At 44.0% G+C, this 144,179-nt stretch overlaps 2 long non-coding RNA genes across 4 annotated transcripts in view; both read left to right on the forward strand.

Annotated features, from left to right (window-relative positions):
- LOC132646503 (uncharacterized) overlaps window positions 1-3,713 on the forward strand; it is a 10,433-nt gene extending 6,720 nt beyond the window's left edge. The window contains exons 2-3 of the long non-coding RNA XR_009584800.1: window positions 2,664-2,738; window positions 3,165-3,713. This is a non-coding gene — a long non-coding RNA (uncharacterized LOC132646503). The remainder of the gene's footprint in view (window positions 1-2,663; window positions 2,739-3,164) is intronic.
- A 48,427-nt stretch (window positions 3,714-52,140) lies between these two features.
- LOC110560380 (uncharacterized) lies at window positions 52,141-111,437 on the forward strand. 3 transcript variants are annotated; one of them, XR_009584654.1, is made up of 4 exons: window positions 52,141-52,419; window positions 98,238-98,296; window positions 105,904-108,524; window positions 109,935-111,437. It is a non-coding gene; the product is annotated as an uncharacterized LOC110560380 (long non-coding RNA). The 3 variants fall into 3 exon arrangements; XR_009584653.1 differs by having other exon boundaries at window positions 52,144-52,419; window positions 105,904-106,615; window positions 108,163-111,437; XR_002477128.2 differs by having other exon boundaries at window positions 52,157-52,419; window positions 105,904-111,437.
- Window positions 111,438-144,179: the final 32,742 nt, after the last annotated feature.

Raw genomic sequence — 144,179 nt, forward strand, 5'->3', positions numbered from 1 at the left:
AAGGTCCTAACAGAATGCCAAATAGCTCCAAGCCAGATCTCTTCCCCAAGGACTTTCTCTCCCCATTCTCTGTCTCCTCCCTCTCTGTTCTGCACTGGGGTAGTCAGCTTATTTACAAATTCTCAAGTTGTAGTTAGATCCCAGCCCACTGGAAGCCCACTGGCATGAGCTGAAGAAGCATCCACCAATTCCTCCCCAGTGTGGGTGGTGAGCCCTACTTTCCTCACAAATCTCTGTTTGGTATTTTCTCCACTATTTTATATTCCTAAAATAAGTGAAAGCATCTGAATCCCATTTTGAACTGTTTCTCTTCATAATAGGAAACTTAATTTGAAAAATGGTCTCTTGTATATGTTGAAAACTCTGTTGAAACTTCAATCTTTAATTTCTATTAAAAAGTAGATTCTCAGTGCTTCTGTTTCTGGCTCTACCTCCCTCCTTCTGAGCTGATATCCTTCTGTAAACCTGATAAGCATCCCTAAAAAATGTTGGGGCTTTTGCAAGAAGCATGGAAAGTACCACCGGGATAAAATGGCACAGTACACAAAAGGCAAGGATGCTCCTCTGCCCAGAGGAGGCGGGCTTAGGATAGGAAACAGTGGCTGTGGTGGGAAGTGTAAGCCTATTTTCTGGAAGGAAAAGGCTAAAACCACAAAGATTGTGCTGGGTGTGTTGAGGCTTGTGTGCACTAAGCCCAAGGAAGATCCAAGAGGGTTCCAGCCATTAGGAGATGTGACCATTTTGAACTGGGTAGAGGTAAGAAAGCAAGGAGCCAACCAGTGATCTTGTTGTAAGCTTATTTCATTAGGAAAACAAAAGTCACAAGTTTTCATTTTCGCTTCAAAACAAAGTATATCCTGTTGTGCAAATACTTTCTCTTATTTGGATATGTACTCACATGAATATATACAGAGTATTACATTATACAGAATAAAACATATTTAGGTTAACAGGTGTTAAAGACACAATTAATTAAAATAATATCTTGTCTACACTTGTTTGTATTTTTGTTTGACAAATATGTGCCAAAATTTTTCTATTTTGTTCACTGTTATTTACATTCATGTTATTAAATATTTTAGAGACTCTTGCCCTGGATTGATTCCTCAAATTTTTTTCTTAAGAAGTTTAAAATTATCCCAGCATATAGGAAGCAGATGCAAGTGGATTTTTGTGAGTTAGAGGCTAGCCTGGTCTTCATAGCAAGTTCCAGGCTAGCCAGGGCTAAATCGATTTAAAAAAATAGTAAGTTTAAATTTTAACAGTGAAATTTCAGCTCTGTAGATTCCAAGATACAGTTGCTAAAAAATCAAAAGTGAAAATGTAAAGGCATACTTTTGGCGAGAAAAGATCACTTAGACAAAGATTGTACTGAGCCATAAAAAAAAACCTTAGATACAGGCATGCATTGTACATATGTGTGTGTGTGTTTGTGTGTGTAAGAGAGATATGCAGTTGTTTATTATGAAAAATAATAATAAATTTTGGAAAGAAAAAGATACCCCATGTATATAAAATGGAGAAAATAAACTTTTTTATAAAATCAAAGTATGCTTCTGAAACCTCAAGATGCATATAGTAATTAGTATAGTTTGGAGTGGAATTTTCTTTTTTATGTTGTTGGGAATTGAACTCTAGGCTTTTTACATTGTTGGGGACTGAACCCAAGTCTTCATCCAAATGAGGCAAGTTTGTTGCCACTAATGATGAAATAGATTCAAAGGGATTAAAGAACTGTCCAAAATCAGCAAAAAACAAACTTGGGACCCTCATCCAAGGTCAGCCTTATAGTGCAGCTAGCATTCCTTCTGCTACAAATACAACATTCCTCAAAAATATTAACAGAGAAGGAAAACCAATAGAGAAGTCCACCCGGGGATCCAAATGATGTGATAATTGTTTTATCATTAATGTTAGCATATTTCTGTTATTGTTCAGAATGAGAGAAACAGAATAGTAGCTTGAAAAGTTTCAGGTAAGAAAAAGAAAGATTGAAAATAAGGAAAACGTAGATCATTTATTAGAACTATTCTGAAATTCCCATGGGAAGAATAAAAATAAAGGGATAAATAATGAAGGGATGTTGGGTAGGTACCTCTCAGCATGGGAAGTCATGTAGTGCTAAGGGAATATGTGGATATGTGCTGGTCTAGCATGTACACAGCCCTGGATTCCACTTCCAGCACTCGAGAAAGGAAGGGAAAGGAAGATTGAGAGAGAGAACATGAAGTGAAAATATTTGCATAAATTAGCAGGCAGTAAAAAAAAAATGGCATAATTAACATAAAACACTAGCCAGTACAACTGTCTGTTTGCTGACCTGACACAAAACATTACTTTTCCATTAGAACCTTTCCTTTCTCATTTATCTCCAAGATGGAATGTTAATGTTGTGAAGGATAGTTTTATGTCAACTTGACACAAACTAACATCAAGTTTGACTTTTAGAGGAAGGAACCTCAATTGAGAAAATGCCTGTGAGCAAGCCAGTAGGGCATTTTTTTTTTTTTTAATTTAATGGTGATTGAAAGGGAAAGGGTCCTGCCCATTATGGTAGTCATATACCTGGGCATCTGATGGTCCTGAGTTCTGTAAGAAAGCTGCTTGAGCAAGCCATGAAAGGCAAACCAGTAAGTAACACCCCTCTATGGCCTTTGCATCAGCTCCTGCCTCCAGGTTCTGGCCCTGTTTGAGTTCCTGTCCTGACTTCCTTCAGTGATGAACAGCAGTGTAAAAATGTAAGTCAGATAAACCCTTTCCTCCCCAACTCACTTTTTATCACAGCAATAGTAACCCTAAGACAGACAACATGCTAGTGGGTGCTGTAGTCCATGCTCATATCTGTAACCTGCTCCTCAGGGGACTAAATGGGACATTTTCTCAAGGCTAAGAATGTTAACCATAGACACCTCATTAGGTATCCTATCTTCTCAAGAATTTCACTCCACAGGGGTGCTGGGGGGAGGGAGGGAGAATCACAGTACTTTACAGATGGCAACAACAATGATACTACTGTGGGGTAGAAGATATAAATTCCCCCAACTTTTTTCAGGGTGCATCTACAAGCCCCTCATAATCCTCACCTGTCCTGGTCCATGGAGGACCAGCAAGATCTTTATAGTGATGGTACTATCAGCCTCATCTGTCCTCCTCTGTTCCCCCAGGCATTTATCCCAAGAACACTTCCCAGAAAGCTTCCTGCAGGGGAGTCTCCATCACAGACTTGGATTATTCACATCTGCTGAAAAAGGCTCATTCATAGAGCAGCCTGGCTTCTCTGAGTCTCCAGTGCAGTGTTGGCCAGTTTTCATGTCCATAAGCCTACATTCACATTCTAGCTATCACCAATGCAAAGCTGTGTGTATCTCCAGTTCCCCTTGTATTTCTCACTTGGATTCCACATTCACAAGTGAAGAAAGAGGGGTGAATGACTTTACTCTCCACAGTCTCTGCTGCTGTACTTAGGGAAGGTGAAGAAAATGCTGCCAGGTCTTTGGGTGGCTCTACCCAGTGAGAGACAGCAAGTGAAGAATGTTGAGGATGTGAAAATAAACATGCTACAGCATATATGATAAAGAGCCGCATGAGTTCCCATATTAGAAAATGCACATCGTCTCTGGACCTCCACAGAGCAGTTCCTGTTTGCAGAGCGAACCACAAATGGAATTCACCCAGGTTCCCTGGCATTACATTCAAATCATTGTTCCTTTATTCTCCACATTTTTTGGCTTTATTCAAAAAGATTAATAAAGATTCAAGAGTGTTGGCTTTGTTACAAAGACTAACTAAACCACCTTTTTGCTAACATCAGTTTTACCATTAACTTAATTACATTTTATTACTAAAAGATAAGTATACCAAATGAATCCTCATATCAAAACATCTTTTAAAGGTTTGCAGAAGTAACTGAAAGAATGACATTGTTTGTATTAATACCTATTTTTAAATTACTTTAATTTGACCTCATTTTACCCCAAATTACCTTTTGAAACTATTTTTTAGGCTTAGTCACAAATTCAGGTTAGCTCTGAAAGTTTTCTGTAGCAAGAAATTAGGGTAAGATTCGGTTTGAGAATGAACAAGAGGAAGTCAATTTTATACCATGGATCAGACAGTTGCTTTAGGCACTGCCTTTTATAGATACCACATTTGAAATACTTCTACTTTTAATATTGATTTTTATTTGCTAGAAGTTACATGTTTCAAAAACTAGAAAATATGTGTTTGGCTTTTTCATATATATTTGGGTCAGCATTAAAAATGTTAAGGTGCCATTAAGTATCAATAAAATGAATCCATTCATAATCTGTTCCTTGCCCTTGGTATTGCTAATCAATAACGCTATTATCTGTTTTTACTACACCACACAGATTCCATTAAAAATAACTGAAGCTATGCAAAGGTGACTTTCCCTTTTATAATAACAGTGGGATACAGGAAGTGGAAAAGAACAGGAGGACTTGATCTTCTTCCTTCTACTGTCATATTTTCTGTCCCATCTAAGATGAAGGACATAGGCAGCAGGTGCCCCAGTCTCAGAGGTGATGATGGGTTTGTGCTGAGCTATTGACACTCAGACCTGGGCCTCTTGTGATCAATGACACTCAATTTGAGGACTACTGGCTGGGGTTAATGGTGCAATCTGTGGCACTGGAACAGAGTTCTTCTCAATGTGAAACTAATTGGCCCATATGGGGATTAAACTGGTAACAGTGTCCTCATTTGTCAACCCATCGACTCAGCAGTTGACTCCAGTTGTGTTTGAGAACTGCCCTGAATTCAATCAATGTCTTTTCAAAATCACAATGTCACAACTTTAGAAACAGGAAGAAGCGACTTTTAAATTTTACAAGTGATTTATCAACCCAAATCACTTCAAGAAAATCATTATACATTAGGTAATAAACATTCTAGAATGTGCCAATTATTTTTAAATGAATATCTTTATGTTGTGGGCAACAACTGGAGGAGATCAGTCAGCATCCCACTAAGTGTTTATTTCACTGCAAATTCCAGAATTACTCTCCAGTACTATGAAGATGGACCTTAATGTCCCCATTGCTCAGGGCCTGCACAGAGAGTTGACACCCCAACTACCCAGCCTTTCCCCCAAAGCATCAGAATTAAACCAGTGACATAAGTCTTGCCTTTGTCATCTTTGTTTCTGTATTGACCAGAAGCCTTTCTTTAATTTTACCACAGAGCATTTTAAAAAGCCTCTTACTAATTATATTAATAACATGATTAATAGCTTGACTTTGGAAGAACAAGAACACTATATTTTATGACCCCCAAACAGAAGCTCACCCTTTAGTTCTGACTCAAAGAACATATCTCAATAAAACACATCAAACTCAAAGCTTTTTTTGCTCTCTATCCATTTCTTTCATGATTAACACAGTGACTTCCTCAAATTCAACTGATTCTTAATACATGAGTAATGCCTGTGAAAACAAATTCCAAACAGTCCATAGCATGTACTACAATAGACACTGAAGTGTAGTGTAAATGAAAATGCTAAATTAAAAAACCCACTAGAGGTGGATAATAAGTTGACATTGGGTCTAGATGAAAAGCTTTTTTTGTCTAACCCTCCAATTAGAAAACATATTTTCCTGTCACAGAAATTTTCAAAATAAGTGGCTTTCGAGAAAGTACAGATGTGTATGGCAATTCATAATGACCCAATATAAGAAACTAATTTGAAGGCTGTAGATGTAACTCAGTGCTAAAGCACATACTGAATATATACAACATCCTGGTTTTGAACCTCAACACACACACACACACACACAAAGTTAATTTTCAAAATATAATTGACTATCACAGAAGTTGTACTAATTTTGTCTCTTTCTAGAACTACAACTTTGACAAATCTAATGGATATACTTAGTTAAGGTAATACTTTCAACTAAATTATAAAGACAACTGTTATAGGATGATACCAAATGTCCAGTGCTGATATGAGTGATAAAGGCTTGGTCTCTAGGAGAGGTGCTGGAATCATTACAAAGGGAAGTCAAGGCATCAAGAGTTGAAAAAGACAAAAAAGGATTCTAAAATCAAAGGACAAAAAGGTAGGTGCTAAGTACTAACAAAAAGGGCTGATATATGTAGTCACATACACAGTCATGATATCAACATACAAGATTATACACAAATAGGTCCACTCTTTGATGTATATAGTTCTGTAACATTTGCATCTCTCCTTTTTTGACAGATAGGGCACAAGACAATACTCATGTGTTTGTGGTGATGTTAGTGTAAATATACCAACTGAACTACCAATTGTGTGAAAACGTAACACATAAGCTTGGGTATAACTTATTGGTACAGCATTTGCTTCAAATGCATGAAGTCCTGGATCCTGTCTAGAGCAGGACAAAACTGTAGGTGGATAAAAAAGCATGGCACCAACTACTGCTGATACTGTTCTGTGTTTCAATAGTATACTTTTATTATTATGTATGAGCATATTTTTCAGAAGTTTGCCATAAAACAACATGCTATATTCTTTAAGTCAAAACTGAAGAGTGGATTTCTGCATAGCTTGAGCTCAGCTTGTTTCTTGATTACGTAATTTTCTCTTGCGTGTGATTTAATCTCAGGTAAAAGTGGAGAAAACAATGACCATGCAAAACCTGCACTCCTGGTGCAGGGTCCGTACCGCTCCCTCCCCCAAAGTGACTCACAGACCGCGGTTCGATGCAAAAGCAAGAGGCAGTTTATTCCGATCGCGATGGGGGTCGTCCCTTCAGGTCTCACAACCACAGCACATATGCAGTCAGTGTTCTCTTCTTCTGACTGCAGGTGTGCCTTTTTCTTTACACATTTCTGTATACTTATATTTTGTATGAATTTTAAAGAAATAAAGTCTTGGAATTTCTGCCTGCTCACTGAGGATATAGTTCATTCACACTTGCTATAATCACTGACAATTTTATTTATTATCTTAGTTGATGATTTTCATTTCTTCTGCCTGTTCTGGAATTCTTTTCCTCTCCACTCAAAGACATTGCCCTGGCTTGTTTTGTTTTTAAAACAGAGCCCAGGCTTGCCTCAAATTTCCCATGTAGCCCAGTTCATTAATTACTTATCATCATTGTGGCCAACTTAAAGGAGGAGAGAGAGATTTCTTCTCATAGTTTCAGAAGATTCAGTCTGTTGTGACAGGAGGGTATGGTGGAGCAGCAGAGTTGATTACAAGGAGGGGCAGGAAGAGAACAAGATATGACATACCCAGGAATAATATGCCTTGAAGGACCCACCCTTTAGGAACCATCCTCCTTCGGTCACATCCTTCAAAAATGGTGCTACCAGCCAGGACAAGCATCCAGATTATGAGATGTGGATTCATACTCTAACACTCAGGCTGGCCTTGAACTCAAGGTCATTCTTTCTACCTTTGGTCCAAGAGTTCTGGGATTACGGCATGCATTACCATGTCTTTCTCTGTAAGGCATTATTACTACTGTTCATTCTGGATCACCTTTCCTCTGGCACACTTAAATTATGTTGTGAAGGAGTGGTCTTTTTTTTTAATCCTCACAAACTAATATGTAAGATAATACAACAATTTGAATAAGTAGGAAAATTACTTTGTTTATTATTAGGGTCAATAGATATAAAAGCTGTTTGGTGCTATAAAATGTTCTATGTGGTTATTGCCAGTCTCTGGGCTTCTGTAATCTGGATGGAGGACAAGCCTTTGTGGAGCAGCGTTAGTCTGCGGACCTCACGCTGAGTAGGTCCACACTTGTTGCTGTGGACTAAGTTGAGTAGCTGGCCACTTCTCCTTAGTGATGACCTACCTGCTAGTTATACACTGCCTCGATTTTTATGAATTCAAAGGTGAATTTTTAAAGTCTTAATTTAAAAAATAAACTTTTATTGGTAAAACATGAGAGGGAAATCAAGAGAGGAAGGGAAGAGATGAAGAGAGAAGATGCATTGGAAAGTAAGAAGAGGAGAGCAGAGGGGAGGAGACAGGCAAAGCGCCAAAGGAGGAGCAATGTATTTATTACTAAGGATTCTACTGTTATATAGTTTCAATCCATCTATAGTGCCCCCCCTGGCAAAACCCATGTGGTAAAGGCTATAATGTTATCTGGAAGTGATGTATCCTCTCAGAGGTGGGGCCTGGGGAAAAAAAAAAAAAACTAGGTCATTGAATGTGTCTTAGTAGGAGATATTAGAACATCCCTCTGCCCCTTTCTTTCTCTTGCTTTATGTCTAGCATGGAGTGAGCAGCTCTCCTCCACCACCCATTCTTATCATGATGATAGGTTACGCTGCCTTGGGCTCAAAGCAAGAAGGCCCAAGACCACACCTGAAGCTGAGTCAAAGCAAAACTTTTTTCTTTTAGCTTGATTTTCTTGAGTGTTTTGTCATAGTGACAGAAACCAGACTAGCATGATCCTCAGTGAAGTATTTAAAAAAAGTTATTAATATAATTATCACCTAGGTCAAACATAAAGCACCAAGACCCTGTATACACACCTCCTGCCATTATCTGTCACCCCAAAGTAACCACAGTAATAACTCTAACACCAGACAATGATTCTGTCCAAAAACATGCTGGATATGTTTCTAAAGTCCGGCTTCTTTTCTCAATATTAAATTTGTCTGTCTGTGACAGAACACCTGAAATAATAAACTTCTAAGGAATGGAAGTTTAATGATGGCTCACAGTTTCATAGATTCTAGTCTGTGGTGAGTTAGACTGGTAACATTCACTTCATGATTTCCTGGAAGCAAAACACAGAAAGGATGAGAGACTAGAGTCCATAATTCTCTTTAGGAAACACCCCAATGACCCATCCTCCTAACCTACTAATATGCTAATAACATATAATAACCTACATATATGCTAATAACATGGCAGGCTGGAGACCAGGTCTTCAACACCAGCACACTGGCCTTGGGGGACATTCAAGATACAAGCACATTGCCATAGTATTCCATTGTATGATTGTCACATTTAAAAAGGAAAACTGAGCTGGCAAAATGGGAAAGGGAAAGGGAAAAGGTGCTTGCTCAAAGGGAAAAGGTGCTTGCCACCAAGCTGATGACCTAAGTTCAGCTCCCAGAATACACAAGGTGGAAGAAGAGAACTAATCCCAGCAAACTATCCTCTGCCCTTCATAGGTGTGGCATAGAATGTGCAAACCACTCCCTACAAAATAGACAGATAGATGATGATAGATATATAGGTACATATATTATGATGATGAAGATAGATAGATAGATATGAATGATAAATACATGATAAATATATTGATACATGGATGAGAGAGAGAGAGGTGAGATGAGCTATTAAAGCAAAAAGGAAAAAAAACACATTCCATTCCATTTATATGGCTATTTAAGTTACTTTCACGGTGGGGTAGTCATAAAAATGCTTCTATGAGCATACTTGAATGTCATTTAGCACATAAACATGCATGCCTCTGGGATAAATACCTAAATTAGAAATGTTAGCTCCTAAGATGTATATATGCTTGGCTTTGTTGCTCAAGCTTCCTCACATGGAAACCTACCTTTACTACAAACTAGAACTTTATGTCATTACTTTACATCTCATAGCAGAAGAATGTGTCATTTTCAAGGTTAATTAATAATTCTTACAAATATATTCAGAACTTCATGATAAATTTTGCAAAATTCCATTTTGAGTACAGTAATTCAGCAGCACATATGTATATACATATTTATGAGTATAACAATTTACAGATAAATTGTTATATTTGTCTTATTAGTGAATTTTATTTTATGTTATTTTGCCATATGATGAGTAACTCCTTCTACCGCCTCAGTTCCACTGGTAAAGAATGAAAAGGTAGTACTTCTTCTCAAGAGGAATTATTAATTGATTGCATATTTCATGTGTCTTTACTCATATCATAGAGACTAGATATTGGCTGCCCTGGTAATAACATATGATATAAAAGAGACTCATTAACAATAGCCAAAATGTGGAACAGAATAAATATCCATCAATGGATGACTGACAATGCGACATATACACATAATGGAATATTATTGCTTCGCAAAGCTCTGCTATTCGTAAAAACATGAATTGCACTGAAGACCATAACGTTAAGTGAAATAAGCCATGCAGAATACATGTGCTGCACAACCTCACTCATATGTAGAGCCCAAAAAAGTTCATTTCATAAAAACTGATGGTAGAATGCTGGTTACCAGAGGAGTGAGTAGGGAAGAAAGAAGAATGGGGAGAAGCTTCAGAGAAACGGCTATAAAACGTCCTGGTGTATTGTGCTGTATAATACACCAATCAATACAATCAATAATTGTATTGATTATTTGTAAGAGCAATTTACTGTACCCCTCAAAAAGCTAGAATGAAGGATTTTAAAAGGTTTTACCATTAAGAGATAGTAAATGTTTAAAGATAAATAGTTAGTGGAGACATGGTTTCTCTGTATAGCCCCGGCTGTCCTAGGACTCACTTTGTAGACCAGGGTGGCCTTGAACTCACAGAGATTCACCTGCCTCTGCCTCCCAAGCACTGAGATTAAAGGTGTGTGCTACCATGTCTGGCTGAATTAAATTTCTTACTACTTACTTGTTTTGTGTGTGTGCATGTGCTACATGTGTGTGCAGGTGACAACATACGACAGAAGAAGGTCTTAGCTCCCCTGGTTGTGATCTACCCAGTATGGGTGCTGGGAACTGAACATTGCTTTTCTCTGCAGGAGCAGCAAACGCTTTAACCACCAATCCTTCTCTCCAGATCCAAGATGGTTGTATTTTAACTAATGTAAACATTATACAGTAAATATTTACATCAAACATCACAATACCCAAAGAATATATACATTGTTTTTTATGTTTTATGTGCCAGTTAACATAAATTTAGTTTGAAAAATAAATCCTTGAAAAAAAAAAAAGGATACAGTCTTCCACGTATTAAATGAAAATGATGATAAGAGATTCCTAAGGAATGAACTTGGACTGGAGAAAGGCTTAGTGTGAGGAACCATTATAGATTACTAGATAAGTTAAGGTCTCAGTGGAGGTATGTCAATACCAAAACATTATGACTATACTTATAGAATATCCTGGGAGGTGTGAATGAACATATACTCATCCCAAATAGGCATCCGATGACAGGCCAAAGTATAGTCACCACCAAAGTCTAACTGGTGAAATGATCAGTTTTATTGGGGTTGCTCATAGGAGCAGAAATGACCCAAAGCCCATCCCACAAAGCTAGAAGCCTGGAGCAGGCCATACAACCTGCAGGCAACTCAACATAGAGGGACCCCTTTCCCAGTAACTCAGTTGGTCTGAGCCTCTTCCAGGCAGCTCAGTTGGCCTTTGTTTCTTCTCGCAAGTTTGTTTTGTCTGTACTTCTTTCCAGTAGGTGTACTAGTCTCAGAATGACTCTTAGCATTCATTTACTGTTCTTATAGTCTTGAGGAGAGAAGGGACTAGTGAATATGATCAGTTTCAGGGACTTCCAGAAGTTATTTTGAGTTGTTTACATCTTCTTTCAATGAGTTTCTTTCCAGGTTGGAGTATTTCACCTCCCCTTAGAACATCCTGTTTTGTTTTGTTGTTTTGTTTTGTTTAATCTCTCTGTAAACATCCTATCTTAAAATATCCTGCTGTTTCACTTCCCTTTTCACATCCTGTGTCTTAAAAAGTTTCCCTCACAAATGGAAAGGTTTTGATCTCAAAGGAAACCACTATACAGCGTTGAATAACAGAAAAACAGGAAATGAAATGTCTTTTGAGGTCACTTACTCATGAAATTCATCAGAGTATTATGAGAAAACGCTTGGGATTATTAATTTGCCTTCTAGACAAGTCTGTAAATAAATAGATAATAAAGCAGAGTTAAAGAATTTTTTTTTTTTTAAGAATTGGGATTTGTGATTGATCTCAGCTTTCCTATGGGGGAATATGTAGGAAAAAAAATTTTTTTTTTGGTCATTCATAAAAATCAAGAAAGTACATTTATATCAGTGTGAGGACTCATTTTTATGTCAAATTGACTGGGCTGGGAAATGCCCAGATAACAGACGAACCGTGATTTCTAGATGCGTGTGTGGGGGTGAATGAATAAAGGTGGTTATTCCCACCACTCTGGGTGGTTGTCATCCAGCCCCATGAAGGCCTGAGAGAACTTCAGAGCTGGAGAAACGCCATGGAGGATGCCTGTTTATCTTGATGGATGCAGGAAGCAAAAAGAGAGAAGGAAAAGGACCGGGCCCGTGATACCCTCCGAGGACAGCACTTTTAATGAGCTGGCTTCCTTCTACTTTGTAGGTCCCATCAGGTTCCAGCACAGGTTGAGCGCTATTCTTATTTTTCTTAGTATTTGATGGGTGATATTGATCGTCACCTTAACAGGCTCCAGACTCACATAGGAGGAAAACCTCTGGTCAAGTCTTTGAAGGAGTTTCTACACTAGGTTCACAGAGGTTGAAAGGGACACCTGACTGTGGACGGCACCATTTCATGGGCTGGCGCTTCCACTTAGCAAAAAGGGAAAGTAAACTGAGAACCAGTATTGCTCTTTGCTTCCTGACTGTGGCAACAATGTGACCAGCCCTCTCAAATCCCCAAGGCTGTGCCCACCACCACGGACTGTACTTTCAATCGCTGAGCCCAAATAAACCTTTCTTTCCTAAATTTGTTTTTTTATCAGGTATTTTGTAACAGCAATGACAAAAGTGACAGTCTTGGACATCTATGATTGCTTCTGGTTCTCAAGCCTGGGGTTCAAGATTCACACATCTTCCCAACCCCCATATTGCAATTCTTCTGAGATCTACTGGTAGTTACAACAGCAGGTCCTCTGGTCCTTAGGCCTGATGACTCAGACTAAAGCATTTTCCCTGGTATTCTTGCTTGTACGTAACAGATCATGGAGCTTCTTGAATACCATTATCCTGCTCTGGAGAACTGTGTCATGGGTATATTAATTACCCTTTCTACCTTCCTTTCCGAAACATATATATATATATAATATATTTATATATATTTAAATAGTGAGTCTTCAATTTTTTTAATTAAAATGCTTATATATTTATTTATATTGCGCATGAATGGTAAATGCTTGCTCATAGGGTGCACAATGATGGTCAGAGGACATCTTGAAAAAGTGACGCCTTTCCTTCCGTTATGTGGCGTCTGGGGCTTGACTTTAAGTCATCTGTTTAGGTATCAAGTGTCTTAATCTGCTGAGCTAACTTACCAGGCCAATTTGCTCTGGAATCAGTTTTTCTATATAATGCAAGGCAAGCACTAATTGAATTAATTTTTGTCACATATGGGTATCTAGTTGTTCCAGCATCAATTATTGAAAAGTCATTATCCTTAGATCTCTGTCTGCCACCTCCTCCCTCAAACACACACTCACACACACACACACATTCTCACATGCATGGATCTATTTCTGAAGTCTCTAATTTCATTGATTCAGATGTCCATCCATATTTATGTGCATATCACACTGTGTTGATTATGGTAATTTTATAATAAGTCTCAAAATCAAGTAGTTGTAAATTTTCAAACATTGCTGCTCTTCAAAACTATTCTGAGTACTCTAGATTATTTTCATTTCCATAAAAATTTTAGAATCATCTTGTCAGTTTACACACAAACACACATGCATGAGTACACACACCCCCCCAATGGGATCTTTATCAGTACTGCACAGAATCTCAAAATTAATTAGCACAGAAAAAAAAATCTTTTAAATGCTAACATTTCCAAACCATGATCATGACATATGCTTGTGCTTTTTAAAAGTATGACACTCATGTGTTCCAAAGTTGATCTCTAACGTCACAATGATAAGGATCAGGTTTTGACATATCTCAGTGGTGGTCTCACGTCTCATTTTGGTTTTAAGCCATCTTAAATGAGGCTTTTTTTTTGTAAATTTGGCTTTCTAATTATTTGTTGCTACCATATAAAAATGAACTTAACATATAGGTATTGATCTTATATGACAGGTTGTTGCTATTTGAACTTATGAGTTTCTGGTGGTTTGATATAAACTTCCTGTGATGGTTAATTGTGACTGCCAGCTTGATTGAATCTGAGATGAACTAAGAAACATAGCTCTGTGTTGGTGTATGGGAGTATTTCCTGGCATTATGTGAGGATGGGGAAGACCCTCCTCCAAAGCGGACAGCACCTTCTGGCACCAGTTCAGATAAGACGTGTGAGGGGGAAGCAATGCTGTTTTTGCCTGCCTACCTTCACTCCCGACAGTTTCTCGTTAGCTGTTTGCAACCTTCAATAAGAGCATAAAGAAGTTGTTAATACTAATAGCAACTTTATCAGATTTAAACATTGCTTTAAAGGTGCCTAATAGACATAGCACCCCAAGAAAAGATACGTTCCCCTCATCTGCTTTAATGGTAGAAACAATCTCCATTAAAACCACTGTATCTTGAGTGAATATATCTTGAGATATGATTCCTTGAAATACGGTATCATTAAAAACAAAAGGGAAAACATGACGTCATAGACCAGAATTGAAATGGAAAGCTAATCATAAGGATTGGTAAACAAGTATGCCACAATGTGAAAGAAAAGCAAGAAGGAAGGAAAAAAATCAATATTAATCAAATGTCTATCCTTTGGCAGGGAGAGGATTGGGGTTTCAAATGCTGCCTTGTTTGACTTTTAGAAAAACCCAGTTCCCATATGGAGTAATTATAATTATTTCAGTCTAGGAGTGTGGAAACAGAAGTTCAGAGAGTTTGTTGAAGGTAATGTCACCAATATACAAGTATTCTTTTCCTGAACTAAGGGATTTTCAACTGGTTTCATTTTTAAAAAACAGAGTACCTGAAAGTCAGTTGTCTTTGATGCTATTCTTGATTGTGTGCTTGACTACACCTGGAATAAACTAAAACCCAACAATGACGGGCACACCTGTGAGGAGGTTTGCTTGATTTGAAAATATCCACTGATCTAGCTCTTTGAAGTAAGAAGACACAACTTTACTCTGACCCACACTTTCTGCTGGAAGCCTATATGAGGACATGGAAGACAGAAGCTCTTGTTCCTTACCTGCTTGCCCTCACTTTGCAACAAGCCTACTTCCTCCCTGGCGTTAGAGCCTACTTCTCCAAGATTCTGGTGTATACTGGAGGCCTGCTGAGAGACCGAGCCTTGTGAACTGAGCAATTACTGGATTCTTGAACCTTCTGTACATAGGCAGCTGTTGCTGGATTAGCTGGATCACAGCCAGTAAGTTGTTCTAATACAGATACATATACATACACACACAGAGAGATTCATTCTAAAAGTTCTGTTTCTCCAGAGAACACTTACTAATATATAATTTTATTGGGGAAGAAATACGTACACACACACGTTTATTCTGTTTGTAATTTTCAGCTTGTTGAGCATGTAGGTTTATGTCCTTTGCTAAGTTTGGAAAATTTGGGGGGGCATTATTTCATATAAAATATTTTGTCTTATCTCTATTTTCTTTTCTTTCCAACTCAAATGGCATAAATATTATGAGTGTCTTCCTGATCTCACAGGCCCCTGAGGCTTTGTTCATTTAATATTTTCAACATGTTTTCTTTTCATTGCCTCATTAGTTCATTTCTGTGGTTCACTGCTTCTTTGCTGTCTCTGTTTCATTGTTGAGATCATCATCTGACACTTACTTTAGTTGTATTTTTTTCTGTTCAAAAATCCAGTTTAGCTTTTGGCTCCTCCCTGTTTGGCAGGCAGTGGCATCACTCCCTACTGCAGTACCAGCTGCATCCTCAAGGCATGATGGTGAGGCAGGAATGTTTGGGTTTACCTGTACAGAGCACCTAGTAATCAAACCTGATTATACTTCAGCAAACAGGACACTGCACTATCAGTCCATCTTTCTTTGCTCTCAACTACATGGCCTCCATGTTCCAGTATGATTCCCCTCATGACTAGTCCATGCCAGTCAAAGTGAAGAACAAGAAGCTTGCAAGTAAGGGAAAGGTCATCTCCCTCTTCTAGGATTGAGAGTCCATGTCTGAGTCAGGGTCTCTATTGCTGTGATAAGACACCATGACCAAAAGCAAGTTAGGGGAGGAAAGGGTTTACACAGTTCATCATCAGAGAACATCAGGACAGGAACTCAAACAGGGCAGGAACCTGGAGGCAGGAGCTGATACAGAGGCCATAGAGGAGTGCTGCTTACTGGCTTGCTCTCTATGGCTTGCTCAGCCTGCTTTCTCATACAGGACCACCAGCCCAGAGGTGGCCTCACGTACAGTAGACTGGGCTCCCCCTTACTAATTAAGGAAATGTCCTACAGGATTGTCTGCAGCCAGATCTTATGAGGGCAATTTCTCAACTGAGGTTTCCTCCTCTCAGATAACTGTAGCTCTGTTGAGTTGACATAAAACTAGCCAGCACAGTCCACTGACATCAAATGGGGATGATGAAAATGCCAAGTATCCTGTGAAGACTGCTGGTATCCTTGGAGAAGGTGGAACCTCACCTAAGGGGTGGAGCTGAAGGATCATTGTCTCTGTCCCTATTGATAATGCCTTCATATTTGTGAGGGGATGAACCCTGAGAGAGAGGGCAAACTTACTCAAGATTATGATCAATGTCTTCTGCACCACCAACTCATTAGCCCTCTGGGTAAAGTCATCCATGACAACTTTGACATTATAGAGGAATTCACGACGACAATCCATGACATCACTGCCACACTGAAGGCTATCGACAACCCCCTTCTCCCAGGAAACTATAGTATGACATCTGTAGGGCCCAGAACATCCTCTCTGTGTCTACTGGGTTTCCAAGGTCATCTAGGAGCTGAATGATGAGCTCGGTGGTGTGGTTTTCCATGTGCCTAACCCCAACCAACATGTCAGTCAGGGATCTGGTTTTCTGAAAGCTGCCAAAAAATGACATCAAGAAAATAGTAAAGTAGAAATTAGAGGGCCATTAAAGGGCACCCAAGGGATATACCAAGGAACAAGCTGTCTCCATTCTTCCCACCTTCGGTGCTCAGCCTGGCATTATCCTCAACAACCACTATTTCAAACCCATGAGTGAGAAAAGAAATGGGTACAGCACCAAGGGGACAGACTTCTGCTCCGATGGCCTCCAAGGAATGACAATCCTGGTCCATCTACCCCAGCAAGAATGCAGAAGAAAGAGAGGCCATTCAGTGATTGGGGAGTCCCTGCCCCTGCTCAGTGCCTGTCACACAATGCACACACTGAAAATCTCTTCTCACAGTTGCCATTCCAGAAAACCCAAAGAAGCAGCTGTGCTTAAGGAGCCCTACCTTATCATGTGCCTCCAATATATTCCTTGTACCCAACCCTATGCCTTCCAATTTGTTTGTTTGTTTGTTTGTTTTTCCTCTGGGCTGGATAGTTTTATGTCAACTTGATACAAGCTGAAGAAGTCTGAGAGGATGGAACACAATTAAGAAAATGTCTTTGTAAGATGGGCTGTAGGCAAGCCTGTAGCATTTTTTGGTATGAGTGATTGATGGTGAGGCCCCAGCCCATTGCGGGTGGTGCCGTCCCTGGGTTCTATAAGAAAGCAGGCTGAGCAAGCCAGAGGGAGCAAGCCAGTAAGCAGCACCCCTTCATGGCCTCTGCATCACTCCTGCCTTCAGGTTGCTGCCCTGTTTGACTTCCTGTCCTGACTTCCTTTGATAATGAACTGTGGTGTAGAAGCATAAACCAAATCAACCCTTTCCTCTCCAAATTGCTTTGGCCATGGCGTCTCATCACAGCAGTGGTAACCCTAAATAAGACACTCTGTCTTGATTTTATTTCTTTGTTGAGATATTTAATGTTTTGGCAAGACTTTCCACTTTCGTCATCTCCTGGCTGGTCGTTTGTTGGTGATTAGTAGAGGGTGGTGGAAGTGCTGCCTTTCCTTTAGGACTAGTTGGTGGGCAGGACAGAGGTATTTCCTTGCTGCTACCCATGAGGCCTCTACTGTCACCACAGGGTGAGAATGATGGCTCTGGTGCTCATTTATCTCTGTGAGATTCCAGAATACAGTACTTGCACTGGGTGACTTCTCAGAAATTGATTTTTTTTCAGAGCTCTGGAAACTAGGAACCCCAGACCAAGGTTTCACACAAGGCCTTGTTTCTGATGAGCACTCTTGGCTTTTAGATGTTTGCTTTCTCAGTGGGGACACAAAGCAAAAGAACTCCCCAGCTCCCTGATGAGTTACTTATCAGAACTTATGCTGCCCCTGAGAAGCTAAGTGTGAGGCTGGGAGAGCAGGCCCTGGGCAAGGAACTGTTTATGGCCTCTGTATGTCCAGATCTGCCCAGCTAACAGCCAGCAAGAGAACGGGGACTTCAGTCTTCTAGCTACAGGAAGTTGCGTTCTGCCAACTACTGTGTGGATTTGAAAGGTGAATTGCAAAAAGGAATGCATCATTGTTGGCACCTTGAGCTCAGCCTTGTGAGACCTTTATGTGAGGACTCAGCTATCCTTTGCCTGGACTGCCGACCGCCAGAAGCCTGGGAGAACAAAAGCATGAAGTTTTAAGCCCCTACTTGTGGTCATTTGTTGTAGCACAATACGAAACTGATGCTATACGGCATTTCAATTTCCAGGTCTTTGTATCTGTAATCTAATTCTTTGCCACTCTCTGTACAAACAAGTAGCAGATGTAAATAAACACTTCTGGACATGTTTCATGATTTGGCTTCAGCAAAACCTGACAAAAACTTGATGCACTTCTTGCCATATGAAGCAAGTGGGCTCACTGGAGAAGAGTCTCTGCTGCCAAAAGTTGGAGGAAACAACAAAGGGTAATAAAATTTATCAAAGAAGATGGGAACAGATGGGCTGTAGGCTTTTTAAAAAAATGAATACTGGAATCTCTAAGGTGAATGAATCTCTTATGACTAAACAGAGAAGACAGGTTTTATAAAGTATACAGAAAAAAAAGCAAAGTTGAACTTAAATGAAAAAAATATTGAAAATAAAAAGTTAAAAGTCACAAATCTATGATTAGCTCAAAAAAAGTACATTTGTGCCAAGAACTTAATCAAGGAATAAAATGGAACAGTTTTAATAAGGCAGAGAGTAATGAAATGTCTCAAATTACAAAACACAAGAGAAAAAGGCAACATCTCCACGGTGCAAATAACGTGAATGCTAGCATGAGTGCTGAAACAGCACCAAAAAAACCCCCAGTTTCCAGCCCAGTAACACAAACCTGTCAGTCACTTCCTGCCCATTTCAAAATTCCAAAAGGAGTTGGGTCCAAGATACAGCATGAGTCTCCTGCTAGCCAAACAGCATATTATTTTCTCCTCAATTAAATGTTCTTGGTGAGCTACAAATGTTTCTTTTGTCACTAACCACTCCAGGTGGGCCTTGTTAGCTCCCACTATACTGCCAGATTGTGAGGCCCACTGCTCAACTGAGCACCGCCATTTCCTTCTCTTCCCACACTCGCTACCTCCACTCTCAAGTCACAACTGCTTAACACTCCCACTCTTCCTCTAGACTTCTACCTCCTCGTGTGGCTCCACATGGCTTCACACAGTGGAGACAAAATTCTCTCGCCCATCTGACATCACCTCATCGCCTATGTATTCTTTCCCAAGAGCTTGGATCTTTAGAGGAAAGAGATTTTGAAACTGTTTTCATGAGAAATTGAAGGAGCACAGAAACAGGATCTTCTAATCAAAATAATCTGTCTTTAATATCAAAAGATAGATGGCCCTTCTCATTAAGCATCTCTTCCCTTCTATATGTTACAAGTGCTGCACGAAAGCCAATACTTGATGGAGCCAAGAATTGATGGAGAGGAAATCCAGAGTATTCAAGCCAGCACCCCAAGAAGATGGAGAGGCTACCACCATTCCCTCATCAAAAATAAAATAAAATAAAATAAAATAAAAACCCTGTCATCTTGGGGAACTCAACCATACAAAAGAGCTTCTACTGAGAGGGAAGGCAACTAAGACAAGGGCAGAAAGACTACACACTGGGCACAGTCTTCCTCATCCAGAGCATATGTCTTTTCCCCCATCCTTCACAAGAACATCAACAGGGACTTTGGAAGTTTCTATAATGCTTTAGATAAACATATTACTGTCCTATAAGCTTAGCCCCACCTTATTCATTCTGCTCTAATTGGAAGGCTATCAGATGTTGTGGGTTCTATACTGTATGTGTGTGTGTGTGTGTGTGTGTGTGTGTGTGTGTGTGCCTGCAGTTAATATCTTGGTCATTTTGGTGTGGCTTTTCTTCAGAATTTAGAATGCCATGTCATGCCAAGACAGGGCAACAACTCCATAAAGGCCACTCACCCAGAAAAGCATCCACTGTTAACAGTTAAGCCCACAAAAATATATGCTAGGTGGTGTCTTTCATTTTGCTGTTGTTGTTAAACAATTACATTTTTTTAACCTCCTAGATGATTTTTTTAAAGTTAGATTTAAGGTCGCACCTCTAAGTTTGATGTAGTTTGACGTACTATTGCAGATTGTACAGGATGAGTACGAAGAGATACAAATTGGTTGTGCCCAAAAGATTGACAAGAGTACGTAAATATAAATATATATAAAGTTCTTATGAAAATAGAGGGAACTACCAGATTTTTGAGACACTTTTCAAAGTTATTATAGGCATAAAATATGCATCATTGTGAATATACACCTTCTAGACTTTGTACCTCTGATACAGCCCAAAGATTCAGCCACATGACTATTGTAAAACTACACGTATTGACTGAGATTCTGTTTCTTGGGTGAAAAAAAAAAAAAAACAAAAACCAAATAATCCAAAATACAGAAATTGCAAATACAAGCACTTTAAAAAGCAAACACAAAGGATCATGTAAATTCAAAAGTGTTTAACTGCTTTCATTTTGGATCACTAAGACCCTATATAAATGGTGGTGCATGCCTTTAATGCCAGCACTCCAGAGGCAGAGGCGGGCAGATCTCTGTGAGTTCAAGGCCAGCCTGGTCTACAAAGCGAATTCCAGAATAGCCAGAGCTACACAGAAAAATCCTTTCTCAAAAAACCAAAAAATAAAAAAGAAAGAAAGAAAAGAAAAGTTTGTGCCCAGAAACTAATGCATTACTAGTCTCTGCTAAAGAAAATGAATCTAATAGGCAAGGTCCTCCTCCCCTTCCCTTTGACGCTAGCCTCTTAGGTCTCATCAGGAGTGGCTGCATTGTCTTCTCTGTGGCCTGGTAAGGCTGCTCCCCCCTCAGGGGGAGGTGCTCAAAGAGAAGGCCACTGAGTTCATGTCAGAGACAGTCCCTGTGGACTGGGGAAGGGGTATGGGTATAAAAGATGGAGGAAGGGTAGGATTGGGAGGGGCTGAGGGAGGGGGCTACAGTTGGGATACAAAATGAATATATTGTCATTATTAATAAATAAATAATTAAATAAATAAATAAGTTTTAAAAATACATATTTCCTAAGATAAAATATAAAATAAGCAAAAACTTAATAAAGTTTTAAAACATGAAAAAAAGAAAATGAATCTAAAAATGAATCTAGTTTTCGATGTTTAAAAGTTCCTCATTTATATAAAAGCCTAGAGAGACCAATAATATCCAATATCTTTAAAAAGATAAAAGACTCTTAGATGTAATCAACTTAACCAATAGCTTTACAAGTATGTTTAATATACACACAAGAAAAATACGCTCACTGTAATTTCTTATAAAAAAATCAAGTAGGGGGTTAGATGTAACAGATGTTCTTTTCATTTAAAAATTATTTTGTGTATTTACTTATTTCTTTATTTGAGAGAGGGACTTACTATGTAGCTCTGGCTAGCCTTGAACCTGCTATATAGCTCAAGTCAGCCTCGAGGTCAGAGTGATTTCTCTACTGCTGCCTTCTGAGTGCTGGGATTAAGGTGAGTGCTACCATATGTAGCTTATCTTTATTAATTATCTGTGTGTGTGCATGTGTGTCTGTCTCTGTGTGTGCGCGCACGCATGAGTACAGGCATCCTAGGAGGCTAGCACCAGCAGGTCCTCTGGGGCTAGTGTTGCAGGCTGCTGTGAGCTTCCCACTGGGGCGCTGAGAACTGAACTCGGCTCCTCTGTAAGAGTGCTTTCAACCCCTCAGCCACTTCTCCAAACTGCTTTTTCTAGGTATGTGCATGCAGAGGAGTTGCTGTTCGCTTATTATTAGTCTGCTCCTGAGGAATTAAGCGTTCAAGAATTATTTCCGTTTACAGGATTATTTCTTTGGGGCCAGTGAGGTGGCTCAGCAGGTGTAGCTGCCCTGATGCCAAGCAATTTGATCCCCGAGACACACATGGCAGAGAGCGAATTGAACCGCCAAAGTTGTGATTTCTGCTTGTGCATTCTGGTGTGTGCACACATACACATGTGCACATGCACAGAACTAAATAAAAATGTAACGCATTTTAAATGATTAGTTTCTTCAAGGTGTAGAGGTACATTTCTGTAATCCCGGCTCTGAGAAGGCTGATGTGTGTGTGGGGGGTATGTATACATTATATATATATGTGTGAGTGTGTGTGTGTGTGTGTTTCAATAACATGTTTTATTACACATCTATTTCATTACTGTAAGGACTTTGTGCCTCTTAAAGAATAGTACAGTCAGTTGGACCATACTAGAATAAACATGAAAAGAAATCAAGTATCTGGGCAAGCATAGTCCCTTTACAATCAGCCTGTGTAATTCTTATTTCTCCTTTCCCCATTTTCCTTTGTAAAGCTGCAGCAACCAATAGAATAAAAAAAAAAAAAAGAAAGAAAGAAAGAAATCTAATCCATCTGTGATAACTAATCTTGATTTTCAACTTGGCAGCCTCTGTGTGGGTTTGTAAGGCTACTTCCAGGGAGGGTTAAGGAAGGCTTGGGGAGGACCCTTCCTTAGAGTGGGTGGCACTGTCGTAGATGACCCAAATGTAGAAAGGTCTAAGGAGAATGCCATGGTGACCACCTGTTTACCTTCATTTGCTGCGGATTGAACGTGTCTGTTCTCACTGCTGCTGTGGCATCAGAATGAAGCGTCCTTGAACTTTCAACCCAGACTGAGTACAACTTCCCAGGTGTCTTCTAGTCCTTCAGAGATGGAGCAGAACTGCTGAGACATCCAGCTTCATGGACTGGGCAGCCAGCAGGCTCTCAGTCTCTCCAGCGGGCAAACAGCAACTGCTGGACAGCCGAGTCCCTATCTGTAAGACAAGCCCTCCTATATTACAGCACATGCATACACACACATACATGCACACACGCACACACACACCAGTTGTGTTCCCCTAGAAACTGCCATCTAATACACCATCCAAGTTTCTTTTGGAATGAAAGCACTTCTGTGAGATTCTGACAAGTTCCGCCATGTTACCACTAAAAGCTTTCTCAACTGCCTTCCTTAAAAGGTCACTTTATTATTCTCTCTCATTCCATGGTGTCCACCTACTTAAGCTTCTGCATAGCTGCTAGACTTTGGTGTTCAGATTCCTGTGGATTTGTTCCTAGCACGTGCTCAGGCTTTTGGCTGCTATATAATTTTGCTATGAACATGAGTTTCTGAAGAATTTTAGCATCTCTTTCTTTGTACCTCTGTGTTTCTCCTTGAGGAACTGTGACTCCCCTGCTCACCTTCACATGATACTACTCATACTGATTTTATTGTTTGCTTTTGAAAATAAGGGGATTTCTTCACAGCCTTACTTTCTCCCTTGATCATAAGCCAGTGTCCTCTAAAAGCAGAACCTTGGAGTCGACAAGACGGCTAAATGCCCCTGCACCCAAGCCTAACTTTAATGACCTGCCTTTAATGCCTGGGACCCCCACTGGGAAGAGAGCCTTGTAGGCTGTCCTGACTTCCACAGGAGTGCCATGGTATGCTAAGAGCGGAACACGCACAATGAGTAAATTAAAATGTCTTTTAAAACTAAAGCCTTATAAGTTTCTAATGTACACATAATACTTTTGGAAATCCGTTAACATGACACCACCCTATCACCCCTATTGACAATGTCATGCCTGAATGCATCTCCTGGGAGGCAGGAACTAGAATTTTTTCCTTGGTCATCATAGCGCCTAAACAGTGCTGGGCATACTAATGTGTCTCGACTCTTCAGTATCCTGTGGTATTTTTATATCTCATATTAATCCATAGACATGGGATAGACATCGGCAGGTAATACACACATACACATAATATTATATGATACATTTTCTGTATGTACGTATGTATCATCTCAAAATCACAGACAGGCCACTGACTTCTGGATAGAACTATTCCCCGAACATAAAGTTTCCATTAAATATCAAAATGGCTTTCAAGGGTGGCAACAGAAGCTAGCGGCATGTCTATGGTTCTGAGTGAATTAGATTATTGTGTGTTTTAGCTTTCCAAGTCCATTCCATGTCTATGACTCAATATTAGACTGTTCATGTCTAAACACTATAGCATTCTGAAGAGTTAAAACACATATGGAGAAGATCTATTAACAAAATTCAGGCACAAGACTAATAAGCCGTAATAAATATTTTAAAAATAAAATTCAGTCCATCTGGGAGAAGCATAAGTTTCATTTCTATTCATTAGGGCGAGCCACTCACTGACTCATAGTTCTGATTCTTCTACTAACTTGGAAAAATTAGTCACTCTGTGTGGTGACTTGAACATCCAAACTAAAGGTCTAATGTTTGATTTGCATAATTTGTGGATACTGTCCATACCTATTAAACCATTTCTCCATGTTGCACATTATATAATGGCAAAAGAAAACCATATCAAATATTGTGTTACATGTATACATTTCTTCCAAGGTTCTTAGAGGATGTTACTTAAAATGAAGAAGGAAGCAGGCACAGTAGCTTATGCTTGTAGTCCCAATACTCGGGAGGCAGATGCAGGCTGATCTCTGTGAGTTTGAGGCCAGACTGGTCCATAAAGCAAGTCCAGGACAGCCAAGGCCACACAGAGAAACCCTGTCTTTAAAAAAACAAACAACAACAACAAAACTGAATTGTAAAAGACACAGCTTTTTTTCTTTTTCTTTTTTTTTAATTTTTTTTCTTTATTAATTACACTTTATTCACTTTGTATCCCTCCTGTGGTTCCCTCCCTCCTCCTGTCCTAATCCCTCCCTTCCTCCACCCTCTGCATGCATGCCCCTCCCCAAGTCCACTGATGGGGAGGTCTTCTTTTCCTTCCTTCTAATCCTAGTCAATTAGGTCTCATCAGGAGTGGCTACATTGTCTTCTTCTGTGGCCTGGTAATGCTGCTTCATGTTTTCCTTAACATTTGATATAAGCATCCATTTTATAATTGGGAGGAGAGTGCTCTACAAAAATTAGCCCCTTTCAAATTTCGGAAGTGTTTCAAATAGCCAACAATTTGTCCACGACAGAAACAGTAGCTTCTCTTCTTCCTCCCTTACTCTCTCCTTCCTTCCCTTCTTTCCTCCCTCCCTCCCTCCCTCCCTGTCTCCTGCCTCTCTTTCTTGTCTCATGTATGCGTGTGTGTGTGTGTGTGTGTGTGTGTGTGTGTGTGTGTGGAGACCATAGAACAACCTTGGGCATCTTCCTCTTTTGTTGTTGATCTTATTATTTAATACAGTGCCTCTCAGTGAACCTCAAGTTTACCAGTTTACTGGACAGCCTGACCACCTCTTAGTGCTGGAATTACAGGTATGCACAGCCATGCCTAGATTTTCATCTGGGTGCTGGGGATTTGAACTGTACAAGTGCTTTATTCATTGAGTCATTTTCCCATCTCCTTCCTTCCTTCCTTCCTTCCTTCCTTCCTTCCTTCCTTCCTTCTTCCTTCCTCTAAGTGGGGTGTGTGTGTGTGTGTGTGTGTGTGTGTTTTGAAAACCAACCAAGAGCTTTATGCAAGCTAGGTAAGTGATCTGGTGCTCAAGTGTACCACCATCCTCTTACTTTTCTCTTGGACATGGATTTGATTAATGAAGATTTACATTAAGAAGAGAGGTATGAGCTGTGCATGAGGATTCATGCCTTTGATCCAGAACTTGGGATTCAGAGGCAAGCAGGTCTCTGTAAATTCAAGGCCAACTTGGTCTACAAAACGAGTCTGGGACAGCTAGGGCTATTACACAGGAAAACCCTGTCTCAGAAACAAACAAACAAACAAACAAAACAAAAATGAGGAAGAAGAGGAGGAGGAGGAAGAGGAAAAGGAGAGGTATGGTAGAAATAGTTAAGTTCTTCATATATAAAATTTTTCATAGTTGAAAATTTTTTCCTTAAACTTTCAATCACAACAGTTCCAGAATAGTAAAACAGAAAGTGAAAACTTTCCTGGAATTATTTAACACCATTGCCTCTCAGGAGCACTTACTGTGCAGACCATCACTATGGAGGGGAACGGAGAGAGAAAAGATAGAGGGGACAATTTCTCTGAGCAACCAGGGATAAGATGAGCGGGTTTCTGGCAGAGAAAGGAACAGATGGAAATCCCAAGCAGGACATTGCATGTGTCTGAAGATCCAGCTCAGCTTCTAAGAGGCGGCTTGCTGCATGCTCATTCTCTCCACTGGGCATGAAAGAATAATGCGTTCTCGACTCTCCCTGCAGAAGTCTCCGGACTTGTTTACACATCTTTTGATGATGCTCAGAGTTTGCAGTGAGCCTCATTGTAATTTGCCTCTGAGGGACTTTAAGGATGTGGTGCTGAACTCCTGAGTGAGTTCTTCATCTGTAACTGCCTTTCTTAGCAAGCTGAGGAAATACATCACAGAGCCGTAGTGTGAACTACAGTAGCTGAAAAGTCAATTGCCAGGGGCATCCTGCTCCAAACTGGGTTTCAGTTGGAGGACAGGGAGGAGAGTTTCAGAAGGTAGTGAGTCACACCATGCTTTTAGCAGCTCTGCTAGAATGTTGAGGCGCGTGGCTTGGTTCTGCACCCTGCTTGCATCTGGATAAAATTAGAGCTTTTAGCTTCTCCCCAAGAGGGCTTTATTAATAGCAAAGGGCTGGAGTACCAACTGTGTGCTGAGGATAGCTCTTGAGGAAGTGAGCAATGTCAGTGAAGGTTCATAGGACTCGGTGTTTGCTCTGTGTTTTCCCTTGAGGAAACAGATGTATTGATCTGAATTTTAGAGGAGAGCAGCCTATGATGAGATGTCACTGACAAGGAGTATCTTTTATGATAGCCACAGCATATCCGGCCAAAAACTGCTGACCTGTGAGGCAAAGGGCAGAGCCAATGTTGCTAACATTATCTTAGCCTCTTATTCCAGACTTAAGACAACAATGAGAAACCCTGTCTCAAAAACAAACAAAAAAGTCACCGATGGAAAGAGTTTAAAGATTAGCCATCTTTTCTTCCCCAGTCTTGTCTTCAGACTTATAAAAGTAATCCCAAATTAAAAATACTGTGTAGCTATGAAATTGAGCCAGGAAACAGGAAAATTATTGATGGCAGCAAGATTAAAAATGACAATATACCATGTTTATATGTATATAAACTATACCTCTTCCTAGTAGGTTTTTTTTTTCTTAAATACACTAAGTAGATATAAATGCAGAAATGAACTTTTTGGTTCATATAACTGAAAATTCCAGGCATGCCGCTTCAGGCTATGCTGCATCTAGCTACGAAAACAATGCCATCAAAATGACCTTCGTCTCTGCCTTACTCAGCTTGATCTCCCCATTATTTTTTGTCTCTTAGCGATTACAGTTTTACATTTTTGACTATTCCAAAAGAAAACAAATCGTTCCCTCCCAATATTGAAGCCAAGGTCCTGGAGTTAAATCGCCTTAGTCTGGCTCGGGTCTGGGCTTCATCTCTGAACCAGTGATTTTAGTCACGGCAATAGAACGTGTCAGCCAAAGGTTCTGTCCAAATCGTGTCCTCTCCCTAAGGCTAAATGAACTGAGTAGATAAAGCACTGGCTCCCTGAAGGAAATCACTGTTCAGTCATCATAAGAGGAAAGAATTAGTGCTGGGCAGAAAAAAACAACAGGTTTATACTTCAGTTGGCCAGCAAGCGGTATTTTGTTTGGCCAATATGGCTGACTCCAAGACCTGAGCATGCGCAACATACACTCTTCTGCTGAGACATACCCCAAGCCCTATGTGAAGCTGGCTTAAAAGCAGACTTACTTCTTTTGTTGTTGGTTTCTTTTCTTTGTTTGGTTGTTTGGTTGGTTTTTTATGAGAAAGGGTTTCTCTGTGTAGCCTTGGCTGTCCTGGATTTGCTTGATAAACCAGGTCGGCCTTGAACTCACTGAGATCCTTCTGCGTCTGCTTCCCTGAGTGCTGGGATTACAGGCGTGTGCCAATGTACCCAGCTTACTTTTTTTTTTTTTTTTTAAGTAACTCTTATACTCAAATACAGCAACCATCTTAGAAAGCCATATGCTTATTCAAATTATATCCCTTTTTTTTTTTTTTTTTGTTTTCCCATACTGGGAATTAAATCCAGGGCCTCACATGATGCCACACAGTTCTCTACCCTACCGCAGAACTGTAACTCCTCACCCTCTTAAAACATTTACATTTTGCAGCAAGGTCACACCAAATTGCTCAAGCTGACCTTGAATCCACTCTGTAACTAAGGTAGGACTTAATTATATGATCCTCCTGCCCCAGCCTCCTAAGTAGCTAAGACTGTGAGTCTGCACCACCATGCCTAGCTTCAAATCACATTGTCTTTGACTCAACATGGTTTAGAAATTCTAGATTTTTATTTTTAAGTTGCCTCCCAAGCTAATTTAAAACACAAACTCTGTCCCATTGATTTACCTTTAAAAGGTAATGTTTTTACAAGAAATAGATCACCACTGTTTAAGGATGAATGTGTAAAGCAATGCAAATGAAAATTCCAAAAATGAAACTTCAAGACATGATCTAGGATAGGAGAATTCTTCGTTTTGGGTTTTGGTTTTTCGCTTGTTTGTTTTTAAATTTAATTTATTTGTTTGCTTGTTTGTTTATTTGTAGAACCTCAACGCTTACTTGAAAGAGACAATATTCCCAGTCATTGATGGTCCAGTTTGGCTTCTGCCTGTGGCTGGACTGTGAGCGCAGAGGGAGCCAGGACCCCTTATAAGCTTGTTTTTCCGTGCTGACTTTGGAAGGGGGGACGGTTCCACATCGGGGAGCAGCCTGTCTGCAACACCGGCATCAGAAGTGCTGCCTCCCCCATTCTCAACAGTGCAAGGTCTCAGAAGGCTGGTCCTGAGCAAAGAGGGCGGGCCAGAGCGTTAGTCTGCTGACCCTTGATCTCTGCTAACTCGTTCTTCAGTTTACCAGGGTTTAAAATGATTGCTCAAAACAAGACATCCCTTAAAACACATGCCAGGTGAGTCTCCATACATCATTGGTTATTAAGGTGATTATTTCAAACATCTGTGGGCTGCCATTAAAGAACAGAATTGCCTTGCCTCCTCAATTGGCTTTAGGCTGCTTTTCAATGTGTAAAAAGATTATCTGTGGGTTTTAATATTCATACTCTTCTAGATTGTGTTTTCCAGAGTTCTAGCTAAAACAGTAAACCTGATTCTCTAATGCAATTCAATTACACAGTTCAGATGTATAATATAGGTGGCATTTATTGCCGGAAAAGCAGACTTTGACTTGAAAGGACCACGTATTTAGAACTGAACGTTGTAAATCCTAGTTCTAACCCCACTGCGGTGTAGTCACTTGTCAGTTGACTTCTGCGTGTTCTTTCCTCCTTGGACTGCACGAGAGCTGACAGCTGACCTACCTCAGGCTGAGCAGTGAGCGCTAACCTTGTAAGACACAGGGACCTGAGCATGCATAATAGTCACCCCACAGAACTTTCTGCAAGAAAACCTAAGGCTTGAGCTTTTTATGCCAAATTCTTAGCATTTATCAAAGAGGTTCAGGGATAGTTTCTTTTCACATCACAGTCCTAATATTGAAAATGACTATATACCAGTATGATCCATGGAACTTTTTATAGAAGGCAAACATGGGACTCTCAAGAGCATCTATGTAATACATACAACAAGCAACTGCAATCTGAATTCATAGCCTTTCCTTCAACTAATGTGACCTTTTTGAAAAAAGGAATAATTCAGACATGTTCCTAGACTGTTTCCAGGGGGGCACAATAACCCACAATTTTGAGGTTGAAAATAATTCTGGGCACAGTGCACTAAGAAATAGAAGACTAATGGCGATGGCGGTGTGTTGGAATGGGGAGATGTAGGCCAAGGGTACAAAGTTTCAACTGGACAAGAAAATAAATCCAGGAGACCTGTCCTCCACCATGGTCCTCCATCATAGTTAATGATACATACTTAAAAATACCTAGAACTAAACTTTAGTATCCTCACTACAAAAAAATTAAATATTAAAAAATTAATATCAGATGATACCTACATTACTTAGCTTGTTAGTTAGCTTGATCACTCCACTCACACACACACACACACATCAAAATACTTTATCACAAATCATGAATGTTTGCTGTTCTTGTCAACAAACATATTAAGAGTTTAAGCATAGCAGAAGGTGTAAATGAAGTATAAATGACCTCCCCTTCTTATTCATTATCATGGACGTTTTTCTTTATAATTCTTGAAAAGCAAAGTGCTGAACTGACCACTATTCTCCTCTGTTACCTTCCTGGCTGCCACCTTCCCTTGGACACTGTAAGGTCTTCAGGACTTTTTCTTTGATAGTTCCACCAAGCTCTGTCTTAGCTTCAGGGTTGCACACATTTCCCTTTGATGTTGATATTTCCCCATCCTTTCTCCCATCCAGCCTCTTTCTCACAGCACCCTGCTTCTCATTTAGGTCTCCTGTGACACTCACTAGGATAACAAAGGACTTTCTCAACTGCAAGTGTTGCTTCCCATGGGGTCCTGTTCTACCCTTGACCTGTCCCATTATCTTACTGAATGCTGATCTTTGCTGTCAGATTGTGCACTTGGCGGGGTGGGGTGGTGGTGGAATGAGGGTAAGGATCGTGCCTGTCATGTTTGGGGTTGTGACTTCAACGTTTCACATACTTAGGGGACCATTAAGTTGTGTAATAGTCTCCTCTGAGACTGAGATAGTCCATCCTCCTGGAAAGTTCCTTAAGTAGGATGATAAACAACTCAAAAGAGCATCAGGAAGTCCATGAAACTAACCAGGTTTACTAAGCCCCTCCTTAGCAATGAGTGCTAAAGAGTCCCTCTCAGATGAAGTAAGGCTGAGCTGCAAAGACGATTTTCCAAGAACAGCTGCAAAGAAGGCTCAGACCAGACCAGCTGCCTGGAAGAAGCAGAAACCAGCCAGGCTGCCTGGAAGAGGCTTCAACCAACTCAGGCACCTGGAAAGGACATGTTCCAACCTGCTGCCTGCAGACTGTGCATGAGCTTCAGGCTCTCCGCTTTGTGAGTGGTCTGTCTCCCCTGCTGGGGTGGGCTTTGGTAATGCAGCTGTCTTTGAGTCATTTCTGCTCCTGTGTGTGACCCATCACACATACTCCTGTAAGTAATCCCAAAAAAACTCATTAGTTCCCTGAATTGGACTTTGGTGGTATCTGTACTTTGGTCTGTGTGGCTTCCCATATCCACAGTGTGTTTCATCTCTCCTCGAAATGTTTTGTCACACAACGTTTAATCAGAAGAGAAATGAAAAATGCTAGGAATTAACAAGAAACTCTTGCTTTTGCCTTTCTGTGTGAAGACAGACTAGATGCATATCGGAAGACTTACCGTGTGCCTGATAATTGTTTTCATGGGACTTTGTAGAAGGAACTGCCAGGGAGACAAAAGCATTGCTGAGAGAAAAACATGTAGGCTGAGACATGACGAATATTAAGTTTGTCAGAGGGGCAGGAGGATGAGCAAGAAGCAGGGGTGCCCAGCGAGGCCAGAGTTACCCAGGCTTGTACAAAGGCAGAAGTTGAGACCCAGAGCACTAAGAAGGATTGGATATCATGTCATGTTCAGGACTCAAGGTTTTTGTGTCCTGGGAAGCAGAACCTTAAAGAATCATGAGGCAGGAATGCCCCTCGGTATGTATTTTTGAGAATCATTTGCAACCATGTAGGAGGTAGATGGGAGAAGGTGAGTAGTTTTAGACTGTTTTAGAGTTTTGAGCAATTGAGACTTGCTGGTCCAGGGTAGAGGAATTACAAGATTCACTGAGAACAGAGAGAGGACATGGAATGACATTACCCACTGCACAGCAAATGAAAACAAAGTTGTGCGCAGCTCTGGCCCCTTCATTGTCTTGTCAGCCACTCAGTGTCAGCTACATCGTGGCTGTGAGTACAGATGTGGTTACTCTGCAGCCCCTAGAGTGTCTCTGTTCTTGAAGAGAGAGGATTTGACTGGCAAAAACTTTGAATGCAGTGCAGAATACCTCTGTTTCTATAACTCAGAAATGGCTTTCCTGCCAAGCGGTACATATCTTTAATGCCAGCGCTCAGGAGGCAGAAGCAGGTGGATCTCTGAGTTTGAGGCTAACCTGATCTACAGAGCAAGTCCAGTACAGTCAGGGCTACATAGAGAAACCCTGTCTCAAAACAAAACAAAAGAAGACAAAAACAAAGAAGAGGAGGAAGGAAGGAAAGAGACAGAGACAGAGAGAAAGAAAGAAAGAAAGAAAGAAAGAAAGAAAGAAAGAAAGAAAGGAGAAAAAGAAGGAAGAAAGAAGCTGCTTTCCCCTAAAGCACTGACTCACAGGGTAACTCAAAGCAAGATTAAAACCTGGCAACTTCACTTTTGTGTGTATAGGCAGGGGTGCACACACGTGCCTTATGTATACTGCACACATGTGCAAAGTGCAGAGAAGGATGGCTGGTGTCCTTGTCTGTCATTCTCTATCTTGAGACAGGGTCTCTCACTCAACCGGATGCTAGACAGGGTCTGTTACTGTATCTGGAGCCCACCTTTTGGACAATGGCTGTTGTACCAGGATCTACCTGTCTTTGCCACTTGTCACTGAGGTAACAGTTATATGACCATGCTTTAGTGTTTATGGGTTTTAAGGATCCAAATTCAGAGTCTCCTGTTTGCACAGAAAGCACTTGTGCCCACTGAGCCATCTCCCCAGACTTCTGCCTTCAGCTTTCATAGCTGTCTCCTTCACTTTGGGTCAGTCCTGGTTTACTCTATGTGTAGAGATATACATTATTCAAGGGTATTTTTAAACTCCAATGATAACTCTCCCTCCCAACCCTTTTATCCCTCTTCAAGGGTGAAGGCACAAAAATTAAACATAACTGAGATAACCTTATGCTCAGCTGTTGTAATGTCCTGTTCCAGACCCTGCTCTATCCCCAGCACACACACGAAGGCATCTATAAGTCTCCCATCACCTTGGATTTTTAGGAACAACAGAATCTCATGGGCAGATCACTCCATGATGAAATTCCCCCAAGCAGGAACAACCATCCCAAGGGAACTGGCCTGTGCCCTCAAGCAATAGGACTCCCTCTAGCCGCCTTGCAGAGCCAGAGCTGAGGCCATGATGAGCCAGACTGCACTTTAACCACACCTAGTTATACTTGGTCCTCTTGTGGCTGCCTTAATCCTCTCTCCATTTAAAATCCTGCAATATGCCTTGGGGGGTTAGTGAACCCTTTGTCTGTGCCTTCCCAGGTGGCTGTGTTGACTCAGTTTCCTTTCTTTGATTTCACCATTTCTGATCTCTAATTGGTATATTGGGATAAGTAGCCAATCCTGTGTTGAGAGTTCCTGAACCTGGGCTTTTGCCCTGAAGCAATAAGAATCCCCCTGCTTCGACAGATCTTGGAGATGGATCTCCTCACAGGTCTGCAATTAACTGCTGTTCAGTCTAGTCCTTTTATCAGCCAAGGTGGTATGGCACTCATGGTAACCACACTGACTTGGCCTAAGAACTACGTAGATATGGGTACTCTTATGTCTTCTCAGAAAAGTGGAGCTGCAGTGGCCCTGCTATGGTTTACACGTGTTCCCACAAGTTCACCATCAGGACCTTAATTCCTTAATGTCGCCATGTTAGCAACCGGGGCCAGTGGAAGGTTCTTGGAGCAGAGCTTTGGCCTTCCTAAATGGACTAGGACCATTCCTCTTAGTGGGAGTGAGTGCAGCCTCCGTACCACAGGACTTTCTTAACTGTCTTGAGAGCAGGCTCCTATAGAACAAAGTTACACGTAGTGTTTTGCACCTTCTACATATATCTGCTTGCCCTACTTTCTTCTACCATACTATGAAGCCTAGGCCAGTACTGGGAATAGCTGAAGGGCTTTTTCACAGTGAGAAGTGGTAAGTCCAGAAAAATGACAACAATGGTGTGTTTGAAGATAAGGGATCAACTAAAAATTATATTGAGGAACCCAAATGGGCATAACATAACTATGTAATTGATTATGCTTGTGTAACTCCTAGGCAGCAGAAGACAGAGCGGTGAGAAAAGAAGAAGCTGGTGTGGAGGGCAGTTTCTGTTTTGGGTGGTGGTTGTGTCTGTGGGATACCCAAGGCCCAATAGGCAGTTGATTTAGCACATCTGGAGAAAATCTGGGTTTGACCTACAGTCCTCAGAATTCTGAAAATGGCTTTAAATAAAAGAATAGAATGCATGTTTCAAAGGACAAAAGGAGAGTGCTGGATGGTGGAAGCTCACACCCTTAATCCTAGCAGTCAGAGGCAGGCAGGTGGATCTCTGTGAGTTCGAGGCCAGCTTTTATCTACAAAGTGAGTTCTAGGATATCCAAGGGTACACAGAGAAATCCTGTCTTGAAAAACCAAGAAAAAAAGAAAGAGAGGAAGAAATGAAGGTAAAAGGAAGAAAAAGATAGGAGAGAAAAGGAAGGGGAGGAAAAGAGAGGAGGGGAGAAGAGGAGAGGAAAGGGGAGAGGAAAGGAAAAAAAGGAAAAACTGTCTGCCTGTACCAGAGCCAGGCAAGGCAAGCCAGTGAAGACTACAGAGGTGACTGTGGAGACAAATCCCTGAGAATGCAGGCAAAGCATCAAGGTTTTAAACCTTCGTGGGGAAGCTGACCAGTTAGTCTCTGGTTGTGTTTAATATTTCATATACTTCTTTCTCCAACTTTTCTCTGCAAGATTTCAATATCTGTCTGAAAACTAACTCTTTCAGGTATTTGTGTCTCCTTCAGCTAGTCTTTGGGCTCCAACAGGTATAGGATGCACATGGTGGATGGAAGTAAAACATATTAACATCAGTATTTTTTACCTTTCCATTTCTGCATATTTACCCTGCTTGCCACATGGTTAAGGCCTTAAATATACTTGCCCAGAAGTTAGTACCATTTATAAAGTTGTTCTCAATCAGTTCTGAACTTAACACCTCCAGCTAAAGAAATGTCCTATAGTTTTGGGTAGGAAATAAATGTCTTTCTTAAGGTAAATCAGCTGGGGTCTTGTAGCACTGTTTTAACATTATCTTTTGTTTTCTTTTCAGTATAGTGTCTGTCACAGGTTTATTGGTTTTTATTACATACTGAGCTACGCACACACACTTCTGAACTGCTTTTTTTTTTTTTTCAAATCATGACCCTTTAGCTTAGCTGTTCACATGAGTCTTTTAGTAAAATTACATGAAATAGGAAAGAAAATATTTCAGCATAACACAGACAGAAAGTATCAGTTTAGTTTGCCAAAGGTTTGTTTTTCATCTGAGTGTTGGTTGAGTGACCAGGCATTTATGGGTATTTTATGAGTCCAACATCGGGGTATCTCTATTCCTCACTGTAGACAGTAATTTTAAAAGCTTTGATTTTGAGGAACACTGTTGCTTCTGAGTTGATATATGCCAACTGAGGTCCAGCCTCGGATCCCCCTCACACTATGAAATTGGTTTTTCATCTTGGCAATTTAGCACAGTGCGGGGGTGGGGTGGGGGGAAGGACATGTGACAAATGCCCTCAAGGAAGAGCGGGTGGGCAAGTGGGCATAGGGTGGTGTGGTTAAGTCTCCCTGAACGGTGTCTGCTGGCATTCAGGATAGGCCGTGAGACAGGGAGAAAATAAGGACAAGAAATCAACTCAGTCCCTCCAGGAGCTTTAAAAAAGGAAACCTGATTTAAACAGAAACAATCATTATGCTTTTCAGCCACTCTACTGGAAATAGGCAGCCTGCACACTAAAATGAAAGGCTCTGCCTAACACATTTAAGAAGTCGGAGATGTTACCATATAGCCACAATCTTGTTCATTCCAGTTATTCGGAATAAATCTCTTCCTTGTTATTTTCTTTTGGCTTCTTTATTCTGTTAAGAAACAATTTATTCTGATCTTGAACCTCCCTATAAGATGGTTCAGCTTAGGGAGAATGTGAAGATGACTAAGAAAAACAATGTCAAATTATAACCCAGATCTTTTCCCCGTTTCACTGTGAGAAAAGCTGCAAAACTCCTATTTCCCAGACAGTTAGGTCATGAGACTTAATCCAGTAACACCTTCCCAGTGGGAGCTGCCCTCTCTGGGATGAGCTAAGTTTAGCCAGTTTCTCAGGTGGAACTCGGAGAGTCTCAGCTAATAGCAATAGCAAACAGCAGATGAATCCTGCAGCCCGAAGACCAACTGCGTCCTCTGAGCAGAAATGGAGCGAGCCACTTCCTTGCATTTAGGGAAATGCCAAATGCTTGCGATAATATCTGAAAAGATATCGTGCAGTTTTATCAATGGATTTTTCTTTCCTGCTAAAACAAAATCACTAGATGATGAAGAACGACCAGAATTTACTGATACTGCTTCATCAAAACTTTATATAACAGTTAGAAGGCCTGAAAGGGCAAAGTTATCAATCACCACTGCAAATAGTTGCTCATATATTCCAACTGGAGAGTATTGTCTTGAGCTAAAAGACTAACAAACTATTTTATTTAAATACATTTAGGTGGCCACAGTGTCTTCAGGGAAACAATTGTCTAGACAACCCTCAATCTGTCAAGTCGATAGAACAACCCGCAGCAAAAGGCTAGGGGAAGGTTTTCCACTTTGCAAGAAAATGACTGTGAAGACAATGTTTTTAGTTTTTCCAATAAGCTAAATGATTGTACTTTCAGGGCTGCAAGTTGTGAGGGATTATGGGTATCTCACTGTTTGTCTGTTTATTTATTGTGGTGCTGGGGATTGAACCTAAAGCTTCATGCTTATGAAGTAGGCACTCTGCCAGTGAGGGACAGCGCCCCCTGCAGCCAGCCACATCTTGTTGGTGTTGAGGTAACTGTTGGCAGAGGTCTGGCAAGTTAGGGCGGCGACAGTATGTGTTTTTGCCTTTTGTTTGTTTTGTTGTTGTTGTTCTTTGTTGTTGTTTTTTAACTTTGGGGAAAAGATAGGCAATCCTTAACCAGAGGTAACTGAGCCGGCACTTGAAACATTTCCTCCAGCCTGTGGTGAATTCATTCAGCCTTCGCTGGAAGCAGGGAATGAACTTCCCTTGGAGGACATGCAACAGAGAGAGCATGCTCGGAATGTTCCCTCGTGTGGCTCAGAACGTTCTAAGGCTACCTCTCCACTGAGGGTGTGTCTCTCAACAAGCCCTTCCCAGTGGTCCCGTTATGAACTTGGTGCCTGGGAAGTGGGCATTAATCAGAAAATACAAAGAACTATTTTATTTTCTTCCAGCTCTCAGATTATTTAAATGATACTTTTTACAGTATATGCATTATAAAAAAAATATTGTTAAAATGAAAAGACCTTTGTTGAGCCAAATTACTTCCTGCCCCTACAATTTTTTTTTCACTTCTGAATAATTCATCTGATGGAATGAAATCCCCGTAGGAGGTGATTGAAGCACGTTTTGAATTTATTGTAATCGTAGTAGCTTGTACTTGGGAGAATTCACTGACAGCAATTTCAAGTGGCTAGCTTCTCAGTTGTGGTCACTGTTTCGTGGCCATGGTGTTAAACTACCATCAGGAATCCTAATCCCTTGCACTGTAGAGTCTTTGTGGCTTACAAAGCTGGCTCCCATCACAACCTCAGTTATCCTTATGATTATTTTGTGATATAGTCAGGTTTTTTTTTCCTTCACTTTAGGCATAGTAAACTAGAGCCGAGAAACAGCAAATGATTTGTTTATGTTCCGTCAACTTGTAAGTACCTGGGCCACTCGAAAACCCTTTGTCTAGGTACCAGGGTTAATTCTCCAAGTCCCCTAACACCTTGTGTTAGCACTGAGGAGATTGATAGTATATCAAAATATACATGGCCAATGGTGACTTTTAGCAAATGGACTTTTAGGTCAGTTTGTTCTATCTAAATTGAGCCAGACAAGAGCAGCTTCTGACTGTGCCGTGTAGAGGCACATCAGCAACCGTTGTTGACAGGCTGCTGCGATGAAGTTAGCACGCAAAGCTGAAGAGTCCCGATACTTCTAACTTGGTGTAAACCCAAAAGCATCGCAGAGAAACTCTTGTCTCTGTATCTGTACATACGCGTATATGCCTGTGCGCATATACTGGCGACACGCAGACATTTTTCCTTAACTCAGCTTATAATTTTAAGTGACCAACTCAAAATAAGCTTCCCTTTCATATCTTTCATTTCCCCCTTTCACAAGAAAGCTTCGTTCAGAATAGGCAGAGGCATTAGTATTCTGTGAGCAGCAAACATCTTCAGCTGCTAGGAATCATCCAAACAGCCAAAGCCAGGATCCATATGACAGGAGCTGGTTCTTTTTTATTTATTTATTCTAAATGCATGTGGTCTTTGCAACTCAGTGGCCTGGGATTGTCATTATAAGGGCACGGTGACAGTTTCTGCCAAGGAAAACGGTCATTTGCTTAGCTCAAACTTAAAGCTGCTAGGCATACTGCTATGAAATATAAGATTCGTTTATGCTTTCACATGCTGGTTCTAGCAAGTCGTCTGTGTTCAACAGTTTCTCAAGGACAAGAGTGAATCCGTGCTGGCTTTCTATCAAGAAGCTAACTCCAAATAGACAAGAGAAACAAAAGCAAGAGCAAGACCAATAGATAAAAGAGCCCTTGTTAGTGGACGAGAGAGCCGTTGCTACAAATAGGACAGCGGAAGGAGAGTTGGGAGGGGGGAAGCGCAGCAAGGTCAAAGAAGATGATATCAATAGAGTATCTCCAAATAGCACAGAATGCAGCAAGAAGTAGCGGCAGATGTCAGTCCAGCCCAGTGTCAACCCCCGTGGAGCTCTGTAGAAAGACTTGGAAAGAAACAGCATTGCTGCAGTTGGCATCAGGAGAAAGAGACAGCAAATGATACCTTTCTCCTCGGGAGCTGAGAGCCCTGACTAGCCACTGGCCACAGCCTCGTGTCCTTCCTGACTGGCCCCATTCAAGCTTTCTGGGTTTTGCTTTTCGTTTGTTCGTTTATTTTGTTTTTATTTTAACCTCTTTATTTTAGATCTTTACTCCCCTCTTTTCCTTTTGATTTCCTTTCCTCTTCCAGACTCCCAGCCTGCCAATTCTGACTTTGATCCTCACCCTACTGGCTGTTTCTTACCTATGCCACCAGGTACCTGCTTCCAGATGCTTACCCTGGCCTCAGCCGTGTTCCAGGACCAATGATGCATCACTAGGAGAATATATTCACTGCAGTACTTAAAAAAAATCCCATCGTGAATTTAGACTTACTGGCAGGGACTGACTGTGGAGGAAAGCCAAAACTGCATAAAGGAAGTCTGTTTGCAGAGTTCATATCCCTTAATTTTAGTGAATGGATGTGGGTGTGTTGAAAACTTCATCTTTTAAGAACTGCCTAAATTTCATAATTATTTCATTTTCATCCGCTCGCAGATGGTTTTTGCCCTGAGTGTAAAAACTGAGGAGCCAATATAAAATGACACTACCTTTCCTCTGGCAGTCAAAATTTGAATTTCAAACCTTAATTTTCAGAACCTTGGAGAGCATCAAGCCCAGGCCTCCATTTCCTTCACTCCAGCCAGCTCAAGTGTATGCCGATTTCTCTTAAAACAAATAAAAGGGGGAAATAATAAATAATAAGTTGACAGCGAGGCCTGTGAATTCTGCAACAGAAATGCCTTCTGCAATGACCTACTTTCATAATTTAAGTTATGTTGTATTGTGTCGTGTTCAGTGCCCTGAAGGTGGGTACAGAGTCAACAAGACATGGATACAAAGCTAGATACTGCCAGCTCCTAGAAACATAACCTTGTCAAGCCTTAGCTCTCTTTGTCTATAAAATGGAGTTGCATACAATAGCTTTCTCCCTCCCTCCTTCCTTTCCTTTCTCCTTTCTTTTGTTCTTTTAGATTACCTATGTATTTAGTCCTTAAGTTCCCCATCTACCCGCTCAGCCAGTGGGCTAGGTGGCTTTCTTTTCTCTGTGTATATGCCTTGTGTCAGGAGAAGGGCCAAGTGAAACAAGGCACAGTTGTTGCCTGTAGAGGAGCCTGTTTCTCACAGGGGAGGAAGGCATAAAAGTTCTCTCTGCTGTAGAATACAGCTTACAGACTTGAGATGTTTGAGCCCTTCCTCCATGTGGGTACAAGGAGGATATCCACAATTCTTCTCTTCTTTGTTCTGTCTGATGACTCTAAGTCCAGAGGCATTATCCACCTGCCTCTGTCATCCCTAGAAGAGGAAACAGACCCAGAGAGGCAAAAGCCTAACTCAAGATCACATAGCTGATGAGATGGGGAAGTCAGAATTTGAACTCTGCTCTTGTCTGACCCTAAGTAATTTTCCCTAATATGATGCCCTTGAAACAAAAGAGTAATCCCCAAATAATGATTATAATGGCCAATCATTGACTTGACTGTCAACTTGATGGGATTAAGGATCAGTTAGGACAGTTACCTGTGGGTGTGTCTATGTGGGTGACTCCAAACTCAGGTCCTTTAATTGGGGGATAGAAGTCCGAGCCTGAGCCACCATCCTAGGAGCTAGGGTCCCAACCAAATAAAATGAAGAAAGTAAGCTATGTGGCAGAGTTTCTCTCTTTGCATCTGATGACAGATGCAAACTGATCAATGACCTCATACTCCCACGCCCTGTCTTCTGTTAGGATGAAAAGTATCCTTTCTTAAACTGTAAGTCCAAATAAGTTTTTTTTTATTCCTTCATTGCTTTTGCCAGATGAGAAAAGTAACTACTGATGTAATGTCCATGGGACCTTGGACATGTGGCAGCTGCCCACTGATTGCAAGTAGGTTGTTCCCCCTGGCTGGCAATAGTTACGGTAACTAGAGCAGAGGATTTGGGCCTCTCTAGACTTGTTCTCTTGCTGAGGTAGCAGAACCCCGAGAATGACCATATACTTTGGAAAGGAAGTGGCCCTGTCTCAGTACTACACCCAATAATGTGGACTGAGGATTTTCCTGTCTCTGTGACGCTTGTGTCATTGAACACTCTCAGAATTACAGGAAAGGCTGTTGTCCCTTTATTTTCTACATCTAAGAAATGTTTGGATTCCTGCTCTCTCCTTTGTGTTACTTTTGATCATTTTTATTCTTTATGTGGAGAGTTTCCCTGTCCCTGTTTTATATCTTAACTCCAAAGCTCATTTGTTCCTTTATTTCTGTTCTTTGACATGATTTTTTCGAAGTGTGATTTGAAAATACCTTCTTCCTTTAGACAAATTAGTTTTCTCAAACACAAAGCCTTCCTTGGGGTGGTGATCTGTCAAAATAGTGTGTGGAGGTAAAAGCTTGAGGCTGTTATTTATCAATGGGAACTATACTTCACCTGTGTAGAAAGATTTGAAAATTACCCCTAAAGAACAATGGGAGTCCCAGCTGAATACGGATATGATTCCATGCAGGCATGATTGCCTGGGAAGGAATCCTTTCAAATACAATGCTAACAAGAGAAAAAAAACAAAAACAACAACAAAAAAAAGAATATCTCATAAAGAAGCCAGTGTAAATTCTCCTTGTATATAACATTCTGTACTGCAAAGGTTGTGTAGATTAAAAAACAAAACAAGACAACAACAACAAGAGATATCACAATACCTAACACTAAATACCATAAGACGTAATAGGAGCTTTGTAAGAAACATTGCAACTCTACGGCGTCTCCTTTTGGGGGGGGTCTTTTATACAGTGGCCTGTGAAAGTGGTAGTGTATAGCGTGTCTACCACCTAGTTTTTTTCTTTATTATTATTTATTAATTACAACTTATTCACATTGTATTCTGTCCGGCTGTAACCCCCTCCCTCATCTTCTCCTGGTCCCACCCTCCTTCCCTCTTCTCCCCACCAAGTCCCTCCCCTAGTCCACTGATAGGGGAGATCCTCCTCTCCTACTATCTGACCCTAGCCTATCAGGTCTCACCAGGACTGTCCGGATCCTCTTCCTCTATGGCCTGGTAAGTCTACCCTACCAGGGGGAGGTGATCAAAGAGCAATGTAACCGAGTTCATGCCAGTGACTGCCCCTGTACCACCTAGTTTTTACAACCTGGAAGTCAGATATTATCATTGTCTCTGTGTACAGCCCAGACGCATTACCAGCACGTGATGCTGGAAAGGAGACAGGCTTTGAGACAGGCAGGCTACTTCCCTCCAAGGTCCGTACTCATTTTGGCTTGTATGTATTGTCCTAAGCGGCTCCTGCCTTTATTTTCCTTTGCTTCAAATACTTTTCTGGCTGCACATATGGTGTCCTTCTTCTGAGACTTGAACTGAATTTCCTCTTTGTATTTGTATCATCACTGATCACGCCCAAGGCAACAGTTGCTGGAAAGGGAGAACCCTGTGGAGGGAGGCTGGTTGACACTTCCACAGGGATGGTTCTGAGAGATGAACTCCTGTTGTTTTTATTAAGCTTCAAGAGAACTACGTACAAATTAGGTGATTGAGCACACTAGGCTTACAGGGGCACACCACCACACCCACATGCTTGTGAGGCAAACACTTCACTGCTGGGCTATCTCCCCAGTACCCTTAGTGTGTGTGTGTGTGTGTGTGTGTGTGTGTGTGTGTGTGTGTGTATGTGCATGTGTGTACACATGCGATTGCAGGTGTGTGCCATGGCACACATATGAAGTCTGAAGACAATTTAGGTGTTGGCTATTGCCTTCCACCTTATTTGAGACAGGTTCTTTGTTTTCTTCCTGATATATACACCACACTAGCTGGCTTGTGAGCATCAGAGCATCATAGGATTCTTGTTTCTATCTCCCTTCCTGGTCTTGGGAGCCCTGGGATTACAGGTGTGCACTATGACACCTGATTTTACTTGGGTTCTGAAGATCTGAACTCAGGTCCTTACCCTTGTGCAACAAGCACTTTACCCACTGAGGCATCTTCCTGCTGGTGCACCTTTTAAAAAACTCCTTTATTTACATTTCATATTTTTCTCCCCAACACCAGGTAGGAGAGAGAAAGTGTTAGTGGGAGAGGGGGTGCAGTTCTCTTAGCTGCTTCCTGCTGGTTAGGGTCATCGGCTTCCTTGGAGTCAGTCCAATCCTTGTTTCAGGAGATCTCCAAGTTCTTGTCTCACAAAAGCCACCAGGAGCAGCAAGGGGGAAGCAGAAGCAGCAAGGGGGAAGCCGGAGTACCCTTATTCTTTGAGCATCACACTTTCTGGGCTCTGGCATTTATTCTTTCTCCAGAATCCTCAGATTTAAACTATCTTCAGTTGGCAAAGAGCTCCTCTCAGAGCCTGAATGAGACAAATAGTCTACTGCTGTGGACCATCTGAATCAGTCCCACATCCTACACCTGGGGCCAAAACAGAAGCATGTTTATAGCTACATCTTCCCAGCCTCCTCAATGCCTTTTGCTTCTTTTGCTACATGGTCAAAAAATGAGACAGACAACATACTTGCCCTCATATTTTGGTTGTGTAGAGAGACATGAAATATGGATGTAGGATGACATGCTAGTGGATGATGTTGGAATTGAGATGGGAGGATAAGGAAGTGGGTGTCTTACAAGGCTCTGAAGAGGCAAAGGGAAGCCAGAGTTACTGCAGCACCTTCTAGAGGAGAGTAAGTGTGGAGCAGACAAAGATTAAAGGAAATTGTGCCAAGCCATGTTGAGATGAATGCCAGGGCAGGTGTTGCTTACAGAATTTGGTAACAGGAATGAGATAAAAGGAAAAAGGTTGATGACCAACTTCTAAGGGGCTGGAAGCGACTGTGTGAATGATGGGAGAACATGTTTGGAGAGAAAGAGCTGGAGCCCTCTTTTGGATGTCTGACTACTGAGACATTTATTAACCAGCTAGTGATGTTAAGTTGCCATTTGCTCTATGATTCTGGAATTTGAAAAGGAAGTTGATATTAAAAATGAGGTGAAAATTTCATGATTTCCTTGTTTTTAATTGCTGAGTAGTATTTTATTGTGTAAATGTACCACAATTTCTATATCCATTCCTCCATTGGGGGACATCTAGGTTGTTTCCAGCTTCTGGCTATTACAAATAAAGCTGCTATGAACATGGTTGAGCAAATGTCCTTGCTGTATTCTTGAGCATATCTTGGAAATATATCCAGGAGTGGTATAGCTGGATCTTAAGGTAGCACTATTCCTAATTGTCTGAGAAAGCACCAGATTGAGTTCCAAAGTGGTTGTACAAGTTTACATTCCCACCAGCAATGGAGGAGGGTTCCCCTTTCTCCACATCCTCTCCAGCATGTCTTGTCACTTGGGTTTTTGATCTTAGCCATTCTGATAGGTGAAAGGTGAAATCTCAGGGTCATTTTGATTTGCATTTCCCTGATGACTAAGGATATTGAGTATTTTTTTTAAGTGTTTCTCTGCCATTCGATATTCCTCTACTGAGAATTTTTTGTTAATCTGTACACTGAAAGAAGCTAAGCAAGATGGAGGTCCTTGGGTAAGATGCTCAGTCACATTCAGAAAGGCAAATGGGATAGACATCGGAAGAGGGTGAAAACAAGGAACAAGACAGGAGCCTACCACAGAGGGCCTCTGAAGGACTTTACCCAGCAGGGTATTAAAGCAGATGCTGAGACTAATAGCCAAACTTTGGGCAGAGTGCAGGGAATCTTATGAAAGAAGGGGGAGATAGAAAGATCTGGAGGAAACTGGAGCTCCATAAGGAGAACAACAGAACCAAAAAATCTGGGCACAGGGGTCTTTTCTGAGACTGATAATTTAATCAAGGACCATTCATGGAGATAACCTAGAACCCCTGCAAAGATGTAGCCCATGGCAGCTCAGTATCCACGTGGGTTTCCCTAGTAAGGGGAACAGGGACTGTCTCTGACATGAACTCAGTGGCTCGTTCTTTGATCACCTCCCCCTGATGGGGGAGCAGCCTTACCAGGCGACAGAAGAAAACAATGCAGCCAGTCCTGATGAGACCTGATAGGCTAGGTCAGATGAAAGGGGAGGAGGACCTCCCATATCAATGGACTGGGGGAGGGGCCTGGGAGGAGAAAGAGGGAGGGAGGGTGGGATTGGAAGGGCAGGAGGAGGGGGCTACATCTGAGATACAAAGTGAATAAATTGTAATAAATAAAATTTAATTAAAGAAAGAAAAAATAAAAAATTAGGTGAATGGGTGATAGTGTGAAAAGGGTTTATCAATATGTATAGGTCTGTAATTTTGAAGTTGAAGGGTGAAGTTTAAGTGCTATTTGGTGACACTGACAAAAATTTGGAGATTTGTAATCTCCATATCCCTGTGGCTTCTGTTGCTGATAAGTGCACACATATTGTTATGTTATGTGTTGTGTGTTATGCACACATATTGCTGTGTTTTGTTGGCTTTAGTTAAAATGGGGAGTAGACTAGTTTGAACACAAAGCAATTTTTATAGGCCTATATGTTAAAGGCTTGGCCCTCAGCTGGTGGAACTATTTTGGGAAATGACCGAAATTTTAGGAGATGGGGCCTAGCTGGAGGAAGTAGGTCACTGGGAGTGTGACCTGGAAAGAGAATGCTCCTAGTCTCTTTCTGTCCCTCTCTTCCTGCTTCCTGTCTGTTGTAGGGTTTGCGTCTGTGCTGCTCCAGGCCTTGCACCGGGATGCTCTGCCTTGTTACAGGTCCAGAACTGATGATCACCGAGATGACACCCATGTGCCACTGCTGTCAGCTTGAATGACGCCTAGGTATCAATGTTGCATTACTTTGAATCTGGCACATCCTCCAAAGGCCCCGGGGTTCAAAGCTTGTCTGCTATTCCCAGTGTGTTGAGATTGAGAAGAGATGGGGTCTAGAGAGAGGTTGTCTAACTATTGGGAGCATGTAGTCAAAGGAGATTGTGCTGTTCTTCTTCCTCCCTTTGTTTCTGGACCACCACAAGGTGACCCGCTGGCTCCACTCTGCGTTCCCCACCACAATGGGCCGTCCTGCCACCGTGTAATGTCTCACCACCGTCTCAAAGCAACCGCACCAACACATCACGACCTGGAGCCTCCGAACTGTGAGCCAAAGCACACTTTGTGGTTATAGCAACTGACAGCTGACACAAAGCTCATGATCACGTGGGGTTTCTTTTTGAGTCATCTTTAGTGATTTCTTTTTATCTAAAATGTTCGTGATGCAGCAGTCTTTGAATCTACATACGATACAATCATGATTTTACCTCAAGACACAAATGTCATTCATTCAAAATGAGGCTGTTGACTGTAGGAAGCTAGTTCTGTAGACATGGTTATGAGTTTAATTGTATCTCTCCAAAAGATATACCAAAGTCCTAATCCCCAGTACCTTGGAATATGAGCTTGTTTGCAATTTATGTCATTACTGATGAAATTAGTTACAAGAAGATGATACTGTGGTGGGACAGAGCCTTAGCCCAATGTGACCAGTGTCCTCAAAGGACAAGCAGAGACACACACAGGGCAAAACACCATGTGGTTTTAGCAGCAGGAATGAGAATGATGCTATGGATTGCTGGTGGCCACCAGAAGCTACAGGGGTGAAGAACAATTCTCCCCAGGCTTCAGTGGAGCAAGGTTCTGACACCCTAATCATATTTATCTGTAAATAAATAATTATAACTAATAAATTATTATATAAATTATTATATAAAAATATAATAAATAATTATAAATAAATACACAATTAGTGTTTTGGGGGGGGTCAATCCGTATTTTGTTACAACAGGCCTGGAAACAAATACAATGCCTACCTGTGGTCTTTTTACAATGTGTTTTATTTTATTGCTTCTTTAAAAAAAAAAACATCCTTTTTAAAGGCACATTTCAGTGGCACCTAGAAACCTTCAATCATGGGGACAGTAAGTCTAGAAAAAGCAACTTAAATCTAGGCAGACTTTCTCTGCCTTCTTTTAAAGTAATACTGGCTTCGGCTCCTTTGGGGGTTTGTTGTGTCATTGTTGTGCTGTTTTGCCATTTGTGGATATAGACCATGTGTGCAGTCCCGGCATCATGGGACTGGGGAGTGAAGGAGGAAGGAGAATTGTGAATTCAGAGTCAGTCTAGACATTACAGGGAGATCCTGCCTCAAAACTCCCAGGGCTGGGGATATAGCTCAGGGGTGTAGGACCTGCTCAACATGTGAGGGTCCTTAATTATTTCAGTCTTCAGCATCACACACACACACACACACACACACACACACACGGAGTATTTCTTACACAACATAGTTAAGAATGATAATTAGTTCAGTACCTTGTGACATGAGAAAAAAAAGAATAAATATAGAGGAAACTCTTATTTTGGAGGGGGTTAATGTCACTGTAGATTTGCCCTCTGCAGTACAATGGCAAGAGGAGCTCAGTCCCTCAGGTCCCTGATATCTCCTGGGAGTGGAGGGTCATGGAGGAAGTCTATGCAAGGATACTACACAGTATAAAAAAGATGAGCCAGTCAGCAGTGGCATGTGCCTGTAATCCCAGCACTCAGGGAGTGTATCTCTGTGAGTTCCAGGCCAGTCTGGTCTACAAAGTGAGTCCAGGATAGCCAAGGCTACACAGAGAAGCCCTTTCTCAAAAAAAAAAAAAAAAAAAAAAAACTTTAAAAAAAAAAAGAAGCAGATGAACCACTGGATGTTTAGAAAGGTACTCTTCTTGAGACCACTTCACTTTAAGCTCAGATGGAAGCCAGGGTAGAACATGAGACATCGCTCAGCACAGGTACCTCTGAGGAGCACTAATTTAGCACTGTCTGTGTGTAGAGCTAATGGCCTAATTGGTGTCGGTTACACTATAGTGAACTAATCTGTGAGGGCTGCAAGCTGGTCGGACCGTGCACTTCAGCCATTACTTCTCTTGGATGGGCATGTGCCAAGCGTTGGTAACAATACTTTTCAGTGAAGTTCCCTGAGCCATGTGCTCTGCGAACATATTAATGCCGAGGGACCAGACATTGAGGTAGCAAAGCTTATATCCTATTATGGATGTTCTGAAGCCTGGTGGGCATTTCCACTCACTTGGAGAGCTGTCTCCTTTTCAAATCAGAAACCATTCTCCTTTACCATCACAGAGGGGACATAAACATCTATTGTCTTTAGAAAATAAATGCTTTAGTGGGGTGCCCTGATAGGGCAGCTACTTTGGGAGGCTGGGGCAGGTGGATCACTGGTGCCCAGGAGTTTGGGATCAGCTTAGGCGACATGGCAAGAACCTAACTTAAAAGGGAGTTCATTTTTCTCTATTGCCCATATAGTATGTGTTCACTGAAGTGCTATTAGAAAATATTAAAAGAAAAACACACACACACACAAAGTGGGAAAAACCAGAACAATCATTGGTCCTTAGGCACAATTTTTATTCATCCCTCCAGACATATTTCTGTATACTTTTATCCCCTCCCAAGTGTTATGATGCCATGCTCTTAAAATGTACTCTGTGTCCTGTTACTAATATACTGTAATTTCCCTTTATGTGGGTTCCCATAAACTAACAAGCCATCCCTTGTTGATGGACTTCTAGATCTGTTCTTGTGCTATTGTGGATATATCTTATTAACTCCTCTATTTAAGTTATCTGACATAATTTATTGCCTTAGGAGAAAACTACAAGTAGAACCAATGTGATACAATATATACCTTTTACACATTTGAGACGTATTTCCTGTGTCTCTCACAACTTTGTTTCTATTTGTACCCCCACAATAATATACAAGAAGGCCCACAATACCTTAAACTTTTTCTGTTCACAACTCCTTTTGCCTGAGAAATTTTTAGAAAGCCCTGGGAAAGCAGGTTTATAAAATGGGTATACAGATCAAAAATTCACTGACGGTTACTCCTAAAGAAATTTATTTTAAAACAGTTCTTTGGTATAAATATAATTTTATTATTTTTGAAAGAAGGTTTGCATGCTAGTGAGATGGGCGTGCTTACTTATTTTCACATAAAGAATTAAATCTTGGCTGAATACTGAGGGACATAGAAAATCGCCTTTGTTTTTCATCCTCTTTTTTTTTTTCTTTCTTTCTTCTGTTCATGTGTGTGGTCTGCATTCGTGTGTATGAAAGCCTTTGCATTTGTAGGGGACACACACTTGCATGATTACACATTCGTGTGTGCCTGCAGTTGTGTGTGTACATGCGTCTGTGCGTGTGGAAGTCCAGGGTTGATGGCAAGAATCATCCTCCGTGGCTCTTCCACCTTATTGGCTGGGGCAGGATCTGTCAATCAAACCCAAAGCTTAAACCTGTGGCTCTAGCGCAGCCCATTTGCTCTCGGGAGCACCTTCCAGGGCTGGAATTACAGAGGCCGCTTCCCAGCCTGGCGTTTCTGTGGATCCGACTCTGGTCCTCACACTTCCGTGGCGAGTCCTTTAACAACCAGGCGTCTCCCCAGCCTCTTTGCGACATTTTTAGAACTGATCAATATTTTGATCTCATAATTGTCAATCCTAAGAATACCACTTCCCATGAATACATTGTACAGAAATGTACAATGTATGCTTAGAGCCATTTCAGGAGCTGCTAGACATTCTGTCCTAATCCCAAGCCAAAATTCATTTAATGATTTGTTACAAATTCAAGTCGGCAACTGAAACAGTGTGTGTGTGTGTGTGTGTGTGTGTGTGTGTGTGTGTTCATCCTGGGTACTGATGCACGTGTGTGTGCCTTGAAGAGGTCAAAGGCATGGGTGTCATCATCAAGCCCCGCCCACCTTTTTGGTTTCCCTGTTAGGTCTCCTTGTGGCCTGGAACTCACCAAATAGGCAAGGCTGGCTGGCCAGTGAGATCCAGGTATCCTCCTGTCTCCACCTCTCCCTGTGCTGGGATTCCAAGCAAGTACCACCATGTCCATCTTTTTCATAAATACGTGTTTGGACTCATACTCTCCTGCTTATAAGGCAAACACTTTACTGACGAGCAATCTTCTCAGCCCCCAAATGGCAATTTTTAAAATCGATCATTCTAATACAACACTACAGAAAGATACACTAGCGTGATACATACTGAGGAAATTATTAAAAGCATTTTCCCCACAATTACACCGTTAGGATACTGTTAGAGCAGAGAACTGTGTGCGCAGTAAATACACTGCAGCTCGTGACATCACGACCTCCATTCTGAGCCAGGGTGCTCTAGGTAAGTGTTTACTGGCGTTGTGTGGGTTGGGCGCATGTGCAGTGCAAAGCGCCCGTGTTCTGTGTTCATAACCAAGGCTGCAGGGAAGTCACATAAGTACCTGCTTCCGGAAATGCTTTGGCTTAATTACGGTTTGGTTTTTAGTTCATTTTTGGCCGTTCTGGGTTCAGAAACCATTCACCGTGGCCAGCTTTGTGGACTCCACACGCTCAAACGTTCAGTTATAAAGCCCTACGCGTGATCATGCCGGTAGTTTAAGAAGCCAGGCGGGGAGAGGCAATGGATAGGCAGGCCTGGCCACCTGAGTTGATCCCTGACCGCCACATAGGGGAGCAAGAAAGAGCCACATCCACAGCTGGGTGGTGGTGGCACACACCTTTGGTCCCAGCGCTTGGGAGGCAGAGGCTTCCAGATCTCTGTGAGTTCCAGGCCAGCCTGGCCTACAGATTGAGTTCCAGCACAGCCAAAGCTACACATGGAGAAACCCTGTCTCAACAAACAGACAAACGGAAAACCAAGTCCATAAAGTTGTCCCTTGATCTCCACATGTACACCATGACACACACACCCCACATTATATACATGTACAACAATAATAAAATAATAAAAACTTTAGAGTTAGGCTCTACGTTATTACTTATTTCCTTATTATTGCAGGGGTAAGATTTAGAATGTTTTTGCTGTTTAATTTCAGTGTGTGTGTGTGTGTGTGTCTGTCTGTCTGTCTGTTGCTGGGCCATGGGTACGCTAAGCACACCAGTCTACTAGCGAGCTATATTCTCAGCTCCTAATTTCATCTGTCACCTCCCCTTCAGCTGTCTCCCTGGGCTTTCTGGATCTTGAAGGCTGCTTTTGCTGCATTCTGCCCTTCATTTATTCCCAGGTATGTGTCACGCTACTTCAGGCCTTTTCCAGGACACTGAGGCCAACCAACAGGCCCCTGTAGACCAACCTCCTTTCATCCATCGCCTGGAAAAAAAAATGGCTGAGGTAGACAGCTCATGGTTTTGTTTTACTGAGACAGGGTCTCTCTCTGCAGCTCGCCTAGAACTCCAAGTTCTCCTACCTCAGCCTCCCTGGTGCTGAGATTTAGGCTTGAGCCACCGTGCCCAGCTTAGTTTATGTTTTTAAAACTCAGCTTGTGAGTTGCTGTGTTGATACCAGGTGAGGCCTTGCTGTTTTACCCATGCCTGCCTAGAACTGCTGCGCTCAAGCGATCCTTCCACCTCGGCCTCCCTGCGGCCTCAACCAAAGGTTGCTCCATTTTGTTGGTTTACAACTCACAGTTGCAACTTTTTTATGGATGGAGCTCCCTCAGGAGAACCTGGAGCAGGTGGGAGTGGAGGCTCTCCTTGAAGAGGATGTCATCCTGGACAAACAGTTCCTCTCCGCTGCTGAACGCTTCAGTGAGCTTTCAGTCTACCATGGGCCAGCACTCTCTTTGATTGGCCTGAGACCTCCCTCTCCCTGGATGTGGCAGCTGAGAAGGAAACAAGGTTTCCCCGCTGCAGGCTGCAGGTTGGGGTTGAGCTGTGCTGTTGACAGCCAAGGCGACCTGTAGCTTAAGGGTGAAGGGCATGCATCTCCGGTGGCCACCGGGCTCATTTGGGCCTCAGTTCCCCATCTGTGAAATGGACCTTCTCCACAGGGATACTGTGGTGCTAATGGAAGGTTAGGAGTGTGGAGAGAGAGATGGAGCAGGGTGGGAATGGATGGAAAGGTTGAGGGTGAGCAGGGGCGGGCTAAGGGGAACACAGAGGCCAGCCTGAATCCTTGGAGGGAGAAGGCCAGCATGTGTTGGTTCCCATCCCCCCTTCGGTGTAGACTTTCCCACGCCGCGCTCCCACCCTGCACGACGCGGCCCCGCACGTGAAGGGGAAGCAGCGAAGCCGGCGGCGCGGGTCGGCCCAGGTCGCGGTGGCGGGGCCGCGGCTGCGGGCTGCTGGGCGCGCAGAGGGCGCATTGTGCGGGAGCCCTGAATGGAGCCGGGCTGTGTGCGGGGCGGGCTCAGCCGGATTAGCCTGCTTTCCCATGAACTACAAAAGAATGCTCGAATCTGGGGCATTTGTCATCAAGGGGCAGGCTGCGCAGGATGCAAGGTAACCGGAGCTTTCCCCGGGCTGCCGCAGTCTTTGGGGACACGGGTCACTCTAATCCTTCCTGTTTATATTGTGAGCGCGTCGGCAGCGAGGCTTAAGCGGGGCCGTGGTAAATACGCCTCGCAATGCGGGCATTCCTAACCGGCTACGTCCTCGGCTTGCTTTTTATTTGTAGTTTGGGGAAGGGGCACTGTTGCCTCCCATTTATTTGGTCCCAACCTAGTGGGGCTGAGCAGCTGCCACAGCAGCGCTACGAGGCTGCCTTTCTGCACACGGAACTGGCAGTTAGCCCTTGTGGATTTCTCTCCTTTGCACAGTTGTTTCCCTGGTTTATTTCTTCTTTCGTCCTCCCATGACTGAGGATTTCGGAAAATTGTAATAGAAAACTATCTAGGCACGGCTAATCTAACAACAGCTAGTTCTTGGGGGGTGGGGGGTGGGGCAGGGATGAGGTTCCTAGACCTGTTTGTAGAAGCCAGGAGATAAGCATACTGGTAGGACCTTGTTAAGATTCACAAACAACGCATTTCTCTTTCATCGGAATTTGATGTCTTTCGGAACCTACAATCCCAGGCCTGTGAGTCTGAGCAATTAGATTGTTTGTGGATGGTGAAGTCTGAGGTCACTCCACTTCTAAATGCAGCCACAAAATACACCAACACGCTGCAACCTGGGAGCCAGAGCTCATGGACAAGTGGCTTCCTCATGGCTCGGTGATGCTTTCCCATCCCCCAACCCCCCAAAAGGCACAAAGACCTATGGGGGCCAAAGGATCAGGCTGTGTCTAAACTTGTTCTCAAAAGAAGAGTAAAGGCATTTTTCCTTATTTGTTCATTTATTACTTCACTCTACAACCATTTAAAAGTGTTTAAAAGAGTCTGAGCCCCGAGTTGGGATTATGAAAAGTACTATGATGTTCTGCTTGTGGTTGGTGGGGGGACTTGAGGAGAGGGCCAGAGGGGTCAGGACAACAGCACTTAGGGAAGCTGAAAGGGAAGCTGACAGGATGAGGGCCCTTTGAAGGCACTATTAGCCATAGGTCCAGAATGGCTTAGCAATGACCCTGACAAAAATTCTTATTCTCTAACTCCCCCCTGTCTGCAGAGGGCAAGGGAACCCAGACCTCCTGTTCTTTTTCCCTTCCCAGTCTCTCCCATTCCTGAGGTCCTAGTCCACAAGAGGCAAACTTCCACCTCTGAGATGCTCCTGGCCTCAGCATCTAGTCTATGGTACTCAGCTGAGCTTTGGTCCCATTTAAAGTACCAGAAATGGTGGTGGTTGGAAGAAGATGGTTAACGGGGCAGCATTTGCAAACACAGCGAAGGGAGCTTACTCTGTCAATGGTGACCAGCAGAGGCCTTTGTCTCAGAAACATGTGCTTCAGATTTCTGCAACACATACACAGCAAGCATTAACTCCAGCGTTTATGTGTTCCCTTAGCTGGGAAGTTGTGTTACCTGAGCAGAAAATTAACAGAAACAGACAGACACACAGACACATACCACTTGATTTGTTAGGGTCCCTCTCCAACAAATCATGCCAAGCAAACTCGTGCACTCTCTCTTTCTAGAGAATGTTAAATACAGTTAATATAAGAGGTGTCTGTTTCTAGGAACTATGAGCTACCACATGCAAAGTCTTAGACAGAAAGGTAATTTCTTGTGGCTAGAGAAGTTAAGAGTGTTTGCTACTCTTGGAGAGGACTTGCGTTGGGTTCCCAGCACCCGTGTGGCTGTTTACAACTCCATAATTCTAATTCTGTGGAATCCGTCACCTTCTTCTGGGCTCCTCAGAGCACCAGGCATGCTTGTGGTTCACATATACACATGTAGGCAAAAACATTCACACACACAAAATAAAAATATTTTTAAAGGTAACGCTTTAAAAACTAGACTAATATGTCAATGTTTGTTCGCTAATCACTTTTGTAATTACATTTAAAAAAAAAACTAGCTTTTCAGATAAACAGAATGTCAAAAATCAAGCATTCAAGGTGCATCTGAGGAAAAGCAATTGCGCGAGGCACCAGTGTGAGCACCTGGCCTTCCATCTTGAGTGTGAGACCGGCCAACGATACGAGCTACTGGAGCAGCAGATGGGAAGGTTTATTCATTTCCTTGTCCAAGGAGATAGTCAGCATTTTCATAATTAAAGTTGCAGGTTCTGAGAAGCATGATAGAGGCGTGCGCCACCTCTGGTTACTTTCCTTTGTCTTTATTTGTAACTCACTGTCAGATGTTTTAAAGAAGACATCCCCCTTATCAAGCCGTCCTCTTGTTGGCACTGACATGCAGTGGCACATTTGTGTGTAAGGGTTTACTTAACTCTGGGCCAGGATGTCTCTCAGTGGTAGAGCATGGACAAGGCCCTGGTTTCCAATCCTCACCATGTGCTGTGAAACTTAAAAATTCTTCAGCTAATCCCCAGGTGGACTCTCTTGAAGTTAAAGGGTAGAATCTGCGGCTCTCTGTTCTTACACTAAACAGACCTCTCCCAGGACGGCCTTCCTGAACCCTGGATCTGCGCGGCTGCCTCTGACGCTGAACCCATTAACACTTGCAATCCCTCTGTTGAATTGCCCACTGAAACAGCACCTGCCTATTTAATGCCTGCCCTTTCTGCTCCTGAAGCTCCCGAGGAGAGACTGTTCAATCAACTTCAAGAATGTACCCTCAGTACCTAGCACATAACCTTTGATCAATAGCAATTGTTCAAGTAGTGAATGAACTCAGACTTTTTATAACTTGAAGATACCAGAAAAGAATCTCTTGGGACTAGGGGTGAGGCTCAAGGACAGAGCACCTGCTCAGCAAATACAGGGCGCGGAGTCCAAGCGTTAGCACCACCAAGCATCCAGACTCTAATTTGATCCACTTTTCTGTTGTTATTGTTTTATTCTTCAAGACAGGGTTTCTCTGTGTAGCCCTGGCTGTTGCAGAACTCACGCCATAAACCAGGCTGGCTTCGAACTCACAGAGATCCTCCTGCCTCTGTCTCCCGAGTGCTGGAATTAACGGTGTGTGCCACCACTGTCTGGTTGATCTCTCTCTCTCTTTTAAGATCTCCTTATGCTGGTTCAAAGACATCTTTTCTACTAAAGGGCAGGAGGAGCTTGAGACTACCAGCTATTTGTGGTTAGCGAGCAGCGCGCGATACTTACTTTCTCATTACAGTGACCAAGTGCCCTGCAGGAAGCAGGCACAGCAGTGTCAGCCTTTAGTCAGTCCCAGCTCTCAGGCGGCAGAGGCAGGCAGATCTCCGTGAGATTGGGACCAACTCCAGGCTAGCGTAGCTAAGGCTACACAGAGAGGCCCTGTCTCAAAACAACAATAACAAAACCCAAAACAAAGAGGCAGTTGGAAGAAGGATGGGGTGGTGTTGGCTCACGGTTTGGTGCAGTCATGGTGGTGCAGCTGTCATGGTATAGCAGGAGTATGAGGCAGCAGCTCAGGCCCTCAGTCAGGAAATGCAGTGAGCTGAGTGCAGGTCCTTTGCTTGCCTCCCCCTCCCGGCCCCCTTTTTTATTCAGTCTGACACTGTGCTGGTTTGTTATTGTCAAATCAGAGTCATCTAGGAAAAGGGAGCTTCAGTTGAGAAATTGCCTTCCTTAGATGGGCAAGTTGGGGAGCATATTCTTAAATAGTGATTAATGTGAGAGGGCCCAGCCCACCATGGTTTGTTTCTGTTCCTGAGCAGGTGGTCCTGGGCTGCATAAGAAAGCACGTTCAGTGAACCCTGGGACCCTCACCAGTAAGCAGACACCATGGTTTCTGTCTTAGTTCTGCCCCCTGATCTGTGCTTGATTTCCTGTCCTGCCTTTCCTCAATAATGGGCTGTGAGAACTGTAAGCCAGATAAACCCTTTCCTTTCCCAGCTGGTTTTGATCAGTGTCTTGTCATAGTAGCAGAAAGCTAACAATGACAGGGACCTGTGCTGCCCACAGTCGAGGAGAGACTTTTTCACCAGTTAAACGTCTCTTGACAGACCCTCAGAGGTACACCCAGAGGTGAATCTCTTGGGATTCCAAATCCAGCCAAGTTGATAATATTAACCTTCATGGGGGATAGGTATAGGCAGTATTTATGCCTCTGACATTTTCTAAGCGGAAAATCTAAGGGTAGAATCTGCGGCTCTCTGTTCTTACATTAAACAGACCTCTCCCAGGACGGCCTTCCTGAACCCTGGATCAGCGCGGCTGCCTCTGACGCTGAACCCATTAACACTTTGGGTAGATCTGTGCACGGTCATTTTAACTGGGCAGTTTTCTTCTAGCTCAGCCTGCTGCTGGGCAAAATGATAGCTTTGTATTTAGTCCCCATCTTCCAGATTCTTAGGATTTAGTTGAGGAAACAATGCCGAGGCATATATACAGGAAACACTAGAAGATGGAAGAGTAAAATCAGTGCTGTAGATGGCAACTCTAGGAGGACTCCGGAGGAAAGGAAGGTGCTGGGAAGGGAAAGGGAATGGACAAAGATGAAAGTCAAAGATGCTGGACATGACCTTTAAAGAATAGATTGAGCCTGCTTGGGCTGTGAGAAAGGAATATCATAGCAAAGCACAGAATGAGGAATGACAGTGTGTGGCTGGACATCAATGCAGTCACCATTTGCCCGACAGGAGAATTCCAGAAGAAGGCAGCAAGGCAGCAAGGCACTGCTTTCAGACACTGAATTAATTATTTTTCTCATCGCTACGACAAAATAACTGATAAAAGCAACTTAAACTTAGGGAAGGAAGGAAAGAAGGGAGGGAGGAAGAAAGGGAGAGAAGAAGAAAGGGAGAGAAGAAAGGGAAGGATGGAAGGAGAAGGAAAGGAAGAAAGTGACTGCTGCTCCCTGGATGGTCAGACAAGAACCTTTCTTTCAAAGACCATTGACTTAAAAGTGTCCCCATTTTGGTATTTATTTCACACGGGCGTTGGGCAAGCAGCATGTGTACTGTGATGGCTGCATACGGCAATGACCTGAGGTGTAAGCTTGGGGAGGCTTCTCATCTGCTCATTGGAAACGTTCACCTCCTTTGTCTCTTGAATATCCCTTCTCCCATGTTCCTGTCATGTTTCTGACGGATTCCATTTAAATTTTTATGAAAATAATTATGCTCACTTTTAAACTTTCTCTAGTTTAGTTTTCCAGCTGTGAGACAAGCCATTCTGCCCTGTCACACACTCTGTCAATGCCTTCCTCCTCCCTAGAGCTGCAGAGATCACTACAGACCTTTGCACACCTGTCCAATTCCCACAGTGCCTCCCGTTCATGCTTTCCCTTCAGTCTGGGCCACTGTCTTCACCTAGGGCAGGGTTTCTTAGCTACAGCAGAAGGGGCACTTAGGGGCAGCGACTTCCTTGCCGTGAGACCTAGCTTCTGCATACTCAGCAGCACCTCAGCTTCTACCGCCACTATTCCAGTCTTATCACTTCTGTTACAGCTGGAAAAATGTCTAGGTATTGCCATGTGTTCCCTAGATTGAGGTGGAATAGGAGTGGAAGTAGGAAAGGTATAGGAAATACCATCACCCCTGCTTAAGATAGAGTGCTTTGGCACAGGGGTTCTCAACCTGTGGGTCGCAACCCCATTGAGATCCAATGACCCTTTCACAGGAGTCACCTAAGACTATTGTAAAACAGACATTTACATTACAATTCATAACAGTTGCAAAATTATAGTTATGGAGCAGCAATGAAAACAATTTTATGCTTGCGGTCACCACAGCACAAACTGTATTGAAGAGTTCTAGTGTTAGGAAGGTTGAGAACCGCTGCATTGGAATCCTAAGTTGTGATCGGCCCTTGGTACATCAGAGAGCCCCTCTTTGCTGCTGCAGATGGCCTTCAACATGGGGAGGGAAGCTGGAGCCAGGCTGGAGGTAGGCCCCGAGACTTATGGTGAGCTAAACCGACACCTTTTTATTACGTCTTTAGAAAGGTGTACTTGGTGCATTGCAACCTGGCCTCACCTGCAGCCCAAAAGGTAAAGAGCATGATAGACACAGCCACACTTGGACTAACGGCTGTTCTCTTTTTCTGCTGACCTGCCAGGTAAGGTCAGCCTTGGGAACAGAGACCTAGATCATCGCGATATATTTACAGAGAAGAAGAGTCCAAGTTTCAAACTCTGCCTTCTTTGTCAAGAGGCACACATTTGGTTTGGTTTCATTTTTCTTGGGGGGGGGGGGGTCAACAGTTTCCTTACAATGTTCTGTAGGATGGAGCAAGCAATATGTGCCAGAGCTTGGGAGTGCAGTAGCTTGAGCATGTCCTGACACAGGTCAGGTTTGAATCAGACACCTAGTGTAGAGCCAAGCCTGTTTGGCGGGAGAGACAGAAAGGAGCTGTCAGTCTTGGGCGGTCAGACAAGAACCTTTCTTTCAAAGAAAGGTTCCACTCTTTCCACTCTCAGTTAAATGCCTTTGCTGTTTGGTGGTACTCTCTGTCACTACTGAGGGAAGTCACCCAGATGGCCTCGCTACGGGCAGTTCTGATCCCGGAAAGGCCACAGTTCCAACTGTAGTACCTTGAATTTGATATCCGTAAGTAGACCCGCTTGAGTTTACAATTTTGTTTAGGGGGAAAGGGTTCAAAGAGTAAGATTTATTCATGCAAAGGCATTTAGGCACAGGGCGCAATATGAAAGATGGCCCAGGGGCAGACATGAGAGCTCACAGAGAGGGATGCTGACAGACAACGAGAAAACTAGAGAAGCTGAACATTGGAACAAGGAAAAGCCATAGGGAAATGCCTGAAAGACATAAAAACAGACTTTAAATATAAAATCCCATCCCATGCATGGCTAATTTACCTGAAACTTATTTATTTATTTATCTATTTGTTTTTAAGTCCCAGGCAGGCCCATGTGTTAAAAGATGTTTCCAAGCGTTGGGAGGAAATGAGGTGTGGACTAGACACTGAGATAGTGTTCATTACCTGCCCAGAAGCCTTTACTCCTAACTTTTACTCCTGGCAGCCGCTGGGCAGAGTTCATCTCAGCAGTCAATTGGGATTGGCAGAAGCTTATTTTCATGTCGTTCGTGATTGGTGTGGGGGCGGAGCTGAGACTCTGTTGCAATCAGGAAGGAAGGTGTGTTGCTTGGTGTTCCTTGTCACTTCAGTTGGACTAGGAGGTTTGTGGGAGGTCAGTGAGGCGCACTTCCGGGGGTGTCTGTGAGTTTGTTTCCAGAGATGGTTATAACCTGAGGGCTCTGACCCAACCAGTGCATTAATCCTTCAAGTGACCAATAAGACGGTGGCATCACTAGGAGGCAGGGTCTTTGGAGGAAGTTGATCAGTGGGCGTGTCCTCACCCTGTAGCCTCTCTCTCCCCTCGTGGCTGCTTTGGGGTGAGCTGACAAGCCTTCTTCTTCACGACTGACTGAGACCCCTAAAACTATGAGTCAAAGTGATCTTTCCTTCTGTAGGTTGCTTCTGTTGGGAATTTGTCAGAGAAAGCTAACACACAAAGGAAAATGTACAGAGAACTTCCCCTCCTGGATCAAAAGAGAACCCAGGACAGTACCATAGTGAGCCATGGTTTCTAATTCTCACACTCAGAAGGCAGAAACAGGAAGATTTCAGATTTGAACGCAGCCTGGGTTAGATAGGTGGCTCTGTCTAAGAGAGAGAAACTATTGCCTCTGCCTTTTCTCACTTGCTGGGATGCCAGTGAGAACTTAGGATACATGAAGTATCATCAGCCAGCTTTGAAGTCTGAGATGACAAACATTTGCATAAGAAACCAATATACACTACATAGAAGAACAGAGAAAAGGAAGGCGTATTTCAGCGTAGTCCTCCCCTGAAGGCATGCCCTCTTCATACTCCTTAGGGCAAATAGTGAATAATCTTTGTTCTTTCATATCTGGGGAAATCAAGCCTGGAGGCTTGTCATGCTAAACATGTCAGCCTACCACTGAGCTACACCTCCAGGCCAACCATAACTAATCTTTACAGCTTCCAGCTTGGTGAAGTGTTTTCTTTGTCATGCTCTAACATAGGCCAAGAGAACCAAAGGACTCCTGTCCTATGTGTTCCTATTTCTCATGTTTTTTTTTTAATTATAGTTTTGTTTTCAGTCGACACATAGTGATTTTATTCACTTATGAGTTACAGTGTGACATGTGCTATATGTAATGTGTAATGATCAGAGCAGAGTAGTTAGCATAGCTACCACCTTGGGCACTTAGTACTTCTTTATGCTTTGGAGCATCGAGGATCTTCTGTAAGAGTTGTTTTGAGCCATCCATTAATTGTCAACCAACCATGGCAATCCCACTGCCCTCTAAATGTTCCCTGTTTCTTTAAATGATGCATTAAACCAAGTTCTGAAGAAATGACATACATATTTAAAAAAAAAAAAAATCTGAAAAATCCCGAGAGCTAAGCAAAAGGTTATGGAAAAGTGGCGTTCTCTACAAAAATAACAGGCTACATACATATTTGCTCGATATTAGGAGAACAGCACTGGCTTTGGAAAACATTTTACGATGCCTGGTGTTGTTGATCTTGGACGTGGTTATCTTATTCTCTGTCCAGTGGTGGATTCCCACCAAGAGGCAGCCTCCTCCTCCCCCTCTTTTTGTTCTGACGGGGCTAATGATCCCTATGTGACAGATACAGCAAAGAATGCGTTCGGTTCACATATGGATTTGATGAGTCGCTCTGCAATGCAGACTCCGCGGTTGTATCTTTGCAGTGATCTGCTCTCACCTGTGTCCGTGAGGTGTGCCAGGCGCCAGCAACAGCCGTCACCTCAGACTGTCAGGCGCTGTTTGCCGGCAGAGGTTCGGCGACCAGAGGTTTCGAGCCGTGTCTTTTGTCCCACCTCATATTTTCATGTAGTTTGGAGTAACGAACATGAAGGAATTTCCAGCACAATGTTTGCGTTCTGTTTTCCCCTTTGGGTGCGCATTAATCGTGTGCGTCATCTTCCTGTGAGGGAAATAGACTCACTCCGCTCCCTGCTTTACCTTCTCGCCCAGATTCCTGTCGATTCCTTCTCTGTTGCTGCTGCTGCTGCTTCTGTTATGTTTTGAGAAATTTTGTAATGAAATAGGGACGAGGACCTTGGCTCCGTTGTTAACAACAGAAAATTGGTCAGGCCTTTCCCCACCTCTCTCCTGTCCTCCGTCACAGGGAAAGAGTGATGCTTGCAATGAATGGGACTGAAGGTCATGCTGCCTGGCTTTGTGGGGACAGATGGCCATGGCTCATCATGTTAGCAAGAAGCTTGATGCTCACCTCTGGACATCAGCTGCTCACTATGTATATGACGTGATAATTTAGCTTCAGGTGGCACCAACCCTGGTGCTGTCTGTTTGGTCTCCTGCCCCCAGATTGGCAACTATTTGGACAGTGGCACTTTCCTCCCTGTCTTTTGCTGTGAAACAAAGCAGGCTTTTCAGTATAACAATGAAGATAGCCACAAATATGGCTGCATCTACTATTGTGACCCCGCTCTGCCAAGAAGGTATTCTGAATTTAGAACCCCAAGAGACAATTTTGTAAGCTATCGGAAACAAAATCCTTTTCAGACACTGTTTTATATGACTTATAAATAGGATTAACTACGTTAGTCTTCTTAGCATTGTATTTCCATTTAAGGGAAATATAAGTTAAGTGCGGACATGGGAAAATATCCAAGGATATAAGCGGCAAAAGGGAAGTAGAAGGACACTTTGCATAAATATATTTATTGGCACAAAGTATGTTAATGACAGATAATATATTTGGTTCTCTTTTAGTGGATCTAAAAGAGTTAAACTGTGGATCCAGAGTCAAAGCAAAGTGGCACTGAATTACATTGAAACTTTTAGAAGCTGTTGAAAACGTAAGCAAACCAGACACAGCCCTCTGACTGTGAAGACATGGGCACCCCAAGGTTGGGTGGGTGGCTTAGGTGGAAGCCACTGAGCAGGGCAGGGGTTGTCTGGACATGATATCCACCAAGAGATGGAACACAGCTTGGTTTAGAAAGAGTGTTAACTTCCTTGCTTGTTGCAGCTTCATTGACAAATTCTCCATTTCTGAAGGGGCTTCAAGTTCTCTGGAGCAAATATGTCATCGATAGGGCTTAATTAATACACATTAATACATAACTCTGTACAAATATGTATAGAGTATGAATTTTACATAGCAGGCAGCTGTTCCTTGGGTTGCTGGCTAAGGCTCCCAGCTAGAGAACGTCAGAAACCTTTATTATTTATATTCCTCTGATGTTTCATGACATAAAAACAGCATGTAGAATACATAGCACAATAACGGAGACATTATTGAGCCAGGGCTACCGAACTTCATGGTGCAAGAGAGTATGGAGGTCTACATCATGACATCTCTACTTTCACCAAACACAAGTTTATGCTTATGTCAAAGTTCTCTGCTTAGTGGAGAAAGATGGAGAATGTGGTGAGTTGTGAAATCAAAGGAACTGTTCTTTCTTTGAGAAGTTACATTTTTACAGTAAACCAATTTTTTCAAAAGCTCTAAGTTTCCCTCCTGACAGGCCTGAATCAGAGCTCACAGGCTGTTAGATATTCTTCCCATCAGTTGGATTTCATCACTGTGACAAAGTACCCGAGAGATAAACAACTAATAAGGGAAGGAAGATTTGCTTTGATGTGTGGATCCAGAGGTTCAGTCTGTGGTCATTTTCCCTGTTGTCTTGGCTCTCTGTCATGGCTCTGTGACAGTGTCATGGCAGGAACATGCCTTGGCAGTGGATCTCAACCTCCCTAATGCTGTGACCCTTTAATATAGTTCCTCATGTTGTGGTGACCCCAACCATAAAATTATTTTTGTTATTCTTAACTGTAATTTTGCTACTGTTGTAAATCAGAATGTTAATATTTTTGGAGACAGAGGGTTGCCAAAAGGGTCATGACCTATGGGTTGAGAAACACTGCCATAAAATGTTCTTCTCATAGCATCAAGGAGGGAAAGATGGAGGAAAGGGCTGGAGTCAGTGTCGGGGGTTGGTCTGGTGCTATGCATTCAGATCCTGAATTACTGGTCCCCAAGATCAGAGTGCAGCCTCAAGATCCAATCGCAGTTCAGATGAGCACATTCTCACCTAGACCAAGTGATGTTGTGTAAACTTGGCTCACCAATATTCTCTGACTAGTTAAATAAAGTAGCTGACAGCTTATAGCTGGGCAGAAGAGAAGTAGGCAGAGCTTAGGTTCCCGGGGTTAGGGTCAGATGGAGGCCATAGCGGGAGAGAGAGAAACAGAAGAGGAAACAGGAAAAGAGGGAAGTCACCATGGGGCAGTATGGACCATGAACATGTGGCCAGGAGGACTGGTCTGAAGCAATAGAAGCAGCCCAGGCAGGAATAGTTATGCCAAGTAACTTGGGGTGTGTAGCTGGGAAATAGGAAAATAGCTCAGAGGGTTGATATCTGCCCAGTTATGGTGCCTTTAGGTTTTTGTAAATCCAAAAGGTCTCTGTCTTGATTATTTGATGCTTAACTTTGGTAGAGAAGCCCTGGAGGGTCTAATACCCCTTGGGCAACAAGTTCGGATATCCCTTCCATGCCTGCAGTGACCGCAGTGACCCACTTGCTATACTAGAGTCCACCTATGAAACTCAGCCTCGTGCCGAAGGCACCACAGCTGGGGACCGAGCATTCAGCACTTAAGTCTGGGAGACATTTCCCATCTGAACTAGAGCAAGGCTACGGCCCTACCCTGCAGCCTTTCTGCTCCTCCGTACCTTAGAGAAAGCGTTTCTCCCAGAAGCACTTCACAGCTTGGGGTTCGGGTTAGCTCTTCCCGTACTGGTTCTAGAGTCCAGAGAACTGCTTGCTCTCAGCTGTGTGTAGAGGACACACAAAGATTTCCAAGCCAGCTGGGCAGAGTTGCCCATGTTTCCCTTCCTTTGCAGAAGAGTGTCCACGAACACATCCTCATGCAGGGTTTTAAGAAGTTTAGGCCTGAGAAAAGCCTCACCAAAACTCCTCTAGAGCAGTTCTCAACCCCTGGGATTGCACATCAGATACCTACATTATGATTTTTAACAGTAGCAAAGTTACAGTTATGAAATGAAGTAATTTTATGGTTGCGGGTGGCCACGACCTGAGCTGTATTAAAGGGCCGCAGCATTAGGAAGGTTGGGGACCGTTGCTGTATAGCCACCACCCGGGGAAGCAGCCAATGAAGAGAGCTGTGCTTTCCCAGCTGTCCACACGCCTAACAAAGAAATTCCTCTCCTCCCCTTGTCTAGGATATTAACCGGAGACCCGACAGGATGCCTAGTGATCCGTTTCTAAGTGACAAGGAGGTGCCTGTGGGAAGCAACCTAAATTCACTATTCGAGATGTCGAAGAAAAAGTTTTAATAGAAGACAGGGTGGGTGCAGGGGGTGTAATTAGAACAAGGGACTTTCCATCATCTGTGTACCATCCTGGAGGCAGAAGCGAGCCGGAGGTGTGATGAGGCACGCTGGCGGCTTTCTCGGGAGGCGTGTTTAGGGCCTCCACAAGACTTGAAATTGAATTGAGAAGTGCGTTCTACTTGGCCAAGTGCGTGCAGATACTCGGATTTGCACACCGTTCCTGCAAAGTCAACAGCGATCACGCTCAGCCCAGTTAGAGAAACTGGGGCTCTGCGAGGTGAAAGAGCTGGGGGGGGGGGGGTGGCGCTTGAATTCACCTGCAATCAGGTGAGCTCCCAAGGGAGCAAAACTAGCCTTGTTTTGCAGAACAATAGGAGCAAGACTCAAGGGACTTTCTCCTTTCCGTTGAGTTGGCTGCAAACTTCTAGGCTGGGCACCTGGTCTGCAAAGGTGGGGAATGTGCATTTCCGGGTTCCCAGCTGGTGTCTGCGAGGCCCGGGACGCGACAGATACCTACTAAGATGTCCGTGTGAACACACATACATGTATGCATGCCTTAGTGTCACGTGCAGAAGAGGAATAATAACATGCATCTCACGCCCGGAACTGCGTCAGATTAAACACGGCAGCGAGGGTACAGCCAGGCCTGGCAGCTAGACAAAGCCCCTTACCAATTTTTCTACCCCAGCTCCTTTTCCTCCTCCCTTTCGGGTCTTCCTCAGTTTTACCCTGCAGCGATCCGAGGGAACGTTCCAGGCCGAGAGGAAGAGATTCCCATTTCCTCGGTTTTACTCAATCGAGGGAGTCTTGGGTCAATTCCCGGCACCCTGAGCCCTCAGCAGAACTGAAAGTGAGCTCACCTCAGTCCCCTCCCCGGGCGCCCCGGGCGTGCATTCCGAGGGGCTTTTGTTTGTTTGAGCAGCGCCACTTTCACTTTTAAAAGGGTCCCGAAAGTGTTTGGGTTGACGGGAGGCGCCTGAGCCACTTCCTCCCCTCATCTGAATGCACCGCCACCCTCGGGCAGGGAGTGTGGGAATCGCTGCCCGCGGCGGTGTGGGCGGAGGGCCTCGCTGGAATCTGCCACCCGCCCGGCGCTGCCCGGTGCAGGATCGAGAGAGACTTGAGGGGCAGGCCGGTCTCCACGGCGGACCTGGAAAAGGGAGAGGAATTACAAGTGGCTCCGAGCTCGCAGCGAGCACAAAGAGGGGATTATGGGCCTGCTGGTGAAAGGGGGCTGGCGGCTGATAATGCGCCCCTGTAACCTCGCTCATTCCTCTCGTGCCTTTGAAGATTTCCGCGGGGCCAGCGCAGAGAAACCACCCGGACCGGGGGACCCGCGTGGAGCTGCCCGCCCCAACCGCCCCGTCCCCTGCTCGGAGCTGCGGGTCCTCTGTATCCCTACACCCAGGCCGCCCCAAACTCCGAATCAAGGAGAGGATGCTGGGTCCAACCCCTGGTTTTTCTGTTTTGTTTTGTTTTGTTTTGTTTTCGGGGGCTGGGGAGGGGGGAGGGACCGGCAGCCACTCCTCTGAAAGGACCCATTCAGCGCTTCTCAGCCTTCCTAATGCTCAACCCTTTAATCCAGTTCCTCGCGTTGTGGTGACCCCCAGCCATAAAATTATTTTTGTTGCTGCGTCGTGACCACAATTTCTCTGCTGTTATGAATCGTAACGTAAATATTTGGTGCTTTTCGTTGGTTTGGGGCAGACTCCTGAAAAAGGGCCGTTCGCCCCTCACCAAGGGGTCGCAACCCTCAGTTTGAGAAGCACCGTTTTAGAGGCTGTTTTTGTAAAAGTTAGAGGACACAGGGCCTGTTAGACAGATGGATGATTATTTCACTCTGCTGTGACCTCTGTAGGCGACCTTTCTGGGAAAGAAGGAGTTTGGTGCTAGGCTCGGCCTGGTAGGCACGTGATCTATGGTTTTTTACCGGGCTGAGTTGAGAAGATAGTTGTGAGCAGTGTTGGGATTAGAATCCGGGTCTCTGGCTTTGAGTTACCCCCACGAAAGTAAGCAGATGTGAAGGCTGGCTACTAGGACTGCGTGAGCTCAGCACCTTTCTTCTTTTCTCCTTTGCTCTTTGCTGTTGTCTAGGATCATCTCCAACTCCTGGGCCCAGCTGATCCTCCTGCCTCGGCCTACTCATTAGCTGGGACCCCAGGCAGGCGCACAGCTGAAGCCTCAGGTGCCCGAGTCAATACCACCTTTAGCCGGTCAGCTGTTGAGGGAGATGCTGTGTCTGGGCGGGGTGGGTGGAGAGACGGAAGGGGTGCGTTAGCTTTTGTGGGAGACACGCAGGATTCTGTTTGACATTTTCAGTGTCTGAGTGGGCTAGGAAAGCTGTAACTTCCTGTTTCGTGGTCTTTCCAGTAGGTGCTGAGAGCAGGGCAGAGCTGAGAGGCTGTGGGCAAAAGGGGGCGGGACAAGGAGGAGGCAGGAAGGATGGAGGCTAACCTGCTGGGCAGGGACATAGATCCTGCTCGCCATCCACACCCTGCTTCAAGCTTACAGGCAACGACTAGAGTACCCTCCTACCCAGGCTAGGGGTCCAACGCGGCCCAATTACCTTACTTGCTACAATAAAATCAGCCGAACTGAACAAAAGCCAGGAAGTCAGCCCTTATGCCTGACAGACATGAAACCTATTCTTTAGTGTAGACAAGAATAAGTTCTTTTTTGTGGAACCTTCTGTCTAGTTCGTCTTCCCCCGCTGGTGACTAGCGAGAAGTCAGCAGAGAACTCGGATTCAGACCTCAGCATGAACTTGAATGAGCACCGACCTCTCTAGGTTGGGCTTCTTCATTTGGAAGGGCGGGGAAATTCACTCATCAACCAAAAATGATTAATCAGTCAGGTGAGACACCACACGCATGTAATCCCAACAGCCAGAGGCAGACGTGGGGGCTCATGGTGAATTTGAGGCCAGCCTGGGCTACATACTGAGATACTATTAAAAAAAAAAAATTCAAAGCTAAAAAGATTGAACACCTGTCATGTGGCAGCTATTAAGCCAGACACTGGGAATTTAGTATCTAAAGAAACGTAAAGTTCCAGTGTGGGAAATAGGTACTACACGAGAAACAAAGGATTGCATAGGATGACAGTCACCGCTAGAAGTTACCAAGGGAACGCTGGAGAGGGGGCAGCGGTCCTTCAGCGGGTCTAGCTCTGTCCGCCACCCTCCCGTTACTTAGTGTCCATACAGGTTAGCAGATGGACTGCGGAGCTATCACAGAGCTTGTGTTCAAGGAATGCCATCACCACAGGAAGAAGGCAAAATACAACACACTAAGATACAGCCTTTATTACAGAGGGTTAGTATAATTGTCCTGTTTTTCTTTGTTGCCACACATTTAAGAATGATCTGTATAAAAGTCGGAAGCGCGTTTGTTTGGTATTGTAACAAATACCGGAAATAATCAGCTTAGGAAGGGATTGATTTGGGCTTCCGGTTTCACAGGTTTCGGGCGCCATGCTTCTGGACTCACACCGTGGCAGTGTGTTTTGGGGAGTGGGTCATACACAGAGCTGCTCACCCCACTATCTCCTTTCAGCCACACCTCTACGGACTTAAGATCTAGCACAGTCTCCTGAAGCTCAGGATAGCCCCTGCTCTTAAGAGTCCTGCCCACACCCAATAGCTCTGTGGACTGAGAAACAACTCTCCACCACCTGCCCTTTGGGAATATTTCAGATTCCAGGAAGGACACACAAAGCACTTCCATTGCACAACAGAATGTTAATAGTTTATCCTCAGGAAAGGCACCTGGAGAATGATTTGAGTTACTACCTGGGTTTTTGTTTGTTGTTGTTTTTTTTTTTTTTCCTTCATGTAACTCTACTCTCATTTAAAAGATGATTGATGGAAAGATTACTGTTAGGAAGACTTGGATAATTTTTTTTTTCTCAGTAAAAGTACTGAGCCTGCCATTATGAAAGAAATAACTGACAATATTCGCTGCCAATAATGAAGTTCAAGCTTCCAAGTAAAAATGAAACCTTTGGAAAAATTTTCTCTTTCAATCTGAACTTGATAGAGTCCCAGTGCTTCTGTTTTTTGATGCGGTCACTGTCCAGACTAATAGGTTTGATTTTGACTCGGGGTAAGGAGATGTGTCAACCTCTGAGAGATGAGCATAACTCAGAGAACTGCTGTTTTCTAAATGACCACTGCAAAATGTCACAAAATCAGGAATGGGCGGAAGATGCACTCCAAGCATGGGCCTGGCCATATAGTTTAATATCATAGAAAAAGTCATAGACATGATTGATTTCAGATTTCACACTGCCACCAAGGCCTTCAGAAACCTCCATATCAAAGAAGAATATGTAACTATCTGAAAAGGCTAATATATTTCTTACTTGTCTAACCATTCTACAAGGCCAGATTTTCCTCAGTTCCATCAACCAAAACAATGTATCCCGGCAGGCTGCACAGTGAAGGAGATGTGGACTTCTCTAAGAATCTAAGAGATTCTTCCTCTTAGATTGGACATTGAAGGGAACCGCAAAACTACAAAGCAATGCCACTTAAATATTCTTTTAGACAAATGTAGTCTTTTTTCATAAGAACATATGGTTTATGTTACCTTGTAAAGAATGCAATGGAATGTTCATTGTTATTTTAAGGGAAAGAACAAATTAATTTGTTGTTTTGCATTCCTAAATAGACACATTAGTGAATATAGCCCATACAAAATAAAAATAAAGCTCTTGAAGGGTCTTCAAAACACTTGAAGATCCTGAAATAGATTCTCTTCTGTATGCCTCTTTCTTAGGAGGCAATGTTTGTGCTGAGGGCCGAAGGAGGAGTGTTCCAGAAAGGAAGATGAGAGAATACAGGGTTAAAGGTGAGCAGGGGCTTGTGTGTAAGGAGAAGAAAAGCCTGCTACACAGATTTACAGAGATTATTAACTTACATGAAAAATGCGCATGCGATTCCCTGGCGTAGTGCCTGGTACATGGTGCGTGATGAACTGCTGATGAAGATCGGATTCTGTGAGGGCCGCACAGTCATGGCTGGAGGCTTGCAGTGGAACACATACATTTGGGGCTCATTGGCAGCTCTTTCTAGGCCATCGGAGAGTGGGGTCTTTAATCACCTTTCTGTATGCTTTGGCTTTTCTTTCAAAAATTATGCTTCAAAGAGCTGCTTTTCAGCCGTGGCTTTGTAGAGTCAAGTTTACCCTGCCAGCTCTGCGTTCCCACTTTCCTACAGTAGTGAGAATAAGCTACGTGCCCACCATAGGTTTCTATGATGATCTGAGAGAAAAAATCCAGACGTGAATGAAAGCATTTTGGCAGATGTACAGGCTAAGTGCACGGCCCTGCGCTTGCACTGGTAGGAGGCTCAGGATGTGTCTATTCAGTGAACTGAGTTTGAACAAACATGCCAATGACCTGGGTGAGATGGTGTACGGCTGTAATCCCAGCACCTTGGAGGCTGAGACAAGAGGGCTGTGAGTTCAGAGAAAGCCCGGGCTACACAGACACACCCAGTTTCAAACAACAACAGCACTGTTCCATTAAGGGAGCAGCCGTGTTCCATTAAGGGAACAAATTAGAAAGTGCAACCTCAAGACTTCAAGCCTCCCATGTCCTACTCAGCATTAAATCTTGGAGAAGGTTTCTGGGATCTCTGAGTGTCCCTCATGTTTCTGACTCATTTCTAGAGTCTACAGGCATGAGTAGACCCACTGCCTTTAGAATTCATGATTCCGCTTTTAGCAAGTTAAGGAAATAAAATGCCTTGTCTTTTATTTATGTGTATCTGTGCTTGTTTGTGAATTTGCATGTGCTTGTGGGTGTTCCCAGAAGAGGGTGTCAGATTCCCCTAGGGCTGGTGTCAGAGGTAGTTGGGAGCTGCCTGGTACAGGTGGTGGGAACTGAACTCAGGTCCTTCCAAGAGCAGCCGTTGCTCTTAACCTCTGAGCCATTATGTCTTTCAAGGGCACATCCCATGAGCAGAAGACCTCCTGCTGAGCTCTGCCTCCCAATACTGCCAAGCAGAGAACTGAGCCTTAAACACGTGGGCCTTTGGGGAACACGGGGTGTGTGAAGATCAGCAGTGAGGGTGGTTTGTACCATTCTTTCCCCTCCCACAGCTTCAAGACTTAAGCTCCACCATAAAGCAGCCGAATAAAAATGGATCAGGGTGGGGCTTAAGCATCGTGGTTGACGTTTTTTACATTTCTCCAGATGATTAGTCTACAGATTTCGCTGCTCCCCTGGACCCCAGCCCATTATTACTTCTAGGCACAATTCCCATCTGTCCCTTTGTTCAGTTTCCCAACCCCTGTTTCTATGAGGAGTCTTCTTTTCTTTCAAATGTGTTTTTACTGAATTTGTCAATGCAGAGTTGGTTCAGTTTTTATGGCAGGGTCTTGCCATATGACACTGGGCTCTGTAGGGTCAGTATTAAGAGGTGTTCTTTTCCTCTTAAGGTGGGTCTTGGCAGCATTGCCCCACAAGCTCTCATGACCATTGCTGCTTAAAGCAGAGAAGGTCATGCTTGTTCCTAGGTTCTCAAGACCAAGCACCCACTGCTCTCATCCCTGAACTGACAACTACTCCATTGCCTGTGGCAAAGAATGGTGGTGCGTGCCCACAGTCCTAGCCTCTCTGGAGGCTGAGGTAAGGGTTATCAGTCAGTCAGTCAGTCAGTCAGTCTAGGACTGGCAAGATGATTTAGTGAGGAAAGACACCACTGCATCAACATAGTGGAAGGAGCTGGCTCCTGCTGGTTGTCCTATGACCCACACACACACATGTACTATATATTATATATATAGTGTGTGTATATATATATATATAATTAAACTGCATCTTTATCTTCTTGGTGGCAGTAGATGTGCAGAGACAGAAAGCATCCACAAACAGTTCTTTTTTTCCTTTTTTTTTTTTTTGCTATTCTACTGAGGATTGAATGCAGGCCCTTGGATGTGCTATGCATGTCCCCTACTCCTGAACTACACTTTGGGGCCTGCAAACAGGAGGGCTTTTGTTTGTTTTACTGCATCTAAACTGCTCTGAAGTGAACCAAGCTTTGGGGACTACGGCACACAAAAACTGGAGACTCCAAATAAGCAAAGATATCTACATAGATATGGAAGGGAAAAAATGATGGATTGGCATCAGAGGAACATGCTCAGAGTACATTGTAGACATAGGACGATGCTCTCATGAAACCCACAATAGATGTGCACCAATAAAAATATCTCTAAGATGGACAGTCAGAGCCCCTGGACTTGTACAGCAGCGCTTCATCTCTCTGATTGTTCTAGCCCTTTCTTCTGTCCTTTTCCCTTGAGTGAGGCGGTTGGAGCCCCCTTTCCTTGTCTTTTGCAGGTAGACAGATCCAGCAGGCGCTCAGAGCGATGGGCAATTTAGTGTATATTTGGCTGAGAGTAAAGGGGAACATATGATTTTGTGGTCAGTTTATTTTCACCTCGTTCGTTCTCAGGGGTCCAGAGCTTTCGCCTCATTGATTTTCTGTGCTCATTGACTTGAAGGCTGCTGTGTACAGGAGCTTGCCTCATGTCCTCTCCAGCCATCTTTCCCCTGCCTTGGCAACTCTCTGCTTTCAGCTTCGACTAGTTCAAGCTCATTTCAGTGGCATACCTCCTCAACATGACGCTTGCCTTCTCAGCAGACCAGTAGGTGAGCTGTGAACTCTACAGTCTTCTGCTATCTGTGGAGAAATCGGAAAGATCTTACAGATTATTCTAGCCTAGCTCCTCCATTAAACACGTAGACACGGAAGGCTAGTTGGGGTAAAGATTTTGCCTAAGGTCATGTCACACAGCTAGAATAAAGATCAGAGGTAGACAGGAAGGAAGGAAGGAAGGAAGGAAGGAAGGAAGGAAGGAAGGAAGGAAGGAAGGAAGGAAGAAGAGAGGAAGCAGATGAAGAGAAAAGGAAAGAGAAGAGAAAAGGATGGGAGGGGAAGCAGTGAGAAGAGGCTAAACTGTATCAGTTAGGGTGCTGCTGGCTGTAAGTAACAACGTTCAATCCAAAATGGTTTTAAAAAAAATAATTGCATCTATTACTGCACACACCAGGAAGCCCTGAGTCAGGCAGCCTCCTGGTTTAATATGATTAGGGCCTGGCTCCACTTCTCCAGGACTCCTCACTCAAGCCATCTGCACATGTCAGCTCTCTGCTCGCGTTTCTTCGATGGCCACGCACAGCAGCAGGTGGAACATGCTTCTTTGGCTACAAGGATAGAGAGCAGAGAGGGAACTCCTCCCCCAGCTGATTTGGTCAATTTAGATCCAATGCATAACCCAAACTAGTAACAGTGGCTAGAACAGGCCTGTGTTTCTAAGCCAACCCCCAGCAAACAGTGCAGTTCTCAGAGGGCTGGCATTATGTATCTGGGGAGAAGGGGATGGGATCAATATTCCGTGTGTCACCTGGGTTTAACGGGAGAAGAGGTTGGTCAGGGTTCCATTGGGGAGAAGGAAGGAGGAGTGAGTCACTCCATCCCAGGGACCATTGGCACAAAGCCACATGCAGGAGAGAATAGATGACATGCTTTATTTCTGCTTATCAGGGCCTGGCCACCTGTGGGATTAACATGTGTTAATCCCGCTTGCCCGTGCTGTAGAAGGAAGGAGAGAACCAGTCCAGCCTTTCCAGCCTGTGGCAATTCTACTTCACACCAAGAGCGGCCAGGGCAGATGAGGACGCTCCCAGATCCAACCTGAATGTCCGAGGCATGAGCTGGGTGGAAACTTTTGAGTAGGAACCCTTGCTAGTTACCTGGAAGGACATTTTTGGGCTAGCATAGACCCAAAGGAAGATTAAGGACTTCACCTGGAAATTTTTGCCTTGAATTAACCAAAATCTGCCATTGCCGAGATTCTGTCTTCCTCAAGGGGGAGTTGGCAAGATATGCCACCCGTTAGAGTAATGACAAGACTCCCAGTCTACCTGGTGCTCGCTGTTTTCTTGGGCTGTGCCTTTCCTCTTCATTCTGAAGGTTTTATTTATCACCTTGCCTGAAGGCTATAGTCTCAGGGCAGAGTTCCCTTTCTGCTATGAGGCATTGTTTTGACTTTAGGCCATTGCTAGAACATTTTAGCTATTCTAAACACTACAATTGTGTGTTTACATTGTACTGCTTTGCATTGTCTCATCCCTCCCCTGCCCCACTGGCTGCGTTTGGTGGGGAATTCTTTGAGCATTTCAGAGGACCCTGTAGTTAGATAACACCCCAGCTCTCAGGGATCCTTTTTAAAGTGCTGCCATCTCCACATTAATCATCCTGTTTCGGAGGCACAGGACCCTGCTGGGTCCGGGGAGGGGCTGTTTCTAGGAGTGCTCCTCCAGTCTGGAGAGGCAGCTTCGGCTGAGTTGTGGGGGCGGTGTGGAAAAGCTTTTGGCTCCTGAATTACAATAAGGATTTGAATCAAGAGAGCCCACAGAGATTCTGCCCATAAAGCTGTTCCACTCTCAGTTTCTTTTCTGGGAAGTGAGGCCCCAAGTATTAATGTTTTACCCCCCACAGAATGCATTTTGCAAGTGGACTGCAGGAAGAGGGGAGACTTGGAAAGTTCTCTCCCGCCACCCCACACCTCTACACGGCCCCCAACACATAATTGACTTAAGTTCTCAGCACTTTGAGGAGTGTGTGCTGAGTCCCCATGATGCTGTTTTCTTTTTAATTTTTTAAAAATATTTTAACCTGGGTGTGTGTGTTGTATGCACACACACGCATGAGCACACACAGGAGTGCATACATGGTGCAGGTGCATCAGATATCCCGGAAGCTGAGGTTAAAGGTGGCTGTGAGCTGCCCAGTGCAGAGGCTGGAGACAGAGCTCTGGTCCTCTGGGAAATCAGTAAGCGATCCTTACTCTGGGTCCTTCTCTCTGCGGCTCTGCCCTGCTCCCCTTCCGTGACACTGCACCATGGCCTCAGGCTTGTTAGATGAACCTGCTTACTTCCTTTGCCCCTGTCTTCATGTCAACATGCTCTGTCTCCTCCGCTCCTTCCATTTAGCCCCAGGTCCTAGACTCAGCCCTGATAATGAAAAGATGTCTGTAGACTCAGCGGTATTGAGTAAGGGAAACCAAAGGCCTCTGTAGCCTGATGCCACACAGTGCCATGTCTGCTAACCTTTCAGCACCCAATGTCCTTCGTTGTCCTGTAGCTCCACAGTGACGCCTGACTTCCTGCATGCCCTCCAGTCACTACATCCTGAGCCTGACCCTGTGCCTCTCCACCCACCCATGGCCACTGGCCTGGCCTGCCACCTCTTCCCTTAATAGCTGTCCTGCCCTGAGCCTCAGCCTGCTGGCTGGGTCTCTTCACACCACTGTGGTGACTTCTGCTGGCCTGCCCCTTGGGGCTCATTCATGTGTCTCCTCCCACCTAGTCATGGTCTCAGGGTCTGCTGGTTTATTGTCCCTGAGGGTATGTCTGGGTTTGTACCATATTGACGGCTTTCTGCATCCTGCCTAAAAGGCTAGGCCCTTTTGTACAGTCTCTCAAGCCAATGGTTAAAATATGAGAGCTGTTGGCACCTGGCCACGTATAGTGTGCTGCAGGAATCCAAACATCCCACCAAGCCTTGTCAGGGGACCCAACATAGAATGCATTATATAAGTAGTCTCATTATGTTTTGAAAATATGTATAGATGCTTCTGTATCTAATTTAATTAGAGAGGCCTCTATTTAAAAGCATGACTGAATTCATGACAGCTTTTTGTCACTGTGAATCTTCTCCATTGATCAACGGGTGCCAAAAATATGAGCCTAACATAGTCGGTGTGGAAGCCTGAGGTGGGCTGTGTTTGTAGTCATTTTCCTCACTCGCCACCCTCACTCCTGACTTCCTTGGGTTGCAGTACTCTGCCTGCAGTGCAGAGCTCCCAAGAAACTGTTTATTCTGGATGGGAGAGATGGCTCAGTGGATGGAAGTGCTTGTCACACAAACCTGATGACCCGATTCAATCTCCAGATCTCACAGCAGAAAGAGACAGTTGGCTCTGACTTCCACATGCATGCCATGGTGGCACACCCATGACCACACACACACACACACACACACACACACACACACACACACCTTTCTATATTAAATGCAAATATTGCTGGGGAAATTTCCAGCCTGCTACAATTGGCAGGGTTGTCAAGGTGAACTGAACAATTGCCACAGCGCCCTACAGAAGTTGTCCTGTCCTGATTTAGGATGCATATCACAGCTGACTCCTGGTGTGATTTCCAGGGAGGCACAACAGTCCCTTCCTTGAGCCGCTACTGACTGGAAGTAACCCTGCAAAGGCTTCTGCACAGATGCCTGGTCTCTGGCTGGTGGTACTGTTGAGCAGAACCTTTGAAGGCAGCAGGAGAACTTGTCACTGGCATGTTCATGTAAGGGTACTGAGCTTCCAGCACCTTCCTCTTTCCACTTTTGCCTCCTCAGTCCTAGGAGGTGGTTAGACCTCTTATCATGAAATCCTGTGCCAACACAGGCCCAAAGCAAAGAGGACCCCAGAGCCTCAGAGCACCCTCTGTGATAATCCATTTCTTCCTTTTAGTTAGTTGATCCTCTTATGTCACAGTCACCAAAAGTCTGATGTAACAGATGGACCTCCTATTGAGTGTTCATATCATTACAGAATAATGGAGGAGAGGGGTCCTAGAGATTTGTGTCACATATGAGGGACCTGCCTTGTTCTAACTAACCTTAGATGCAAACTGCAAGCCCTGAAGGTGTCCTGAGTGAGCATCTGCCTAAATATCCCACTGTGTGGGGATGAGGAGAAGGAAAATGATGCCAGTTGCTGTCATGGCAATAACAGTTATCCCCTAGATGTCAGTGACGGGGCCTACCCAGAGCTAGAGACTGTGTTCTGTGCTATGGGTTTCCATACAGTAAAGACAGTCCTGGCACACCTCTGCACAGCCTGTGGTTTGAAGGAAAGTACAGGGGAGAGGAGTAAATAAATACATATGTAATTACATGTTCTGAGAAGAAAGTACAGTGTGCACATGGAAAGGCAGAGGAGTCCTTTCAGAGAGCATGGGAAGAGTGCTTATCAGGAAGTGGTATTTAATACTTAGCTGTGAGGGAAGGCACCAACCCATGCCTGAGTGGGGGGGTGAGAGTGGTTCACTCTGAGGGAAAACTGAGTTCAAATATCCTGGGGTAGGAAAGCTCTTTGTTCCGTGAGAACATTAATTAACCTTGTGTGAGAGGAGATTGGAGGAGTTGCCTCTTCCTGGTGTTAGGTAGTGGTGGGAGAACCGCCCACATGGAGGTGGATTAATCGAGTAACCGAAGTTAAGTAGTAATCACCAGCTTAGTCAAAAGTTATTATATCAAACATAGGTACAGATCACCAGGGGTCTTGCTAAACAGGCTGACCTTGAACTCTGCTGCCACATTTTTATTAATACTTCCGGTACTGCTGTGCTTCCCCCCCCCCTTACCAAATGGAATTCTATTCTGCATCATGACACATGCCTTTAAAACCATAAGAGAGCTGCAGTGGGAGAGAAAGGATAGCAAGAGGATGTCCCAGGAGAACAAAGCAGAGAGTCCAGGCAAAGGCAAGGCCCTAATCAGCACAATCCCGGTTTCTAGTCAAGAAAACCAAATCGCGATCAGAGACTGGTCTTAATGTGAGATAAGCAGGCAGGAGGCAGAGAGGACCGCTGTTGAAGGGTTGAGGGATGGGGACTGGGAAGAGCTGAAGGGATCAGCTTGGAGGGCCCATGTTGTTATTCTGAAAAGAACTGTAATTGTGTAGGACTCTTATTCAAGACCAGAGTCAGACACTGGAAAGAACCCTGTGACACAGTGACCAAATACAAAATTGTCAAGGATCTGTCTAGACTCTTACATTTTTCTAGACACGGAAGTGACCCTAAGTCTTAAACTACTTCCTAAGTCTCTTTGTGTGCCTATGACTCTGTCATCTGTGTGCGCAGGATCCCTTAGTCAAGGCCATACAACAGAGAAAGAAAGGTGAAAGTTGTGTTCTGTAGTGAGCCCCTGCTATGGTGACAGGGAGACACTGAAAAGAAGAATCAGGCAGGACAGAGCTATGCAGACAGGCTACCAAGTCCAAACTGGAATGCACGTGGGAAAGGGATAACGAGAGAGCTGTGTCCCGTGCCTCAGCCTGCTTACCTCAGCGGTTCGCTTGGCTGCCTCTGTGGAAAGAAAACCCCTATACTTGTAGGCCCTGCCCTATGATAGGTACACCTTAGGCTTCACAGAGTACAACGCATGGAAAGTTCATCAGGTAAAGAGATAAATAAACAAAACTGAAAAATAAGACTTTCCACCTCTAGTCAGGCTTCATCTAAAAAGAGCAAATAGTAGGAACCTCCCAAACAGCTTATGGAGAAAGGTTTCCTCGGCCCTGCCTATGCACACCCCAGCACCCTCTGCTGCCCCCAACAGTTAAACAACCCCTAGCCTTCCCTGATTATGATCGGAATTTGCTGTTATAGCCATGATTTTTCTAAGTAGACCCCCAAACCCTAACTCCATCCTTTCCTTTGGAAACACTGCCCCCCAAGTCATATCTCAGTCTGTTGATGACTTGTGTAAGACAATTGCTTCCAGGAAAACCCTCAACGCAGTGAAGGATCCCTACTGGGAAGGTGGGCCTCGAGCACTGACTTTTCTAGGAAAAAAAAAAAAGTGCCTACTGAGCATGTGCTATGCACAGACACAGAAGAAGACCCTGAGGGCCTGAGGGTACCAGGACAAGTCAGTGAAGGCTTCTGCATGGAGGCGGCCTTCACCAAGTTGGAAGGGTAGACTTGGTGATCCATACAGCATCTTTAGGGCATCTGGGAAGAGCATTATGGGAAGAAGGCAGGGAATGAGTGTTAAATGTCAAGACTCTCAAAGGCAACCAGCAGCTCATCTCTTCCTTCTGCTCACGGAAGAGATTCCATCACAGGGCAGGCTGTGAGGAGGTGTGCAGTACAGGGCTTTGCACTTTGCCCTGGGTCAGATTTCTGAGGTCCCGTTTCAGTTTGGTTTCGCCCTAATTTTTGTGTTTTGAGAATAAGACTTGTGTGTTCCTCCTGGTTTATTTTGAGACTAAGACTCACGTGAGAGCTTAGACCCAATACTGCATGCTCACACAGACACAAACCCCATAATATTTTTAGCCACAGAATAAGAAATGAATAACTTTGTATATCAAGTACATCTTGGGAGTAACTTAAACACAGAGTGAAAATTCATAATTTTTTTCTTACCACTTAAAATACCATTTAAAGCACAAACCACAAGTGAGTAGTGGTGTATGGTGGCCAGTACTTATATAATCCCAGAACTTTGGAGGCTGAGACAGGAGGATGACTGTGAGTTTGAGGTCAGCCTGGGCTACATAGTGAGTTTCAGGCTGGTGGGGCCCTATCTGTAAAATCAAACAGGACCAATGAGATGGTTCAATGAGTAAAGATACATGCCTCACAAGCCTGGTGAACCGAGTTTGATCTTTGGGATTCACATAAAGGTGGAAAGGCGGGCCTCACAAAGTTGTCCTTGACTGCCACATGCATGAAGGAGCTGTGTGTGCCTGCACTCACATATGTACATCACACGAATAATAATAATAAATTTTAAATTAAAACTAATCAAAACAAGGACTAGCAAATTATTAGCTTAATTTCCCTCTACTAGAGCATATACAAAACTCCCAGCTATCTTGGGTTTGACCAAGGCACACCTTATCACACATGCACTGTCCTTATGGTGTTCAATAGGGATTATCTCCTTGCTCTTAATTGAGAAGGACCTAGATTGAAATTACATCACAGAAGCATCAATGAATGGTAGTAAAGTGACTCCAGTTTACTCCTGAATCCTAATTTAGTGGAGAGCAGTGAGGCTGGCTTTGAGGAAGCTGAAGATGTAGCAATCAGCTTTCTCCTCCTGTACTAAAAATAGCCAAGACAATCAGATTATAGGTTATTATGTATCACAGATTTAGAGGGTTTAGTTTATGGCTATATGGATTCATTGCTTTGGATCTGTGGCAAGAAAGCACATTGCACGTGTACTTTTTTTTTTTTCTACTTTATTGGGTTCTTATATTTACCACTCCCCACCCCTTTTTCCACCCTAATTCAATACTAGGTATGAGAGAGAAAAGGTTAGAGGGGAAGGAAAGATGGCATAGACCTCTTTAGACTACTCTGTGCTGATCAGGGGCATTTGGGCTTCTAGGGGCAAGTCCAAGCTTCATCGTCAGAATATCCAGCAATCCAGGAAACCAACAATAGCAAATGCAGCAGCAGCAATCAGCAGCAGCAAAGACTAGCAGCTGCCACAGGCCCTCTCAAGGCTCTCCCATTTATACCTTCTCCAGAATCCTCAGAATTAAACTATCTGCAGCTGGCAAAAATCACGCCCCTCCCGGAGCATGAGGCAATCATAGTTAATGGCTGAGAACAATCTGAAGCAGCCCCATATCCCACACCTGGGGTTAAAACAAAAGCATATTCATAGAATGTAATTGGGTGTTTTTTGTTTTTTCTTTTTTTTAGAATCCAAAATTCTCACTACAGCACATTATGAGTGGGATGTAAGATATGAGGAGGGAGAGCCTGAGGTCTCACAGACAACTTGAGACCTCACGCTAGTCCCCACTCTTAGGGTCTTTCCTACCTCCCAAAAGCGCCATGCCGACGTGCAAGCCTTTAGCACATGGGGCTGCAGGAGAAACTCAAACTCCAAGTGCACCTTCAGTTTGGTTGTTTAAGCATCTACTGTGGGGCCACTGCTCAGCACAACGACAGCTGCTAAGTGGCAAACATCTGAGTGATCTTAGGTCTGACCGTATGTGCTCTGTTTCTAGAGTGAGGGTCCTAATCACCTGAAAAAGGCAGGGAATCATTTCTGTTTCCACCTTCGTATCTGCACAGTTCTCTAACCCAGTGCCATCCCATGCTGTTTCTAGCTCTGTTAGGCCTCGCCAATCCTGATGTACTTGATTTGTCAAATGGGGCTCAAGTTGTGGCTTGGTGGCACACGGTGGGTTCTGTCCTTAGCGCTGAAGAAGCGTGAAATAAAAATAAGCGACGCTGCTAACATTTTCACACACACCACACACGCAGAGTTTTTAATGTTCAAGGATATGTCTGAAAGTCATAAGCGTGTGTATTTTCATGTAAATTTAAGACTTAAAAAAAGAAATTGTCAGAATCAAAATGGAGTTGTTTGTGTTAAATCCTAGTACAGAACCAAACTGTGGCAGGTTGTAAAGAGCAGATCTCACATGCTTGTGTCTGTCAGGGAGAACTATCATGGAAGATTTAGGGAGGATCTCAGCCTTGCACAGAAAACACACCTGAAGTCACCAGCCTTGGGCTAATGTTGTCCTTTTTACTGATCCTTGTATCCCAGAGTTATTGAACCTACGCAGCCTTCCTCATACTGTCTTTCAAAGCTTACCTTCTCCTTTCTAATTCTCAGTTTACTATGGTAGCTGTGTTCCCATTGTGACACTCCATTACTCCTGAGTAAGCTCATTAATCCCTGGAGACTCTGTGTGTCTCCGCGTCAGGTGGGGTGTCCGGAGTACAGTGTTCGCCTTTGGAAGGTTTATAAATATATATTCTCATTTTCAGTCATGCAGGTTGGATCATAAGTGATTCCTGGTCTTAGGATACACAGAATCCCAGATTGATACCAGCAACCAAAAGCTATAGCTGGGTCCTAAGTGGAAAAGGCCTAAGGAATGTGCCGGGGAAGATGGCACTGTGGTCTCGTTACCCACCTGGGAACTCTAGCAGCCAACATTGCATGTCTGTGTTGTTGACAACTTAGAGACTGCCAACAGAAGGCATCATCTGGTCACTCTGAGATTCCAGCAAAAGGTCTGAGTTCAGCTAAATGATGATACAAAACGTTGCTTGGGTTATCTTCCACAAACACAGCGCTGTTTGAACACCTCTCTAAAGGACATGGTGACATTTGGTTTTTTTGTTTGTTTGCTTGATAACTTGTGGTTTGAAAGGTTCAGAGGTCAGGTGAGTGTCTACCAGCCACCTGCCCGGATCTGCCTCTCAGGTGGGGAGGATGCCGTTTGATGGTTAGAGGGGATCTGTTACCACTGCTGACATGAGAACCCACACGCTCCATCCGCAACTCGGATGCCAGTCATATTCTATTCTATTTTGCAAAATTTCTCTTTAAAGGTTATTATCCCCCACCTCTTTCTCTCTGGGTCCATATATGCATGTACACGCACATTCACACTCCATGGAGGTCAGAGGGCATTGTGGGAGTCATTTGTTTCCTTCCAGCATGTGGGCCCCAGAACGCCGAACTTGGGTTGTCAAGCTTGGTGGCAAGTACTTTACCCACTGACCCATCTTCTCAGATGGAAATTACCCATTTCAAAAACAGAGAGACACACTGGCCACTAAAGAGCAGACTGAGTAATGTTACCAAAAAGGAAGAGAAAATAACCGTCTACGCCAGTGGCTTCCAACCTCATTGGTGCTGCGACCCTTTAACATAGTTTCTTATGTTGTGGTGGCCCTCAACCGTACACGGATTTTTTTGCTATTGCTACGAATGGTAATGCAAGTACCTGATACGTGACTTTCAGAGGGGACACAACCCACAGATTGAGGACCACTGTTCTGTACCATTTGACTTTATACAAATTGTAACAATCTCTTAAGCATCAAATGGTATGTTTAGATCTTGATTTTTGTACTCATGTTCTGAGTTGTTTAAACCCACCCTGAATTTGGAGCCTTTAGGCTGACAAGGCAAGTTGCCCCTCAAATTCAGAACATCGAGTGTGGTCAAAAGATGGGCTTTCTCTCTGGCCCTCAGAGTGGAGCCCTGAGACACTGAACAACCATTTGGCAGTCCAGCCAGAGAGAGGGCATATCCTTCATTAGACTTTGACTGCTGCAAGAGATGAGACTAGAGAAGAGGGTGGTGCTGGGTGCTAACTGGCCTTTGAGAAATGTAAAACCACCCCTTCCTGGAAGTTCTATCCTCAATAATATGATTTAGACAATCAGTCATTTTGCTTTATACTGTTGATTGTACTTTTGTAAATGAGGGGGGATGGAGGGAGGAAGGGGGAGAGAGAAAGATAGAGGAAGGGAGGGAGAATATGAATACGTGTCCCTAGAAAGGATTTAAACATCATCACACCATGAGGGTCTTCAACGAACCAGTGGGGGCTGGCCTTGAACTCATGATCCTCTTGCCTCAGCCCCTCAAGTGCTGGGCTTCACGATTCGTCTTTGTTTTGTTCTTCTTTGAAGGCTCAGACATCTCCTGAATGATGTCTTAAGTATTTGGCTCATACTGTTTATTGTTTTTCAGCATTTAGTCAACATCAACACACACAAACCTCATCTCAAAGAAAATAAGAGATGATTTAGTCTGAGCCACATATATGAGTGACTAAGGCCTAGGAACAGATTTAGGTTACCCCAAATACTGTGTTCAAACCTGGCAACAGTTTCATGAAGCTTTTACGGTAATAGAACAAAAAAAGTCATACACCAGGGTATTTTAAAAACACGTTGGTGTAAGCATGGTGGGTCACAGCAAAGCAAGGAAACTTTCCCAGAGGCCTTCAATACTGTCTGATGGTGTTCTTAGTTGCTGGGTTGGTGGACAATAAGGATCCGTCGGTACGTTTACCCAAAGTCACAAGGATGTCAGATCTTACCCAGAGGTGAAGAGTAAATGGCTATCTAGGGATCAAAGATAGACCAAGAGAATTAGGTTCTAGAACTGCAAAATTCCAATGTCTTCACAATCATTGACTTTCTGATCAGTTAATTGCCCTATTAGAATATTCAAAGTAGGTGTGGATTTTCTTCCTGGGAACTTCAGTTAACAATTCTTTGTGTGTACAGAGATGGTAATATTTGTATGAGCAAGCGATGAGGTTGCTAATGTCTGAAGGTAACTAGGCCAGAAGTACTGGCTGCCTCTGGATAAAGGGGTCACTCTCTTGTACCTCTTCAAGAACCATCTGGGCTACACACATTTGCCATGATCTACAGGATGGACAACAGAGGTGCTATCTATTCCTTTTACCATGATTGTGAAACATTTGCTTGGTGGAGAAAAAAAAAAAAAAGAAAAAGAAAAAAATCTTATTTGCTGTTCATCCAAATCCTATGGATCCCTAGTTAGCAAACCAGGAGGAGTTTGGGTGCCACTGTGTATTTGTGATCATGCTAAATACCAGCACAGTGACCCATCTCCTTAGCAGGCATCCATCTGTGTCATCGCTCACTGCAGCCCTTGTTCTGATGGATCTGGAGTTACAGCAAGGTTAACAGCGAGGCAAACTCCTACGGGAGCAGATGGCGTAATCTCAGGAGCTAACGTTCGCTCTCTGGCTCTGGCTTTTGTGACTCAGTTCAATTTGAATGGATTGAGATGAGGCAAGAAACGAGTCTGGAAACAGAAGCCCAGACAGGAAACGTTAACCCCGTTTCTTCCAAACCTTTTAACATTCTATTTAAACAAACAGAAACAAAAACCAAAACCCTTCCTGTTTAAACCCCAAAATTCAACGTCCGAAGGCTGCTGTTTTTTCCTTGTGGTACCGGGAGCACACACAGGCAGCTATTGTGCTGCTGATTCTACCCCCAGCTAGGGGATTGCCTTCGCGAGGAGGAAAGAGTACAGCCTGGCCTTAGAAAAGGGACTTTTCAGGGTTAGAGTATGACTTCTGGAGACGAGGAGAAGAGGTAAAAGTGCTTACTGCTCTTGCAGGGGACCCGAATTTGGTGCTCAGCCCCCACATAATGACTCACCACTTCTGTAACTCCAATTCCAGGGACCCCGACACCTTTCCCCCTCAGGATTCTGCATGCGTACGGTGCACACAAATGTACAAACACTCATACAATGAATGAATGAATGAGTAAGTAAATCTTATAGAAATAGATCTGAAAAGCAGGGTGGCTTTTCAGCCTTTGCAGTACATCGGAACAGCCTGTAAACCCAGATTCCTGAAGGCTGTCGGGGAGCCCAGGGGTGTTATATCTGTGAGCATATGTGAGCATGAGCCTCAGTTATTTCCCAGCACTAAAACAAACAAACAACTCCAGCAACCACCTACCCTAGTACCTGGCCTGTTCCCTAAGAGATTTCCCATTCAATTGACCTGTTCTTCTTTTTACCAAGATGTTTTTGGTATTAGGGATTAACCCAGAGCTTCCTGCACGCCAGCCAAGCATGCCCTTTGCTATTGAGCCACACTCCGTCCTGACCTTCTATATCTTAAAAGCAGCTCTAACAAGCCACCAAGCACTGAAGTGTCCCATGGTGGACGAAAACAAACAAGACAAAACAAAACAAAACTCAGAAGTATAAAGTACAAGAGATATGGTATAGCCCATGTGTAGAATTTATACTTAGCATGCTAGAGGCCCAAATGCTCAGCACCACATACATAAACAATACTTTAAGACGTTAAATGAGACCTTAATTTTATGGCCAATGTCTTTATACATCTAGGCCAGGCCGCTGTCGATGGGCCATGTGCTCTTTTTCCAAAGCTAAACGACACTTCTTGGTGCCACTTATTGTTCTAAGTTAATCACGCCTTTGTTTCCCTTCTATTAACTTTGGTCCCTTGGAGTTCGTTCCTTACATGGGCCGCATCTGCACTGTGCACTAACGGTCAGAAAAGCAAGCTGTTGGGTCAGTGCTTGATTCCAGACTCGTCCAACCTCTTTTCTCATAAACCTGATCATCAAAATTAAAATATGGAAATGAGATTCGAGATGACAGCATCATCGCTTTGATTTGATGTTGTAACTTGTGAAATTTAGTGGGTATGACCCAGAAAAGTTAAATTCATTATGGGTCATCCAAGAATCTTAATAACAGGGCTGGAGAGACTGCTCAGTGGTTAAGATTGCATACAGCTTTTGCAGAGGAATTGGGCCCAGTTCCCAGCACCCACATGGTGGCTCACAACCTCCTGAAACTCAGGTTCCACAGGGTCTGACTCTCCCTTCTGTCTTCCAAAGGACCTGCATGTGGTTCATATATGCACACAGACACACACAGACACACAGACATACACACACACACATCTTTAAAAGAGTCCTAACGACAACGATGATGATAATGAAGACAATGATGGTGAATGCAGCATTCACTGTCAGATCCCATTTTGAGAGCGTTCAGTCTCTTAGGTGGGAGTATTCTCAACCCCCTTTCACAGAAGGGGAAACCAAGGCTCAGACAGGTCAGTTGCTTGGTTTCTGGAGACAGAATTTTGATAGATAGCCAGGCTGACCTTGAATTTGTGATCCTCCTGCTTCAGCCTCCAAAGTACAAATGTGGACCACCAAACCTGGGTCAAAGATACTGTTTTTAATTAATTTGTTTTTTTAGGGTTCCAAACTGTTTCTCAAGGCAGCATGGAACTCAGTGTGAAGCTCCAGCTGACCTTAAACATGGTAGCTTCCCACCTCAGCCTCTGAGTGCTGGGATTACAGGTATGAACCACCACACCTGGCTGGCAGGCTGGTTTTAGACTTGGTTTTGCTATTAACTAAATGGGCAAAACTCCCTCAGGTTCACAGTCTTATGGTTAGATTAGGGAAATCTTCTCGGCTGTCTGCAGCTCAAGGGTTCAGCAAATTTGTGAGTCATTAATTCCCAGTGCTGGCTGATCTTCTTGAAAACACATGTATTCCTGCCTGTTGATCGTGCTGATGGGGTGCAGTGGCTTATTCTTCCCTATGCTCGCACTCCTTCATCCACTATCAACCTTGGTCCTGTCTCTCCAACCTCTTCTACATTTGGACATACTTCTCTTCTAGATGTAGCTAGTTTATCTGCATGAAGCCATCCCAGAGCTGAGGCCCGTCACTTAGGAGTCAAGTACAAGTCTCAGAACATTAGTGCATCAAGACTGGACGTTCCCTGAGAACACCGCTCTACAGAAATGAGTGAGAAGATAATGAACATGATAACAAAAGCAACCAAAGTACCTGCTGGGCCACGGTACCCCAGGGAGAATCATTGCCTCCTTCCATGCTCTCTTTTAAAATTTCATTTTTTTAAAACAAGATGTTTTTGTGTGGATGGTTGTTTTGTCTATGTGTGTGCACGTGCGCTGCATGAATGAATGCCTGGTGCTCTCAGAAGTCAGAACCGGAACTGTAGTTACAGAAAATTTCGAGCCACCATGGGGGTGTGGGGAAACCCAGGCCCTCTTCAGGACAAGTGTTCGTATGCACTGAGCTATCTCTCCAGCCCCTTCTTCGTGTCATCTTAATGTAGTGGTTCTCAACCTTCCCAACACCGTGACCCTCTAATACAGTTCCTCATGTTGTGGTGACCCCTCCCAACCATAAAATCATTTTGTTGCTATGTCATGACTGTAATTCTGCTATTATGAATCATAATGTAAATATCTGATCTGCACCCTCTGTGGGGGTCACAACTGCCAGGGTTGAGAGCCACTGTCTTAATGGCTATTAAGCAGAATGGATGCTGCCCCGCTCCAGTGTAGGGAAAAACACAGCACGCTAAACCAAGACACCCGCTAATGAAGCAAGGAAAAGGCCAGAGTCCAGTTCTGCTTCCAGATTTGAAAGTGTAGACTAGACTCCGGGATTGGAATAAATGGAAGACAAATACTCAAGAAACTTATGAGGACTGTGGGTCTCTGTGGACTCCAAACAGCCAGGGAACAATGGGCAGCATTCTCCTCCCTGGTGACTGACTAATTCCAAAGAAGCCACCCCTCCCCCCAGCAGAGATGCTAAATGTAACAATAACTGGTTTCTAAAGCACTCAGGCCTTGGCCGTTGCGACCTTGGAACGTGTGGTTTTGTATTCTGTATGTGCAAATCCTTGGGGGTCTCGGGTGTTTGTAGTAAGGAACTGCGTCAGGGGCCAGAGAGATGCTCTCAGCTGTGTGCCCACCTGACAGTTCTAACACTCAGTCTATTTTACATGAAGCCATGAAGTGTGTGGACTCCTCCAACTATTCAAGTGACTCACATCAATGAAGGCGGTAAATATGTTGGGCCAAAACACCATCGCAAACATCTTTGTCAGCAGGGAGCAGAAGTTGTATTAATTAAAATGTACCAAGAAGGTACAGGGTGCACTCCCGACGAGTCACGAGACTATTTTAATCCTAATTAAGATGTTCCTTCCTGGCATCTCACAACACAGAAAATGAGAATTAAAAAGTTGTTGACATTTCTAGAAGTGGGGTCAGCAAACTCAGATTGGATCCCTCTAGCTCAGTACTGGGCATATTTTGTGAAGAAGCTATCGTTTTTTAATAAATTGACATTTATCCAGTCTCCTGCCTATGTTCATAAAAGGTTAGGGGAGGGTTCAGAAGCAGGTCAGACTCAGGTGGGAGGAATGGAGGACTATGCTGAGAAATAGCCACAGGCCTTATAAAGAAAAAGTATGTTGAATGGAGAGTGTTGTCCTCAACCAGGGATATTCAGGGACCACTGCCCTGTGGGACCTCAGTATACAGGCCCCAGTCTGGGAAGGTATAACTAGAAATTCACCATCACATCTACATGAGTTTTTCAGTGATGGATGCACTTTCACCCTTAGATTTCCTGTACGGAATCTGAAAACCCCCCAAAAGCTTTTGAGACACATTCTGAATGTACGTCATAACGTACAGCAGACACATTCTGAATGTACGTCATAACGTACAGCAGATCTGTACGGCAGATCTGTAGCTCTGATTGTGAGCTGACATTCTACCTAGTGTCAAGAATTTCAGAGTCAACAGTTTGAAGCCTTAGCTGATGGGTGCAATTTCCTTCCTCTGAGTGGTTCAGTTAGATTTTCCACAGTCAGCAGAGGAGAGGTGGCTTCAGGTTCCTTGGACGGTCCCTCCCACATTTTTAGCAGGCCACCATTTTTAAATGTCAACAAGCTCGACCCCTCCACCTGAGAATGATCGGAGAAAAAAAGAACTGGGGGCAAATCCATTAGATTAAGCGTTGGGGCTCCTTAAAAGGACCTCCTAAGTGAGAAAAAGGAAAACAAAATTAGGGCTTGGTTTGTGGCAATGTGGAGTATTGAGATTGTGGGCATGAAAAGACTTTTCTTTTTTCCTTCCAATTTTAAAGCTGGAAGAGCATACAAATAAGAATGGCTTGTGTTGGCATCAGTGGAAATGGCATTTGGGAGAGTAGAGAAGCTAGATTCCAGCCTGCGGACTAGACCCTGAGTTTGCAAGGGTGGTGGTCTCACCCTGCCATCCAGGCACATCCTTGGCTAAGACTCTCCAGAGCAGAACTCAGAAAGGGGGAGGATGGGGGCCTATGACATAACCACTAATTCTCATGCAAAACTCTGTCCATTAAAAGGCCAATAAACAGGCAGCCTAATAGGACATTATGTGGGAGATTACTCTAATCGGCTCACCATATTGATTTCTGAGCATTTTCGGTTTGTTTATCAGAACAAAGTTTATTCTCTTTTAATTACTTCGGAAATTTGATGCTGTGTTCCACGGCCTTTCTCAGGGTATAATTTTTACATTGCAGGAGAATCTCTACCACAGTTAATACTGAGCCAGTTCTGGCAAGTTGTTTTAACACGATCCAGATAACATTGACCAAGTTCATGTTGTCAGATGTAAAGTTGGGGGTTGCAAAAAAGATAGAGAGAGAGGGATGTGCTATTGTCGTAAGGGGATATTTGCCTGGATTCAATCTAAATACATCTCAAAAAATTGTAAAATAGAATCTACCAGCTAAAACTAATGAGCACAAAACTGCACTGATTTGGCCCAGGGTGGACAAATAGAACATCTGGCATATTTGGCACCAATGACACAGCTGGCATTGTTGGAAACGGTTCTGCAGAAGGTACAGATGCAGAAATGGGAGAATTGGTACAAACAGTGCAGATGGAACAGTTGGAACAGATGACAGTGGGCAGAGCTGGCGATGCTGGCACAGGTGTCATAACCTCAACAGCTGGCACAAGTTGTGACAATCCTGGGATTTCTGAGTGCAAGGCACATGCTCATGTTGGCTTGGGCTACAGCGAGATAAGAGCATTTTATAATTAGTAAATGTGCCATTTAAAAAAGAACTTTTCTCCCCTCCATCCTTAAGGACGTCCACCTCCAACTGTTAAAGCTTGGAATGCAGAGCATTTTTGCAAATTAGAATTTCCCCGAGAAAGCCATAATTGATAAATACAGATTTCATAGAAGAGGCAATTAGATTTTTTTTTTGTTGTCCTGGTACTGATGAAATTCATGAATGGAATTTCTTCATAGGAGATTTGTGGGAAATAAAGGTCAGATTTTTGGAAGTGAAAGTGAGCTTTGCATTTAAGTGAAATATATTTGTTATCAATTTAGAGGGTTATTTGTTTCTGAAGTAGAATGAGTGTTTCCCATTTGTATGCAATTTCCTGTAGAATCACACTTGAAGATGGGGTACGAAATTGGAAACCTGTCTACAGAACAGGTTGGAAAAAGAAAAAAAAATTAAAAAGCAAAAACGCTGGAATACAAAATATGGAGAAATGATGATTTGACACTCTCAAATACCAGTGGGACTTGGCTCTGATTTCATTTTAAAATGCTATAATTTGGGGCTTGAATTAAGAATACAATATAGCAAAATCTTTTGGGCAATAATCTTTTATATCAGATGAAAACTGAAGGAACAAAGAATCACATATTTCTTTTTTTTAAATTTATTTGTGTGTGTGTGTGTGTGTGTGTGTGTGTTTGTGTGCGTGTGTGCGCGAGTGCGTGCTTATGCCATAGACTGTTGTAGAGGTCAAAGGACACCCTTTCAGAGTTGTTTCTCTCCTTCTACTGTGTGGTTCTTGAGGATCAAATTCAGGCTTGGCAGCAAGGGCCTGTACCTGCTGAGCCATCTCAGGCTCCATTGTTTTGCCTCAAATCCTTTTTCTTATAATCCAAATCTGTTCTCTTCGTAGAAAGTTTTTTTTTAATTGCCTAGTTATAAAATAATAAAAACCCAACAAGGGAGTAAATAATGGGTTTAAAAATTTTAAACGACGCTATCTTCAATGTAGTAGGTACTCCTTAATTTCATGCTGGAGGAATGAACCTATGGTCTAAGTCAATACCAATCTTCAGAATTTTTAAAAAGCCACATCCACCCTCAGGAATGACGAGCATCCTGTCGGAAGAAAATGAAGCAGACGAGAAGGGAGTCCTGCTCAAGGCTTCAGATTTTATAAGAGCCATTACAGCTCAAGCTTAGCTCCGTTCATTCCCTGACGGGCAACCACAGATGGGGACACTCGCTGACGTCACCCCCTCTCTGTCCCCGAGTCAACCTCGAGTTCTTCCAGCTCACCCCGAACTAAAATCAGCTTCTGTCCATCACCGGTGCACCCCAACAATCCCGAGACCTTTCAGGAAAGAAAGCGTTACCATAAGGGTTAATTGTCTCTCGCTGGGTGTCGTGTTCATGGCCATCAAAAACATGTGGTCTTGGTTTCCAGATGGCTCCGCATATTGTTACCTACACGAATAAAAAGCACCGTCTAAAGTCATTTAAACATATCTGATTTCAATTTCCCCATCACTTCTGCTCTGTTCTAACCTTGTGCTGAACCCAGTGAAACTGCTCTTGGCTACACAGAGATTTAATTGTACCCATTTTTTTTTTAAATCTTTTGACTGAACTGACAAAAAAAAAGTTTCTGCTCAGAACAGATAAAATACATTCATGTGCTGCCTGTATATTTTTGTGTATGGCAAAGAGCGATGAGGAGATGGGAGAGGAGGCAAGAGGGCTTGCTGTTCCCTCTGGGCATGAAGACGGTGACAGATGGGTCAGCGAACAGGAACAGGCTGGAAATGTCCATCTTCGTGTGATTGAAGCAGTGCTTTGTGGCTGAGGCCCGGATGAACACTGCTTCTAATCAATAAGTATCTTATGAAAAATGATCGGTTCAAGTGTGACAAACAGGGGTGTCGCCGGGCTTTGGCATTTGAGGGGTGGGCAGAAGTTTTTCGGGAGGAGGAGTCTGGGGGTGAGCCATTCCTTTGAACCTCTGCCTTCTTTAGGAATTAAACGCAAATGAAACATGAAAGATGCAATCTGCTGCAGAGATTTGATTCCTCTGTCATTGTCCCCGCCACTGTCTATTTCTAAGCACATTGAACTTTCCAATTTATTGGCGTCTCATCTTATGTAAATGTCCTTTTCCTTCTGTTAGTTCCAAGACACGGAGATGCGCTTTTGTTCCACCCTTCAAACAGTCGCTCCCTGTTATGCTCCTCTGCCCTCCCTAGAGGGTTTGGGGAGCTGTGTGTGCTTGGGTTTGCAGGGTGAGGTGTGAGTAGGGGTCCTTTTATGTGTAGCAGCTTTACTCCTCTGCACAAGGGAACTCAAGATACACATTTTCATGGGCATAAAAAGAAAGCCGGTGTATTGGGGGAGATAGTGAATAAAATTAAGACTGCATAGCCACCTAAAATAAAACCATTAGCACAGCAAAACAAAGACCCAAGGGAAATTATATATGTATAAAGTGTGTGTGTGTGTGTGTGTGTGTGTGTGTGGTTTAAAGCTTAAGGCACATTTCCATCCAGACATTATCTTTTACCTTTCCCATGTTCTGCAGGTACATCACTCACTAACCCCGGATAGCACAGCTCTTCTGGAGTAAGGCATGGGGTAGTGGCCTTTCCCAAGAAAGGGATGTTCTCCCTCCCTTCACCTTCCATGGAAGGCTGACTAAGTGCACAGATGGGGGTTGGGATGTCACTTGGTGGCAGGGATCTTGCCTAGGAGACTTGAAGCTTAGGATTTACTTCCCAGCACTACACACACACACACACACACACAGAGGCAATGACATAGCTATCAAGGTGCTTGTTTTCATTGGAAATAGGGAAGGAATCACAGGTAAAACTTAGGAGGTTTTTTGTTTGTTGGTTTGAGATAGGGTTTCACATAGTCCATGCTAGCCTTGGACTCACTAGGTAGCAGAGGATGACACTGAAGTCCTGCTCTATCTTCCAAGTGACGGGATCACAGGTGTGCACCACCCAGCTGGAGCTGGGCCATATACAGCTGGTGTGTATTGTGTTATTCATAATTTGATGGCCTGGGTTTCCAGGCTGTGGTTACAGCCATGCACAAGCAAGACTGAGCCTTCTACTGACAGGAAAAGAGGAAGATAGAGCGTGCCATCACCTCTGTCCCTTGTGCTTTCTCCATTCCTGGACACCCTCCACATCTTTCACTAAACTGGGCAAAAATGTCATCATTTGGGGTATCACGACAGACCCCGACATCACCAGGCTCTACCAAGATGTCAACGTCTTTTCTCAAGCTCAGAGAGCAGGAGGTGAGCTCTTATCATCTTGTGCCTTAGTCACTGTTCTATTGCTGTGAAGAGATGCCATGACCACAGGAACTCTTACACAGAAAACATTTAACTGGGGTTGGCTTACATGCAGAGGTTTAGTCCATTATCATCACGGTGGGAACCAGGGTAGCACACAGACAGACTTGGTGCTGGACAGGTACCTGAGAGTTCTCCATCTGATTCTGCAGGCAACAGGAAGAGGGAAAAACCGTTGGGCCTGGCTTGAGCATCTGAAACCCCAAAGCCCACCCACAGTGACACACTTCCTCCAACAAGATCCCGCCTACTCCAACAAGGCCACACCTCCTAATGGTGCTACACTCTGTGACTAATCATTCAAATCTATGAGTCTATGGAGACTGTTCTTACCCAAACCACTACAACCTGCTTGTTTTTTCATGCGAACCAGAATTGTCCAAAACTGACGTTGGTAGGGCTGTTGTTTCATTCCATCTTAGATTGCTCTTATTAATAATGGTTTATCAGACTATTCTCAGAAACTACTGTGCAAGTATCTGTGGGGAGTGTTGTGAACAAACAGCTTAAATGGAGTGTACACATGTTAACTTTTTAAAAAAATGTTTCAGTGTGAAAAAAAAAATAAACATACAAAAGGAGTAGACAGTGCTTTGTGGCTCCCATACTCATCACCTGGCTGATAGTTAAGATTTTGTAAATTTGTTTTATTTCTCTTCCTGCCATCCCCTTTACACACACACACACACACACACACACACACACACACACACACACTTCTCTCTCCTACTTCCCTAGAGTATTTTAAGCCAAATTCCAAATGTCATTTTGCTCTGAAAGACTACAGTGTTCATTCCTAATGAGCAGAGGCAGCTTTTAAAAATTCTAAAATCAAACATTAGGAAGACAGTGTTTTGTTTTTGTTTTTGTTTTTCAACACCATCAAATTTCTAATCTGCCTTGAGAATCACTTGCTTATCTCAAAGGTGTGACCATACAGCTGGTTTTGTTCATATCAGGGCCCACCAAGGGTGAATATTTCTTACATTTCTTCCTTTTTTGTTGTTTTTTTGTTTTACTTTGTTTTTATTTCATGAATTCATTGGGTGAACCAGGTCTTTTGTTCCTAGGCTTTTAGACTGTTTTGTTTTGAATGTGAAATGTCACCTCCCCTCCCCCCCCATGGCTGTTGTGTTTGAACTGTCGGCAGCTGGTAGTGCTGGTTGGTAGGAAGAGGGAGCTTTTGGACTTAGGGTCCAGCCGAGAGGTACAGGATCACGGCATGGAGCTTCTGGTTTATAAGACCATTTTGAGTTCTCTCTTCTTTCTGGTCCGCTGAGATTTTAGAATCCACCTGCATATCCCCCTCGCCATGCTTTCCCATGATGATGGACTGCATCCTCACAAACCATGGGCCAGAATAAATCCCTTTTCCCTTAGGTTGCTCTTGTCAAAACTGTAAGAAAAGTAACTATCAACAGCCTGGTCTGCCTATCCCACCCATTTCTTGTGGGGCCGTTTCTGCGGGTACCTCCTGTCAACTGCTGTTTAGATCTGAGCAGGCTCAGGGCTGATGTTCAGATGAGAACACGCCGTGGTTAGGGCAGGTTATCTGTATCTTAATACAGCACTTTGTGAGGGGCGGGCTACCTGATCCTCTCACTGTGGGGTGAGGTCTTGACCGTTCAGCTTCTTTCCACACATTCTGATCTGGTCTCCGTCTCTCTGTACAGCCCCAAAGGAGTCCTTCAATTGTAAGTTTTAGTTTGATATCTATCTTATTAGCAAAGTGCCTGCTAGTTCATCTGCACTGTCAACTTGACTGGATTTGAAGTCATCCAGGAGACACACCTCTGTATCCTTGTGGCGTTTCCAGGCTTGCCCCAAATGTGGGAGACTAAATAAAATGGCGACAGGAGGGAGCCCACTGAGCAGAACACCCCCTCACCCCACACACACCTGATTTGTTTTTCCATAGCGTGTTTTGTATGTAACTTCTGTCACTTATGCATTGCTGGAGGCTAGGTATAAAAGCATGTTTTCCATGTTCGAAATCTCAGGCCATTTGCAGATTGGCCAATGAGTGATAAATTAGTTCACTGGAGGACCATGCAGCCATTGCAGGGTTCAGGGCGAATATTTGTAACCTGGTTAATGTCAGCTGTATTGCAAGCAAAGCAAGTTGATATGTAGCCCCTTTCCAAACAGCTGGTGGTGGTGTTTGAGGAATCCTTGTGCCTCAGTGAACTGAATTAACCATCCACTGTGTTATTTAATACTTAGTACTTCATCATTTGATTATTAAATGTTTTTTCACTTCAGTACATCAGCTATTAAATGACCCACTTTTTTTTTTGTTTTGTTTTTACTTCACATCATTGGTAAAGAAGTGGAAACTAAAGCAAAATATTAAGAATTTAAATGGCAGACTAATTCCAAAATATAACTTCAGTTGAAATCTTGAAGGACTAAATTTGATTATTTGAAACAGATTACTGCTGAAAAAATTAAAAAATATATGTAAGTAAGTATTTACTAGTAATTTTAATTTTTAAACCTATGATGATGTGGTTTTGAAGACTGAGCCTAGATCCTCATAAATGCTAAGTAGAGATCTACTATCAAGTTATACTCCTAACCATCAAACATTTTCATATTTTATGTTCTTATTAGTTTATTTGTTTGAAAAGTAAAGCATTAGTATCACAGGATGGCTAATGAATACATATTTGAATGTTTTCCAGTGGTGTTTGGTAGCAATTCTAGATGCTTTTGATGGTGATCGTTAAGGTTTTGTGAAATCCTAATTATGGGATATCTGACATCTACATGAAGCCTAGGGTTTTGCTTCCATTATCCCATTTGATCATTTCTGCAACCTGATTGGACAAAGGCATGTGACAAATGCAAAAGTTGAGTGTGTGTGGGGGGGCGGGGGGACCAGATACCATGCATAAGGTCACACAACCAAAGGGAAACAAGGCGGTCATCAGGCCCAGTGCTCAACCTCATCTGGGCAGCTTTACCTGCAGACATCCCAGAGCTGCGTCTGTACAAGACACAGCGGAAGCGTCTGGCCGAAGCCTATCCCACCCGCTTGAGGTTCTGGGAAGCCGGGTGCGGCACGGTTACAGCGTCCCGTGATCTATTTTCAGTTTACTTGACGGTGGACACACAGGGTTGACCTCAGTAATTCTTATCTCCCTTGGGCGTCTCTATCCACACCTTTTTTTCTTCTCCCTTTTTCGTCCCTCACTGGAAAGGTGGAACTTTATGTGAGATTATTTTTTTTTCCTTCTGCCTTCCTACTGAGAACAGAAAAAAAAAAAAAAAAAGTTGCAGAGAGGCAAAGGCTTTTGTAAAATGTTCATAAGATCTTCTAACGTGAGTCTCTTCTCTAAAATATGAAAAGGCTCTTCCCGGCCTTCATTTTTTCACTGTGGTCTGTGCCTTTCTGCTTCATGATATTCTGGCAGCCTGTGCTGGGAACGATTTTTTTTTTTTTTTTTTACCTCTACAAGTTTTAACATGAGTTCTTTCACTGCCTTGTTCTCTTGCTCTTGTATAAAAAAAAAAAAAAACCAAACAAAAACACTTAGAAATCACCCTAATTATATATACTGAAATGGAAATATACTTTTTTTGTGATGTTTTCTTAACCTTACCACAAAACTATGCTCGTTAGACTTAGGAAAGGATGTATTTCCATTTATCAGCCTTCCATATTAGATACAGCGTAGGTATATGGGGTTTTGAGACAATTGCTTGAGTGAATTCAGAGAAAGAACTTGGAATTGCTGAGGCTGAAGAAGAAAGAGGTGACAGGCACCCATGTCTTCTAGGTTCTGTGGCTTGTGGTCAGCAAAAAGATCTTCCCATCTATTTTATTTACTTTCAAAAACAAAGTGAAATATGTTTCAATTATGACAACAACAACAACAACAACAAAAAATCCGAAAGAGAAAGAGATAAAAGGAAACAGCTTGCAAGCAATTGTTTAAATACCAGGGTGTGATTAAAAATAAGACAAAAACAAACTCTGGGAGTCTTTAATCAAAACAAAACGCAGGAAAAGCAACCATTGGCCGGTGATTAGGAGTAGCCTAGGAGGGGGTTTGGAAAACCGGCTTGCGCTTTCACCTTTCTCTGTCTTTCTTTTTAGCCTCCTCCTGTGTACTCCCTCAAGAGAGTTGAGGTCTTTTTATCATCTGACTAGAACCGGGCCATTTCTTCTTTCCTCTTTGCCTCCTCAGCCTCCATCTTCGAAATGACAGACTGCATTCAATAATTGCTGTCTTTTGTAATTGTTCTATCTCCAAATTGGCTGATTAGGGAAGAGACACAGCTGTCCATCAAAATGGTGTAAAGTGGCTGAAAAGACCATCCCTGGAGCTGGAGAAAGTTAATTGCATTTTCCCAGGCTATCCCAGGGGGCAAGGCGCTGGGAAGGGCCCCGGGAATCCCTGTTAATGCTGGTTGTCGTTGGTTGTGTTTTTTTTCCTGAGCGTTTCTGTTTGTAACCTGGGGGGGGCGGGGCCGGGGAATGTAGTACATGGCATGTTAATTAGATTTGCAGATGAAATTAAATCAGAAAAGGCTTGGAAACACACCAGTGCGTAAAGAGAAGTGCTACGTGGGATTTCTGAGGTTAAAAATACGGGAAGGATCAGATGAAGTGAGAATGAAATCAGACAGGTATTAACTCCGGCGCCTTGGGGTGGGGGTGGGGGTGGGGGTGGGGGGAACACAACAGTGAGCGTCGAGAAAGGAAGGCCCAGGAAACGGAGAGCGCGGTGAGGCAGAAGACAACAGATTAGACATGTTCGCAATATGCCGTGGACGCGAGTGCGGTCTGGGGCTGTACGCGTGGCAGAGGGAGACGCGGAGCGATGTAGTGCGTTTGGCAAGGCCGCCCCCCACCCCCCGCACTGCTGTGCTCAGGTCTGAGGAGCAGGTAGATATGAAGAAAGAGAGTAACATCACCACAGGACAGCAGAGGCGCTCAACGGGTGATGGCCAGAGGGGACGGACCATGAGGAAAACTGGCCACGTGACTCGGCTTGAAGGAGTCGCAAGAATGGTGCGCTCCTATTTAAGGGTATTCTGAAGGACTCTGAACCAACGTGTCACAGAGATGCTTACACATCCGTTTTGTTTTTTCAGGACTACTCAAAAATAGCTAAATTATGGAACCGGTACAGACATCCATCTACGGAGGACAGGTAATATGTGGTACACATAGATGTATATATACATATAATTTTTACATATATATATATGTAATGGATTCTTCAGCCATAAAGAAAGAAGTTACATCATTTGCACGAAAATGGATGGGACTGAAAATAAACATATTAAGTGAATTAAACCAATCACAAGAAGGCAAATATCATGTTTCCCTCATTTGTAGCTCCTAGGTTTTATGTAGATACACACAATCATATGTCATCACTACATTCGTGTGTGTGTGTGTGTGTGTGTGTGTGTGTGTGTGCACTTGGCCTGAAAATACAAGTAAAAGTGCTTAAGGAGACTCAGATGGGAAGGGAGGGAAGGGCACGGATGTGAGCAGGCATAAACATGTCTGAAAGCTTGAAAAGGAGGAGAGAGCTGGATTGGAGGCGCCCTGTATGGCTGGCTGAAGCTGCTCCCAGAAGCCATAAGGTTATTAACTCGGAGACCCGGCGCCAGAGAAGGGCCACCTCCTTAGGAGCTGTTGGCTGCTCAGACGGTAGAAACTATTTCCACGGCCGTTGGCTGCCAACCGGAACTAGGTGGTGAGACCCCACTGCTGAAGACGACACATGCTTGGGTCGCAGAACGTGCGGAAATAAAGCTGGAACTCATCTGGAAGCGTCTTCCCTGCTGGCTAGATTTCGCAGTGCCAGAAGGTGCTGTGCAGGCCGTCTGGGGAGAATTGTCAGCAGCAATCTTACTCAGCTGTGAACCCCCGGTGCTAACAATACTGACTTGCCAGGTACAATGTGCCCACAGAGCTATGGTGGAAACTCGTGTCTGGTACTAATAAACCTGGTCAAAAACATGGGGCTGGGAAGCTCAGTGGCCCTGGTGGACAGGCTACGGTTGCTTTCAGGCTAAGTGGATGGGACATGTCTGTTGAACTGACTTCCAAGTACGCACGTTCACAAAGAATGGTGTCAGCCTTTGTTTGAGAAGCATCTCCATGACGTGGCCATCGTGCTCTTGAGCTCCTGCTGTGAGCACCTGCGCTGTGCTAGCATTTTACCACAGACGACAGAGGGAGTCACAAGGGCCTGCCCACCCCTCCTGAGCTATAACCAGTCTGTGGTTGCTGGGGGAGGGAGAGACATTTTCTGGCAAATTCCCCACGCTCCTGTAAATAATCCCCATGTGCCTATTGGTAACACCAACATTAATGTCCTGGTTAGTTTTATGTCACCTTGACATAAGCTAGAGTAACCAGAGAGGAGGAAGCCTCAACCGAGAAAATGCCTCTATGAGACTGCAGTGAAGGTAAACTTGGGGGACATTTTCTTAGTTGGTAATTGATGGGGAAACCGCATTCTATTGTGGGTGGGGCCACCCATGGGCTGGTGGTTCTGCCTTGTACAAAAAAGCAGTCTGAGCAAGCCATGGGGAGCATGCCAGTAAGCAGCACCCCTCCATGGAGGTTCAGCTCCTGCCTCTAGGTTCCTGCCCTGCCTGAGTTCCTGTCTTGACTTTCTTTGATGATGAACTGTGATGTGGAATCATAAACTGAATCAACCCTTTCCTCTCCGAGTTGCTTTGGTTATAGCATTTTATCACAGCAGTGATAACCCTAAGACAGCCAATTAAAATAATTTACACACACACACATACAAGGACTTGAAGATATAAAAGTAGAAGAGGATTAGTTGAGAAGAGAAACGGGATCAACCAAATGGGAGGAGATAAAGGAGGGTAATGGAGGCAAATATGACCAGAATTCATTATATTCTGGCAAGGAAATGTCACAAAACCCATTATTATATATACAGTCACTACATGATGATAAATTCAAACACTTAAAATAGCATACAAAAACTCCAAACCCTCCCACAAAAAAATGTATAAGTATTTATGATTCAAGTGTTTTTGTCACAAAGATGGAAGAATAAACTGGACAAGAAGGAAGGCTTCCTGGGATTGAGACGGTGATAGGCAGACGATCAAAGTGTCTTTTTTTAGGGAGTGAAAGGGGTCCCATGGCTGTAAAATAAGAATGAATCGCTATCATGCTTTTCGACCCAAAGTCTTTAGATTGTCACTGGCCGTGACCCTTCCCCACTGAAGAGTGAAATGAAATTGCTCATCTGTCAAAACCCCGGGAGTCTTCCAGGAGTCTGGCTTCTCTGCACAGTGCCTCACAGAGGTGGCCATTTGAAGCGTGGCTTTGGTGTTTCCCTACCAAATGCTTTCCCCGGATAGCTTAGCTCTTGATATCTGCAAAGAGTGACCTGAAAAAGCATCTCTGTGGATGGCTACCCTTCAATCAGAAGACTGGCTTGTGGTGGCAAAGGCAAGATCAATGTAATTTAAAGAAAACCCTCAGAACGGCAGCTGGAGGAGCCGGCTTCTGTGTCAGCTGATGAAGCTGAATTGTTCTTAAAATGTAAGTTGCTGTACTTCTTAATTTAAAATTCACTTCTGATGTAAATGCGGAAGAAGCAAATATGGAGAAGCAATGCGTGGTTTCTTCAGTTTTTTTCTAGAGTCCATTCTTACAAGAAGTTTTAAGAAAAACAATGATTTTTATTCTGGAAGTTTGGGGAGGTCGTTACGTCCAGGATGGATCACAGAGAAGGTCCAGTGATGAGCACTGGCCAGAGAAGACTGAGGGGATGACAAAACGTTTTTTTTTTTTTTTTTTTTTTTTTGAGACTAGAGATTGTAGAGGACCTTGTCCTAATTGTCTGGGGATTGTTTCATAAATCTTGATTTTCAGTTTTGTCCTCTGGAAAATGAATGTGGGGGAGTGTATTGCTTTCGAGGTAATTAAAGAGCACACTGACAAGTGCCATATTAACGTTACAGTATTTAATTACACCTGCCCGAGGGGCAGCTCTTATTCCTAAATCACTGGGTTTCTCTTCCTCCTGTTCGTGAAGGTGGGTGAGTGGGTGTTCTCATGTCGTCTTCCACACAGGAGGGTCTTCCCATTCTCTTCTTCTCGAAGTGTTATGAGGAGCAGAGTCAAAGCTTTAGACAGAATGAAAGCAAACGAAGGGAAAAGAGCGCACGAACAGAATGCATCTTTAAGAATGCGTTAGTTGCTCAGCCTAACAGTTTGGGTCACGTTCTAGAAGAAATCAGCGCTCTGTTAAGACGGGCAATGACACTTAACGCTTAAACAGAGCGGTTATCTGAAGTTCCATTTCACACTCAGTTCCTCAAAGGGATCTGTGTCACTCCCTTACTCTAGCTTTTGCTTGTTAACGTTGGCCTTTGAATTTTCAGCACATAACAGAAAAACTAGCGGCAAGCACCTCATCTTAATTTAAGTGCAGATTGCGAGACAAGGAGAAAGCTGTTACTTCTGTGAGAGAATTGATGGATTGTGTCTGGAATTTTGAATGTGTCTGTAACAGATTAACTTTTCCTTTTATGATACCAATACTTCATGTTAAAGCAATTAAACGCGTAACCCAAAGAAGCTTGGATTGCCGTTCCCTGGCCATCTTTGTCTTCATAACAGACCAGATGAAAGCCACCACAACTTTAAAAATAGGAGCACCAGAACTGAAAATTTATTTTTTCTCTTTCTATCTAGCTCTTGGCAAAGTATCTAAAACTTGATTCCTGTGTGCAGATTGGCTGCCCCTGTCTATAATCCCTGAATTTGAGAGGTAGAGGGTAAAGGATTGTTGGTGTAATTTTTTATCTATTTTATTGGCCCACCAATTCCTTCCAACACCAGGTAGGAGAGAAAGAAGGTTAGTGGGAAGAGGGAGCATAGTTCTCTTTAGACTACTTCCTGCTATTTAGGGTTGTTGGGTTCTGTGGGGAAAGTACAATCTTAGTTTCAGATTATATCTCCTACTTCTTCTCCTCAAATTGCAACAACAGCAACATCAGGAGCATCGGGGGGAACAGCAGCTTTCTGCTTTTTTGAATGCCCTCCTCCCTTCGTGGGCATTTATGCCCTTTCAGAGTCCCCAGAATTAAACCAGCTGCAGCTGGCAAAGATCATATCCCTTTCAAAGCCTGCATGAGGCAAATAGTCTGTTGCTATGGACAATCTGAAGCAGCCCCACATCCCACACCTGGGATTAAAACAAAAACATGTTTACATGCCATAAGTGAGTGTTCAAAGAAACCAGAACTCCCCTGCAAAGGATAGCAAGTTTGAGGCTAGCTGGTGCTACACAATGACATCCTGTCTCGGAAACTCTATTTATAAAGTAAAATAAGGAAAATGAGTCCCTGCTATGTTTTTCTGCTTGCTTCCTTCAGCATTGTTGGAAATTTCTAGTGTAGGCAGTTGGCATTTAAACTTGGAGAAAATCTCTGCCCCAAGAAGGGAATGGACCCTCGTGTCATTGGGTCCAGCCTGCAGTGCAAAGTTTGGACATGTTAGTCATCAGTATGTAGACTCTTCACAGTGGCCGCCATGGCTTGCCTGATACATCGTGTCTACATTGATAACCATGGGCTCTGCCACAGGCTCCCTAGGCCTGGTCACACTTTTTCTGCCTTAAATATCATGCTCTTTTCCAGCTCTACCTGTGTTGTCTCTTCCATCTTTTACCCTCTGTCAGAAGACCTGGTACTTCACTTTCTCCAGGCGCCATCTTAAATGTCACTGCTGCGAAAGGGACAGTCCCCATTTCAGGCAGCACTGGTGCACTTACTCTGTCGTGTCTTCCCATCCTCCACGTCCTCCTCTGTTTGCTCCAGAGAACTCAGTACAGTGCTGTGTGCACGGTTACCTGTGTCTGACTGTTCCCTTCCCTACAATGTCCTTTTACAAGAGCAGCAAACATGTATGCTTTGTCCTTGGCATGATTACCAGGGCTGAGAGTGGCAGTTGGCCAATATTCTTTGTTGGGCAACATGTTAAAGAAAGAAAGATCTCATTACATGTGTTTATTTTGTTTTGTTCAAGGGTCCTGTGCTGGGGACACACTCCTCAGCATTTTATCACTGAGCCTGCAACCACAGGATGTCTTCCTATATTTCCTTCTTTCTTATCTTCCTCCTTTCTTTCCTTTCTTCCTCATTTTTTTCCTTCCTTCTTTTCTTTCCTCCTTCCTTTTTTTTTTTTCCCTTGAGATCTCACCATGTAACCCTGCCTGGCTTAGAACTAACTACATAGTTCTGACTTCAAACTCAAAAAAGTCTGCCTGCTTCTGTCTCCCAAGTGCTGAGATTAAAGACAGGTGCCAGACATGTACTCAGAAAAGTACACGTCTTAACTATAACTGTGCTAAGCTATCAGAATATGGTAAGCATCATCAGCTTGAGCAAAGCCATCTGAACGTACGCAGGGATGATGGGTTCTACATTTAAAAAGGCAACATATCAGTGGACTAGCTCAGTCCATTCCAGAATTTGAAAGACTAAGAAAAGAATACCTCTGGGACATCCTTAGGGCAATGACCTTCATTTCTGTGATTCTTTTGGATCCTTTGAAACCATTTTAAGACACAGAACACATTCAAGAACCATGATGTGGGATACTGAGTTAACCACATTATGTAAAGTGATTAACAGTGGAGTGAGGTGTTGTCAAGACAGATGCCAGGGAAGCCATGGAGAAGGCTCCAGTGTGGATTCCATTCTCAGTCAAAGAGCAGAACCAGAGTAAGATATCAGAAGTTATGCTACGACCTTTCCCAGGAAGCATGAAAGGGAGAATAAATCCAGCAATACGCAGAAAGAATCCAGGACTGGTTCAAGACACATTGATCAGGAGGCAAAACATCTCCTAAACCTGGTAAGTGTAAGTGTCCACAGACTCCTGGTCAGCCAGGAAGAAAGGACTGTCTCCTGGGGCTGTTGCCACAGGGCAGCAGAGACTTAGGGACCTTGACAAGGTCAGGTGTCATCTGAGAGCTGCTACATTAATTCATGATGTCCCCAGATGAGCCTGTGGGGGATGTACTGTTACTATTTCTGATTCTACAGATGAGGCCACTAAGTCATACAAAGAGAGGCAATTTGTCCAAGATTAACCAGTGAGTAACAGAGCCCATGACTGAAGCTCCTTGACTATGGAGACACAGCTCTCACATCTGAGGATCTGCCTGCCTATCTATCGATCTATTCTCTCTCTCTCTCTCTCTCTCTCTCTCTCTTTCTTTGTCCCACAGCTAGAACTCAGAGCCAACCACATGCCTCCTACGCATATACTCTACCACTGAGCTGTAGCCTGAAGCCCCGAATCCTGATGGTAAACATGGATGTTTCCGGTAGCCATCTCAGTAAATCCTGTAGATTCTAGGAACAGAAAACTCATGTCAGATGTAAAAGAGTAATTTGAGGCCAACAGGACATTAAGACACATGATAAACATGTGGTGGTCCAGGCATGCTTCTTTTATCTATAAGGCAAGCGCCAGCTGTGGCTGTGGCGTGGGGGTCAGAGCAGACTGCATTCACAGTGTCCTGAGCAGAGTCCAGCTGCCATCTTCTCCCGCACTCTGAAAGGTTCCAGACTTCAGCACTTGTTCCCTGGGCCCTGCACACTAGGAAAGGTTGTGCAATTGATCAGATGTTAAAAGTGGCAGTCCTAGATTTAGATGTTGTCCCTGACCCTGCCACCTATCAGTCGCAGACCTCACCTCTCCATTGTCTCCTTCCTCATCCATAGCATACAACCAGCAAGCTTCACCACCCAAGACTACATCTGGGCTGCCTTAGTTTCTTGTGCTGTTGCTGTTAAAACAAAACAAAACAAAACAAAACAAAACAAAAAAACTAACAAAAGCAACTTAAGGAAGGAAGAGTTTGTTTTAGATCACAGTTCCAGGCACAGTCCACTATGACGGAGGTGTACAAGCAGCAGGAGCTTGAAAAAATTGGTCACATAAAACATCCATAGTCAAGAGGAAAGAACGAGTTCATGCATATGTGTGTACCAGTGTGCAGCTCGCTCTCTCTCTCTCTCTCTCTCTCTCTCTCTCTCTCTCTCTCTCCCACTCTTACCCGGTCAAGGATTCCTGGCTAAGGAATGATGCCACCCGCACTGGACAGGTCCTCCCACCTCAATTATCGTAATCACAATAATCCCTAGCTGACGTCTCAGAGCCCCTTTCTGGTGATGATTGATGTGGTCAAACTGACGATTAACACTACCATCACGAGACAGAACTGATGAAATAATCCTGTAAAAAAGGCTTAGCACACAGAAGTCAAGTGTGAGCTTTCCCTCTCCAGAAACTGGACCAAATCTTTACCTATAAGTAATGGAAATTATGTTTAGGATATTCTCTCCAGTGCTAAGGATTGAAATTTTAAACATAGAAAAAAAAAAAAAAAAAAGAAGGTTGGAGGTTGCCCAATGGTAGAGCATCCACTGATGTGGAAAGCACGGAGTTTGATCCCTAGCCAAGAAGACACGGAAAGCAACCTTGCATGATACGAAAGACAGAAGATACGGCACACACACATTTTCTAACTTTCATAATATGTGCAGAGACATAGAGAGCATCGGACAGGGTACTCCCAGGTTATTTGTTTGTCAGTGTTATTGAGGGTTCAGACCCAGGTTTAGCAATGCATGCATTTGATGAGTGATGATGGATGGAGAGTAATACCTATCCTGGTGGTGAAAAGAGAGTTAAAGCAATTAAGCTGGGTTGTTTTTTTTTTTTTTCTCTTTCCAGAGTCCAACATTTGTTTCTCCAAGTACAGTGAGTTACAGAGCTAGCACATAATGTACCAATAATGAAAATAACTCTGCGAACAGCATGGAAGTAAGTTGGGGCTACTCCCGCCCACTCAGAGATGGATTTTATGTGCAGAAGCCCAGTGGAATATAAATGAACCTGCTGCATCTGACAAATGAGAGCTGAGAGGCAGAGGCTCCCCGAAAGAGGAAACAGGACACTTTCTTACCTCCCTGTCTGCACAGCGAGGCATGGATGACAGCGGGCCCTCCTTGTGGGACCGATTGTAATAAATGCCGTGATCAGTGTGAATGAATGCCTGCTGCTGGAAACACTCAGTCTAACAGCCTCTAGTTCTCATCATAAACTCCTGATGTGCCCCTGCGTGTCCTTATTCAGGGCACGATTCACTGGTGGCAGGTGTTTGTTTGTGTTCATAAATGTCAGCTCCTTAACATTCGCTTTGGAGATGGAAGAGTGACAGACAAGAGTCCTGTTCTTGCTGAACCCAAGACCCTTCCATAGAGCACGGAAGGGCCAGGCACACACACACACACAGCCACAGCCCCTTCCCCTTGTTGGTTAGGGACGATTCAGCACCGGCAGACACACTCCAGATGTCTTGCTACCATCTGGCTGATGTAGGTTCACAGGAGTGCCCAGCCTCCAGGGACATGCAAGGAGACAGGAAGCCCAAGGCTTCCAAATGGTACGCTGGGGGTTTCCAGAGTGCTCTAACTCTCTAATTGAGCAGCAGGGGTGCCCTGTTTTTCGTGCTGTTTCCTTCCCTGCCCGTTCCTCTTTTCCTGGTTTGCTTTCTCAAGGCTCACTTAATCACATGTCCCTCTTGGGTCAACTGAGTGTGTGCTCACCCGGCTTGCCTAGGCGCTGTCCAAGGTATTGAGGTTGGCTGCTACAAATTGCCATTCACTGCCAGAGGGCATGCTGCATTTCTGCATCTGTGAACTCTCCTTACACAGGGAAAGTGTGGTGGTGGGTAAAAAATAAAGCGATGCCATAGCCTCGCAACCCGAGCTCAGGGGGGCTGAGGAGGAGAGTCGCAAATTCAAGATCCTCCTGGGCTAAATAAAGGTAGACGTTGTTCAACTTCAGCCTGGACAGCTGAGCGAGATCCTGTCTCCAGAAGAGGCCTGGAGCAGTAGTTCAAGTCTAGTGGCAGAGCGCTTGCCTAGGGCGCATGGGCCCTCCGTTAAATCCGCAGCTCTGTCCCCACACACGGTGTATTAAGGGGCAGTGTTGAGCTCTTTATGACTTCTCGTGAAGCTGCTCTCCCCACAGGCATTTAAAACTTAAAAAAAAAAAAAATGCATTAAACTGAAGTGTTTTCAGAGACAGGAAAATCCTTCTTAGAAATCAATAATTATTGATTAATGGCTTGCCGTGTCACAAGTCTAGGGAGGGACTTGGGTTATGTATGGGCATCGGATTTCCAGGAAATTTATAATCTGTCTTGTGAAGGAGACTCCATGTTCACCACACGTAAAACAACCCAAGTCACATGCAGGAAAACGACAAATACTTTCTTTTTAAGATTGGTATACTCAATCACAGCCTTGCTTAAAATAAAAGCACATCCTTTCTCCCTTTTTGTGGTAAATATACACATAAAATTTGCCACAAATCCTTACTATCCTGAATGTATGATGTGTGTGTGTGTGTGTGTGTTTTAATTCTGAGCATGATTTAAAATCTATCTCCCATGTGACCCTGGACCTATTTTTCTATTTCCTAGCGATACTCATTTCAGTGTATGCCATAACCACCCTCCCATCACCTTCCTTCCTGCAAACTCCCCCAGGTGACATTTGCATTGAGTGAACTGATTTTTGTCTTCAAAAAAGGGAAAAAAAATCACAAATAGTGCTTCCCTTTTATTTCAGCTTGAGCTGTTTTCTCCTGGGAAAACAGCTTTTTGCTTGGCAAAAATGGATGTGAAGCATTGGCGAAAACGAAAGGCCGTTTTCGTTGCAAAGAAAACTGCCTCTTGCTTTTGCCAAAAAAAGCAAAACATATGAGACAAACCCACAAATATTTCCCTGTTTGCAAACTCTGTAAAAAAAACGTGATTTTTTTTTCCACCAGCGGTGAGAATATTTTCCCCGCACGACTCTTCTCATTTCTAAAAATTATGGTCCCAGCGGTAGAAGTCACAAGTGACACCTGTGCCACCTCATTAATAGGATTCAATATCCTGGGTATTACTTTTAAACACGTTGAATATTCGTCCCATCATAGGTGACACTGGAAGAGATACAGCCTTCACTTGGTGAGAAGCTTGTCTCAACAAAGTGAAGAGTCACTGACACATGCCGGACCGCTGACCCTGGAAAACAATGTTCAGAGGGAGGGGAGGTGGGTATTCGCTGGGCTTGAAGGCAGAGGAGCAGCTGAATGAATGAAGACTTGTGACAGACTTGTCACTGGGAGAAGAAATCACACCAGGTGGTGGAGAGGATGCGGCAGAGAACACGTTCCAGATACCAGGTTCGTCATCCAGTGTGGGTGCCGCTTCCCAGGGCCCTGTGAAAAGGACAGCACTGAATGAAATGGCCGTTGGAATGCCTCTCAGACCTCCGTGTGCAAGGACCAGACTGGAGGTACATTGGCAAAGTATAGAAAATTTGACTATCCCGAGATCTTGGCTCATTGACTCCCTCATTTCACAAATACTCTGCTTAAATGGGGTCTTTGGTGATGGATGAAGGTGTTGGAACAACAAATCAGATTGGGAGTGTCGCTGTGTGCGACATTTCTTGACACCCCCGTGCTCATCACCATGCCAACTCTTCACCCTGTCATGAAGCTGGGTTCTTTTTCTTGGTGAAGTAGAGACATTTGTTTGCCACCTTTACATTGCTATAATACCTAAAACATCAATACAGACGAGAGGCATTCAAAGCAATAAACTGGTTCAGGGAAGTAGAGTGCAAATACATTTATAATGTGTAAAGTCATATTTTTAAGGATTCTGGTTTTAAGGCAATTCTATGATGAATGTTTTATCACGTAAGAAAACACTTCATCGAGTAAAGATATCTCCCAGCAAATTTATTTATTATAAAAATCTACTTTTGTGGAAGTAATTCTTTGCTGTTCTCAGCCTTGCTACTTCACATTTAGGCCTGTTGTTTCGTATTTTCCTTCAAAGCTGTGGGAGCGGGAGTGGGAGTGGGTGTGGATGGGGTTGTGTTGGCACACAAGTGGACATGTATGCACATGCCTGTGGAGACCAGGGCACAGCCTTGGATGTGGGTGTCATTTCAGGAGCTTTCCGCCATGTTGATTATTAACCAGTTAGTTAGTTAGTTAGTTAATGTTTTAAAAAGAATCTCCTTCCTAGCCTAGGATTTACCAATTAGGTTAGGCTGGCTGGCTAGGAAGCCCCCAAAAGTCACCTGTCTTCACCTCCCCACAGACATGGGATTACATGCCCATGTCACTGGACTGGTTTGTTTGTTTGTTTTTGTTTTTAAACAGAGATTCAAATCAGGCATTCATGCTTGCAAGGCTAACACTCCATCAACCGTGTCCTGCCCTCAGAGCCTCAGAACTGCTTCCAATCAATGCAATCATGACTCAGATCCAACACTAGCAGTATCTATGCTTTATCTGTTTATCAGTTACTTAATGATTAGAGACAAAGTGCCAGTCACCTTATTTTATCCTCTCAGAGCTATTAATGATATGCACTTAAAATTCTTATGCTGTCCCCTTATCTCCCCCTCCCTCTTTGGGGTGCTGGCCCCCTCGCCTGACTGGCAAGTGCAGTACTGCTGAGCCACACCTTCAGCTGCCCTCCTGGGACGTCTGCTTTCTCTGGACAGTTGCCTTCTTGTCTTGCATTGGCTCCCAAGTTCTGCCCTGGAAGGAGGAAGGAAGGAAGACTGGCTTGTGCTTTCCAGGCCGGGTCAGGTTTGGGAACAAGTCTAGCTTAGAGGTGAACCTCTTGTTGCATTCTTGCTCACCTGTCTTTCTTCTTCCTCTTTTGGACATTCTCTGTCCTCCAGGGCATCTTCCAGGATTTCTATCCCCGGAAGACTCAGACGGGGACAGAGGAGGAAGCCACTCGGACTCCTGCCAGCCTTTCACCTTCCTCTTGCTGCACTCTGTACTCCAGCCTGTGCTGGTGCTGGCCCTGAGTTACCTCTTGACCCCTAGCACGCCAAAGCAAGAACAGATGGAAGGAAAGAGCCAAGAGGCTCTGGCTGTTTACATCTGCCATGTTAGCCTCCTTCCCAACCACGCGCGCCATGTTAGCTTCTGAGCTAGGCTCTGAGGTTCTCCAGCTTCAACCTCACACCCCTCTGCGGTTTCTTTATCCAAGGGAATGAACATCCCATGCTTGTTTCCTTTTTAAAAATTTTTAGATGAATTTTTGGTTGTGAGCCTAGCCCTTGAATGACCGAGCCACCTCTCTAACCCTAAATAAAATATTTAAGTTGACATATTAAGTAACGGTTTCATTGTACATTTTCAGATGTCTGCAGCATTATCATTGCCCATTCTTCCCTCAATCAGTGCCATTTGCTTTAGAGAAAGCAAAATCAATGGGAAGGGGTTTGGGGGTGTGGCTCAGCTACCTTCAGGATGCCCTATGTTTAATCCATAGCACCAAAAAGAAAATAGGAGACAAGGGAAACAGAATAAGTAAATGCAAGTAATTAATAGGCTCCCCCCCAAAAAGACAGAAATGTCTATAACAAAGCTATTAGAAATCTTAGACATTTAATACACAAAACAAAGTCTTCAAGAAAACCTTTACTGGACATAATTGATATAATGATTAGAACTGATACAGATAAAGATAGATGCAGTGAACTGGAAAATCAAGCTGGGCACATTCAAAGAAAGCATCAAGAAAGAAAAGGATAAGAGAAAGGTTAAATGGCATTGAAGCAAAATGAGCACTGTCAGTGCATGACGGGAATTCCCAGACAAGAGACAAAACCAAACAGGGAGAAAATTAGTTAAAGAAATTGGCATTATTTGTTTCTGGAAACACCCTTTCCCTTCAAAGAGACTGATCTTTTTTGAGACTTTGCAACCAAGTCAGTAATATGCCTTGAGTTCATTTTAGACTATGTTCTTAACCTGCTGTCCTACTGTGTGCTCAGCCTGGTTGAGTTTAACCTGCCTGTAAAAGAACAATGTAAACAGTTTTACTATGCCTTGCACTTCCCCTCTAATCAGCTTTGACAAGCTATGTGCGTGCATAGCTTTAAAGTTAAGATAGATGCTCTTCCATGTCCCTACCCAGGAGGGAAAGAGAGAGACAGAGAGACAGAGGGAGGAGAAAGTGTGTGTGTGTGTGTGTGTGTGTGTGTGTGTGTGTGTGTGTTGCGGTCATCATTTGTTCCAAGCAGCTGTCAGGTTGAAAGCAACCTTGAACAACAAATACCCCGCAGATGTTGGAAGCAACATGCAGATCTAGGGTGGAAACGTGTTTGCAGTTCTGGTGCTGCTCTGGGTCAGTTGGGGTCAGTAAAGTCACTTCTTCCCTTGGGAGACTATTAAACTTCACTGTTTAAAAAAAAAAAAAGTGTCTGCCTTCCTTTCCTACATCACGTCTTCTGTGCTGTTCAGTAAATACAGAGCAGGCAACAGGGACAGGCAAGGACAATCAGACACACACAACAGACAGACTACAGACAGGCCATAAACTAATGGACCATAAACTAATGACAGATGGAAGACTCAGGGGAAAACAGAGAATTGTAATTTGGGCTCATTCTTGATCTAAATCATTCCAAAAGGAGCTCTCTTTTCCCGTTCCTTCATGTGATACCAACAAGATATGAAACCATTTTTTTTTTCCAGAATTAGACTAAGGAAGAAAACTTCAGAATGAAAGGTTATAGCCAATGCTAAACTGTCAAAGGGGTAGAGAGTAAGGAATGAGATGTGTTACACTCAAATGGGAAAAAATCAAAGCCAGAGAGAAAAACCCTTAATTTAAGGAAGAGGCAAATCACTATAATGGGAACAGGAATGAGGGGGCAGGTGGAGCTAAATGGCAGAGTGACCTCCTGACATCTCCAGGGTTCTGGGTTCCATCCTCTGTACTGAAGAAACAATTCGTAGCAGTAACAAAGAGTCACGTGGACAGCAGGACTATTGACAGGCACAGAGAGGTGATCTTCAAAACAGTGACGGCAAGAAACTTCGACCCTAACCATTTATATTTAGCCAATATTTCATTTAAACATGAATGTGAATGAAGATATGATTAAGCATGGTTCCGAGGAAGACTGATGCTGATGTTTGATGTGTTTTTGAAAGAATTCTTTAAGGAAGGAAATTAATCCAGAAGACAGAAAAAAAGGCAATATGGTTTTAGTACATAAAAGATACTGGCTCATAATATAGCATGGCGAGCCTTGAAAACACTAGTGAAAAAGGAGAGCCATGAGAGCCACACTTGTGTGGTTCCATTTATAGTCAATTCCCTAACTAGGAAAATCCACAGTGATGAAAAGCAGGACACTGCCAGGCCGAGGGGGAGGGGACGGGGGGAGTGGGATGGATGGACACAGACCACTAATGGATGTAGGGTAATGAATTGTTCTGGAAATAGAGTAGGGGTGGGTGGTCACATGACTCTGTGGTCATACTAAAAGGACCTAAAGTACAATTTGAAATTTTGACATGTGTATTTCCAGCTTCTTGAGATAAGGCCTCATTATGTAACTAAAGCCGGTCTCAAGCCTGCCATCCTCCTGCCTCAGGTACAGTATATTTTAAAATAAATACACCCAGAAAAGGAAGCAGCAGGAGTTGGTAGGGGATAAAAAGAGAAGGCAGTGTGTCGGTGAGAAACGTAAAGTGATGAGCATGTATGGAAATGCCACACTGTTTTCATCATTTTATACAGCAACTACATGCTAATAATAAATAAAAATGCAAAAATCAAATAGAAATACTGGCATAAGAAAAACAACCAATAGCATCTCTTCACCTGTCTGTGGGCTGGGAATGTAGCTCAGAAGTAGGGTGTCTTTTACAGCCTCCTTTTCCAAACAGTTTACACTTCTCTTTTCTTGTCACATGTGTTTCAATTCCTCTCTTCCTTCCTCTCTCTCTCCCTTAATATTTCCTCCTGTTCTCTCATGGTCCCCTTTTTATGTTCATGACCTACACACATACACACACACACACACACACCTAAACCTAGATGCTATATATGAAAGGGAATAGGCATTTGTCTTTTTATGTCCAGCTCATTTTGCTTACCATGATGACGTTCAGTTCCATACATTTCTTCGGAAATGTCATGTGTTTATTTTTTTAATGGCCGAATAAAATTGCATAGTGTATGGGTACCACGTTTGCTTCATCCATTCATCTGTGGATGGACGTCTAGGCTGGTTCCACACCCTGGCTATTGTGACTAGTATAGCTATATACACTGATGTGCAAGTATCTCTGTGATCTGCCGACTTGGAGCTCTTCAGGTGTACCCAGGAGTGTTATCGCTGGATCACTTTTACTCTATTTTTAGTTTTTAAGAAGCCTCCACACTGACTTTCACGCTAACTTTCTATTTTTCATTTGGCTTTTCAAATATGAAAGAAATATTAATTTAACTTTATCCAAGGCTATTTTAACATTTGATTGGTTGGGCATTCAGAGAGAAACGTGTAGGCCGAGAGATTTTCCATGTACCTTAATAGCTTTTATATACAAAATGAGACTACTTCAAAATTCAATCAATGATCTGTTGAATATTTCATCTCGGTGGAAACTCGGATCAGACGTGGAGCCCATGGAGTAAATCTGCCTCATGAGACAGTATCTGGTTGGTGTTTGGCTCTCAGTTTCTAGATATAGAAAGTGGAAAGTATTCAGGAAGATGCCTGTCTCTGTAAATGCTGGCCCTGGCTTCAAAGGCAGCCCATTAGGCTGGCATGGTGGCTCCTGTCTATAATCTCAGCAGTCAGGATGCTGAATCAGGAGGACTGCAAGTAGTTCAAGCCCAGACTACATTACAAATTAAATTCCTAGTCACCCTAGACTACATGGTTGTCTCAAAACAAAACCAACCAACCAAACAAACAACAAACAGAACACACACAAATACACACACACAAACAAGGGCAATCCATTAAGGTTCAATTTGAAATGTTTCTTTGAAATTAAATCATAAACGATGTACTCTGTGCCAGAACTCTTCTATGTGAATGGTAGCCAAAACTTCAAAGGGTAAACTGTTCCTGCATTTGATAATTATGAGAATTCAGTGAGGAAAATTAGTCTCATTTTATAAAAACTCTGGATCTGTATTACAAGTTGGTCTGTGTTAACTATGCAACTATAGTTCAGTAGTACTTTGATGATTCTAGAATACTATATTAGAGAAATGGCCAGTAACCTATTCAGAGCCACGGTACAGAAACAAGTGACATTCTGGCTGGCAGATACAAGGAAGGAGAGGAGGGCCCCAATGGGTGTATAGGAGCTCTCAGTGAAAATGAAAACTATATTCATAAGATAACCAAGTAAAGATTATATATCAAATAACCTAAAAAGAGAGAGAGAACTAAAATTAAACAAAAATTAAATCTCATTGATTCGCATTGAACATTTTCAGCCATACTCAGTATACAAAAAACGATAAACACGCCATGTTATGGAATCCTTGTCAGGAAGAGCTATGGGAAGCAAGACAAGGGTTAGGTGCAGGATGGCTGAAAGGCACTTAGTGACCTGGGAAGGCAGTTCTGGCCTTGGTAGTATTGATCTTTAATAGAGCCTCGTGTCTGTTGTTACGGTGTGAAGACACTGTGTAGAGACAGGATTGCACAGCCCTAGTAGGGAACTCTGAAGATACATGTATTCATTACTTAAATTTATCCACTTAACTGACAGCTGCCTGTGGCATTTTTATTAGTCACCAAGTACTGAAGGTCTATGAACCAGGCACCGTGTCATTGATGAGCCTGGAGAGTTGGGCAGAGACTAGAGTATTACAGTTTGGACCTGGACTGTCTCCGGCAATCCTTATCTTTATTGACAAGTTGACTAGATTTAGTCACTAAGTGACATATCTCTAGATATCTCTGGAAGGATGTTTCAACAGAGGTTTAGGGGAGGAGGGAAGATCCATCCTGAATGTGGATGGCACATTCCTATCATAGGGGTCCTAGATAAAACAAAATGGGATAAAAACAGTCTGGCGCCTTCTCAGACAATTAGGAATAGTGCTTCCTCAAGACCCAGATATACCACTCCTAGGTATATATCTAAAAGATACTCAAGTACACAACAAGGACATTTGCTCAACCATGTTCATAGCAGCTTTTATTTGTAATATCCAGAAGCTGGAAAGAACCCATGTCCCTCAGTTGAGGAATGGATACAGAAATTGTGGTACATTGACATAGTGGGATACTACTCAACTTAAAAACAAGGACATCATGAAATTTGCAGGCAAATGTGGGAACTAGAAAAGATCATCTTGAGTGAGGTATCCCAGAAGCAGAAAGACACACATGGTTTATAAGTGGATAGTCAACGTATAATACAGGATAGACATACTAAAATCTGTACGCCTAGGGAAGCTGAGCCAGAAGGAGGACCCTGGGTAAGATAATCATCCTCATTCAGAAAGGCAAATGCGATGGACATCAGAGGAGGAAGGAAAAAGGCAACAAGACAGGAGCCTACCACAGAGGGACTCTGAAAGACTCTACCCTGCAGGGTATCAAAGCAGAGGCTGAGACTCATAGCCAAACTTTGGGCAGAGAGCAGGGAATCTTATGAAAGAAGGGAGAGATAGAAGGATCTGGAGGGGGCAGGAGCTTCACAAGGATAGAGAGAAAAAAATCTGGGCATGGGGGTCCTTTCTGAGACTGATACTCCAACCAGGGACCATTCATGGAGATAACCTAGAACCCCTGCACCAATGTAGCCTGTGGCAGCTCAGTGTCCAAGTAGGTTTCCTAGTAATGAGAACAGGGACTGTCTCTGACATGAACTCAGTGGCTGGCCCTTTAATCACCTCTGTCTGAGCAGGGTGAAGCCTTACTAGGCCACAGAAGAAGACAATGCAGCCAGTCCTGATGAGAACTGATAGGCTAGGATCAGATGGAAGGGGAGGAGGATCTCCCCTGTCAGTGGACTTGGGGAGGGGCATGGAAGGAGATGAGGGAGGGTGGGATTTGGAGGGGACCAAAGAGGGGGCTACAGCTGGGATACAAAGTGAATAAACTGTAATTAATAACACAACAAATAATTTTTTAAATGGGGGAAAATGAGTTTTGAGGCTAGCTAAGTACCAGAATTCATCTCTGTTTCCTGACTATGTATTAGCTATGTGATCAGCCACCTCACACCACTGCCATGCCTTTTTACCATGATAAACTAACGGTGGTCTCAAACTAGGAGCTGAAACAAACACTTATTTAAGTTGCACCTCTCAGTTATTTTTGTCAGAACGACAAGAAAAGTAACTAATTAAATCAACTCTTCAAAGGCACACATCCGTTAAGACTTGGTATTGGGAAGTGGTAGAATCTTTAGGAGAGGCCTAATGGGAGGAAGTGAGGTTATTGGGAGCATGGCCTTGAAGGGAACAGTGGGACCCTATTCTCTCTCTCTTCCTCTAGGTTGACTCATGCTAGGAAGGTGCTATGCCCCCGTTCTTGAGTGCTGGGAATACCATCTCTGGCTCTTCTGTCATTATCTGTCATCAGTCAACACATGAACCTAACTGAACAGTTACCCTGTTTCTAACAAACAGGAAAATAAGTCATGGCTAAGTGATGGCTATGTCTTACTCCATGGTGTCCGTTTCTTGTGAACCTTCTTAATGCTCAAATCTGATGTTAAAGTTGATGGGAGTACAGTAATTTGATCAGCCTAATGTATAGAGCGAAGACTTCGCCAGAGGGTAAAGACTCCTTCCCAAAGAAAGCACATTCTTTGAGATAACGTCATGTTACCAAAACACATGCATTTTCTTCTCTGTCTCTCACAGCTGCTGTTAGTTTTCTTCTGTTATTTGTACTATCTCTAAACCACATTTAAGACTCATTGGTTTCAAGGTGAAGAAGCTTTGCTGGGAGCCTACACTATTATTATCATTACAGTCATTATTTTTTTTTATTGTTATGGTGCTATTATATGTATGGTGTGTGTGTGTGTGTTAAAGTGCCTTTATCCATTGATCTGTCTTTCCATCCCAGAACCCCAAGTTTTAAGTGAATGGAATCTCAACTCAATTGACTTCCAGGAAGAGGACAATTGAGTGCACTTCCAGGAAGTGCACAGTGGAGTGTACACATTAATCATAGGGGACAGACTTAGCTGGTCTCAGAAGAAGCCCTGTTACATTTCCCACGGATCAGCTAAAAGCGTGGGAAGCTCTCTACTCACAGGGAATAATGGCTCAGAAAGACAGCCTCACCCAGCCTCACCTTCTCAGGATGCGGGAAGAATCTTCCTCCTCCCAACAGTTGCAACAGAAGTTCTGGAAGTGAGTCCTGCTGGTTCTGTGGCTGAGCAGCTTGGGCCTGCTGGCACCCTTGCAAGCCAGAGACGGGATCAGCCCTTCAAAACTCAGCTGTTGTGGTATTGACATTCAACTCTAGAAGGCTTCTCTGCCTGCACTAGTTCCCAAATAATTGAGGCAGAGACCTTTTAGGAATTATAAAGTCTTTTAGGCACCATAACTTGGCAGGTATCAACCCTCTAAGTTTTGCTGTTTCCCAGCTACACATCCCATGTCAGTTGCCTTAATTGTTCCTGTCTGTGTTGCTTATCCCCTCCTCCTCATCCTGGCTTCATGGTCCCTCTTTGACCCCAAGGCCGGGAACCTAAGTTCTGCCTACTTCTCTTCTGCCCAGTTACAGGATTCTGTAACTTTATTAACCAATCAACTTCAAATCAGGCAGAGCAAAGTTTACACAACAAAGACCTGTGTGTCTAAGGATGCACCCCTCTGGGAGACAACGGGATCTTGAGGGGCCAGTAACTAGCATTAGAACACATAGCACCAGGTCAACCCCTGATACTCAGGATAGCGTCAGGAAAGACCACAAATGTTCCCTGGTGCACTAATAAGGGCTGAGCCTGGAGCCTTCTAAAGGCTGGGCATGTACATAGCCAATCTGCCTGATGCTGTGTGTGCCCACCCACTGGGTTCTGCTCAGCCTGGGCAAGTTCTTGTTTGGACACATGGAAATGAAAGGAAAATGGTAATCCAAGGGTAGCAATATACACAAAAAATCCTAATAACTGAGAAGGCCAAGGCCGGAGAATTCCTGGAGCCCAGGAGTTGGGCCTAACCTAGGAACCGTCTTTCAAATGAAGGTGCAAGCAAACCAAAGGCTCCTGCTTGCACAGCTATCTTTAAACCACACATTCAGGACCATCTGAGCCTGTATCTCCAGAAATGCAATTGCTGATGTTTCTTTTAGGGTTTTCGGGCAAAAGGCCGATCTCTTGAAACACAGACAGACTAGGTCCAGCCACCCATCCCAATATCCCAACTAAAGAGAGAAATGGCGAATGGAAGAAAAAGACAATGTGGCCCATGTTGCAAGGTACAGATAAAGGTGCCAGGGACTCAGAGTCCCTGGGGTGGGAGGTGGGGTGCTGGCATGAGTTTTACACTTACGAGGAGGAGCGCTTGCAACAGAAAGTGAGGATATGCATAGTTAAACAGACTTGGTTAGAGTGTGGGCTGGCTGCTCATGAGCTCAGTGCTCATTCTTCAGAGTGATCCGAAGAAGTCCTTATTGCTGAGAGGACGACGTAGTTCCCACGATTGTGTTTGCTTGTGCTGGGAATGGGGTGAGGTGGTGGGGTCCCACCTTATCACCTTGCTGTCTGTGCAGCTTTGCTATTCCTGGAGGCCAAGGTGACCTTGGGTTTTAGCAGTGGCTTGAGACTTTAATGTACCTTATATGACACTGGAGTGGGACTTTGTAAAATGGATAGCGAGATGCCTCTATTACTCCCATCTCTGTTCCTTTGGCCTCGAAGGGGCCTAGGAACCAGGTTAGGCCTAGGTTAGGACTCACTTGCTTTTTGTAGTTACTCCTGTGAGTAACTACACTCCTGTGTGTAGAGGCAAACGGGTGACCCAAGGTAAAGGAAACAGACTCAACGATTTTTAGCAAAAACTACTCCTAAGTTGCTGTTATACCCAAACCCCAAATCTGTTTTACTTTTGCCGCTTCTAAGTTTGCATTGTTCGGCACATCTCAGCCCTATGTTGCCTCCAGCCTCCTAATGCTTTTCACTTTATGGTACTCTCCAATTTGTGCCCTCCCTCACCCTGTGTGATATTATGATACAATAAGAAAAGTATATTTGGTCTTCATCCCCTGGTCCTAGCACTGAGCTCCTAAAATCACTTGGAATTTCCTGAGTGGAGGAGGTAAGTCAAGTCTCTTTCGACCACACCTGAGAGAAAGCCCTTAAGGATGAGAGCTAGTTGCTAAGGGAACCAACAAGTGAGGCCAAGAGGTACCTGAAGGTGCCTCTAGCCACTGATTTCATTGGTTGTGCCTGTGGAATGATAAAATGGGAGTTTCTCTGACACCGCCATCGGATGGAATAATGACATGGACACCCTTTATAATTATTATAAGCTAGTGGCACTGTAGATGGGCAGATTCTCAGGTATTTTAATCCAACATTCTGCCTCATGGCCCATAACCCGTCCGCCTTAGTCTCTATTCCCAGCACCTGCTACTTCCTCTGTGTCCATTTGGCGACAGACTGCCCTCAGCTATTGATTGTTCAGCTCTCACTGAGCCAATCAGAAGGTGAGGGAAGTGTATCCTTACAAAATATGGCCATAAGTCAAGACTTCCCTACCTCCTTGGCCCATAAGAACAACCAAAGAACAACAGTACCAAAGTCTGGCCTATAATCAGGTGTCTGCCAGTTACAGAAATCAGCATTTGAATAATACGAGGACAATCTTTACACAGTGCACAAAAACATCACTCTAACAGAATGATGATAAGGCAACTTCTGTGCTCCAGGCTGGATCTGAAATGTCCCCATGTACTCGTGCTTGGATACTTTGTCCCAGCTGGAAACTTTGGCTCCTTGCTACAATGCTGGGACGTGGGGCCTAGCGGAAGGCATCCAGTCCTTGGGACATGACTTTACGGTGTTTTGCCTCTGCATATGTCTTATCATTTGCTGCTTGCTGGTCTCCTGCAATACGAGTTGTCCTGTGCCAAGGTCCCCTCCCTCCCTACTGAGCTGGGTCCTTCCGAAATCATGGGTCCAAAGAAACCTTTCCTTCCTTAGCTGTTGTTTTTTGGCTTGTCTGTTTGTTTTTTCAGGTACTGAGGAAGCTAGTGAGTACACTTCATAAAGACCCTAAACCACAGGCTTTGGAGCACTTCCGGGTTGGTGACCACTGAGGAACTGGGAGGGTAAAGTCCCTAAGGAAACTTGCTGCCCTTGCCCTGCACCTGACACCATGCACCCCCTCCTTCTGGCTCTTCATGAGTTGTACCCTTTAAAGTGGACCAGTAAACATAAGCAGGCCACCTCCTCCAAGAAGGAGGTAGGGAAGTCTTGACTTATGGCCAGCCAGTACAAAGCCAGCAATCTGCACCTGCAGAGACGTCAGTCCTGGGGGACCTGGGACTTGCGCTAACTCTAGGAAACCACCACAAAGGTCAGTTAAATGGCAGCACACAATCTGACGGTGTGGGAAGGTATTCCTCTATACCCATTTGGTGTCAGTACTGAAGGGGACATGAGAACAGAGAAAGAAATCTTTAAGGCGTTGGAACAAGATGTACCGACTCTAGTATTTTTCTCACTGTGGCCCCCAGACGCCCTTCTGTTCTTTCTCACTCAACTTCCTGAACGGATGGCACGCCTCCTCCAAAGGTTTTCCCCGCAATCTCCTTGACCTGTGAGCCTAGAGTTCAATGTAGCCATCCAACAGCCATGCTCTCAGGATGTGTGATTCCACTGATGTCTGTTTGGACTTTGCAGGTTTACCAAATCCGCACATCTCTGTGTGGGGAAAAGAAGGGCGGGAGTGGGAGCGGAGGCCTTGCCCTCCTCTCCTTAGGTGAAGGGTGGGTGCATCTTGCCTCTCCACAGCCACAATGGGAAGTGTTGTGTTGGTGGCCTTGACCTTCTATTATTTTTAAGCAGCTGTAGCTGAACAAAAGACAAACGAAAACTTTCTGTAGCTGACATTGAAAAAATTGCTGGCATGTCATATGGTAACTCATTAAAGAATTCCCATTCATCAAAACAATTCATTTTTGTTTGAAGAGGCAAAATAAGCAATTTCTTTCTGATTTCAGCATCAGCCTCTCTGGACATATGTGGCTCTGGTTCATTTGCAGTGATTTTTATTCTTAAATTTTAAGAGTTTTGGGGACCTGTTTGGAATATTTTTACTTAGATAAATCCGTATGAGCTCATTTTCCTCCTTATATTTTTTCTTTTATAATTCTAATCTCCAAGACTAGCATTTAAACAATTTTTTTCCTATATTATAGGAAGATACACACCGAGTGGTTTCTTTTTCTTTTTTCTTCCCCCTTCATCTCCCCCACAGAAATTGAAATAGACTCAAAGAATTTGAATCTATCACTGTACTGTGCATAGAAAAATGGTCTCTGGGTGATTTTAAAATGCTTTCCTAATGGGAGGAATTTTCCAGATTTTCTTAGAATCCTGAGCCTTAATTAAATTTTATAAATGTTCCATTTATAAAGCGCATGTAGCTCGAGTTTGTGTTCGCTCTGTTTAATTAGGCACCACAGAAATCCAGCTTAGGGCCTCCCCTTAACATTTTTTTTCCCTCAAGGTTTGTTAGTCAGGATTATTCCCTGATCACTGGCTTTGTATTCCTCACCTCATAGGCTCGATCTTCAGGAAGTTTCCGGTCTCCTTTCTTGCCCCCCAGCTTCACCCCTGGCAGCCCGGATCCCTTGTCAATGCTCTCAGTTCCCGCTCTCCTCTGTCACTACTTTCTTCTCCCTCTTGGCAGAAGAGGGAGAGGCTCAAAACCCTGGCTGAGGTCAGGTGAGCGGTTTGGTGTGCCAGCAGACTGAGACCGAGGAGAAACAAAGGCCGGTGCAGAAACCACGGGCAGCTGGAAGGTTGGGAGGGAGAAGGTCGCCTCTGCTCAACTCCTGCCCAGTCTCCAGGAAGGATTTCCCAACCAGACTCGCAGGATCCTGGTTCCGGGAAAGTGGGATCTTATAAATATCCCTTCGCCCTTGGGAATCCTTGGGTGTTGAAATTTACTAATTGCGAGATACAATTTTTATCTTTCCCACGTGTTTGTGCAGGGAATTCTCAAGTTCCAGTAGTCATCTGGTAAACCTCTCTGTCAGAGAGCCTGCTGCTCCTCAGACCGCCGGTCCAGGAATAGGACTGGAACTCCTGGGAAAGGGAGGATAGCTACAGGACTCCCTGGACATGTTTTCCTTTGGCCTACATGTCACGCTCAAGAGGTCAAGGAAAGGGGGCTTTGCTGATGCTGGAAAAGAACAAACAAACCTTCACACCTAGGCGCGCGCGCGCGCGCGCGCGCGCGCGCACGCGCACACACACACACACACACACACACACACCATTTCCTGGCTTTTTTTCTTTTCCTCACCTGCTCTTGATGTTAATTTTTACCTGCACAACACATACTGGCTAGAATTTCCAGTGCTGGAGAGACTAAAGGAGGAGCGCTTTTCTTAGTTCTGCACCCAGCACATCACCCTGGTCAGTCCAGCAGGGCCTGGAGACAAGCCCCTGCACAGGGCAGCTACTCTTAGCCAGCACTTGGCAGTGCCAGAGAAGGCTGGGGCTTGGCTCATCTCAGGCAGTGTTCTCCCCGGGCCCTGGATTACACTGATGCTCTTATCCTGTTTACCCCAAGTACCCTCCTAATGCCTGCTATCATCTCTAGGACTCCCAGGAGGAGCCAATTTCCCACTCAAAGCCCTCCTCCTGCTGCAGTATCCCAGTTTCCAACAGCCTGGAGGAGCGCTACACAAAGTGCCTTGTGACCAGGCACGGGAAACCTCTACAGCTAAGTCAATCTTCATAGCGTGCAGCCAAATAGGTCTCAGAAATGGTTTTGTATTCGGGGGGGGGGGGGCGCTGTGAAGAGCCTCCTAACACGACTGCTCCGTTATTAGAGAAAGTTTTCATTGTAGATAAAAGAGAAAGAACATCTGGAGGCATCGGGGAGGGTCCAGAGCAGAGAGAAGGAAAAACAGATTGGGCATGGCTAGCGTGAGAGAAGCCGGGGAGAGAATGGTGGAAATAGGGAGATGGCAAGAGATAGAGAACAGAGCATCGCAGGAGAGAATAAGAGAGGGAGAGAGACAGAGAGACACAGAGAGGGCAGGAATAGGAAAGACTAGTAGGTTGTAAGGAGAGTCGGTAGCTGCAGGGGGGAGGGGAAGGGCCAGGAGACTGGCATGGGAACCCGGAGGCCACCATGGGCTTTAATATGCAGCCATAGATAGAAGTCCATGGAACCATACGTCCCTTCCGCCCGCCAGAGGTAAGGAAAATTGCTCCTTTCGGCAGGTGGGACCCAGTCCTGAGGACTGCTGGCTTTTAGCTGACTGCCAGAAATCCTATAGTTCAGCCTGAGTTCATTTCCGAATGCTCGAACAGCCCGAGACCTGACAGTTCTGGGGTGCCAGCTACTTCCAACAGCCTAGTTTGATCTCATCATGGTGCTCCGCTGAGTGCATACACTTGGCCATTTGCTGTGACAATGCCAGGATTTAGACAGCACTCACATAATCGTCTTCACGGCAGAGGTCTGCCGAGCAGAGATCTGTATGTGAACTTACGTCCTTTACAGCATTTTTGTAGTCGGTATGTAATTTTTTACCTTAACAAACCCTGTGGCTCTACCGGAAAAATATCATCTCCCCTTCCCTCTTTCCCAAGATAACAGTGTTTTTACGGGTCAGGGCTGGACTCATCAATTGGTCACCAAGAGCTGGCCTTTGGGGAAGCATTTGTTCCTTGTCTCTTTGCTGTTTGAAAAGCTTCATGTGTGGTTTCTAATGCTTTCGAGGTTGGACATTTCTAAACTTCAGGTGGTCAGAAGAAGGCCTCGTCATAGATCAAAGGGCGTATGATAAGCAGCCAGAATAGGCAACGTGTAAAGTGGGAACTTTGAGTATTTTACAGAAAATACCTGTTTGGCTCCTCAGCCTGAGAAAGAAGGGTGGGGAAGGATTGGTATCTGAGTGTATTCAACTCCCAAATCTCCCACTTTCCGTGTGGGGCTGAGTTGCCAAGAGAGGCTAAATAATGATGTCACCATGGCTGAAGTAATAAGGGAAAGGTCTTCTTTGCCCCTCATATCTGCTTTAAGTAATTTGCTGAATGTTCATGAACGTTAATATGAACAAGGCATGTCTGACTTGGCAATCAGATTCCTTTGAGTTTTTCTTGAATTCGTTCACTTTTAGTGACAAGTTTTGTGTGTGCGTGTGTTGTGTGGGTGTGTGGGTGTTGTGTATGTGGTATATATGTGTGTATGTCGCTAGCAATGGAACTCAGGGCTTTGCTCATGCTAAGCAGTGACTCTGTAACTGAACTACACATCCAGCCCATAAAGAGGTCAGTTCTTTCTTGGAAAGATTTATTTTTATTTTGTTTTATTGTTTTTGAGTCAGGTTCTCACTGTGCAGCCTTGGCTGGCCTGAAACTTACCATGTTGACCAGGTTGGCCTTGAACTGAGATCAAATTGCCTCTTCTCGGTGGTGCTGGGATTAAAGGTGTGTGCAGACACACTTGGCCGAGGCTTTTATTCCTGTGTGTGTGTGTGTGTGTGTGTGTGTGTGTGTGTGTGTGTGTGTGTTGAACACCGCGTGTGGATGGTGGAGGGCGCAGAAGAGGGTGTAAGTTCCGCCCGGAGCTGCAGTTACAGGAGGTTGCAAGCTGAGAACTGAACACGGGTGCTCTAAAGCCACAGCAGGCACCCTAATGCTCTGAGCCATCGCCCCAGCCCCTATCTTGGAGACTTATCTGATAATGCTGGCTATCAGACACATGACTATCTCCAAGAAAATTCTGATGTGAAGTAGTAAAATATAACACTGGCTGGCAAATGTTTTCACTCTTTTCCTGTGAATTCTTTTCTTTTTAGCAAAGTGATTCACTGCCACGGACATTCGCGCAGGTGAATGACGTTTACAGTGTGATTTGCTGGTTGTCCTTCATCCGACCACTGTATTTATGATAGCTCTCCAATAGTTGGTAGATCGAAGACTAGAGTTATTTTCCTGTGCTAAGTGACTCTTTTCTAGTTAATGGGGCTGAGTCACACAAGGAAAGGTAGCTGTGGGGGCGTGTGCAGTCTTCATAGCATTCCGTTACTAATTCAGGAGATAGAAAATCAATCAAAGTGAACATAGCTTCTTAAGATGTATCATCTCCCCCGGTGGACAAACTTGGCACAATTTTAAAAGCAAAGTAAAACAGGATAGAATTATAACACAAAGCATAAAACAAATATTCATGAATTCATAATGGTACAAGTAGATGGTTGAATAAGTGAACAAGGGGCAAAAGATAGTTCTCCTTTTGTAGAAGAACTCCAGGCACTTTATGTCAACCTTCGGGGAGGTAAGGCACAGCTCAGCATTCCTCAAGTGTGGGTTGCTCATAGCCACTACCATTTCAAAAGGGCAGTGTAGAGAGGGAGCAAGCAAGTGCACACTGAAAACCGTGACAGACAGGGCTGTGCCCTGGAGGCCGAAGCCAGCACCAGTGGTGATAAATCATGTAAGCGTGGACCTGTAGTGACCGAGTCTTGTGTGTTCCCCAAATGCTCATGTGTGAGAAGCTCTGTGCCCAGTGGGGAACTGGCGGAAAGTCTCTAGGTTATTAAAGGCCGGTATGGGACTTTGCATTCTCCCTCTTGCTCTTTTGGGGTTTCGACCATAATATGCTGACTTGTGATGGGTCCCAAAAATGACAGGGCTTTTTGATCATAGATGGAAACCTCCGAAACTGTGAGTCAAAATTAAAATGTACCCTTTACACACTGATTTATCTCAGGCATTTTTTTTTTCTTTTTACAGTCACGAGAAGCTGACCGACACAGTACCCTTAGTACAATATGATAAAGATGACAGTTTGCATTCTGCTCTGTCTGCCCCAAGGAAGCCTTATCACCCCATCATAACAAGAAAAACATCAGTCTCACCCCAGGAAAAAGATATCCTACAAAATTCTTCCTAATCGCCATCAAAATCGTCAAAGCCGTTCAAAATAAGGGGAATGTGAGAAATCATCACAACTCAGGGGAGTTCAAGGGGACTTGAATATTAGATGTAGTAGAGTGTGCAGGAATGGTACCCTGGGACAGAAAGGGACACTAGGTGAAGCCAATGACACCTGGATAAGCTATAAAGCTGGTAAGGATGCACTATTATTGGCTTACGAATTGAAACAAATGTACCACCCTAATGCAGCCAGACGACATGTGTGGGCACTCGATAGTCTCGATTCTTCTATGTCGGTGTGACTTTCCTTTTAAAGAGTATTTTAAGTAAGCTGTTATCTCCTCAAAAGAGAAAGCAGATGGGAACGGAGCCAGGTTTTGGGCGAGATCAGCGTATCAGTGACTCAGCCAGAATTTATATCCTTCCTGCCCTGGAGCCCATTGCTGACAAGACCATCTCAAGAGTCCCCAAGAACCAGGCTTTCCTCCTAAGATGAGTGTCATAAGATGACCTCTGAACCAGCCGGGCTCTTCTGTTTCCCCTGAAGAGGCTGCACAATCATCTAAATTATAGTGCAGGGACCCTCAGATGTGGATGGGAATACCTGGGTTAGACACTCCAGAACCCTGAACATTTCAATTCCCCAAGATTCCCGAGCCATCAAAAGTGCTCCTAAATCCATGGGGGACCCCCTAAATCCATGGGGGACCGGGGGAGTTGGATGAATGGATCTCCTCTTCCCAAAGTGACAAGTGGTCCTTTCCCAGCTCAGAACCTATCCCAGGTCCAATTATTATTATATAAATAAGCAGAGTTAAGTTAGAACATTCTGTGGAAACAGCCAATGCGCTCCCAGAAGATGAAAAAGTATGCATAGAGCAGGACCCTGAGAACACTTGACTAAGGGAACAGAACAATAAAGCTTGAGAAGAAAGCTCGTCAATACGATTCCCTTCTTCTACGATATGGAGCTGTATTTTCCTGGCAGGACCTTGAGAGATTATGCCCTGGGAATATATTTTCAGACTCACACCCAGAAGCATGGAGAGAGTATGATCTACACCAATGTTTCCCGTGTCAAGGGGAGGAGCAAGAGCTCAAAAGGTTCAGGTGAGTGAGCGGGCCTGATTGGCCACCTCAGGAAAACCCACCCACTGAAGCGGGAAGCCTTGGAAAATGAGCCAAAAGGTGAAAAGGAAATCCCAAAGCACCCTGAGTCACACTACTGAATAACTAAGGGTCCAGGCACATGAGGACATCTCCCACAATGTGGCACAGGAAACACTGATGGCAGGGGCCTCAATATTGAGTAACCTGGGGTTACTTGGGGCCCTATGTTGGCTGTCCTGGGGTTGGCTGTCTTCTGTGGGACCTACCGATGGTGAGCTTGATGGTACAGAACTCCATTTCCTGGGAACAGTAAATAGGGCAGGACCCCCAAATAATAGAGGTTAAATGTTGGGTTTAGCCTGTCAGAATCAAGGTGGTTACAATTATGAATGGTTAACAGAGCTTGGTACTCCTAGGAACAGAATAGATGGCAGCTGACAAGGTTTTTGCTCTTTATGTGTACATAAAAAAAAGAAAGAAATTAGGCTGAAGAGATGCTCAGTGGTTAAGACTGACAGGTGCTCAACACCCTTAATCAGGCAACTCAACCACTTATAACTCCAGTTCCAGGGGGACCTAAACCCTCTGGCGTCTACAGGAACCTGTACATGTATACATCAACTCCACAGAGACACAGACAGACAAAAATACACACACACACACACACACACACACACACTCAAATAAATCTTTTTAAGAATCATGAACAGATAGGCAGTGGATGTGTGTGTGTGTGTGTGTGTGTGTGTGTGTGTGACTATGTGTATGTGTGTGTGTGTGCTCATGTGTATGCACTGGAAAATCCCTTAGCCAATCTATACCTCAGCCAGTTTTCAGACTTGGCATCCACTAATTGAAAAAGAACTTGAGCCCTTAGGAGGAAAGACCCTGAATCACCATAGCAACCACATATGACAGCAATCTAAATAGTATTTCCCTGAGGGAACCTATGTCCCTTTACTCAAATCATCACAGAGAGGGATGAGAGCTTACCCACAAGGCTCCAGGACTGTTGGAGGTAGGTTCTGAGCTTTTCTAAATTTAACCCAGGATCTGTAGAATCTTCATGCGTCTCTTATTGGAACAGGGCATTCAGCAGCCAGGTAATATGTAGAAATCCAGGCCTGAATGATTTGCAGCAGGCTCCCTGGAACTTGGAACCCACCAAATGGGTCCTCCCTTAGTCTGTGGCTATGTCACTGGAATGGACCTGATTGGTGGTTGGCAGGACCCAATGATGATTTTTGGTTTGTGAGTGTGTACAAAGTAAATGGAGTTGAATGAGAAGACTTTGAAAGGGCTCTTTGCCCCAGCCCAGAGATTAAATGACAATGAAAGCAATACTCTGTCCTAAGGAGTTCCATGCACAAAGACCGATGGCATGCAGGGGGAATTGGGCCAGTCATAGCTCTGGCCTGGTTTGTCAGTCTTGGCCCCACAGACGCTGGGCAGACTCAGCAGGGTGTTAGGTACTACAAGCCCCACGCCTGCTGTTACTGCAGCTATAGTCCATAGCTGTATTGCAGAGCACAGAAAAAGAAAGAGCTTGGGCACAGAGAAGTTGGTCTTTTCCATCTCTTCTAGGAGAGAGTCCAGAAGCAACCTGCACTGGCTTGAAGTGGATACTGCTATAGATTTACGTCTTGCCCAAGACCTGTGCCCTGTGCCAATTCTTCTCCTGTCTGGAGCAGTTCAACCCAAAAGGACTAGTCTGTTTGTTTAAGGAAAACACCCAGATTCCCTACAATATTGGCGTCATGTCAACAGGCTCAGATGAAGAAGATGTAGTAAATAAGTAGAGACCTTGCTTGGACCCCATGACAAGCAACTTCTCCATGATTCAAGGTGGAAAAAATGCCATGTGGAGTCTACGGCAGTAAGAGACTCACAATGAAGACCTCTGGGTTCTGGAGCAAGGCCACGCCATCTGCAGCAGAGAATTATATACCATTTTTGAAAGAATAGCTCTTGGCATGCCATGGGCCCTGGTTGAGATGAAGTGCTTAACAAGGGATAGCCAAACTGTCCATGATAATCCGAGTTCCATCCAACCGAAGCTATGAGGTCAGGTGGGCCTGGGAGCATCCATCATTACAGCCAACAGTACATCCCAGTCGGACAAAGCAGGAGAGGTAAGCACAAGAAAGCTTCAGGTCCCCCATGTTATCCATCATCTTCACACCAGCTTCAGTTCATATATATGACGCTCATCTGCAGGGTGATGGGGGCCATACCATCCTGTTTTGGACAATTGAGTAAAGAAAAAAGGGGGAATATTGTGAGTGCAAGCCTGAGCTCTACACTGACTGCGTGGTAGTCCCTCCCATGAGTGACTTTAAAGATAGGCCAAGGGAATCCCTCCCAACGTGGACAGCCGTAGACCAACAGCCTCCATTTCCCACTTTTGAGAAAACGAAAGTGTCCCACGTGGGTGTACATGGACAGTAACAGAAGCCTGGGCTAGGGGCCTGAAAGGGTAAGACTTTAAATCTCAGGGACATCAGCCAGGCATCTTTTGCCTGTAACTTCAGGATTTGAGTGGCCAAGGCAGGAGGACTGTCATGAGTTTAAAACCAGTTCTGGGGACGAAACTCAGTGTGGCATGCGCGCGAGGCAAGCACTCCACTGAGCCCTCTCCAGGGTAGGAGAGTATCTGCTGCGGAAGAGAAAACCAGCCCAATAGACAAGAGCATTTGGCAGGCAGGATCAGCCAGCTTCTGTCGCCGGCCACCTAAGTGATGGCGCAACTGGTACGTCAACATGGTGGCCATTTCCAAACCATGGGAGAATCTGTAGGTGCTTGAACTCACAAACTCATGCTCATCAAGGGTGCCTCGGTCATTGCCACTGGTAAGTGTCTTAACCTGCAAGCTAGAGGCAAACCCAAATTCTCAGACAAAGCACCATCCCTCAGAGAAAACCAGCGCCCATTGAACAGGAACTGGTCACCTTGTATGTTTCTACCTCAGAAAGAGAAATGATTTAACTCAAGTAGAATATATGCATATATATAGGTTTTGTTTTCCCTCACAGAGGTCCTAACCTGCTGTTTGGAGGCCCACTAACAGTGTTATGGCACTAACGTGGGACCTCACAGAACACTGCATTGCACTCAGCAGTCTGCTTGGCCGCCGTAGAGATGTGACAGGAAGCATTTGGCTATGACCTTTCCACAGACTACAACGTCGGATAGAGAGATGAGATTGGTTTGTTAGGAGGAGTTTACAAAACACCTTGGAGATGATAGCTAGGCTGTCTGTGTGGGACACCAACCCCTAGAACCTTAAGTCAAGGACCATTTCATGACACCGTGCCCTCAACCTATGGAACACAAGGGCCTGGTAACCAAAACACAGGAGGGAGGCATGGCCCCACCCCTCCTCCCTAGGACCTGCCTGGGCAGTTCCCACTTCACCTACTTACCAATGGCTTTTGCAAGATTAGAAGTTTGGCTCTAATGAGAATGTTTCCACCAGGGGGCAGAGCGGGAGTCACCTTACACCTCAAGGCTTAAGTACTGCCAGTTCTAACAGTACCCTGTGCAAGGGAAAGAGGTGCCACCTCGACAGGAGTGATCGGTTCTGCTCTTCAGGAGGAGCCAGGGCTATCGGTACATAGTGGGGCAAGAGGCTATGTGCCTACTGTCCTGGTGGACAGTAGGATGTTAGGATGTTAGGTGTTAGGATCTGGCGGTGTTCCCTGGCACACCTTGATAACAGACAAGTGTTGGCTTGCACACCACAGGATAGCAGGGGCTGAGGGACGACCTTGTTTTGCCCTAGCATGTAAGCTATGCCAGGGGAGGTGCCAGCTGAGGGAGAGGGCCGTGCGGGATGGATGGGGTGAGGTGGAGTTCCCAGGAGTAGCCCCTCATCCCTCTGGCCCTTCTCTCAGCTTCTCCAGGAAGAGAGATGGCAAGAATCTTGCAGGTTCAGTTCCCAGATGGGACAAAACTATTATACGGGATAAGTGGGTTGAAATTTGGATTGAACTAGGAGTGATGACTCGCTGCCCAGGTCCTCACTTGGGACCCAGCCTCTACGATATGGGCTGCGGTCGGCTCACAGATGTCCCTCAGCCACAGGGAACTGTGTCCCACCCCCACAGGCCCCAGGCAGCCCTATACCTCTTCCTAACACATCCAACACATGATTGATGGGGAGAAGAGGAGTCAGAGGGTGACAGGGCCCGTCTCTTTTGTCTCAGTTCGGTCCCAGCATGAAGTGACGCCCCAGCCCTTAGATAAGCACCCTTTGCTGCTCCTGAGAGGCATCTTCTTCTGCACGGTCCTGGGCTCCACTTCTCCTGGGCACTTCACTGTGAGTGCGCTGCAGACATCACTGCCTCACAGTGCTTCCAGGGAACCTTTGCCTGAAATCCGATGAAGACAGAGCGACAGTGTCTGGTTCAGTCCGGACACCAGGGCATGCTGCTTTCCGGCTGGCTATACCTACACTGGATCACCGCCCCGAATAAGGCCAAATTCAGTTGATCATTTTACAGAATTCTGCTGACTCAGGCCCCAGCATCTCCATATCACGAACACACAAGCCCTGCCCCCTACCCACCACATCCGAAGCAGAGCCAGCAGAGAGAAAAAGCAGTTTTGATTTAACAGTTCTTTTCTGGTTCATCAAAAAGAAAAAAGAAAAAAAAAAAAAGCCAAATCCAACAACAACAAGAAGGAAGAAACAGAACCAACTCCAGAACATCCCTAGTTAATCACAACATAAATAAGTGTAACTGATTCATCTTTTGTTTAGTAGAAGTTACTAAATTTTGAATTAAACCCTGACCACGGGCCAAGCAAAATCGCAGAAAAGCAAAAGGGCAAGTTCAAATTCCAGTTTCAGTAAACTTATGTCCAAATTCAACTTTTTTTTTTTCCACCCCAACTGTTGGACGAGAATATCATTCCAGTTTTCATACAAGGCTCACTACAAACAGGTGTCTAAATTTTACTAAGTAGGTAAGAGTCAGATTCAAAACTTTTCTGGGTAACAAATATTTCAAAAATCTCCATTTTTTTTTCCCTCAACAAAACTTTGGGTTACCTCCTCCCCCTCCTTTCCCGAGCAGTAAGGCACAATCATTCTAGAATACTGCCAAATATAACGAGCATCTACAGATGGGCCGGCCTGCAGCTGGAGGCTTTAGCTCTGTAGTATTTATCTGAAATCTCCAAGCCAGCAGAGCAAGGCAACAGCACAGCGGACTGAGCACAATTCTCAATGTTTTGGCTCTGGAGCAAATAGCGGCTGAACTTAGTTTTTTCAGCTCAAATGGAATTTATGCAGATGTGCTTTGCACTAAATTCATTAAACAATTACATCCTGGTGCCGTTTTCACATTTTTTTGTAAAGGATCTGCATAAGCACTAATTAGATCTAAGACAATGTTACTGGGCAAATTACAGTGTGGATTGTTCGCCTCGTCTTGCATCCCGCATCTGCTTCGAGATGATGATAATTTAGGTGCAAGCCATATAAATGTTGGGTTTTGTTCCATTTACTGGAAATATTTATTTGAAACATACTATAGATTAATTGATAACGTAACCATTTTTAAAAGAGCCTCCCGATGTTATTTTTCTCACGGGCGTTGAGGGGTGAAATTCAGTCGGGGAGGGGGGCTACGGTAGCTGGGAATTCTCACAATTGCTAACCGGCATTTTTCCCTCCGTAAGGGTGAGGTTTGCTGCTGAAAGGATCTTTGCATTTCATTTGGCTTCAAGTGCAAGCTGGGTTTGCTGAATTACAGCGGGGCCTTTCAGACTGCAGCTTTGACGCAAAGGCATGCAGTCTCCTGGACAGCTCTCTCCCAGTCACAGCAACCCAGCTCTTCCTGCATCCGCTGGACAATGTCGGGGGTATCAGACCTCACCTCGGGGTGTGTCTTCTTCCTCTAATATTTATCTTCTATTCCATATAGCATTAAATGTAAAAGTCTAACATTTAAGCATGAAATTCACTCTGTGGCAAGTTAGGGCATTCCAGCAGGGTTTCTATGGCAACTTTGAATGTACCAACTTAATTCAAGGCTTCCCCCAGCCCCGAAGTCACCACCCTCTAGTAGACATTCTGCACCAGGCTCTCCATTCTGCTCACACCCAGAACTGCTTTCTGCTCCAGCCCACAGCGTCTCCCTCCCCGGGAAGGAGGCCAACGATGGGAATCAGCTTGGCTGCTGCGGTTTTAAACCCCACTCCTGAGGCTGGACTTTGCAAACGGGTACTTCTATTGTTTGGTGGAGCCAGCCAGGAAAACCCAAGTTCACTGTGAACGCCAACAGAGATTATGAGGCAAAACTGAACTCTGAATGTAATCAAATGAAAAAGCCCAAGTCCAAGATATGTGGAAATGCCCACATATTATTAACCCCAGAGTGGCACGCACTCGTGGGCCTCTCCGAACCTAGCGTCAAGGCTAGCTCACTCTGGCCACCTGCTTCTTAGGTGGGGTTTTGCATTTGATCCTTGGGTTTTTGCTAGGTGGGGAAGGTTGTAACCATAAGGGTGATAATAATTGCTTCTGCAGACTTAATTGTAAGGCTGAAAACGCTGTGCTGGTTAAATATGAGATTATATCCTCCTTGAAGGAGAAAATAATTTAGCTTGGGGCTTTGCAGTTTAAAGGTGAACTATATTGCCAATGTGGAAGAAAGCAGTGTTTGTGGATTATTATTTATTTTCTCTCTCTCTCTCTCTCTCTCTCTCTCTCTCTCCCTCTCTCTCTCTCTCTCTCTCTCTCTGTGTGTGTGTAAAGTCTTACTATATACACTAAGTAGACTTTCAACATGCTGCCTCTGCCTCAGGATTATGGATGTGTGCACATCTAAACAAAAAATTTGTCAGCTGCCAATGGCTCTTTTGCTAAGGGTAGAGGCTCATGAAAGCCTCCCCAGTCCACGCTGAAATGTTGACTAGCCTGATCTTTCGGAGGATTGTGCAGGCAACCACAGCTGTTGTGATTGTGTGAATGCAGAAGTTCCGTCATGTCCAGAATCATTGTTCATATCACTCTCCCTGATCTCTGGCTCTTACATTGCTGCTTCCTCTTCTGTATCGGTCCCTGAAAGTTGGGGAGGGAGTGCAATTTAGATTTCCCATTTGTGGCTGGGAAATCCACATTCCACAGAAACATATTCTCTGCACTTTGATCAGTTGTGAGTTTCTGCATCAACTGCTCGAAGAAACTTCTTTGATGTGATCAGAGATATAAACTTAGAGAACAGTTTGATACCATGGCCATTTAGCAAATTAATAGTAAAAGGTTCATCGTTGAGACTGACGAGATTTTTCTAAGCATGGTTTCGTGTCTGTATTTACAGTAATGGGTGTGCATTTCCTTCCATGAAGTGGGCCTTACAGCCAATGAAAAAGTGGTTGGTCACTCCTGTGACATTTGTGCCTCTAGTGCACTCCTGGGCATATCTTGCCAAACAGTCATTATCGTGGTTCACAGGGTTTGAAGCTGAGAAAAACTGATTATTGCTTTTCTCTTCCAGCAATGAGAGTATATGGCAGATTCCAGGAAACAAACAAACAAACAAAAACCAAAAAGCTGGGATGAAGCTTCCAGTCCAGTACTTGCTTAGTTCTTCATGGTGTGACATGGTGATGTGTTAATAAAGCCGGGAGCTCAGCGTGTGTCACCAAGAGGGAAAGCTTGAATGGTAGGGACAAAGCAGGATTATGTCTCTGAGCCACACGGAAGATCTTGGTTTTACTCATAGGTTTCTGGTTAGAATGTACAGAGGCATTAAAAAGCAGTCTGGCTGTTCCTGAGTCACTCAGTCCGAGTTACCCAATGATCCACTTATTCCATTCCCAGGCATGTACTTCAGATTGACCGTGTATATATTAAAACTGGAATATTAAATCCAGAAGCTCAACGTGACTTGGAGAGGGTGTCTTCAAGAAGTTATTGGGGTCACAAACACACCACCATTGTGGGCGGGGTCAGTACTCCCCTAAGAGAGGCCTCAGAGAGCTCACTCTCCCTTCCCCTCTGTGAAGAACGAGGGTCCATCGGACATCCAATAAGCTAGCATTTTGATTTTGAACTTTCCAGAGCCTAGGACTTTGGGAAATAAATTTCACTTGCCTACAGCCACCCAATTTATGGAGTTTTGTTACAGCATCCCAGGAGACTAAGAAAGTGTTCCCAGAGACATGGAAACCCACGACCACTTAAAAAGTTGTACACGGTAGCAGCCAAAGATGACGGACACAACCCAAACACCTATCATGGCTGAATAGATAAACCATAGTACACCAATATAAAGGAATTTTATTTGGTCATTTAAAAAAGATGAAGTTTGTTTGGTCCTCTGTGGGTCCCACATCCAAAGATTAAACCAAACAAACAAACAAAACAAAACAAAACAAAAAAAGGAAAGTATTTTTAAAAACTTGGGCCTGTATAATTCTTTTCTTGTCATTTTTTTTCCTAAACTACTAAAATAACTATATAGTTAACAACCTGGGAGTGATTTTAAATACATAGATCCAGGAGCTGGAGAGATAGTTCAGCAGTTAAGAGTGCTTGCTTGTCTTCCAGAGGACTCTGGTTCTGCTCTCAGAACCCACATTTAACTCCAGCTCCAGGAGATCTGATGCCCTCTTCTGGCCTCTCTGGGCATATACACATGTCCCACACATACAAACAAAAATAAATAAAAAAAAGGGGGGGGAGTCTATACAGATCCATGAAATTAACTCTTCAAACTCCAACAAAATAGTCAAATCAATTTTTAAAAATTAGCTATAATGTTTCACTTGATTTTATCATGAAAATAATAAACAATGTTCCTTCACATCCACTAGGAAGGGTTCTATAGAAAAACGGAAAGTACAAATGTTGGTAAAGATACGCAATGCTGAAAAACCGGTGTGGTAGTCCCTCAAAAAATAAAAAATACAGGCCATAATTAGGGAGTAGCTCAGATATCGGGCATTTGCCTAGCATGTGTAAGGTTCTGCCATAAAGCCCTAAAACTGCAAACTTTTTGAAAACTGTAATTACTATATGATCCAGCAATGATTTTTTTAAAGGCAGAAACCAAAAAGAATTGAAAACAGGATCTTGGAACAAATATTTGTTCAAGCAACATTACTCATAACAGACAAAAGTTGAATGTGATTCAAGTGTCCACTGATAGGTAAGTGAAAAAACAAACCAAAAAATGCAAATAATGTTATATAGTATAAAATTTGGCCTTGAAAAGAAAGGAGATTAGGCTCATGCCACAACATAGATGAGACCTGAACCTCAAGACACAAAGCTACGTGAAACAAGCCAGGCACAGGAAGACAAACACTGTATGATGCCACCTTTATAAAGAATCTAAAATGGCCAAATTTATAGTCAGCAAATAAAATGACAGTTGCCAGGGACTGAGGAGACACAGGGACAGGTAGCAAATGTGGTAAATTTAATATCATATGCATTTTATCACTTAAAAAAAAACAATGGTTGCCTGTGTGTCTAAGAGCCTGTAAACATGGTGAGGAAGATGCATGCCTTTGGATCTGGGCTGGATTCGGTCTTGCCACACATTTCTCCATATTCTCCCTGGCTCCATTCTCTAAGACCCAAACGACAACCCTAAGATGATAAGTAAAGAAGACTGTATCTACGTTACATGCTTATTTTCCTCTTCTATGATACTTTAGAAAAAAAAAATACAGATGAGCATCCATAAGTAAAAATGCCTTGTAATTTAAGCTGCCAGATAAATTTAAAATCTGAATTCAGCATAACAAAAGAATGTTTAATAATTGTTTCATGTAAACATGTCTGTAGCATTTCAAGTGTCTTGGACAATGTTTGGAATATATGTATACAAAAAATATTATTTATTAGAAATTCAAATTTAAACGTATATCCCATATTTTGCTCACTAAATAAAACCCTTACCCACAACACTGAGGCTTTTATCATTCAAGTAAGTGACGAAGGTTTTCTTTATGGAGAGGAAAAGCCATTTTTCTCCAGTATTCCAGAGATTTGTTCTCGCCCTTGTCCTTGAGCCCGGCTATTATCTTAGAGGCATGATGGGCATATGGCTGAATGACTGAAATGACAGCTCAAAACCTAGCTGATAGATTAATCTTTTATTTTACCTCCTAATTATGATTGGTTTGAAACAAACAAAAACATGAATGGGTTAAGGGCTTAATTTCCCTCTTTGCCTCTTACTCCAATAGCACTGGGAGCCAGCCTTCTCTCTGAGGTGAGCCTCCCTCTCATAGTCATCAGAAGCGGTTGTATGAAGATGGTGGCCCCGAAGAAGACATGCTTTGAGCTTACAATAGTAGAGACAGTGTCTACCCGGTCAATTTTATTGAGAGAGGCTTGCCCTTCCTCAGAGCCGTTGAGATGCCTTCAAGTGCCTTATACACTACCGGCCCTCCTGTATTCGTTGCCCCGCCCTCCAAGTCTCCTGCTGGGGATGGCGCAGTGTCATTAAAATGAAGTTCCCTGAGAAAGACAATGGTCACATTCACCCGCAGAGGCCTGCAGGGACACGGAAGGCAGGCCTGTCTCATAATTGTGTGCTGTGTGCAGCATGGACTCTTAGGCTTCTCCTGTAGAGCTGTGGTAGCTGTGGGTGTGGTAGGAGGCACCCAGGAGGCGGGGTGCTGTGCTCTGCTTCATCCCTCCAAATGGCCAGCCTCTGTGCCCATTGTCGGCCAAGGAATCGTGCCTTTTCTGCCTTCTACCGTGTAGTATTGTGGATTGGTATGGCTGGACTTGTGCTTCAGAACAAGATTAGAAATTCATTTTCCGTCCAGTCTTCACCATAATTGCATATACTGTGCCAGATACTGAGTTGGGATAGGAATATAATCTTTTATTTTACAGGAAAGATGAGGTCCCCCGGGGAGAGTTAAGGAACGTGTTCAGACTTACAGAGCCAGTTCCGGGACAGAGGAATGGAAAGCCAGGAACCGAACTTCTGAGTCTATGGTCTAACCTTCACACCGCACCTCCCTGTTCAACTGTGGGTCTGTACCAGCTTAAAACGTGCAGCACACAGGAAAAGCAGCTTAGCGCTGGAGAGATGGCTCAGGCCTGAGGAACTGAGTTCAGCTCCCCAGTATCCGTGGAAAAGCTGGTGTATCGGGTCTGTAACCCCAGTGCTGAGGGGGGTCAGAGACAGGAAGATTCCCAGAGCTCGCTGGCTGGACAACCTAGCCAACGCATGAGTTCAGCGGGAGACCCTCTCTCAAAACACAAGGTGGAGAAATAGAGAGGAAGACACTGAGTGTTGACGTCCAGGCTCCATACACGCTGCATGTACAAGTGAGCATGCTCACACTATTAGGGTAAGGGGGGGTTGGTTTACTGCTGGTGGGCCTGTGTCAAGGTGTACCTCCAAGAAGTCCCGTCAGGCAAAAGATCTAGTGAAAGAAGTTTGCTGGGGGAGTGGGGACATGAGAGAGAGAGAGACAGAGAAAGGGAGAGAGAACAGAGTGGGGTATTTGATGTGGCTGGGTTTTTCTCTGTTTTGTGCCCCCCGCAGGCACCTGGTGGCTGCCGGTGATGGCATAAGTGCTGCTGAGGGCAGGTGGGTGGAAATGCCTGATTGCTAACACACACACACACACACACACACGCACACACACACGCACGCACGCACACGCAAGCATGCTCGTGTGCACAGAAAAGAAAAATCACTTTAAGTTTTAAAAATAAGAAATGAAATCAAATTAGAGTAAACGAGATAGAGTTGACTTCTTCCAGACAGGGTAAACCCTGGACGCACAAACTTCCTGTCTGCGGTCACTTTCCTCTCGACTCAACCCAAGATTCAGCAGAGTATTCGCTTCGAAGAATTGACAATTACAGAGGGAGCTTGTTGCTCCAACAGTTCCATATTTTAATAGGAGAATTTGAAATTAAGTAATGTTTATCAGGGTAAACTGAATGTCTAGAATTTAGGAGTCATTTACATTATAATGCACTTCCTCACGCTTTTCCTGTGCATGAATAGACTTAAAATATGGTGATGAGTGGCATTGTTCAGGCTTCTTCGGCTCCCGAGGAGCACACAACACACTCTAAACTCACAGATTAATTGCTAATGAGAACATTGCTCTTGAAGAGTTATATTGTTCATGGGAAAATGATCACTCCGCAGAAGAGGATGGCCTTACACGGCACCATTTTGGATGGAGAAGCAAAACCGGCATCTGGCCAGGTCGTGAGCCCCTTCTGATCTCCCCATTTGGGTTTCAGGTAGTCGTTGACGGAATGCTTTCAGGACGAAAGAGTCAAAACTGTGGAAAGCCAGAGGAAACAGACCACCACCCTGGAACTGAGTTACAGGTGGTTGTGAGCTACTTGCTGTGGGTGCTGGGAACAAAACGCAGATCCCCTTGGAAAGTGGCCCTTGCTCTTAACTACTGAGCCGTCTCTCCAGCCCTGATATACTGGTCTTTGTATCTTCCCCTCTTAGCAACAAGAGTCTGCTTGGGAAATCCCACTGCTGTCTGCACTAACCTGGGAAATGCTTAGCACCCTTCCAGCTAGCGGACGTTGCAAAGAACCACGTGTGAAGGGAGCAGTGCCTTCGGTAGGTGACATCTTGGGGCAGGCATTGTCACAACTACACTGACCGAGAGGAAAAGACATAATGGGAAGAAGTTGCTCCCTTTCTGCCCAGGGCTGCACCTTTCTGGGTGACAACTATTAATCCGCAAAGTTTCTTTTTATCTCTACAGTCTGTGATTTCTCGTCTCCCCTGAAAGTCCTAAGTGAAACAGATGTTCATTGATGGAATCAGACAGGACACACTATGATATACTGTGGGTTAAAAGGCGGTGCCGAGCCTCAGTGATTTCACACCACAGTGGACTGTTTTTCCTTTGTGAGGTCTGGGATGAGCTGGGTTCCCCGGCTCTGTGTCTGTCTTCCCACTGTAACTCCACCAGCAAAGCTGGTCTTATCTTTAGCTACCATGGTGAGGGAAGAGACAGTTGATGGTCTGGAGCTGCCTCACCTCCCTTTCCACCTGTGAGACTCACATGACTCCCCCAAGGACAAAATGCAGCCAGCAACACTGTCATACTTTAATGAGAACCACTGATCCCAAAGCAAATAAGTTTCTACCCTTTCTCTTCCAGTAAGCTCGAGGAATTATACTCCCACTTCAAGATGTGCTGGCATTTGTATTATTTACAAATGACAGGAATGTAAGCTCCTCGGGACAGCGTGGGCTTCGTCCCGGTGTCCCTGGTACCTGGTACAGCACAGAACGGGTGAAAAGGAGCTCAACAGAGCTTCGCTGAACAGTAGAATGAGCTAAGGAGTCATCCACGGCTGAAAGTTCATCAGGCAGTTCCTGTTGCTGGCTTCCCCCAGCATATCACACCAGAGTGGTGTTCTGCAACACACACGCACACATAGACACACACACACACACACACACACACACACACACACACACACACACCCCTTCACGTTCCTGCTGACTTCCTGCAGTTCGCTTTGACGAGAACAGGGAGCTACAGCCGCACAGCTCTCTTCAAGCAGTTCAGAAACACGAGGGATCAAGTTTCCATTCTGTAAGGAACCATTCTGTCTTCAACAGAACGGCTGCTGTCTCCCCATCTGAATCTCTTCCCTGAGAAAATTCATCTTCAGAATGTCACATCCCCAAATCAAACCTCCAGCCAAACCAATGGATAAACAGTCCTCTGAGTGTAAAATCCTCTGACCACCATCTGGATGAACGTCTCTGCTTATTTCTCCCATAATCCTAATAGACCTGTGGTGCCCACATAGCCTCCCTCGAGGGCCTGGTGACAGTGTTTCCCTTACCGGGTGTCTTGGTCCTGCAACCATAGCCCCGATGATTTCCTCGCTTGGTGTTTTTGGCTTTGCGCTTATTAGTACACAGCATCATGAGTGAGCAAATGCTATTTGGCCAGACAGCTAAAAATAACTTGTTGTGCCTGCAACTGGGACATCTGACAGCAAAGTTGGTGATACATATCATTAAGGAAACGGGGATCAAACAAAAACTCGTGTCGTTGCTGCACCGTTAATCTGCTGAGGTCTGAGACAATGTCGGGATTTCTGTATTCTTTAGGCATTTGCTACCTACTAATTGGAATACAGGGACGTACTCTCACTTCTTCTTTTTCTTAGGATGAATCTTTCAGCTTGGGCTTTCTCCTCTGGGCCTGATGCCATGCAACAAAAACTTGGTGCATGCACTGTCATATTTTCATCTGTGTGCAGGCTGCCCCCTTGGGGTTTGAGCATTAGTATTTGCTGATATTTTTTTTTTTTTCTGCCATGAATATTGAAGTGCAAAGAGCTTACATTTAGCTGCGGCAAGGCCTGGAGTTATGAGGGAGTATAATTTTTCAATAATGAGCTGAGTGTGTGTGAAAAGGTAGTGGGTGGTTTTATATAGACTATTTATAAACCCCTGAAGGGAAAAAAAGCATGCTCCATTCTTGCTATTAAGATAAAGCAAACTAGACCAAAAGGCTCTATTCATTCTGGTTTAGGTACAGCTGATATGTACCTAAAAACTCAGTAGATGAAAACCAGTGTTGCAGAAAGACAGAAGGCCGAATAAAACATACCATAGAACATTAATCCCAAGTAGCACGCCCATCTGCAGATTTCAGAGCACTTGTTTTGAGAAAGAAGTTTAAAACATGATGAGTCCATCTTGCATTGTCTGATAGCCTCGTAACTGCAACCCAGTATTTGATTTGACAGTCTCTTCTTTGAAAACATCTTTGGCTGAAGACCAGATTGTTCCTAACTATGATCTACGTTTTGAGTTTCCTAAATGAAAAGGGAAAAAAAAAAATAATCCTATTTCATCATACTCTAGTTACTTATTTACCAAGAAGTGCATTAATTCTTTTACTGATGTTAGCTAAGTATTCTGGCTGTGGGCTGTAATTGCTTGATTGTTAACTGTCCACCGGCAGTTATTCAAGCTTTCTTTTTCTGAGTGTTCATAGGAACTCGGGCCAAATGCTTGGGTGTTGGGTGTTGTTAAATGTGATGGAGCATTTTAAAGACACCAGGACTATCTCTCATATTTTGAGGTGGGGACCCGCCTCAGTAAGGTAATGTTTTCTTTGAGATCGCTTGGGCATGGGCAAGTGAAAACATGGACTGCTGGGTCCTTTCATATTCTATTCGCCAGTTTTTGATGCTGTAACAAAATACCAGAGGCCGTCGGCTTAAAAAGGCAAAAGGCTTATTTTGGCTCACAAAATTATTTCAAAGGTTGCAGCTCATGACCACTTGTCCCCATTGCTTTGAACCTGTGGCTGCAGTTCATCTCGGCAGGGGAGTGGGGTAGAAAGATGGAAAGATAAGAAGAAGAGCTGTTAGGACCCAGAACCCTTTACAAGCACCCCCCTCCACCCCAGTGATTAAACTTTCTCCAGCTAGGCCCCATGCCCTGAGGGTTCTACCATCTCTCGTCAGTGGTCTTTATGGGACATTTAAGATCCAAATCATAGCATAATGAGGTATTGGCTGAGGGCTTTGATAGCAGCAGTCACTGCCCTGAGTACAATGCATTTTGTTCAGCTACCAGGGCAAATCATTCCAGGGCAGGGTTTCTTAATTGTTAGTGGGTAATGGACTCAGCAGAGAGGCATTTAAAGGCACACACCCTTAGACCTGTCCAGGTTCTATCCTTGGGTTCCGATAATTTGGATTCAATTAAGTCTGAGGTGAGGTGGTTCTGGTAAACAATTCTAGGCTGTGAACTAGTGACCTACGGGGAACAGGTCCATTGTCCTATCTCCAAGCCTGAACATGTTGTTGAAGAGGTGACTGGGCTAATTCCACACCACAGCACAGGAGGAGGCTGGGGAACTCTCTTTAGTTTTCTTATAGCTGAGAGCCAAGGTCAGGCAGCCAAAAAAGTCTTCCTCTTCCCCCTCCTCTTCTTGCTGCTTCTCCTCTAAGCCACAAAGCTGGCAGGCACTGGGTGGCTTCCTTGTCATATGAGGAGTGGAATAATCACGCCATGGCATGTTGGAAGCATCCTCTTCGTCCTCTTGGAGACGCAGGCAATCCCTTTGACCAGGTGGACTTCCCATCGGGCCCGCAGGACCAGGCAAGTGCAAACGTTCTCTCACCGTTAACTGAGAGCAAACACCTCAAGACTTCCTTGCTCTTCTTGTCAGTCCCCTGGGGTCCTAGTCAGTCACACTCATATTGATCTTCATTGTATGCCAGCCTGATTACACAGGTAGCCCCTACAATCCAAAAGAAAAAAAAAAAAAGCTTTTCTTGAAATATACACTAATATATTGAAAGTGTTTTTATTTTTAGCCTGGAACTCTATCTGGTTTTATGAAAGTATTTTTGTACAGTGCATCTTGTACCTTACATAAACAGTAATACCTCAGATTTCTCTAGTTAACACAAAAATTTTAATTTTATTTTTGCACTTCCAGGGACAGGGGGACCAAAGCATTCAAACTGGCTTTCAATTTTGTTCAGTCAGTCACAAATCAATCATATACCCTACAGGGGAGTCGACTCCCGAAAGCCACACTGCTAAGGGAAACAATAACCTCCAGATAGCTCTGAACACAGAGATCGGTTTGTATTAAAGTTCAGGAGTCTTGTCAGCTTTCCATTGCTGTGACGAAATGCTTGAGGCAATCAACTTATAAAGGGAGGATTTATTTTGGTTCATGGTTTCAGTCCATGGTTGTTTGGCCCCAGTGGTTTGGGCTGAGATAACACATCACAGCAGGCATAGGAAGGGCACCGCTCACCTACAGCAGCCGGGAGCAGAAAGAGGAGAGGGGTTGGGGTTCCTGTATGCCGCTGGAGGCCTGCTTCCTCCAACTCGTCCCCACTCCTGAAGACTTCACCACTCCTGAAAGCACCAGCAACCAGGGACCAAAGGCAGCAACCCATAAACTGTGGGGGAGTGTTCTGTGT

Source organism: Meriones unguiculatus, chromosome 11, assembly GCF_030254825.1.
Source record: "Meriones unguiculatus strain TT.TT164.6M chromosome 11, Bangor_MerUng_6.1, whole genome shotgun sequence".
NCBI classification, from domain to species: Eukaryota; Metazoa; Chordata; class Mammalia; order Rodentia; family Muridae; genus Meriones; species Meriones unguiculatus.